The 121,896-nt window shown below is 42.9% G+C and overlaps 6 protein-coding genes and 1 pseudogene across 10 annotated transcripts; 3 read left to right on the forward strand and 4 right to left on the reverse strand.

Moving 5' to 3' along the window:
• The first annotated feature begins 20,404 nt into the window (after positions 1–20,404).
• Positions 20,405–33,450, forward strand: LOC103703619 (U3 ribonucleoprotein (Utp) family protein). The gene is made up of 11 exons (XM_008786528.6): positions 20,405–21,863; positions 21,949–22,081; positions 22,165–22,610; positions 26,324–26,545; positions 26,788–27,111; positions 30,655–30,999; positions 31,079–31,159; positions 31,238–31,321; positions 31,398–31,769; positions 32,387–32,518; positions 33,231–33,450. Exons 1-11 carry the CDS (start codon positions 21,531–21,533, stop codon positions 33,366–33,368), a joined length of 2,610 nt encoding a protein of 869 aa, XP_008784750.4. The 5' UTR covers positions 20,405–21,530; the 3' UTR covers positions 33,369–33,450.
• A 7,377-nt stretch (positions 33,451–40,827) lies between these two features.
• LOC103703707 (blue-light photoreceptor PHR2-like) lies at positions 40,828–46,709 on the reverse strand. Its single transcript, XM_026803190.4, has 4 exons — positions 45,589–46,709; positions 41,652–41,875; positions 41,381–41,476; positions 40,828–41,134 (listed from the first exon to the last, which is right to left on the reverse strand). Exons 1-4 carry the CDS (start codon positions 46,579–46,581, stop codon positions 41,053–41,055), a joined length of 1,395 nt encoding a protein of 464 aa, XP_026658991.4. The 5' UTR covers positions 46,582–46,709; the 3' UTR covers positions 40,828–41,052.
• A 6,877-nt stretch (positions 46,710–53,586) lies between these two features.
• LOC149752959 (uncharacterized) lies at positions 53,587–56,656 on the forward strand (annotated as a pseudogene).
• An 8,050-nt stretch (positions 56,657–64,706) lies between these two features.
• Positions 64,707–72,539, forward strand: LOC103703617 (caffeoylshikimate esterase-like). Of its 2 annotated transcripts, none has more exons than XM_008786526.6 (8): positions 64,707–65,015; positions 65,161–65,254; positions 65,350–65,382; positions 67,169–67,315; positions 69,263–69,393; positions 69,495–69,632; positions 69,716–69,853; positions 71,992–72,539. In XM_008786526.6, the coding sequence occupies exons 1-8, from the start codon at positions 64,977–64,979 to the stop codon at positions 72,379–72,381; spliced, it is 1,110 nt and encodes a 369-aa protein (XP_008784748.1). In that variant the 5' UTR covers positions 64,707–64,976; the 3' UTR covers positions 72,382–72,539. The 2 variants fall into 2 exon arrangements, with proteins under 2 accessions (XP_008784748.1, XP_008784749.1); XM_008786527.6 differs by having other exon boundaries at positions 69,755–69,853.
• Positions 72,540–74,739: 2,200 nt separating this feature from the next.
• Positions 74,740–79,074, reverse strand: LOC103703616 (UDP-glucuronic acid decarboxylase 2-like). Of its 2 annotated transcripts, none has more exons than XM_089924747.1 (6): positions 78,319–79,074; positions 77,354–77,500; positions 76,875–76,954; positions 76,640–76,723; positions 76,425–76,499; positions 74,740–75,381 (listed from the first exon to the last, which is right to left on the reverse strand). In XM_089924747.1, the coding sequence occupies exons 1-6, from the start codon at positions 78,938–78,940 to the stop codon at positions 75,058–75,060; spliced, it is 1,332 nt and encodes a 443-aa protein (XP_089780873.1). In that variant the 5' UTR covers positions 78,941–79,074; the 3' UTR covers positions 74,740–75,057. The 2 variants fall into 2 exon arrangements, with proteins under 2 accessions (XP_089780873.1, XP_088558843.2); XM_088702717.2 differs by having other exon boundaries at positions 77,354–77,496; positions 78,315–79,074.
• Positions 79,075–82,127: 3,053 nt separating this feature from the next.
• Positions 82,128–86,692, reverse strand: LOC149752960 (putative protein FAR1-RELATED SEQUENCE 10). 2 transcript variants are annotated; one of them, XR_016396141.1, is made up of 5 exons: positions 86,575–86,692; positions 86,094–86,171; positions 85,918–86,008; positions 82,609–83,059; positions 82,128–82,499 (listed from the first exon to the last, which is right to left on the reverse strand). XR_016396141.1 is itself a non-coding variant. In XM_089924748.1 (3 exons), the coding sequence occupies exons 1-3, from the start codon at positions 86,617–86,619 to the stop codon at positions 84,824–84,826; spliced, it is 1,308 nt and encodes a 435-aa protein (XP_089780874.1). In that variant the 5' UTR covers positions 86,620–86,692; the 3' UTR covers positions 84,581–84,823. The 2 variants fall into 2 exon arrangements, 1 of the variants encoding a protein (XP_089780874.1); XM_089924748.1 differs by lacking the exons at positions 82,128–82,499; positions 82,609–83,059 and having other exon boundaries at positions 84,581–86,008.
• Positions 86,693–107,533: 20,841 nt separating this feature from the next.
• On the reverse strand, positions 107,534–120,694 carry PRL1 (pleiotropic regulatory locus 1). Of its 2 annotated transcripts, XM_008786522.6 has the most exons (17): positions 120,335–120,547; positions 120,138–120,162; positions 119,555–119,675; positions 118,443–118,524; positions 118,289–118,351; positions 116,284–116,368; positions 115,397–115,489; positions 114,754–114,817; positions 114,558–114,643; positions 114,357–114,458; positions 114,105–114,188; positions 112,654–112,714; positions 112,499–112,565; positions 112,299–112,376; positions 108,380–108,444; positions 108,128–108,205; positions 107,534–108,020 (listed from the first exon to the last, which is right to left on the reverse strand). In XM_008786522.6, exons 1-17 carry the CDS (start codon positions 120,475–120,477, stop codon positions 107,848–107,850), a joined length of 1,470 nt encoding a protein of 489 aa, XP_008784744.1. In that variant the 5' UTR covers positions 120,478–120,547; the 3' UTR covers positions 107,534–107,847. The 2 variants fall into 2 exon arrangements, with proteins under 2 accessions (XP_008784744.1, XP_088558844.1); XM_088702718.2 differs by lacking the exon at positions 120,138–120,162 and having other exon boundaries at positions 119,555–119,690; positions 120,335–120,694.
• Between the last annotated feature and the right edge of the window lie 1,202 nt (positions 120,695–121,896).

A 121,896-nucleotide genomic window follows, 5' to 3' on the forward strand; every position in this document is an offset into this window, starting at 1 on the left:
AGGTGGAATCAATTCACACCTGGCGACATTCATGAAAATGAATTAAGGATGCTCATGGTGCAAAGTACATGACTCCCACTCACCTGTCAATCTGGCACAGCCCTGATACGCCTCCAAAAATCTACAGCAGGCAGTGGGGAACTTCTTCCTCTTGTTCCCTAGCTTCTTGCCCAACTGTGACATGCATTTACAATACATTTAGTTTTGTATCAAGGGCTATAATCTACGTGCCAATTATAATATAGGGGACTTTAATTAATTCAACTCCCCCGTTCCCTAAATCTTTTCTTTTTTTTTCTCTTTTTCTTTTTCTATTAATTAACTCATCATTTATATGTATTAGGGACTCCCTTGCATGAGTACAAGGTCCCTTTTAGCTTGATCTAGGCTTAATACCCTATTATAGCATGAAATCCCCTATTTTCCACCCGGATGAACAGTAACCCGAACTGACAGTGGGTTACTTCATCCCGGTTTTGATCCACTTTCAGGACTCCAAATTTGATGAAATTTTTACCTAACATTCTACACTCACAGAGGATTCCAAAGAAATAACATGCATCATCATCGGAGGCCGTTTGACCCCCTAAATAATTTGCCGAAGTTGGGACTTCGACACAGTTTTTCCGTAGTGCCGGAAAAATTTGTCAAAATCCGATTCTTCTTCTTTTAACCACCTCTACAACCCTTATCCGACCCCTCTAGACTATATCCACCCTTTGTATAGCCTAATGTCATCAAAAGACTAGATAGAGATGGATATTTACCTTTTTCTTTTTGGAAATCGAGGTCCTTGCGTAGAGGGGAAGGAGATCTATGTTTTTCCCTTCAGCTGGCAGCGCAACCGGGATCTCCTTCCTTTTATTTTTCTTCTTCTTCTTCCTCTTCCTTTCTTCCTTTCATTTCCTCTCCTTCTTTTTCTTCCTCTCTGTTGCCGTCTGTGAACCCCCTCCCTCTTTCTTTCTCTGCTTCATTCCGTAGCTCAAACCCTCCAATTAAATCACATCAAAACACTATTCACCCTTTTTTAATATTATTAAATTCCCAATTTGCCTCTGCCACTTCGATATATCTGCAATTATGCCATTATCTTTTGATTCCTTCCCATTTTGCCCTTAACACTTCAACACATCTACTATTATGCCATTAACTTTTGATTCCTTCCAATTTTACCCCTTATATCAATTTTAAAGGACTATTCTATCCCTTTTTTATAAAAATTTTTTTTTGGGGTTATTACAATATCAAATATATTGTTGTTCACCCTTTGAGACTACTCATTGACGTGAAGACATACAGATTTCATCCATCATTTGTATGTTAATTTATTTTTTGATTGAAGAATATTCTATCTATCAGGACTAGCACTTTGAAGAATGATCCATGATTATCTAAAGGATAACTTTTTGTCAAATAGATGTCTAATTCATTTGACATGAACTTGCACACTTTTAATTTTAGTGGATAGATAGCTAAGCAAAATGTTTGATCCACTACAATTCAAGTTCCAAGAATAGAACTTGCAATTTTAATAACCGTTGACTATATCCCTATCTGGTTAAAATGCTAAGATCAGTTGTTTTTCTAACATTTTAAGCCATAAAATTTTACATTACTAACTTTGTATTATTTTAAAATATACAGTTTTAGGCTAATGGCTTTGGATATCAAACATATTGTTGTTCACCCTTCGAGACTAATTTGACGTGAAGACAAAGATTTCATCCATCAATTGTATGTTGATTTGTTTTTTTATTGAAGAATATTCTACCTATTAAAAGGATTATATGTGAGACAAAAATATTTAAAAGTCATTGATTAGTCAAACATAATTTGATGGAATAGCTGATTGTACCCCGACCAACCAGCACTTTGAAGAATGATTTAGGCTTATCTAAAGAATAACTTTTTGTCAAATCGATGTTTAATCTATTTGACATGAAATTGCATACTTTTAATCTTAGCAGGCAGATGGTTAAGCAAAATGTTTGATCCACTACAATTCAAGTTTCAAGAATGAAACTTGCAATTTCAGTAATAACTAATTATATCCCTATATGGTCAAAATGTTGAGATCATTTATTTTCTCTAAAATTTTAAGCCCTAAAATCTTACATTACTAACTTTGTATTATTCTAATATATATAATTTTAGGACAAGGTTTTGGATATCAAATGTATTATTCTTCACCATTCGAGACTGCTCATTTGGCATAAAGACATAAAGATTGTATCCATCATTTGTATGTTGATTTGTCTTTTTATTGAAGATATTCTGCCTATCAGAAGGATTACATGCAAGATAGAGAAATAGACAAAAATCATTGATTAGTTGAGCATAATTTGATGGAACAGCTAATTATACCTATGACCAACTAGCACTTTGAAGAATAATCTAGACATATCTAAAGGATGACTTTTTGTCAAACGGATGCTTAATTTATTTAACATGAAATTGCACATGACAAAATCATGAAATATCAATGGATGTAGAAAAGATTAATGATCATCAAGAATTGTCTTATTATTCTTTTCGAATAGTAAAATCTTGCTTATAATGCATGTCACACTGCAATATGCAGAAAATAAAGTAATGTAGTTTATACGCACACGCATTATATATACAAGATATGCATGTATTAGATATATTTTCATGTGGATATATTATTAAAAACTAAATGTCAATAACCAACAAGGGTGTACACACACATATACATAAATACATGCATGCATACATACATACATATATACACATATATATTTGTGCATATGTATGTATGTATGTATGTATGTATGTGTGTGCATACATATACATACATACATACATACATACATACATCCATTCATACATACTTACATACATATATATATATATATATGACATGTATGCATTATATTTTCATGTGAATATGTTATTTGAAACAAAATGCTGACAACAAGGTTTTTTGTTGAAGGATAATAATTATTAATTGAAATTATTCTCTTTTCACATCCATCCCTTTTAGTCCTAATGGCCAATGAATTGGTTAGGCATTACCCAATCCTTCATCTTAATTGCAATTGCTTAACCATGTCCAACAATCTCCTAGGGTTATAATATTTTTGATCATATCAATAATGAAAAATTCAAAATATTCTTCATCTATTATTTTAAATAAATCAAAACTTTATCAAAATTAAAGGAAAAAAGCTAAAAAATGATTTTAATGACTAGGGTGGAGATATAATATTGCAAAGTCAAAAGGCATGATGTAAAGCAAAGAATGGTGAAAAAAGAGAGAAGAAAGATGGACAAAGAGAACAACTAAATATGTGGGTCTTGTATTTTTCGAGGTGGGCGGGTTGAAGTACAATGATAGAATATATGGGTAAAAGATCATAGAAGTTGTTGCTGGGGGTCCAAACCGAGAACGATTGGCACAGCGGTGTGAACGGGGTTCCCTTTGAATTGCTTTGGTTGCGCTCCGCCCTCCGCCGGGAAACCTGCAAGCAAGCCTCGCACCACCTCCAGGGTAGTGGGGGCCCTCCGACGATCAAGTCAGGGGAGATCGAAGGAGAAAGAGAAGGAGAGGTAGCAGGTAAGATGATACTCTAGAAAATCTTTCTTCCCTTCCCCTTCCTCCCAGCCCCATATATATCAGGCTGGGGGGTTTTTCTGGGGATTGGTCATCGTGTGGCACGATGGGGTTGCCACTGACGTGGCCGTTACAGGGCGTCGTGGGGCAGCGCTGGGTACGGCCATGGCAGGGCGTAGTGGAGCTCCGCTTTGTACGGCTGTTACAGGGGATCGTGGGGCAGCGCCGGATTCGGCCGTTGCAGGGAGTAGTGGAGCAGGGGGCCGCGGCGTGCCTCAGGGGAACAGTCTGTTGTTGTCAACAGATTGCCGACCCGAGGTCGGATTGCTGGATCAAGGGGCAACCGACTCGGGGTCGGACTGCGGAGCCGAAGATATCCGACCCGAGGTCGGATTGCTGGATCAAGGGGCAGCCGACTCGGGGTCGGGCTGCGGAGCCGAAGATATCCGACCCGAGGTCGGATTGCTGGATCAAGGGGCAGCCGACTCGGGGTCGGGCTGCGGAGCCGAAGATATCCGACCCGAGGTCGGATTGCTGGATCAAGGGGCAGCCGTAGTCTTCCTGGGCGCGCGTGCCGGTCACGTGGGGCATGGTGGCTAAGTTCCCCCGTAACAGTAGCCTCCCACTTCCGAGCCTGGAACCAGGAGGGGAACGGGTGAAGGGAGTGACGCTTCGAGATTGTCGCCATCCCTCGGAAAGGCGCGCGCGCTCCGAGCTCCCCGCCTTCTTATGGCGTATGGCGGTTGTCGCTGATCTGGCAGTCTGCGGATTTCGACGGACATCCTTCCTTAATGGCGTCGATTCGCCTTTGGGGCGCGAACGATCCTTCGGTAGCCAGGCGTCCTCTGGCGTCACCGAGGCGTCACCCGCCTTTCTGCCTATTTAACCGGGGGCCCTCCCCCGTCCGCCTTTCTCTTCACAGGCATCCTCGAGTTTCTCCCTTGTGCTGCTGCCGTTGCCGTCGGACTGTTCGTTCGCTCCTCCTTTGACGCTCTCGGAGCCGTTCTTCCTTCCCTTCCGGTGAGTTGCCCCACTCTTCAATTTAGGGCTCTCCGTACTTTCTCCTTTCGTATTAGTGTACCACAGTCGTTCCGGTCCCTTCTCCCCTCTTGACCCCGTCCTGACCGTAGATTCTCTGGCCGTTAGGGATGGACGAAGTAAGAGCGGACCGCATTCAGTCGGAGCTGGTCCCCGAAGACCTAGATAGGTTCGTGGCCCGGTACCACCTTCCCGAAGCCTGCAACGTTACGCTCCCGGAGCCTGAGGAGAGGATGTCCCATCCTCCTCCAGGGAAGGTCGCCATCAATGAGGACATCCTTCGGGCTGGGTTCCGCTTTCCCCCCTCGGACTTAGTCGTGCAGGTGCTTCGAGGTTTAAGAGTGGCGCCAACGCAACTGGTGCCGAACTCATGGCGTACCCTGACGGCCTTCCAGGTTCTCTGCCGCATGCACGAGGTTCCCGCCACCCTGAATGTCTTTTGGGAATGCTACGGCCTGAACGGCCACCCCCGGGACAGAGGGTGGTGGTGCTTTGCGGCGCGGCGAGGGTGCGGCCTTGTCAAGGAGGCTCCTTCCTCTTTTTAACTCTTGGTAGCGTCTCGCCGACTCCTGACTCTTGAAGTTCCTCCGGCACTAGGCCAGGCATCCGAGGGTTAGGCCTCAGGAAATTCTTCCGGCGCTAGGCCAGGCATCCGAGGGTTAGGCCTCAGGAAATTCCGCTCATTGGTCGGCCAAGGCTGGCGCAAGCCGAGGCGACCGGTCGGGGCTTCAGGCTAGTCTGCTCCCGGGATGATCATCGGGTTAGCCTGGCATCCGAGGACTGAGCCTCGGGGAATTCCGCTCGTTGGTCGGCCAAGGCTGGCGCAAGCCGAGGCGACCGGTCGGGGCTTCAGGCTAGTCTGCTCCCGGGATGATCATCGGGTTAGCCTGGCATCCGAGGGCCGAGCCTCGGGGAATTCCGCTCGTTGGTCGGCCAAGGCTGGCGCAAGCCGAGGCGACCGGTCGGGGCTTCAGGCTAGTCTGCTCCCGGGATGATCATCGGGTTAGCCTGGCATCCGAGGACTGAGCCTCGGGAAATTCCGCTCGTTGGTCGGCCAAGGCTGGCACAAGCCGAGGCGACCGATCGGGGCTTCAGGCTAGTCTGCTCCCGGGATGATCATCGGGTTAGCCTGGCATCCGAGGGCTGAGCCTCGGGGAATTCCGCTCGTTGGTCGGCCAAGGCTGGCGCAAGCCGAGGCGACCGGTCGGGGCTTCAGGCTAGTCTGCTCCCGGGATGATCATCGGGTTAGCCTGGCATCCGAGGACCGAGCCTCGGGGAATTCCGCTCGTTGGTCGGCCAAGGCTGGCGCAAGCCGAGGCGACCGGTCGGGGCTTCAGGCTAGTCTGCTCCCGGGATGATCATCGGGTTAGCCTGGCATCCGAGGGCTGAGCCTCGGGGAATTCCGCTCGTTGGTCGGCCAAGGCTGGCGCAAGCCGAGGCGACCGGTCGGGGCTTCAGGCCAGTCTGCTCCCGGGATGATCATCGGGTTAGCCTGGCATCCGAAGGCCGAGCCTCAGGGAATTCCGCTCGTTGGTCGGCCAAGGTTGGCGCAAGCCGAGGCGACCGGTCGGGGCTTCAGGCTAGTCTGTTCCCGGGATGATCATCGGGTTAGCCTGGCATCCGAGGGCCGAGCCTCGAGGAATTCCACTCGTTGGTCGCGCGCCTATCACTTGCCGCTCGACGGGGTTTCTCCGTGGCCAGCTGCGATCGTATTTCTCCTCCTCTCGAAGCGTCGCCTGGGGAACACCAGAAGGCTATTAAATGCTAATTGAGGCGTTACCTGGGAAATCGGATCGGCCAGTTGCTGCTTGCGAGGAGTGCCAGTTAAGCGGCCGCGATACGCGCGTTCTTCGAGGCAGATGCGGCCTGGGCGCGTGCGGAGATATGTGGGCCGTAGGATACACGCCGCCCGGAGTGTCCTGCATGAAGAATGCAATTAAGGAGAACGACGCTTAGGAGGTCGTGGGAGGATACGCCTCGAGAGCCGGAACGGCTCCAGATTCGATGCGCCCGCATTTATTGGAGCCACCCGCATCGAAACGACCGGGGGGCCACAGTTTGGCTATAAATATAAGTGCAGGTGCGGTGGAGCCTGCCAAGCCGGAGCTGTTCAGGTTGCCATGGATCGTGGACCTCCTCTCCGGTGCGTGGCTGGGAAACCCTTGCCGGAGGAACGGGAGGCGCGCCCCTCGCGACTTCCGCCAACTAGCCGTTTCATCTGGGATCAACAAGGAGATTCTCCCCGGCGGAACTCCGCTCTAGGCGTTTCATCCGGGATCACACATCCCCCCTCTTTTCAGTCCCACCTCCCGATTGAGCTCTGCGCTAGACGCTTCATCCGGGATCGCGCCTCCTCGCGCTCTTCTCCCTTGTATTCCTTTCCTCCCCTTCTCCTGGGGAGGACCGGAATATCCCTTGGAGGTAGCGTTCCTCTAGAAGCAGTGCGAACTTCTTCTTCGTCCGCGCCGGCTCTTCGTCTTTTGCGTGAGGCGTCGATGGCGCCTCCGGGGGGAAACACCCACGCCCGGTGGGATTGCAGCTGCTTCGGATGGAGGGTTCGGGATCCCAGATCTTCAGCTTAACGGAGTCCCCACCTCTTCCTTACTTTCTTTACTCCCCAATTTCCCTCTGGGAATTCTTTGTAATCATACGAACACGCCATTGTAACCAGGAATTATTGAGATGAAAAGGACTATACATTTTTTGAACTGTCTTTCTGGCTTTGTCTTTCTACTGGTAATACACCCGTAGGTTAGCGGAATTCCAGCTCCTTGGAATTTCTCGACCATCTAGGGCCTCCAACTGGTAGGAGCCAGGTCGGTTTACCCAGCGAACCCTATACGGGCCTTCCCAATTTGGCGCCAGCTTCCCACCTTCCGCGGGTTGAGATGCTTTGGCTCGCCTTAGCACCAGATCTCCGATTCTGAAAAGTTTTGGTCGGACCTTGGAGTTATAATATCGGGCCATCCTCCGCTGATACATCGCCATCCGAACCTGCGCCATTTCCCTCGCTTCTTCCAAGAGGTCCAGGTTTCCTCGGAGTTGCTCCGAATTGGCCTCGGGTCGGTGCGTAGCCACCCGGGGCGAGGGGAGTCCGAGCTCCACGGGGACAACCGCTTCCGTGCCATAGGTTAGGTTGAAAGGCGTCTCCCCGGTAGGGGTCCGATGCGTGGTCCGATACGCCCAAAGGACGTTCTCGAGTTCTTCGACCCAAGCTTGCCCCGTCCGACCGATTCGCGCCTTAATTCCTTGGAGGATTGTCCGGTTTGTCACCTCGGCCTCTGAACCGATGCTCGATCCCGAACTCCTCGCAGAAGTCACGGAAATGCTTGTTGTCGAACTGTCGACCATTATCCGAGATGAGGACCCGGGGTACCCCAAATCGGACAATGATGTTTTTCTTCACGAACTTCCGGACTTGCGCCTCCGTGATAGTGGCCAGCGGCTCTGCCTCCACCCACTTGGTGAAGTAGTCGATTGCAACAATCAAGAATTTCCGCTGGGCGGAAGCGACGGGGAATGGTCCGAGGATATCCATTCCCCACTGTGCGAAGGGCCAGGGTGCGGTGATTGGTGCTAAGGGGACAGAAGGGACTCTCTGGACGTTGGCGTGGCACTGGCAGGCGTCGCATTTCCGTACGTGATCCTTTGAGTCCTCCAACAAGGTAGGCCAATAATAGCCTTGCCTCATGATCTTGTGCGCCAAGGACCTAGCCCCCGAGTGCGATCCGCAGACGCCCTCATGGACTTCGCCGAGGACGTAGGCCGCCTCCGAGGGGCGGAGGCACCTTAAGAGGGGGGCGGTAAACGAGGTCCGATACAGCCTCCCTTCATAGAGTACGTAGTGGGCGGACTTCCTGACAAGTCGCCGAGCTTGATCTTCGTCTTCAGGGAGGATCCCTTCGGCGAGGTAGGCGACGAGCGGGTCCATCCAAGACGGCTCCGGATCAATCGCCATCACCGCTCCAGCCTCGCCGATGCTCGGGGCATCCAGGGTCTCCAGGTAGATTGCCCTCAACAAGTTGTGCGCCTCTGCGCCCACCAAGCGGGACAATCTGTCGGCCCTGGCATTTTCGCTTCTGGGGACCTGCTGGATGCCGACACTGCCGAGGTCGGGAATGAGTGCTTGCACCTTCCGGACGTAGTTCTGCATGGTCGGGCTCCGGGCCTCGAACTCCCCACGGACCTGTCCGACCACCAGCTGGGAGTCGGTGAAGACCTTCAAACGCCGGATGCCGAGCTCTCCGGCGAGTTTGAGTCCTGTGACTAGGGCCTCGTACTCCGCCTCGTTGTTGGTCACTGGAAATCCAAACCTCAAGGCATACTCGGCTATCACTCCATCAGGACTGGTAAGGACCAGCCCGGCCTCTCCACCCTCGGGGTTCGACGACCCATCGATGTGAAGCGTCCAGGTCGGGAGGTCGAGGCTGGGCGTTTCCGGTGGACTAGGTTCCGCCTCCTGCACCGTGCACTCAGCGAGGAAGTCCGCGAGCACCTGGGCCTTGATGGCGGGTCGAGGCTGGTAGCGGATGTCGAACTCACCGAGTTCTACTGCCCACTTCACCAGCCGTCCCGCATTCTCGGGGTTGCTGAGGATCTGTCGTAGTGGTTGATCAGTTAAGAGGGTGACAGAATGGGCCTGAAAATAGGGGCGGAGCCTCCTGGTCGCGGTCAGCAGCGCGAAGGCGATCTTTTCAGCCTTCGTATACCGCGTCTCGGCGTTCCGTAGGACCCGGCTGATGTAGTACACAGGCTTCTGGAGCTTTGCCTCTTCCCGAATCAGCACCGCACTGACCGCGGTTGGGGAGACCGCCAGATAGAGGTAGAGCATCTCCCCTTCTTGCGGCTTGGACAGTAGGGGAGGAGACGCCAGGTATTCCTTGAGCTGGTCGAATGCTGCTTGACATTCGGCCGTCCAGAGGAAGTCTTTCGGGCGTTTTAACACCTTGAAGAATGGTTGGCAGCGTTCGGCCGATTTTGCCACAAATCGTCCGAGCGCGGCGACCCTTCCAGCGAGCTCCTGAACTTCCTTTACTTTGGTCGGAGGGGACATACCTTGGATGGCCTTGATTTTGTCCGGGTTGGCTTCGATACCCCGCTGGTTGACAATGAAACCAAGGAACCTCCCGGCCGAAGCGCCAAAGGCGCACTTCGCTGGGTTCAGCTTCATGCGAAACTTCCGTAAGGTGGTGAAAGTCTCCTCCAGATCCACGATGTGCTGGTCTGCCTGGCGGCTCTTCACCAGCATATCGTCCACGTACACCTCCATGTTCCGGCCGATTTGCTCTTTGAAGATTTTGTTGACGAGGCGCTGGTAAGTGGCGCCAGCATTCTTCAGACCAAAGGGCATTACCTTGTAGCAGTATAGCCCCCGGTCTGTTATAAAGGCAGTTTTCTCCTCGTCCTGTGGGGCCATCATTATCTGGTTGTAACCGGAGAAGGCATCCATGAAAGACAGCAGCTGATATCCGGAAGTCGCGTCGACCAGTTGGTCTATCCGCGGAAGCGGAAAGCTATCCTTAGGGCACGCCTTGTTCAGGTCGGTATAGTCGACGCACATCCTCCACTTCCCGCTCGCCTTCCGGACAAGTACGACATTTGCCAGCCACTCGGGGTAACTCACCTCCCTTATGAATCCTGCCTCCAAGAGCTTGTCTACCTCCTGGTCGACCATCCGGATCCGATCCGGGGCACAGTGTCTCTTCTTCTGTTTCACTGGCCGGTGGGTCGGGTCAACGTTGAGGGCGTGAGAAATGACCTCCGGGTCGATCCCAGGTACATCGGCCGCCGACCAGGTAAATACATCGGCATTGGCTCGGAGGAATTCCACCAACCGGGCCCGAGCTTCCAGGTCGAGATTGGCGCCGACCCGGACCGCCCGGTCCGGGCGGCCTTCCTCGAGGGGAACTTCGACCACACCCTCGGCCGGCTCCCCCTGCCGCAAGGCCACCTCGTCTCTGGCATCCAGGGACTCGACGCTTAGGGCTTCCACGGGCTTCTTCCCTTTGAGGGTCGCTAGGAAACATTGCCGTGCGGTCGGTTGGTCGCCTCGGACCTCTCCGATCTCGACCGCCGTGGGGAACCGCATGAGCAAGTGGTACGTGGAGACCACCGCGCGAAGGGCGTTCAGCCCGGGTCGTCCGAGGATAGCGTTGTAGGCTGAGGGAACACGGACGACCAAGAACCCGAGTCGCACCGTGGCTTCTGCGGGTGCGACGCCCGCAGTCACAGGCAGCTCAACGACACCTTCCGCCGGGACAGCGTCACCGGTGAATCCTATGAGGGGGGTGGATATTTTGTGCAACAATTGTCTGGACAAGCCCATCTTTTGGAAGGCCTCGTAAAACAAGATATCAGCTGAGCTTCCACTATCCACAAGAACACGCCTTACATCATAGTTTGCCATAGTGAGGGAGATCACCATGGCGTCATCGTGGGGGGTCTGAACCCCCTTTACATCCTCATCACAAAAGGTGATTACATTGCCGACCCTCTGCCTCTTTGCGACGGCCGCCCCTGACGCTTCCGTCGAGCCCCCTGCGTTCGTCACGGGCCGGGGGCAGCCCCCAGTGATAGTGTGGATCACGCCTGCAACGGGTCGATTCTGCTCCCGAGGCTCCGGAGGGGCCGGGTCGGCCGGACGCGGGTCTGCGGGGGGACGTCGGTCGCTCACATATCGACCGAGACGCCCCCGGCGGATGAGAGCCTCGATCTCGTCCCGAAGCTGGAAGCAGTCCTCCGTGTCGTGGCCGTGGTCTCGGTGGTATTCACAGTACGCCCGGGAGGGCCTCTTCCTAGGGATCCTCCGCATCTGTCTCGGGGCCGGGAGGTCCTCCCGCCCCTTGATCTCCATAAGAATCTGGGCCCGGGGAGTCAGGAGAGGGGTGTACCGGTTGAAACGTCGGGGCGGAGAACGAGGGCGTGGGGCGCCGTGGTTCTTCGCCGGCGACGGGCTTCTGCGCCGATGCTGAGGCGTCGGGCTCCTCCTCTGGCGTGCCTCTTTCCGCCTTTTCTTCCCAAGCTTTTGAGGGATCTCGGCGGCCTCCTTGCTCCGGTGGGCGGCCGCCTCCTCGGCGTCCGCATACTGGTTCGCCCGGGACAACAGCTCTGGAAAGCTCCGCGGCAGGCGTTTGTCCAGGGAGAAGGTGAGTCTGCCCTTCCGGAAGCCACGCTTCAGGGCTGAAAGAGCTACCTCCTGACTCAGGTTCCGGACCTCCAGCGTAGCCCTGTTGAAGCGGGTAAGATAATCCCGCAGGCTTTCTCGCTCGTTTTGCCGGACATCAAAGAGGGAGTCGGAGACCAGTCGCCGCCGGCTACTGACGGCGAAATGAGTGGTGAAGAGGCGAGTGAACTGGTCGAAGGACCGGATTGAGTCAGCCTCCAGCCCGGCGAACCACGCCCTCGCCGGGCCACGGAGGGTTGCCGGAAAAGCCTTGCAGAGAAGGGGATCTGATGCTCCGTGGAGGAGCATAAGGGTCCTGAAACTCTCGACGTGATCCCGCGGGTCCGCCGCCCCGTCATAGGGCTCGATCGTCGGCATTTTGAACCCCGGCGGATTCGGGGTCCGCAGGATCCTCGAGGCGAGCGCCGGCTGGGAGGAGATCTCTAAGTCGGCGAAGGGATCTTTGGAATGGCCCTTCAGGACCTGGAGTTGTCGGTGGAGATCGTCCACCCGCCGGTCCAGGGAGCGCGACCGGTGGGTGGGAGACAAGGAGCGGCGAGAGGGGGACCGACTGGAGCGCGGGTTCCTCGAGGACTGGGGGGTCTGGGAACGCGCCCGAGCCCGCCTCTCGTACCCCGCACAGCTCCGGTGGGAAGGTCCCGGCAGAATGGAGCGTGCTCGAGAATTCTCCTTGCGCCGGCGCTCCTCCCCATGGGAGAGGAAGGAGCGCGGTTTGAGGAGGACAGGCGAACGCTCAGGCAGCAGCGGCTCCTGAGCCCGCTGCGGCGCCCGGGACATCGCACCCTGCAGATTCTGCACCGCCTCCGCGAGGGTGCGAACCTGCTGGGCTAGCTGGTCGAACTGGGCGGCTTCGACCGTCTGAATGGGCGGTGGGGCGGTGGAGTGTTGCTGAGAGTGTGTTGGAGATGCAGCGGCCTCCCGGCCAGAGGGCCGAGAGGCCCCGCGACCGGAAGCATTGGAAGCTCCACGACCACCTCGCCGTGCCATTACGATCGCTCTGAGATCCGGTCCCTTCCTCTAGCGCCAACTGTTGCTGGGGGTCCAAACCGAGAACGATTGGCACAGCGGTGTGAACGGGGTTCCCTTTGAATTGCTTTGGTTGCGCTCCGCCCTCCGCCGGGAAACCTGCAAGCAAGCCTCGCACCACCTCCAGAGTAGTGGGGGCCCTCCGACGATCAAGTCAGGGGAGATCGAAGGAGAAGGAGAAGGAGAGGTAGCAGGTAAGATGATACTCTGGAAAATCTTTCTTCCCTTCCCCTTCCCCCCCAGCCCCATATATATCAGGCTGGGGGGTTTTTCTGGGGATTGGTCATCGTGTGGCACGATGGGGTTGCCACTGACGTGGCCGTTACAGGGCGTCGTGGGGCAGCGCTGGGTACGGCCATGGCAGGGCGTAGTGGAGCTCCGCTTTGTACGGCTGTTAAAGGGGATCGTGGGGCAGCGCCGGATTCGGCCGTTGCAGGGAGTAGTGGAGCAGGGGGCCGCGGCGTGCCTCAGGGGAACAGTCTGTTGTTGTCAAGAGATTGCCGACCCGAGGTCGGATTGCTGGATCAAGGGGCAACCGACTCGGGGTCGGACTGCGGAGCCGAAGATATCCGACCCGAGGTTGGATTGCTGGATCAAGGGGCAGCCGACTCGGGGTCGGACTGCGGAGCCGAAGATATCCGACCCGAGGTCGGATTGCTGGATCAAGGGGCAGCCGACTCGGGGTCGGGCTGCGGAGCCGAAGATATCCGACCCGAGGTCGGATTGCTGGATCAAGGGGCAGCCGTAGTCTTCCTGGGCGCGCGTGCCGGTCACGTGGGGCATGGTGGCTAAGTTTCCCCGTAACAGAAGTGTATAATTATTTTTGTGTAATTCTATCATTTTCTAGTAAAATTATCGACTACATTTCCCTACTTAGGGGATCACAACTTTTCCTTATCTTTTTCTCCTTTTTCTTTTCCTCTTTTATTTTCCTTTTTGGCTAGTGAGAAGATTAGGTGTTTTAAATAAGTCAAGATTCATCTTTGTTTATTTTTCCAACAAGAAAAGGAGGAATAACAAGCCCTTAGGTTTCTGTCTAACATATCAAGGTTTCTTATGGATAACCTAGGTGGAAAACAAAGGAAAAAAAAAAAGCTAAAATGATATCTCTAGTATGATGGTACCCTAACCTCAAAACTTGTAAAAAATGGCAAGGCCTATGCTAATGCCTTCTTATGAAATGTCAAATTGAGTTGCACAATTTTAACTACAGATGCATAGAACTAAAAGATACCGTTTTAAGGTTAAGAAGCCTACTATAAAAAAAGGTTATGTTTTTGGTCAAGAAAAATTATTTAAGTTTCTATTTCAGATACAAGTATAGAAATCTCACATAAATATCTTATTTTTCATTAATAACGTGTTCAACATATCTATCCACCCAAAGAATTGTCATGCATGGGCATTACTTTGCACTGGCAAAATATATATGAATACGAAGTGCTAGATTAGTGTTTTAGACAATGAATCAAAATAATAGATAAAAAAATATGCGTATTTAAAATTGAAATTTGTCTATAAAAGCTTATCTAAGGGAGAGATAGTGATATCTTCCTAGAACACCAGCAAAAATAGGTAAATGATTCGCCATCTAAGACTGTAAATTTGATGAATTGAGTTAAGGGACTACTTAAATCAACCAACCTATAAACCTAACTACTTGTATTATAACATATCTTAGTTTCAAAATGTTCAACCCAAACACAATTAAAATTTGATGGGTTTTATGTGAGTCGTATCTTTCGGTTCTATTTAGATTTTGTTGGTTGGGACCTACCTTAGATATATGAGTATATAGTTGGGAAATGAAGTCACATAAGGTCCGATAGCCTATGCCTTTGAACTTGTAGCATCTTTGGCCTTGGCTCATTTTTCCAACCAAGGCTTGATTAAATTGAGGGATACACATTGTCCTATGAATCCCATGTTAGATGTTTGATTAGGTACCGACATTTTGCCCTGCTTGAACTTTTGTGGCCACGTATCTAACCTTATGAAGAATATTAGGGTTTCTTTCGTTATTTTTATTGATATCATGCTCGGAGAAAAATAATATCCCAGAATTATATTATGCCTTCTTAGAAGTTATCATGCCATAAGACTCCATTTTGAAAATGAGTATATAATCTAACATCGACACACTATAAAGATAGATGCCATCTAGCCACTATATTGTATCATGTATCTAAGTATCTTTTGCATTTAGCAAATAAGGGATCATTGATTAATGCAATATTGCACACCATGATCGTTTTGCCATATAGATTCTTTGATGGACATCTTGAATGTGAGAATTCATTGAAAGGGCATGCTTGATTACACACCCATGTGTTGGCAAAAATATATCAAGGATCAGATTGTCCATATATTAAAGTTCTGGACTTCACAATGCGTACAGGTTTGGAAAATGATGTTCTTGAAGGTATATCTGGTACATGTCTAGGAGAAGATATTTTGATGGTATAAGTAATTCAAGATATACATGTGTCCTATATACTAAGAGCATCTATATAAGAAGTGGCCAACAATTGACCATTTTGACCACTAAGATATTAATATTGGACAAGCAACATACCAGCTGTGGTTAAAGTTTCCAACATCTTTGCTTTCTAATTTAACTTCTATTTCACTTTTCCATAATTTTTACCTATTTTTAATCTCTTCTACCATCTTCTATATCTTGATTTCATATCTTTAATGTCATTGGGTGGGCTCCTTTTCCTTCCTCTTCTAAGGCAAAAATCGAATTAGATACTGGTGTATCCATATCTATATTCATTTAGTTTGATGAATATAGGAAATAGATAAAGGAGAAAAAATTATGCAGCATCGGGTTGGAACACACACCTAATCATTTGGTATTTACTAAATGAGTGATATTGCTATATTTTGGACCATATTTTTGATACAAGATAAAATTTTTAATTATTTGTCCATGCGAATAGAATTGAATTAGTCTTCATAACAGTGACATCCATTATAACCGATCTCTGTCAGTTGAAAAAAAAAACTTATTAAATATTATTACCAAAAAAACTAATTAAATGCATGCTCATACCTTTGCCTAGTATAAAAGTATTATTATGCTCAAAAATTGCCTTGGTTTGTGATTATTTCCATGTTGGATATCTTTTGTTTAATTTTTGTGATTTATCTAAAAAATTATGCTTAATAGAAAAATATTGCTTTCATAATTTGACTCGCATTCCATATTGCTTTTTAGATGTCTATATTGCTCATGTTAACACTTGAGTAATGTAGGAATTTAGCTATGATAAAAATCTAATTTTTTTTACTTTAGATAGATGTTACGGGCACAATTTAACTTGCATCATGTATTATTATTTTTTTTTGTACATATTGGTTGCTTTAGTTTATGAATAAACTAGGTGGTGACTAGTGAGCTTGTGAGAGAGTTTGCGGTTGGGATGGAGTGGCTTGCAATATTGTTCCTGTCATGCCTCCGACCCGAGATCATGAGCCAGGGGATGCGGCAACCGTCGCATACTCATAGAAAAACTCTCTCCACAAGCATACAAGATATCTCAATATGAAATTATAAATATGCAGCAAAAAATTTTAACTAATAATATGTAAACTTTATTCCATTAACTAACTCAACTTACAATGTCTTGCAATTCTAACATTAGCCTAAAATAAAACATCAATTTAAATAAACTCTAATCTAACATAACTTGTGCCATAGTTCTTCTAGTCGCTCTTCCATATTGAAAACCTTGATAGGCTAGTTCTCTAAATCTGAAAAAAATAAAAAATTATATAACGAGCTAGACAATCTAGTAAGCAATAAATACTTGAGCTAGATAAATTAGGCAATCAAATAGATAATAAATTATAGAAAATAAGTATATATGTAATACCAATATATGAATCACATTCTTCTTAAAATTTTAATTTTTTTTCATGAATTCATATTCTTTCAAATACTCAATTCATTTTATCAATTCTCAGCTATGACCACATGTTTTCTATGGCCAAGTCATAATATCGACTAATCTTCTTATGGTGAGTTGTGCATCATCTTACAGCAAAGTCCTTTAGGACTACTGGTCTGCTGGCAGTATGTCACTAATCATCTTGGACACAACTTTTAGGACAAATCATGTGCCGATGTATTAGTCCCCATTGGCGGGGTCCTCAACATAGACAAGTCGAAATTCAATTAGTTCTCAATTTCATATTTTAGTTCTAAAATCATGCAGTATCAAAATCAATCAATCATATCCATAATAAGATCATATGTCATCATAATATTTCGAAATAATATTTTTCGTAATAATATACTATCCATCCAATTCAAGCATCATAAATAATACCACTCAAAAATCTTGAATATAATATTTTAAAATTACTGATAAATTTAGAAAAAGTGATATATTACTTACGCTAGATTTAATTTTTCTCAAAATTCAAATATATTTCATAAATTAATTTTTTTCAAATCATCAAATTTAACTCAACAGTCAAGAACTATGACCACATCATCCTGTGGCAGGGTCATAATATCGACTAATCTTCTTACAGTGAGCTACACATCATCTTGCAGTTAAGTCCTTCAGGACCACTGGTCTGCTGGCGGTATGTCACTAATCATATTGGATACAACTTTCCAGACAAGTGTCAATATATTAGCCCCCATTCACGGGATCCTCAACATTGTCTGGCTGCGAGTTCAAAACTATTTTGATTCAAAACCCTTCTTCTCAAAATATGTTCGCTATCTCAAATCAAAAGATGCGACATCAAAATCGATCAAATATAATCCATATCAAAACCAATACGTTCAATCAAAATCATACAATATTTTAGAAATAGGTATATAACACCATGCATCAAATTCATAAATCAAGAATAATTTGACTCAAAAAAATATTTATAATTTGTCGATAAATCTAGAAAAAGGTTGCATTACTTACCTCAAACACAATCCGACTAACATATCCAATAAATTTCAAAAATCTTTCTCAGATCCTGGTATTTAAAAATAATATTTTTAATTAGAATTTATCATGATTATTTGAAGAATAGAATCCTAATTCCAATACCTTCATAGGGCTAACCAGGCACGAGTGCCCGACACCTCGATCGGTTTGATCAAAAGTACAGTTCATCGAATTATGCTCAGATTAGGATACAGATGGTTCAACAAAGATCGAGACGATCCAATCTAACAATGTTTGGCAGAGACAGGATGGGTCTGACACGCCACCCGACAATCTTGAATTAGGATTCTTCACTAGGGTCAATGCAAAATTAGTATGAAGAGTTCCTACTAGATCCAACTACTCTAGAGAGAGTAGAGAGAGAAAGTTCATTAGAGAGAGAAAAGATGGAGAAAAGAGGAAATCTTAGTCTGGGTTCAATCAAGAGTCTAAATTTGGTTGTTAATAGCACGGTCAACCTCGATCAATCAACATGTTTGGCCATGAATCAAGAGAGAAACTTTATAGAGAGAGAAACAAGAAAGAGGAAGAGAGAGAAAGGAGAGAGGAAGAGAGAACAAGGTCTCTCTCTTTAGCCAAGGGAAGAAGAAGGGAGAGGAAGAGGGTGGCTGTGGTGGTGCCCCGAGTCAAGGGACTCACGGCCGGCCAATAGGCGGCCGGCAGCGGCTGACAGCTGACCGCACCAAAAGCAAAAAAAAGAGGTGCTCCAACTCCCTTTAACCTCAGAAATCATGGCTCCCAATGGCCCGAGCTCAGGCCATGGTCTTCTGCCATTGCGGGGGATTAGAGGAAAGCCCCAGCAAAAGAGAAAGAGATGGGATTCTGAAAATAGGGGAAGATCCCTTTTTTGCCCAAATTCTGGCGATCACCGGCCAAAACCAAGGATCTAAGGAGTCTGAAAGAAGGAGGAGAAAGATGGATCAAAGTTAGTTGGGACCTTACTTGATTCCAAATGGCGAAAGGAAGCGACGACGACGTCGGTAGCGCCCAACATTCAGAGAGAAAAGCCAAGAAAATCTTCGGCGAAGAGCCTCGTTCATGCGTGGATCTTTGGCGAGGGAGGATGGGGAGGAGTTCTTATAGAGCTCGGCCACAAGCGGAATTCGAGTCGGAGTCGGATTCTATCCAACCAACTCGGGGAGGAAGAAGACTTCATCATGAGTCTTCTTCTTCCCAAGCACGTGTGTGCAGGACATGTTAATTTTTTGTTCTCCTTGGGCCGAAGCATACTTCTAGGCCGGTCAAATCGACTTGGCCTAGTTTGGTTTCAGGCTTCAAAGGCCTGGGTATTACAGTTCCCGATTGATCGTGGTGATGTGTTGCTTAAGATACTGGAAGGGTCATACGAGGAAGGAAAAAATTTCTTGTAGAAATGCTTTATGAAAGAGACGAAGAAGATATGGATAGCCAAGATGCTTTTGAAGTTACCCCTTTGTCTCAGATAAAGTTGTTACAAGTGAGAGAGTTTAGTATTGTTGCAACTCAATGTGCTTGTAAGAGAAGGCTTGTTTTAGCCAATGGTTGGGCAGCAGGGGTCTTGCAAATAGTTCTTGATGAAATTTACTAACAATAAGCATACATAATAAAAAATAATACTATAAATTAATTAAAAATAAACATAAAAAATAAGAAACTTGCATATGATTTATTAGACTTCAATTATACCAACTATATTCTAAAATCAGCTATGTGCAATTTGTTCAAATTCTATTCATGACTTGTGCAACTTGAATATTGTGAGTGGATGAGCTGGTGGAAAAGGATGAGGGACAATTTTGTAGGAGTTTCAATACTAGATCTGCAAAGTTTAAAAAAGAATATCAAATCTATAAACGAAAATGACTTTATTTTTCTTGCATAACTCTTTTAAAAAAATTTAATTAAAAATAAATTCATCTCCATCCTTTTATTTAAAATTTTAGTAAAATCGCCTGATAATTGTTCTTTCATAGCATGGAATCAAAGGCCTTCTATCCATTCCAAGACACAAAAAAGCCCCTTCTATATAAATGTATAGTTTTATGGACTTTGGTGGAAATCCCATTTCTTCTCTTTTTTTATAGACACAAAGGGCTTTTTTGGAATTTAAATTAAGCTGCTAACCGTTTTGTATTCATGTCGGAGTGGTTTTAGGGCTTGGCACTCGAGAGCATCTTTCCAACCGTGATCCCTCCCTTCCTTGCACATATCCATTTTCACTAGTGGTGCAAATGGGTTGGGTCAGATCGGATCTTGAGTGGCCCCGACCCAACTGGTTTCTTGTTCGGGTCCTAATTTTGGACCCAGACCCAACCCAATAGAAGATTGGGTCAAGTCGGGTCCATGACCACATTTTTTTGTCCCAACGGATCATTCAGGTCGAGTCGAGTCTATGTATAACTCAGTTCCAACTCAAAAAATTCGGGTTCAGTTTGGGTCCGGGTCAGATCTGTTTGTTCGGGTCCGGCTCATCAATTTTTAAAAAACTCGTTGAGTCCCAAAACTAATATGATCCACATAAACAACGCGTGCTTTTCCCTCATGGCAATGGTCCACAATTAATTTCAAAAGGCCCACATGACCTCATGGGCTGATTCTCCAGTCTTTATACATGGATCCTTTGACAGCCTCGACTCTCTCAGAGTATTGGAACCGCATTCTCTCATTAGCTCAAACACCTCCATGTCCATCGAAACTAAAATCGTAAATACCTTCTTCATTTAGCCATTTTGTCAAACATGCAGCATACGCCAAAATCATTTGGATTTCTTCAAGTGCGCGGAGAGAAGGTTCGGGAATCATCAAGGTGCATAGGTTCATGAGCTTGACGACCTCTCTCACCTTGGCTTGCTTGTAGCGAGTGCTGAGACCGACGATGCGGTGGACCCACACTTCATCCGCTCAGGTCGGTGAAAATTGGATCCTCTTTTAAATTTCTTACGAATCTTGTCTTGTCTCCTTGTGTGATTTTAGCTCTGCTGGTAGATATTAAAGAATCTCTTCTGCTCTCACTCTCATTGTTACTTTTCTTGATTCAAACCCATCTCCCATCCTTCGCTTCCTTGCAACCTGTCCTAATATTCCTCCCTCTTTTGGCTCCGAATCCCAAATCCTAAATCGTTGAATCCAATTCATTGCGCACTCCCAACTAGTCTCCTTTGAAATCTCGTCCCAAGATTCAATTCTGCCAGTCGGATTCTCTTGCCAGTGGATTGGTTCTTTCCCTTTGTTCAGCTTCTTCGAGGATCTCTCGTTGTTGGAGAACGTGTCAGGCCCAAATAACTTTAGTTGTTTGGTTTGCATCGCCTGCGGGCTCAAATAATTTTACAAATTTGAGTCGGATCGAGTTGGTACGGATTGTAGGATTGGATATCCAAAATTATTCAAAATTTAAATAGATTGGATCGGGTCAAGTCTGAATTTAAATATAAGTCTGAATTTAATAAAATAGATTTAATTTTAGAATTCGATTCGATTCTACGGGTTCTCTAAAATAAATTGGGTTGGGTCTAAGTTAGTCGGGCATGGATCAGCCCAACCGATTTGCAGCCTTAATTCCCACCCCGCCGGTCTCTTGCCCTAGCCGCGAGGGGGTCGGCTGTGGTTCCGTCCGAGTCCCCTAAGTAAAAGCTGCCGACCCGACCCCGACCCCGACCCCCTCTCCCAAACTCTATAGCAGCCCCAACCCCCCCTCTCGCAAACTCTACCGCAACCCCGAGCCCCTCCTCTCCCGAACTCTACCGCAACCCCCTCTCCCAAACTCTTCATGGGGAAGAAGGATGGCAGAAAAGAGGGGAGGCAGAAAGGATCGGGTCCCCAGCGCAACCCCCTCCTTTCCCAAAAGGCCATAGGGAAAAAAGGCAGAAAAGAGGGGAGGAAGAAAGGATCTGGTCCTCACCTCCCTTCTTCCTTCCGCAAAGAAATCGATCTCTTAAACCCTAACCCTAAATCTCCTGAGTCTGGATCCGATGGAGGAGTGGGAGATGTCAGGGAGGACGTATATGAGTACGAAGAGCCGCTCCCCCAAGAGGAATCGAAAAAGAACCGGCGGTTCGACTCTGTGGAGAACTATGAGTACGAGTTCCCGGCAGAGTTCGAGGTTTGCCCCTATATATATGCTGTAAAATTTGACCTGAAAGTTGCCTCAATTTATAAAAAACCGGATTTTTTTTTTCTGGTTGTAGGACGAGGACGTGCCTTCGGATGATGAGGAGGATGAGGATATCCCGTCGGACAAGTCGGATGAAGAGGAGGAACGTGATAGACATCTGAGGATGCTGCAGGGGATCACCGGCATGCCCGGCGAGGCATTTGAAGGTAAGCTCCAGCTCCAATTCCAATTTCAATGAATTTAAGGGGAGAAAAGATCGATTTCTAGATAGAAATTTAATTTTTAATAGGTAAGGAAAAGAAGAAGGCGGTTTTAGTGGACTTTCAAGGGGATGTGGGTGATGAGCAGATCAGCATCCACGATCTTTTGGACCCTCTTCATGACAAGCCTGGGTACAGCAAGCTTAGGAGGAGATTGGATCACCTGGAAATGAAGCAGATGCCCCTTCAGGCCCCACTTTCGAAGGTGGCGAGGGAGAAGCTGGAGAGGAAGGTGGCCTACGAGCATTCAAAGAAGGACATCACTAAGTGGGAGCCGTTGGTGAAGAGGAACAGAGAGGCCCCTACTCTGTATTTTGATGAGGATGTGAATTTGGGCTTCTCAACTGTCGGAGCTATTGCTTCTAAGTTTGAACCAAGGACAGAGTTTGAGAAGAAGATGGCTTTGCTGGTCCAGGATCCAAAAGTTATGGAGGCCCATGAGAAAGATGGTTCAAGACTTCTCGAGTTAAACAAGGTATCTATATCACTTGACAATTTTTTGGTTTGCAAGTTTTTGTGAATATAGTTAGTGAGAAGTGCAGGAGCAAAGGAGGAATGTAGGCAAAAGATATTTTTGCATGTAACTTTGCCTTCTGAATCCAAAGGTAGCCGCCTCTATATTTCACCCTTCATTCAATTAAAAATGCCACTTGGTCTATTTAGTTATTCCTTCTTGCGGCTATACTAATTTATTCTTTTCATAGATTGAAAGAGGGTGGTGTTTCACTTTACACTCATGAGCATTGAGCACCGGAATTTGAATGTTATAAATTAAATAAAACACAAAAATATTTCTTCCTTTTCTGCAAGGATGGAGAGACGTGTCATAACCAACTCCACTCCCCCTGTCATTAATATGCTTGCTTAGTTTCTTCATGCAAAAACATCTGTTGTCATCAAAATGGATGGTAACCCACTCCCCCAAGAATTATGAAGGCGATGACCCTTGTACACTTGTATGGATGATATAATGTTGATTAATGTAACAAATAGCGGTACTTCCAAGTGGAAGTTATTATATCAAAATAAGAATTGACCTTTGTTGAATAAATTGACAAAAGTGTAGCCCAATCATGATTGAGCCAAGAATTAGCACTATATGACTATCGTTCAGTGCATATAAAAAAATGTGCCAAGTGGGATGTAGATATTTGGATATAGTTAGAGTACAGTGGCTAAGGCACTATGTGAGAAAATAATTATAATAATGGTGAAGCAGATAACAATTATGGGGCAAAGTACTAGATGATATTTTGCGGTTTGCTGTTTAGGATGACCAAGTTTTCTTATGGAGGTTGATATGTGGTTCATTGGGGAATAATAGGCTTAGACAAGATTTAAGTATCACATGCTAGTGCTTTGCATGCTTGCTGGCTTGGCATGTGTATATTACATTCCCTGCTGTGCCAGTGCTTGGCATGCATTGGCATGACAGCACCCATTAACATGCAACTGCATTATGTGCTGGAAACCTGGACAGTTATGGATATCACTTTAATGCTTGTTCAAATGAGTTTACTACTGGAACATTAAACATTAGGACACAGGGACAAGTTGGTATCTGAAAACTGATGGTTTGGCCATATGAATCTCTTGCATTCAAATCCATGTGGATGTTTGGAGATGGATGGTAGAAATCCTAGGAGGATAGGAGCTGTGAGAGAATATCTGTAAATTCTGGTGCTGATTTGAGATACAGGTAGATGAAAAATGTCTTCATAGATATAGTTTAGCTGAATATAATTGCTATGGTTTATGGATGTAGTCTAACAATCTATTTTGCTTGCATACTAGTCTGGATGTCATTGCTGAACATTGGCATAGGGTGTTGGATTAGTATCTTGTATGCATAACTTGAAATGGATATTAAAACAAAAAAATGTTTATAAAAAATATTACAGTGGATTCTTGGAGATAGATCACATGCAACCTGCAGATATTTTTCATTTGGTAAGCCTAGAAAATACGCAGATGAAATGTTTCAATGGGTCTTATTCAACTTTCCTTCTATTGCTTGAAGGAATATAATGGTTTTTGAGTCATAGAGGTATGGAAGGACAAAGGTACTGTTATAATATTCTTTTCATTTTTTTTTCCTTGACAAACCATCCTAGCAGGACTCTAAATCTCTTCTTCTCCTTATGGGTTCCTTATTGTTAGGAATGCAACCAGATCAGGCCTTCAGCAAATATATCTCAAACTTTATCCCATTATGCCATGAATCTGGATCTTAGTCTCAGATTTAAGTTACCCGAAAAATGGATTCAATGGGCTCCACGTTGGGGCTGGACAGTGTGTTGATTGCATACTAATTCTGGGCATGTGCGTCGCTAGGTGATGGCAAACATTGATGATGGTGATCATGTTAGAGGAAGCATTGATAGTCTCCCACTTTAGCCATGCACTCCTATTTCTTTCCCTTAAGCAAGAGATAAAGGAAGGATTATTTGAAAGTCATCAAATTTTTCAAAATATTGCTGAATTGCTTACAAATCATAGTTAAGTAAAAGAGGTCATTCACAAACTGTCATCAGAATACTTGACATAAGTGAAAGTGTTTATACATTTAACCAACTTCAAAAAATTACTGGAAAATTTTACAAATAATTTTGAGTGTGATACTTCAAGTCGAATATGATGTCAGGCTTATATTTTATCTATAAATATTAACATTTCAATATTGTTTTAGAAAATTTACAGAATCTCTGCCTTTTCAATCAAGCATTGCTCTATTTGTCTTGTTAGATAATTATGACTTTTATCTTATAAAATAAAGATACTGTATTGAAAGTTTTGTTTAGCTTCATACATAGTGGCTTAGCTAGCAAAGGTTTTATGAATGATAAGTAGTTTTTATTTGCATAATTAGTCAATCTGTACAAGTGTGATCCACCAAAGAACAGAAGCTGTATCCATAAAATCTGTTGCTGTTCATATACTATCCTGGAAATTTCTCGGGTTAGACTGGATTGTATTTGGATATAAGTCTGCATGGAGCCCTAGAAAAAGTTATCAGCTGTAAGCATCATAGCAGCTGATGAATGCTTCTCATTGCATCCAAAATGCAGTTCCATGCATACCTTTACATTTCCTAGGAGCCCGTGCTAATTTCAGCCCCACATTTTGGCATTTACAAATGCATGCCAACATAAATCTTAATATTTCATGAGCTACTTGGTTGTTCTGAAAGAGAGCACCTTCCTACATCTGAGATGCAGTCTTAGATATAACCAATTGGATCAAGCATGCTTCAGGAGAAGACTTCACTTCAAAATTGTACTCCAAAATTGTACTCTTGTAGCTTTTTTTTTAGTTCTTTGCCTTATTTGTGGTTAAAAAAACTTGAATATATTGGAGTCAGCCAGTTGACCAAAACGAATACATGGTAGATGACTTCATGGTACACTATGACAAACTTGGTTGGTAATGCATTATGATCATTTTGAACCAGATTCATTAGACTTTGGGGAATCACATAACTTTGCACTAGGTCAAAAATAAATGCATGAAGCATGGCCATGGACACGGGATATGCATAAGGCATGATACATAAAAGCCAATACGACAAATCTTGAAAAAATTGGATATGAGATGTTTATCATAGGGTAATGCATATATATGTAACTTTTACCTATATATGTAAAAAGCATTCCTAAAGCTTAGTGGGCTACGAGAATAACATACTACATATTTTATACGATAGTATCTTCCATGAATTGATCATTAATCATCATTGAATTCCATACATCTCAGTCCATACTCTAATTTCAACACCATAAACTCCTAGAATTACTATTGACCATTAAAAGGTTAACATTCATAAAAAAATAAAGAACAAAGGCTCCCTCTCATTCTTAGAGGTACGAAGGAAGTATCTCGAGCATACTCAAGAAGTATTTGGAGCGTCTTTTTAGTTTCGAAAAACAGGATGCTTAATATAAGTATCAGACATGTATCATAGAAGTATCTGATGAGTCTTGGTATCTGATATGTTTGGCACAAAAATGGCATGCGGTTTGAAGTATCTATACTTACGTTAGGTCCGTTTTCATTGTTAATTATAGTTATGGATGCATAACGAATGGTTTCCATTAACTAGACTTGTAGATTTTGTGAAATTATTTTATAGGTACCATCTGACTTCATATGATAGGATTTGAATGTATCTGATTGCTGATGCTTCTGCAGATCTCTGTTGAAGATGTGAAAGACCACCAGAATCGTCTTGCCAAAATGCGCAGCCTTCTTTTCCGTCATGAGATGAAGGCGAAACATGTTAAGAAAATTAAATCCAAGACATATCATCGTATTTTGAAGAAAGAGAAACTGAAGGCAGCATCAGCTGAAATGCAGATGGATCCTGAAGCTGCTAAAGATTATGCTATGAAACAGGAATTCAAACGCGCAGAGGTGATAACACTTCTTTGCTATTTTGGGTGCTTGTTTACTTTATCTTATAAAATTCTTCTCTGTAGAAGATAAATGATTCGTCACCACTACCACCACCGCCACCACCACAAACTCCGCCATCATATTCACCATCACCAGCATCATCATCATCATCATCATCATCACTGTCATCATCATCATCACTGTCATCATCATCATCATGTTTTCATTTGTAAGCTCATTTCCTTACAAAATTTATACAGGAACGTATGACTTTGAAGCATAAAAACAACTCAAAATGGGCAAGGCGTATCTTACAACGTGGATTAGAAGTACAAGATGAGGGCACTCGAGCTGCTATAGCTGACCAACTTCACAAACATGAACTTTTAACTAGAAAAGTAAATTCCATGAAAGATGCTAGCAGTAGCGATGACAGTAGTGATGAAGATTCTGAAGATCTCTCACCTAGAACAAGCACTGAACGGGCTTCCAAGCTTCTAAACCGGGCAAAAGAGAAGACAGCTAATGTCATGGAAGAGGAGGATGAGATACCAAAATCAGGAGTCTTTGCACTGCCTTTCATGGTAGGTTTGAAGAATTTATATGAATGCCATCAATATTCTTTTGTGTTATGATTTTATATTCCTGTTTTTGTTGGACACGTGATGAAGTTAAAATCCAAAATTTATGCCACATGTCAATTACTCTACTATTGTAGATCAAATTTTCTAGTCAATCATTTGCTTTCTTTTCAATGGATTTTGATGGTCTATTTGTGTTGTTTTATTTTTATCTACAAATAATGCCACCTTCCTCCTTGATGGTACTGCCGCCGTTTCTGTATTTGTCGTCATCATTGGTTGAGGAACCAGTAGGAAGTATGAGAGATTTATCAAACTACTGTATTGACATGGATAAGGATCTTAGACACCAGAATCTTCCAATAATTTGAACTCTGCAAATTTGGGAGCCAAAAATTTATTGCTTTTGTTGAACCATATCTCCATTCTCCATAACCCTCATATCACAGATTGGTACATCTTATTTATGATTCATTGATGCTAGCTAACCACTTATACATTACAATATCTTCTTAACATGAATTTTATTGGCTTATATATACAAAATACTACACTATTAGCATGGATATACATTGGGCATTGATTGTAGCAATATTTTCTTGTTTATTGAACTCATGTATTGTTGAAAAAGGTCACCAGTCATTGGTTTTGTGATTTCTGCCTCACTATTGCATATTATGCAGCGGAGGAGGAGTTGCTTTCTAATAATTCACAATCTTCTTCCTATCTTCTTAACCATTTCAACCTAAATAGTAGCTTGACTTGCCACAATTGCAACATACAGCTCAACATACAGGATGGAAATGATAGAATTTGATTTGGATTCAGTATACCAGTTTCTGGAGAAAGTACAAAATTTAAATTTTTTTTTCAAATTTTGTAGAAAACTAAGAATGGGGCACTCAAGATAAAAAAAAAATTGAAGGATTGTATTGTTTCAAACTTTATGATAGATGGGGGATAGAAGTTGTAGATCAATTTTTTTTTTTTTTTTTTGGTGGTTAATAGAAGAGAGAGAGAGAGAGAGGGGGGAAGGTACCAGCCCACCCGCGTAGCAGCCCCCACTGGGCCCCCCTTCCACTAGAGAATGTTCGATATAGGTCGCAGGTTTTGCGTGCCTTCCCCGACCCGTGGGCTCACCGCTTTGCATGTGGGTACGTTATCCCAGCGCCACTTTGGTACAGATGGAAGGAAAGCATATCCGCCAACGAGCTGTCCGGACGTGGGGCATCCAGTCCCCTAATTTAATCGACGCCCGCGCATTTCGAATCCGGACAACTCGAGTGGAATTATCGCCCCCTTACCACCAGGTTACAACCTTGGTGGCAAATTTTTTAGAATTATTTCTTTACAAGCTTTCCATCTTGAATATCTTTTTTTTTTTTGTTTGACTCTACTGGTCTACTTTCAAAGTATTGCGCAATAATTGTATGATAGGCCAAGACATATATGAATAGCTATATCATTGTTCACATGACAGCTTGTCATATCATTTAAACAAATATCATGCGTCTTTGCTTGTTCGTGGATTTTTTTTGGGGGGAGGGAGTGCAATATATGGTTCTATAGGCACACGCTTCAGTATTGATGGCATGGTCTAGTATGCTTTTGGTTACTGGTGTAACTTAATGAATAATAATCTACTCTTTGACCACTCTAAAGAAACAGAATCACTAATGCAGTTGTGATGAAATTCCTATTAACCTAGTGCATGAAGTGAGAGCCGTGTTTGAGTAATGTAGCCTAAATTCTTACCAACTTCCAAGAATATGACATAATAGATATTAGTAATTAATGAAAATATTATTTTTTATTATGCATAGATTAGATCATCTCTGTGGAACTGTTGTTGCATCCACCAAATTCACAAATCATGAAAACATTGTATTGCATCAAGAACCTAATGTTTGCAAATGGGGACTATCATACTTAGTTTCTCACCTTCCAATATCCGTTTATGATGTCACATTGAAGGAAGCAATGAATTTCACATCATTCCTCTTGCCTAAAAACAGGACCATGATCATTGTTTGATCTAGTTTCAGTTTGTGGGAATTGGATCTTGATTTGCTGCTGCATCTTGTATTCAAGGTGCCTTGTCATTGAATTAAAGACATTATTTTCCTTCATATGCTTCTCATGCTGTTATCTTCATTCAACATCATGCAAATAGCAATGATGAGCCTTTGGCAGCTTATAGGCAACAGTAAATGTTATTGATTTTTGTTGCATATGAAGTTTCTTTTTTGGATTTATTTAATAGATTTCTTTGAATTGATGGTTCAGGACCCTGCCATTAGCACTTATTGAAAAATTAGTACGAGGTCATCTAGAGATTACACATGCACATGCATTTGCGCACTTGATTCTGATTCTATGTTGGGAGTTGTTCCAGACTTCAGGGAGTTGGAACTTACTGTAGCATGTGGATGGTTGACACTTAGTAGCTGGAATCTTCCACCTAGGCTAATGCGCCCGCTTCGGAATCTTCCAAATATCTCAACCATGCTCCTGCTTCCTAAGTGCATCTTTATTTCAAGTGTTTTTAAAATATCTGCTTCACTGTATTTGCACCTACACCAGCTCCCAATTCAGGCAAATAAGAGTTGATATCCAGTTGCTTAAGTGTGTCATGCTAAACACTCACGTGATGATTTAAATGTGGTCTACTGTGGGTACCAAGTAGAGAGATGATGAGGCTATTGCATATGAGAGTGTGACATGGTTGAGTTGGAAAAGTCTCTTAGTCCTGATGCTACTATACAAGAGACCTGGATTCAAGTCCCGCCTTCACTACAATTTGTGATCTCAATGAATTATCAATAGGTGTTGTCTATCTTCTTTTCAAACCACTTGTGTACGAACTGCTGAGTTTGGTCTATGGTTGGACCAACAATATATTGATATCAAAGGCTAATCATAGGGATTTTAAACCCCAAGTCTACTGCATTATCTCTCTACATTAGTATCTGGAGGTTTTCCTCCGAGCCTACTATTTCTAGATGTACAGTATCAGTTATTTTCCTTCGAACAGAGAACTTAGCTCCTTATTTCAATTTGGAAAGATCGTACCTTCAAGTGGTGATGCTTGAAATGTTGGGATGAAGTTTCCAGCAAATGCATTAGAGAAAAACTTGCCAGGATGCTTTGAGTGGTGTGGATGATCTAACTGAGATGGTGTTGTGGGTATATTGGAATTCTTCCTATAGTGTGGTGTCGGACCTGTTTTTAAGGGGTCTATTGTTCACCCAGGAGTTGCTTTTAAGCATTGTTTCATTGATTATGCCTCTGACACTGATTATGTCACACTTTTCAATTTTTTCTTGGATTCCATCTTCCTGGCATGATATTATTTTTCTTTCTTCAAAATTCTAGTATGTTGATTTCTTTAACCATGTTTAATTCATTAATGTCCAGGAATCACTAATTATGTCACAACTTTCAAATTTTTCTTGGATTCCATCTTCTTGGCATGATATTATTTTTCTTTCCTCAAAAATCTAGTATGCTGATTTCCTTAACCATGTTTAATTCATTAATATCCAGGAACGTGGTCTAAAAAAGCGACAGGAGGCAGCTTATGAAGAAGCTCGCCTTGCTCTTCAAGAGTATGATAAAGCTCTGAGGCAGCTTGAGGATGATGATGAGACAGAAGGCACAAAGTTAGCAAAAGTTAGTGGTAGAAAAGTTTTTGGGGGTGCTAAAAAGCAGCCTCAAGGATCTAATAAGAGAATGAGTTCAGATAATGTTGGCACTAGTGATAGTGAAGATGACGTTGAAGCCACTGAACATGAGGAAGTTGGGCTTGGAGTAAATAGCGAGTCACAGGAAGTACAGGTTGGATCTTCTCTCCGTGATGAATCTGAAATGGGTCAGGATGCTGTATTTAAGGTAATTTCAAGCACTTCCTCTTGAGAATAGTTTCTTTTTGGATTGATTATTGTGCAGTCATTATGAAGTTCTGTGGCAGAGTTTCGATGGCATTATCAAAAACCCTGGTCCAAAGACAACATATGAAGTTGCGATATTTGCTTCAAATTCCTGGAAAAAGGTTATTTTTATTTGAACAAGTTCTCTTTTCAGAAACCCTTTATTATCATTTTTATTGATCTGCTGATGTTGTGAGCAGATGACATGTGAAAATGCAGTAAATAGCACTGCTGCACAGGCCAAGGCCGTTGAGAATCCTCCCATTCCCGCTCAGGATATCAAGGTATGTCCTGCTACTTTGTTGAGTATCTAAGTTTCAATTTGGTTGGTGGCCTTATACTTTGCTTGCTTGATTCCAGGAAACGGATCAGAACAGTGATTCAGATTCTGATGAGGAGATGGTGGATGGGTTCCTGTCGTCTAATGCAAAAACCGATTATGAACTTCCTTCTCAAGCTGACCTTATACACCGTGCTTTTGCTGGTGATGATGTGGAGGCCGAGTTTGAGAAGGACAAAATGGAGCTACTTAATGAGGAGAACCCTGAACCCGAAAAACCAGTTCTGGTTCCTGGATGGGGACAATGGACTTACGTCCAACAGAAGAGAGGCATGCCTTCTTGGATGATAGAAGAACATAACAATGCCAAGAGGAAGAGGGAAGAAGCCCTAAAGAAGAGGAAGGATGCAAAGCTCAAACATGTTATTATTTCAGAGAAAACTGATAAGAAGGTATGAACCATTTGATCAAGCCTTCTCGCTTTTTTGCACTTGTAGTTGTTTTGGGAAGAATCCAGACTTATAAATCAATAACTCTGTCGAAGCTGTAGCATGCTTGTCTTTGTTGTCCCTATTGCTATATCTTTCCATGCATCACTATTTTATTGAGATTTAGGTAATGATGCTATATTTTACAACTGTGACTGAATTCTATTTAGTGGAGAAACTATTGTGAAAACCTGTAACTATTGAGCTGCTTCTGCTGTTGTTATCGCCATTTCTAGCTGTTTGCGAATGATTTTGCTGTTTATAGCAGGTTTGTCAAGCTTTGAAACCTTTAAGTGTATGCTGAAAATATTTTTTAGAGCATGTGTAGTAGGATACAATTGACATCCATTGTCCCTATTATATAGCTAGTTAGACATGATGATTATTAGAGAATTGACGAGATGATAATAATTGCCGCTGCGATGTTATAACAACAAAATTTATTTAAAAAGTGATCATTATGGGCTTGTGTATGTGTCTATGGGAAATCGATGCGGTTACTTCATTTTTCTGTAAATGTTATTTTGCATTGACATCATGTTGTGTCTATAGTTAATATAAATCTTTTTCCATGGTTGCAGGCTGAAAAACTTCTCGCAAAGAATTTGCCCCGTCCTTATACATCAAAAGAAGCTTATGAGCAGAGCATCCGTATGCCGATTGGTCCTGACTATAACCCAGCAATATCAGTTAGAGCACTTAATCGGCCTGAGGTGAGTATCATCAGCTGGTTAGCAATTTTGGCATATTTAGGTTATTAATTCTAAAAAGAAGAAAAGGAAAGTTGGAGTAGTTTATGATAGATGAGCAAATCTTTGACATGCTTAATGACTAAAGCAGACTAAACTTATTGAACTAAGTAAAACTTTATTTTCAAACAGAGAAAATTTCATCCACAGTGAAGTGATATTTTTTGATTTTTATATACACGTGTTTCTTACTTAAATATTGCCTGGATTTTATTAAGTGGCTTTTTAAGTTCCAATATCCTGAGTTCCAATATCCTGGACTAAGTGATTAATTTTTCAGAAAATTTGCATCCTGCCCTTTTTAAGAGGAAAGTAGTATCGACACTTTATATGTCAATAAATTAGGCTACAAGTTGCTGTGATTGGATAAGGTGAAACTTGGTTTAGCATGTTCCTTTGGAAATTGCCATGATATCTTTTGATGTCCAAGGTAAAAACGAATAAATCAGACATTTTAGGCTCAGACCAAAGACCGAAGAACTTTGCCTGTTCATACCACATGCAGCAAAATTATGTTACTTTGGCCAAGTCTTCCACACTAATATAAATCATGGAAGTATTAGGTATTTAATTCCTAAAGTTATTTTTGGAGATCTATAAATAAATCCTATGTTTTTTTGTTGAAAAATATCAAAATTCTTAATTGATTGGATTTATTTACACTGGTGCCATGTAGGTTGTCAAGAGAGCTGGGATTATTATAAAGCCAATCCAGTTTGAGGAGGTAGATCCCTATGACAAGCTGGAGGAACCCAAAAGGAAGGCAAATAAAACAATATCTGCCGGATTTCCATCTTCCAAGAAGAGGAAATGAAATGAGATATATTTTAATTTTATTTATTTAAGATCATGAACTTGGACAAAATATTTGTAGTGTAGTCAAAATTTTGAAGTCAGACCTCTACACAATTGCACATGTTTTGAAAATCGTGTAGATTTATAAAATCCTAACTCCAAATTTTGGACTAAAAAAATTAGAAAAAAATGTAGAAAAATTTTAAGCAAATTTTTAATGTAATATGCACTTTTCTTTAGGTTGCTTGATCAAGAATATAGGCTGGTATATCATCATACTAGGGGCTAAGGTTTTTTATGGGGGGGTGTCAACGGAAAAAAGATAAGAATTGCAAATTGGAAAAGTTTTTTTTTTTTACTTCTCCCAATTCTTTTAAAGAAACAGCCTGGATGTCGGCCCAAGTGGTCTGTAACTCAGTAATAGTTGACTTCAAGATGTATGAAAAAGTAAAAACTATGGTTGTTTAGGCATTTTGATAAAATTAACAAGTGGCAAACTTGAAATTTGAGAAAAAGAAATGCAGAAATATTTGCTGAAATTTTAAGAGAATAATAAGGGTGGTAAAATAAAATATATCAATAAACACAAAACACAGTGCAGGGCCATATATTTACATGTATAAGCATAGGTGATGAATTGTATGTGAAACTATAAACCATTGTAATTATCTGAAAATAAAATATTTTAGCCAATGAAGTTCCTTATTATTAATTCCTTATAAAATGGAACATCCCTGACTTTGAGGGAGCTGGACATCAAATGGCTATATTATACCATTTTATGACATGACAACTGCTCTTTGAGACCACTATAGTTAAACACCTTAATTACCACCAAAACCAATTCTTAGGAGAGCATGGATTATAGCAAACCAAACCTGGTCACGGCCTAATTTCGTGGAAAGCCTTTGGGTAGATGTATGCCAAAGTTACAAAGACGATAGCAAATCGAAAGTTTAAAACTAATATTAAATTATTAATAGGCATGTGTAGGCCTTGTTCAATGACTAAAAGTCACATTTTACTACAAAGTGCCTTTTTTTCCCTCTTCTTATTTTTTATGATAATTTTTCTTTGATGAAGCAGAGAAAAGTAGGTGGGAAAGAAGCATGACTGAGAAAGAGGGTGATCATTCTCCTTCTTTAATTAAAAAAAAGTTTATTCAAAATCTAATGATGGAAGGAAGAAGGATGATTACAATAACAATAACAATAATATATAGGGTATATAAATAGCAGTCATTACTTGACTATCATTGAATTAGAAATGCCATTATACAATTTAATAGTTGTTGTCTAACATTTTTGTTGTACCACAAATGAATATTGTTACTTTAAGAACTAAGGTCATTTTACCAGATACAGAGCATAATTTATTCGGTCAATTGTATATAAAAAAATATTTCTTGAATGGTGATTCGGATAATTAAAATATTTTTATTATTGATCATTATTTCTGGCTGCTGTAAATATTATGAGGCTTAATTAAGGTTTTGATGGGAGTATATAATAATAAAATAATGATGTTATTGGACGTGGTTTGTCGAGCTGGGAAAGAGTGGCACATGAGAACCATGTAAATCATTGGATGTTTTATGTGAACAAAATCAGACACAACTCCACTTCTTCGTCATTACATTCCTTAAGCGACCAAACAAATGAGACTAATGCTAGAGTAATATGGAAAAATAGAGGCCTGTGCATTCTAAACTAAATATTATCATGCATTCTAACCTTATCTTTTAGTGCCCCATGTTTAGCCCTCATATCCTACCTAAAATGTTTAAATAATCCTAAATCCCCCTTCCTAAATCTAATAATTTTCACATCAATGCTACTATTTATTTGCACCATGAGATCACTCTTCTTCTCTCTTGTAATATCCTAACCATCCATTCTCTCTTTATATCACCTATCCTTATGAGGTGAGGAAGATTCAATCCAATTCATCCATTATGCTCTTCTCCTTACCCTTAAATTGAACTCACTTCCCAAATCCTAGTTCTCTCCTCTCTCTTCTCTAATCTTATCGGTCCAAAAAAAACACAAGTAAACAAACACACCCTTAAATCATTACCATCTATCTCTTCAATCCTTTCTTCATAGCCCTTAGGCAATAAAACATTGTTGCCTCAAATTCACCATTATCCTTAGGACCTTTAGGCTTGAATTATAGTCCTCAAATCAATCCCTCTTCTCTCTATATAGCCCTAACTTTTCAAAAAAATGCAATCCAAGAAAAATGTTCTCCTATCATCTCAACTCTCTAGGTATGCCACCTCGCCAATCTTTCCTCAAAGATTAATCAGTCAATTTTTCTCTCCTTGTCTTAGAATTCAGTGCAACCTCATCTTTCATTTAATCCTAACTTTAGAGTCTCTTATCTCTTTCTATAAATACCCCCCTCTCTTTTTTAAAAAATAAGAAATAATAAAAGGAACCCAATAGAATTAGGCTAGGATATGGAAAATAGAGAAAAACTTATTCAAACCTATCTATCTTTCTCACCACATTCTTCATCAATTCTCTTACTAGCCATTGGCCAAAAAAGAAAGAACAAGCTTCAAAAAAATACCGTGCACTTCACATCCCTCTCTCCTCTTCTTCTCCATCTCCTTCTTTTTTTCTTTTCATTCTTTGTTTATTTTAGCCACTCTCATGATGGATTAAAAATCCTACCATTCTTTATGACCTTCTCATAGAAGAGATTTCAGAATATATCAAAATGTCATCACAATTTTCAAGCAAGTATTGTCTCAAAATTTATAAGCAAAATAAATTATTAAATTCCAATGAATCAGGAATAATGAAAACCAATCCTGTGATCATAAGCATTAGATTTACCACATATGGAGTGCAATTTAGAAAACCCATGCAGACCTAACACTTTTTAGATTTATAAACAAATAAACCTTACCAAATATTTAAAGATGGGGAGGCTGAACTCTACCTAAAATACTAAAATCAAAATTTTAGGGTAGGCATTTGCCCTCTTCCAATCCCCTCCCCCATGAATGGGCACATGTATCAAGTTGACAAATTTGTTTTTTCCTAAAAAAAGCTGATTTTTTGGAGCTAACAAAATCTCATTATAGTGACACCTATCTACACTCTTATTTCGTCAAATGGAATGAAGGATGAAACAACAGTTAGTAGCACTACTCAAACAATAAAGATACTGGTTTATTATATATGTCTTAGATTATTTTGTTATATTTTTATTTCTTTATCACATTCAGAGATGTAAATCTTCAAACTATATTGTATATTTTAGTTCAATTTACAATTTTCTTTGTAATTTTGGCATGTAACCATTCAAAGGTTTGTGACATAGCCACCAAGTCATGATTTTGTTTGGTTTGGCATGATCCACATTCTAGACTCTGCTCAATATTGTTCTTCTTTGATAACTATGGTTCATCAAAATTGTAATTGCAATAAATCTTATTTTTAAGGAAATGTGACCAAGCTTATGAACCTAATTATTATAGGAGTCTTAGGCAACGCTAGAAAGAGACGCAAGTAATTTCATGCTTGCCATAGCAAGGATCCAATGATTTTATAAGCTTGAGTTCAGTTATCAGTTGAGAAAGCTAAACCACTTGCTACCAGCATCAATAAATCATGTTCTTATGAATTTTCTCAAGGATTTGGAAGACAAGGGGAAGAACAAGTTGGACATGAAACGAAATGCCCTCTCGTAAGTTATGTTCTCATTATTCTGCATCAAGTAGATACATTATTCTTGTTTCCTTGTTATGGGGGCAGCCCACCCTAAACCATGACCTCTAGGCGAAGGCAAATTCCAACCCAAGTCTCTTGGCACACCATCAAGAGACTCACCAGCAAGTTTGCTGTTGGCCTGAGATGTCCCCAGCCTCATTGGGGAAGAAAATCCAATGACCTTCGACGCTGTCATATGGATTCATTTCTCCTGGAGTCTCTTCCAAGAGGTGTGTGAAAGAGCCATCACCCAAGGGAGTTTATCATCATCTTCTCGTAGCCTCTCATTACAACGTATGAGTTCGATCTCTCAGCCTTCTCCCACCTTCTCATCATCTTCTCCCCTCAACCATCAGCAACTCTTGCATGAATCCTTCTTGTAGTGGAGTGTTGAGGATCGGTGTCTAGAAGAGAGAGCCAGTCCTTCACAAGCCTGACAACCAAAAAGAAACAGATGTTTGGAACTGAACTACAAACATAAAGCCACCTCAAATTTTCATACAACCCTATAACATTCAAAAAATGAACAGGATTTTTTTTTGGGTAAATTGGATGTATTAAATTGAACTAAACAGATACATCCATGTGAGTTAGAAAATAAAATATTTAAAAACTGAACAAGAAGGTCAGCAGGAGAAACCCATTGAACAGAAAATTCTAAAAACTACAAATATATTACTGGTCTCCGCAACCAAAGGTCATCCATGTCATCCACTCTTGTTGAGCTTTTTGAAGTTCTGGATCCAAATTATAGCCCGCATCACCAGGGGAAGGCAGCAGGAAATTCCTTATTGAAGACGAGGAAATAATATTATTTGCACCTCACCAGTATCTTGTAATTCATATTGGAGTGGTGTTCCCGGACTGGAACATGCCATGATAGGAGGAAAAACGAGGCTTCCTTTAGTTACTAACGCGGAGGAGATGGCAAGAGCTAGGTGTAGCTCTTAGAAATTTGGATCGTGAGAAATGGCTTGAATTGCAACACCATTGAAGGCTTTATACAGCTTGGCAACCATCAATCTATGAGAGTGAATCCGAGTGTTCACCCCCCCCAAAAAAAGAGTGAATCCAAGTGAGGATTTGGATTTCAAAAACGGAAGAGGATAGAAGGAGCTCTCCAGTCATAGTCACATTCCTAAAGTGGTAGATATCTACGAAGTATATCTGAGAAAATCTTCAACGTTAGTGAAGTAGATATGAAGTAAATCTTTTAGATTTGTTATGGTTAGATTTACACAATCTTATCCTAAAGGACACAATAATAAATTTGACATTGCAATTTTGAATTAGAAATGCAATGAATGTGAATAAAAAGGACGTTCTTAGAAGCAAACCTATAATGCCGAAGGAGGTTCATGATCCAAGTCTTTTTCGAAGATTTGGTTAGTCTTTGAAGAGGCTTTAGGGCTTTTATATTTATATTTATTTTGAAATAAATATTTATTGATTTTTGAGTCAATGCCTCAAAGATTAGTGAAGCTATTATTAGAGTACATTGGCCTCCTTTTATTGTCAACCAACACAGCTATCAGTCTAGAATCCAAACCTCTGATGATAAAGCCCGCTCCTTCCTTCTTACCACGATCCAGCACACATCCGTCAGGTTCATCTCAAGGAAACTCAGAGGTGAGGAGGAGGGGTCCCAACAGCAGCATACAATTCGTCTTCCCCAGATACCCATCGGACGTGGATCGTATCCGTTCTCAACGTCAACACCAAGCTCTCCTTGTTCACCCTCAGCAAATCCTTCGCCAGCGCCACCACCAGCAACCCAGGAATGCACCCCATTCACCCCAGGTCATCACTCACGTTTTCTCTTAGCTTCAATCTGTTCACCACCATGTCCGAGACGGAGTGGGTGGCGCGGAAGATGCTGCAGTCGACCACCAAGAAGTCTACGTCGACCGGATGTATGCCGAGGCGGTCGAGAACGTCGGTGGCAATGGAGACGAGAACGGTCTCGACCTCGATGAGGGCGGCGGAGAGGGACTGCAGGTTAGGGCGGGGAGTGAGCTCATGCATGCTGTGGCCTGTGGGGCATGCTCGTGGCGCAGCCGACACCGGAGCGCTCCCGGACTTTGATCTGGAACTCGACCGACTCGGCGTTGAAGTGGCCTGAGAGGTAGGCATGCTTATGGAAGGTCGAGGCCGGGAAGCGGTACGACGCCGGGGCATGGTAGCAGGTGAAGTTCAGGAGGTAGACTGGGAGAGTTTTCTCACACTTGAGGATGATGCATAGAATTAGTGCCAGTATGAAAGTAGTTAAAAGGTAGGAAGTGGAAATGGATGGAGGAGATCAGGGTTTCGGCAACATTGGTCGGGCAAAATATAGGGAGCTCCATGACATAAGTATGACTGTCCTTTCTTTTAAGGCATAGGAGTAGCTGCGGATGTTGTGAGAATCCCTCCATGCGTGTGTTTAGCCCTACATCAGTTATTTACCGAATAGATTTTGGATACTTATACAATATCAAGAAACTTAAATAATACCTTCTTGCTAGCCATTTTTCTAAGTTATTATATATGCTATCATGCTTAGGATGTGAGGATGGAGGTGAGTTTATATAAATTAATTAATTACATGGGGTAGTGGCGGGTGCTGAAAGAAATGGGCCTATAAATTGGCATGACCGGCAGGGAGATTTCATCGTTAACACTCACCCGAGAAACCACCAGCCTTGGAGGCTGAATAGATATTTGTTTTTTTTCAAAAAAAAAGAAATTACGAAGGGATCAATCTACCTTCATAGCCAAGCTAGATTTGTTGCTTCGCTTTGGCCCTCACGGCACATAGGAGCTCCCACCCCCGGGTTTCCTCAAGCTCAATTTCGATGGGTCGATCTTGGATGGAGGTACATGGGATGGTGCAAGTTTTGTTATTCGAGACTTGTCTGCCAGGATTGTGACTGCTGAAGACAGTCAACTCTACCTTGTGGGCTAGTGACGGAAAGTTGCCCTTCGCACTCTGAGGCATTCTATTTTTTTTACTTTATTGGATGCATCCGTACTCGTCAGGTATGATTCACCTACCTTAGCGTGAAAAAAAAAAAAAGTCCCTCACAAAGTTTCTAACTTCAAGGAGGATTACTTTGTCCAAAATTTTCTTTAGGCCCTTGCTATTACATAGGGTTGCACCCATCGCATTCACTGGTGCCGGAGCTCCGATCCGTACGTATAATATAGAAACCATTTAATTCTCATCAGGAAGGGAGAATTCTTATTTTGTTCATTAGACTAATGGCAGTGGGATACCAGCTTCTACCAAACCCAAGCGAAGGTGCTCAATTTTGAACTGCATTCTGCTTGCACAACCACCAGATTTCCTAGCTAGAGCAACCTCCTCAGATAAACCAGCCTCAACAGAAAGGGGAATTATTGGACTGCAGTCTAGAGAGAAATATAGATAATTTATCTGAAATGAAAAATTTATAAGCTTCTCATGCACAATATGAAGCAGATCCACATGGGTCATCACGCAGTAGGAATTCTCTATTTCGCTCAAAGATTACTTGGCATTAAAAAAGAGTAGGCTACCATGAAGATGATGTCAAGATTGCAAGGCAACCTGATAAGCATTGGCCAACGTGGCCAATGGTCCAAAGTCATTGGACATGGAAATCTCCTCCTTGAATTAATGACCAGCGATCTCCATCGAAGCAATCGACTGGATTGTCTGATTATGGCCTGCAGATACCCTAAATACCCAATTAATTCCCTGATGAAGCAAAAGCAATAGGAAAAAAAGATATCAAATGCAGGGGAGATGGAAATGCCTCTCTCCAAAACATGAGATAACTATGTCCGCAGACCAAAATTTGACCAATGTATGAGAAAGTTTAAGAGCTACAAGTTATTGGAGGGAGAGAGATGGGATTGACAAAAGTCTCTTAGTATTTCAGAAACTACATTTTAGCGCACAGGCCAGGTTGAATTGAATGCCGACTTTTGATTTTGGGTCATCTCCAGGCTCCAGAAGACTCAAACAAGAGCACCGGTGCAGGCTGTAGCTGGCTCAGCTTCAATCTTTTTTGTGGGGGAGCTGTATTTCTTAGTGATGAACCTGAAACAAGTATGATTCAAATATAATTAGGCAATTTATCAAGCATTTAGCTGGATGGAGCGTTAATCCAGAGTTTCTGGGTGTACAAGGTAAGTTCAATGCAGAAATTAATTACAGAAAAAAAATCTTTTATCAAGACTATTAAGTCTCATTTTGTGTTAGTGTATTGACAATGTAGACAACTAATAGCGCACACATGATCCACAGTTACAAGAGTGGCAAGAAAAGATTATGGTCGGTAACCACCTGAAGAAATCCCTCCATAATAATTCAAACATTAGCCAGTTCATTCCATTATCTGCTGCAGCACCAGTCTTTGGAGTTGAGGAGGCAGATATTACTCTGTAAATAAAAATTAAATTTACGTCATATACACAATAAAGTTGGGCAACCTAATCCATAATTTTAAATAAAGAAGGTGTTTCTTGAAAAACTGGAATGATGATATCGAGCTGTTGTTTTACTCTTTACGCCTCATCCAGACCTTGGAAATAAGTAGGCGTCCAACAAAACATACCTTGTTGCAGTCTTTTTCATCTCCTCGTACATGAAACGTGGAGAAAGGCATCCAATCGCTACCCATGGTGAGATTTTGCAGGAGAAATTAGCACCATAGATACTATCCCGAGTACTATCCCCTCTCTTTGGTTGGGCACGGCATTCATCTGCAAACTTTTTCAGTCTCTCTAAGGCTTCAGTCTCGCCACCCACAAGTGAAGCATTTGGGGCAGGTTTCCCATCCTGAATGAAAACATCACACAATTAGCATCAAAACTACTGTATATGTCATGAAAAAATTGCTTCGATGACTGCATGATGGTATTGCATTTGGCTATGTTCTATGAGAAGAGAAAAACCTAAAATCCAGATAAAACAGATGCAGATAAAATTGACATGATCTAAAAGCAGGAATAATAAAGAGACAAATGACAACAGTCCCAAGATAAAAGACATCTGTACCACTATGAAACTGTACACAAGTTTTTCACTTTCCAGAATAACGATAAAAAAGCATGCCATATAGATGATTCTGTAACATAAATTTTATAGGAATATTTTTGTTCAGAAAAAAGCCTTGATTGGATTATTTCAACTGCACAAGTTAATTGTAACAAAGATGAGGCTGAGCTCCATCTGGCGATATCATACCGAGATTTTCTGATGATATAGTTATGTGAATCTATCACCTGACATCTGTTTCCATGAAGCTAACTGACAGGGCGTTCTGCACAATTGACTCCACTCACATCAAGTACCAAATGATATTGAACTTAATTTTGCTTCCGAAAGGACTTGAACTTCCAGAGGAAGGTTGCATGGTTATCAGGATCCCATTTCCTATTTTTCTTCACAGGTATCCGACAATATAAGCTCATCGGACCACAAGTGTTCTTTTCATACGTAGAAAAGTCACAAGCCTAATAAGACAGAAAATAGTTTTTTTTAATCATTTATGTTTTGGTTAGATAAATTCGATATACAACAGTTGCCTTTCATGGTTCATATATCATAAAATTCCTATCAACCATTAGGTTCAGACATCACATCCATACATTGTTCAGCATCAATCAGCCACAGATCTTAGTCATCTAAACAACAATATTCAAATGTATAGAAACTGAATAAATAATTTGTTTAAGGTATCCAAATTGAAAGAAGTTAATGTCAGTGTCAAGGCGGTAGTGAAAACTAGAGGATTGACAGCAACATCATGGATGTAGAAAACAAAAACAGTTCCAACATGCATGTAATGAAGTCTAAAATCAGAGTCAATGTGCTTTGGGAAAAAAAAGAGCGATCATTGTTATGGTCTGCAGAGACCAGCACTTTATACAGAATTTAGTGATACTGATGATTCACCATATCAAAATATAAAGCAGACTCAACAGCTCCTGCCCCAAAAGTACAAAACTACCATTTAAAGTTCAAGGTTATAAGGGAATACAATATTCAAATTAAATGTAGCATCTCCAAAGGCACACTCATATGACCTTTTCCTACAAAATCAAAGTACAATAACGTTAAGCTGCATGCACATTCAGATAATAATTAAGGTGCTTAAAACATCAGCATCACCTGGCCACCGCAACCTAAATACACAAGTAGAAGGAAGTTGCCATGCCACCTACATAGTCATATGCTTTATGCTTCAGACTTCTAGCTATATTAATCCATGAATTGTTCATAGCCATGCAATGCATCAAAGGACCCTCCCACACCAACCCCCCCTCCCCCCCTTCCTTTCCTTTCCTTTCTTGTGGACTGGTAGGGTGGTGATATGTGTTCTTTTACAATATAAGTTTGCTAACAAGCACAAATCAGAGTCAGATCTCACAAGAAACTGATTTTTAATCTGATATTAATAATTCAATTCAAATTACTAATTTGCTTTTAATTCAGTTAAGGTTCTTGTAGAATTTGTTTCAAAAATTTTAACATAAAAAATATACTGGACCTCATCATATTGATCAACTTGATGGAACATGCTTTTACATAGTTTTATATACAAAAAAACATAGTGTGCATATGTACATGTGTTGCAGACATGACAAGAATTTCAGAAAACCAGCCCACCATAACTAAATTAAACCCAGCTTAGCATACTTATGGATCAGATAAAAATACCAAGCATTTCTGGTTATTACGTAATTTTTTTGTAGGAATATATGTGTAGAAAGAGTGTAAGGGAAACCCTATCATGGTGGCCTGCTCATGTTGGTGAGAATTCTAGGTGCGTACACTGCCCTCAATTTCACATACTCCACATTATCATTCCTCAAGTTCCAATATATCGAAGGCCAGAATCACAAGACAGCTTTAGCCATTTATTGACAGGACCAAGAAAAACCCTTGGGAACCTAAAATATACCTTTTGCATTATCAAGGCCTAAAAGGAGTAAAATCCCAAGATTCACTTTAAAGGTGTTCCTCTGATCTAGTAAATCAATTAATAACTCAAAAAGGACTCAGAACAAGGACATATTTGGATTTATTTTTTTCACTCAAAACAGGAGTTAGTTTCCTAATCATCAGTTATTCTCCTACAGAAACCAGAGGAAAAACAGAGAGACTAAGATATGACTGCTGAATCATTGGGTCTTCCTGACATAAGAAGAAAGCAGTCTTCACTGTATGGTCCGTCGCTTTAGTATTTGGACTCGAATTTGCTAATCTAGATGCACCACCAAGCTTATTTGACAACCTATCTAATGTTTTAAGCCCAATCTTCACCTCAAAGTAGAATTTCCTGGTGGCATGTTCTTTTACTTATCAATGATCAAAGAAAGGCTGCTTCTTGGTTTTGATATGCCTTTTTATGCTGAAATATCATGCCAACTTTTGTCATTAAAGTAGTTTGTGCTTGTTGTCCGCTCTCTCTTGGGAATACATAACACGCTCTGGCAGGTTGATCATCACCAGCCTTCATGAAATTTCCTATAACAGAGGATCAGAGAGGCCTGAGAGTGGGAATTATCTGTCACATGAAAGGAAACTGAAATTGGAAGAACTGGCCTCTTCAACTTGTCATAGTACATTAATTAATAAGTATCTAAGGGCATTTGCATCACTCTAGGAATTGCACAACCCGCACTCTGCCAAAAAAGGAAAAAGAGTTGCACACATTCTAAGAAAATTGGCATTCAAATGCTAGGAATCAATTTGCCATAATTCAGTAATATGAGATACCTCTATTCCAAATTAAAGAAAAGAAAAGCACATCATTAGTAGGAGGGTCAGTAATTTGGTGATACTATCAACCATGTTAAATTTATGAATGATTCACTAGGTTTACAAGCATTTCAATTATTAATTATCAGCACTACAACCAGATGTTTGTTATGAGCGTATTTTAGTTGTGTAATGGCCCAGGGCAAGTAGCCAATCATCAAGGTGGACAAGCAAATAATTGTAAAGATTTCTTTTTCAGAAAAGAGAGCCCCATCGGAGTACTTGCTGGTAATTTCGTAATGGCTTCTCCCAAATACTTGCAAAGATTATCGCTCTCATGTCAATGTGATCTTGAACAATCACCAATTCCTTTTATCCCTCCTTGTGTTGTAATAAATTCCGGATTTCTATGTGAATTTGGAAATTTGGCCACTTATAATCTCAGAGTTGCTTCCCAAGGAAATCACAAATGCTGTGAAAGAAAAATTTTAACTTCCACTCAAAGCAAAGGATATTCCAACAACACTTATTTTAGATAGGAATATTGTTTTTTTCAAAATGAATCAATACTCTACCTATTCCATATTCCATATTTTTCTTAGTTCTTCCTACTCTGCCTTGGCTTGCCTATAAGTGCCAGGTTTCAATTTTGTTCCACTCCTGATTCATTTCTAATTTAAACTCACTTCCTTTTGCTTAAGAAAAAAATTACAAATTTGAGATGGCAGAACAAACCAGCAACTGGAAAACAAAAGTAAACAAGAATATGAGATGATAGGGCAAACCTGAGACATGGTCGGCGCCAGCTTGAGCCCCAGGTCGACCAAGTTCGGAATCTCCCCAGGATCGACATCACCTCTCGACGGCAGCCCCTTAATCTGGTCCAGCGCCTCGATCGTCTTCCTCACCGCCACCCCCTGCACCTTCTCCCTGAATCCCCCGTAATTCGACGGCATCTGCTCCAACTCGAACGGCAAGTCATCCATATGGTACAGCGTGCTCCCCCAGAAGTACTTCACCTCCACCCCCTCCTCCTCCATCGCCTTCGCCACCCGCTCCTCCGCCCGCACCTCGTCATGCGACGCCTCCCGGTGGGCATACACGGCGTCGGCGCCGACAGCGCGGGCAAACTCCACCAGGACGGTCTCCGGGCGGCCGATCCGAACGACGAGGTCGGAGCCGCGGGCGCGGAGGCTGCGGCGGAGGTCGGCGACGGACTGGAGGAGGAAGGTGGCGCGGTAGGGGCCGGTCTTGTCGAAGCCGGAGGAGGACTTGCCGTAGTCGCGGGGGTCGAAGAGGTAGACGGGGAGGAGGGAGAGGGAGTCATTGGAGGCGGCGTTGAGGGCCTCGTTGTCGTGAACGCGGAGATCGGCGCGGAACCAGACGACGGTGCAGCGGCGGCCGGCGGCGGAGTGGGAAGGGTCGGCGGGGCGGCGGCGGAGGAGGGGGGAGGGGGAATGGAGGGGGGAGTTGGCGATGCTGGAGGGGGTGGAGGCTTTGAAGGAGGGTTTGGGGGAAGTGGAGGAGAGGGAGAGGTGGGAGAGGGAGGAGATCTGGGAGGGGATTTTGAGGTGGGAGAAGGGGGAGAGGGAGGGTTTCTTGGTGGAGGAGTGGAGTTGAGGGGAGAGGAAGGAGGAGAGGGAGAGGGAGAGGGAGAGGGAAATAGAGGCAATGGGGAGGGTCTTGGTGAGCTCTAGAGGCTGTTGCTGTTGGTCTTCTGGGGATTGGGACTGGAGGACAGGCGTTTCAAGGGTTTGGGATGGGGAGTTGGGCTCCATGGATTGACCGGAAGAGAGTAAGAGATGAGGAGGAGATCGGGGAGGAAGGAGGGAAGACGTGGTGATGTTTTGCTACATGGATAGATTTATTTGGTGTTTAGGGTGCCCGTATAGAATCCATACCAACCGCTAAGAAGAGTGGCACGTGTAGATATGTATAATAAGGAAGTGCATGCTTAGAGCCACCTACCTCAATCCACCAACCCAGAGAAATTATTAGATTCTATGGCGAAAATACATCCGGACCATGAGATGATCTTTTAAACCAAACATATTTACAAGTTAAAAGGTCTCCTATGTAGCTAATCATTCCAGAAATACTTTGAGATGATAGAACGCTTCAAAATTTATTATTTTTTTAATTTTTTTAAGATATATCTGTATTAGAATTATATGAATCATCCGTTTCAGTAAAAAAAGAAAGACAGAAAGAAATTATTAAATGGACCTAAGATGTTGGAATGGAGTAATTACATATTTAAAAAAATAGTAATTTTATTCTAGATTCATGATGGGTATGATCTATCTAATAATATCTCTGAATTAAGGGTTCATGAAGGAGATTAGGGAATCAGAGCCACCGAATATGGATCCGCGGGTTCCTTGTCATTGTCTTCGGTCATACAGTTGTACGAGGCCCCCTTGTGTAAGATGGAATGCATGAAAATGAATTAAATTTTCAAAATTATTGTCATCTTTCACATTTCTTTCTTATATGATTAGGTTTGCTAAGACGTACAACAATAAGTTGAGAAAGCTGTATGGAAAGTTTAAAATACTAAGTTGACACTATTCCTCTGGCAAATTGCTAACATATGGTGGCAAACTGTTCTTAATGGTTATGGTCCAGTTGATACATTAGTGGTTATGGTTGAGGATCATGTCACAAATCTCCTAGTTTCTCCCAAGGTTGGAAATGTATAGAAAATGGATGCGGGCAAGTTCTAATATGTAGGATGAGATGAGGATAAGGTTTAATATGCAAGCAAAAATATGATGCTTTATAAAGCCTCTCGTGAGTTTAAGATAAAACTCAATCTTATGAATATTTGGCTCATAGACATTGAATTCAATTGGGTTGAGGATCATGTCCAAGTTTTGTTGGCCCATTGCACCTCTAATGTTATGTGCAATGGTGAGACTTCGCCCTTAAGTAGGCCAAGCAGAGACATGAGCAGCATTTGCTTGCTTCAGAGATGAGCCACTTACAGAGACATGAGCCTAAAGCAAGTTTCTTCAACTTCTCCCTAAATCCATTTTCGGGCTTTTGCTTACTTCAGCAGCATTTGCAGACAAATCAACAGAAGCGTATGTTTATATGAAAGGCATTTTTAAAATAGCACCTAATGAAATGTCAAACACGGTCTTATTTACAATTACATTCTAGAATTAAAAAACTTTGACATTTAAGAACTACTCTTTTTAAAGTGTTTTCAAATCTTTGAGATTCTCTTCTCCTATACAATTTCAGACTCCATCTTAATAGGTATACACGAAGAATACCCAAACCAAAATATAATTTTATGTTATAGAAAAAATATAATAAAATATATATGTATACAAATATGAATATTAGCCGAATCTTTAAATCCCTAAATCCATTACCCCTCTTAGCTGGAACAAGATCAGGACTCGCAATCACCTATTGCCCTTAATCCAAATTGATCGTGTGGCTGTCCTCATCACAGTGATCCAAGGTCTCCGGACAATGCTTTAGGGAGCATTCTTTACCTAGCATTCACACCAAGATTTGTTAATACTTTCAATATTAAAAATCAGACTACCGGCTGATTTTTTTTTTGATAACAAAAGAAAAAAAATAAAAAAAAATTACTTTTACTTTTATTAAAAATATAGTTTTTTATCCAACCCCCCCCCCCCCCCCTTCTTCAATGACTTCCTTTGCCATCTCACCATCTTCCTTCTCAGTCCCATGAGCTTTTCCTCCTCCACCAGTGCCCAAAGACTCATGCGTATCAGAGGAGCCAATCGAAGAAGATCAGGTACTGACAGAAATCGTCAGAGCTTCGGCATCTGTCGTATTATCCAACATATTATTATTAAAAAATAGATTTTCTGTTTTTATTTAGAAAAAAAAGTAGGAGCAATACCTAATAATAGCTTTTTTTTTTTTTTTTTTTTTTTTGAGCCGGAGGCTGGCTAATGTTACGTTCTTGCTTCAAGATGGGCCGGATGTAGTTGGACTATCATTCTGTGGGTCCTGTGGGCTAGTCTGGGGCTAAGATGTGGGCTCCCTTTACCCCCTCTCGTCCGTATGGCACTCCTACTGTTTTGTTCAGAATTTTTTTTAAAAAAAAAAATAATATTATCCTATTTTTTGATAAGAAAAATATCAAAAGCCATGAGGTACATGCCGATGGCCCGATAGGCCACTCTCACCACCCAGACTGAGGCACATAGCTGAGAGAAGGCTGGGTCCAGCAACCGACCAAACACAATCCATTAAGGCAATTGCATGGCCCATAATTAGGCATAAGTAATATGGGCTCATTAGCCCATCCTGTTGCAACAACGCATTACAACAACGCATGGGGAAGCAAATTCAGCAAGCTTCGATCAAGATCTACAAGTCCGGCGTGAGGATTTTCCCCCGGTTATAGCTCAATACATCATGGCGCATGCAGAGGGCATCCTCTTTATTAGGGTTTAGATGTTTCTTCTCTCCATCACCAAAAAGAGGAAAAAAAAATAGCAATCGACATCCCCCCACAATTGATGCTTCCTCAAGCATCAATCCCCTGTTACGCCTCGTCAAGTATCAGTCCCAAGCATCGTCACTCCAGCGGACACCATGCAAAACCGATCTCAGGGAAGTAGAGGAGGCGGCCACAAATGGAGATAGGCAAGAAAACAGATAGGTGGAGATGGAAGCTATAAGTGGTGAAATATACTTCAAAAACAAAAAAGATAGCCTACGATCTGGAAAGACAAGGTACGAAGCAAATGACCCATCCTTGGAGCTTCTCTCTGTCACATTTTATATATAATTTCTTTTTTGTGATGAACATGTACAGTAGTTGTGAGTTCACAAATGGTTCGAGCATGACGATTAAATAAATTAGTTTGAAGAAAAAGGATTGTTGCTGCCAAATTCGGACCAAGGCAGGAGTACAGCTCGAATTACCCTGAGGTCGGTTGGAGACGAGCTGAGCAGTCTGGTTGAGGCGTCGAGTGCTGGTCTCCTCCGCTGGGTGGCTTACAAGAAGTCTACTTTTCAGAGAGTTTTTGGCAGAGAATCCTACGATACCTAAGTCAAAACAACAGAACAACAATATAAAAAGAAAAGGGTTTCAGCAGAGTATGGTCTCTGTGAGTAATATTGTATGCATGTATTGCCTATCACGTACTGCGCTTTGCGTAGCTCAGGTCCCCCAAATTGCCATCTTATATAGGAAAGCTAGTTTTGTCGCTATTTGGGTTGATGTGGCATACAATGATGGCCAGGCAATGGATGGCCAGGTAATAGCTGGTGGTATGGCCACGGCATGGGGGTCAGTCCGCTTGGGCGGTGTGCGGTGCAGGCGTGGTGCTGCGACTGCGAGCTGGCAAGACTATCAGTTATTAGAGCCGTCAGCCGTTGTAGATGCGTGCTAATTGTTCTCCTTGGCTGGCGGCTCCTCGACTGGTCTGCTCTTTAGCTGAGGCCAAAATCATTCGCCTCGATTTATATTCGAGATCAAGGAGGTTAGTCCGGTCCAAGGTGGAGGTGTAATATTTCTTCCAACACTTGCCCTCCACTTACGAGGCTGAACTGCACTTCGGTTTGGGCGATGGAAGTCGAGCAGTTACCTCGATCGAGGGCGAGACCTTTGTTAGCGGTGTTAATTGCGTCAATCGGTCTTCCCGAAGCATCGAAGTATCCGAGCCATCCCGTGACATCATCATTGTGAGCGACTCTGAAATGTTATAAATGCAGCGATCCGGCGATCAACAATGCCATACCCCAGGCTAACATATGGCTTGATCTGCTCGGGTAGCTGGACCGACGCTTTGATCGGGGCGTCCATGCCCTTATATAAGGGTGTCCCCAACTTTCAGGCTCCACCTTTCGTTCCATGTGCTCCTCCATCCGAGTGCTCGAGCGTTCAGACCACCGTGTGGTGCTTCAGCGAAGTCTTTTGTTCTCGGCTCCAAAATCCTCTGTGTTTCTCCATTTTCGGTGGGTTCTCACTCCTTGGCGGCTCGGCCCTTTTCTTGTCTTCTTCTTTCTTTTTTCATTCTTCTTCATCTTCCTTGCCATGAGCGATCGTAAGATTAACGTCTCAGAGGGTGTCGGTCGTCGGACCATTCTCTCCAGGCTCGGCAGTCGTCACCTTCGGCTGAGTTTAAGGTCCAACCGAGCCAGGACCACGAGGTGTCCGTCCTCACATAAGAGGAAAAGGACCTCGTTCGAGCTCAACACTTTATTCCTTCCGAGTTCGTCTTCAAGCTCGCCGGTCCTAGTGATCGGTTTACTCGACCTCCACCTTCTCGGCTCGGCCTATACGAGAAAACTCGGAGGGGCAGGCTAAGATTGCCTCTCCATCCTTTCTTCATCCAGCTGATGAGGACTTATAGCCTTATCCCGATCCAACTAGTACCGAACTCCTGGCTGGTCTTTGTCGCCTTTCTTTCTCTTTATTTTCTCTGGGGTATCCAGGCCTCGATTTTCCTCTTCCGGAGGTGCTTTATTCTGAAGAAGCATCTTCAGAATAGCAATTGGTGGTACTTTTCTCCTTAGAAGGATCGCCAGCTGATTTGAGGTACTCCCTCTTCCATCCACGGGTGGAAAGGGAGGTTTTTCTTTGTCCACCCCAAGCAGCCATGGGAGTTCAAGACCGCATAGAGGGCACCCAAAACTGACCTGAGTCGGCCCCCGAGGCTGTCTGGTGATGATCAAAGAGCCTTGAATAGGCTTCTAGAATCTCGATCCAAGATTCCTATCTTGCAGGAGTTGTTGTTTGAGGAGACTCTAATTAACGTCTGTTCGAGCCTGGCCAACCCTCTAGGTAAGCTTCTCATGAACTCTTCCTCTATCATCTCGTTGCATTCCTTTCTGACCTCGTTCCTGATTTTGCAGTTCTTATCGCCATGAAGTTCGATCTCTCGCATATTCGCAAGAGGAGGAAGGTGAAAAAGAGGCCAGTTGCGGTCGCTGAGGGCAAAGCTCCTCCGAAGGAGAGGCTGAGGGGGGAGCCTCGTCGGCTGTTGTCACTGAAGCTGCTGAGGAGGTCGGGCTCCCTCAGAAGAAAAGGCCGAGGAGGGAATCCTCTTCAGTTGTTGCCGCTGAAGCTGCCGCGGAGGTCGGGGTCCCTCAGAAGAAAAGGCTGAGGAGGGAATCCTCTTCGGTTGTTGCCGCCGAAGCTGCCACTGAGATCAAGGTACCTCAAAAGAAAAGGCAAAGGGGGAGTCCTCCTCGATGGCAGCCGCTGAAACTGCCACTGTAGCTACCCCTGATGATGCAAATAATGGCATGACTACAAAAGAACCCGTTCAAATTCCAACTGGGCCGGTTACAAGAGCACGAGCTAAAGTGTTCAAGGAGACACTAAACGGGCTGGTTAAAAAAGTTTGGGCTCAAGCAAATTTGTGGAGGTCCATTGAAGTTGATGAACATGTTCCACAAGGCTGGAATTCTATAATTCAAGCTGTGGAATAATCCAGAAGAAATCCTCAAAAATTGCAGCACAATTGGCGTGTTATTGGGGCTTAGTTTCCATCCTTGGTTGCTTTCCCATTTTGACTCATCAAGGAGAGTAAGTGGCTACAATTTCGAGCAACCTTTTCAAGACAGCTTATTTACTTTCCTTATTTGATATTTTAGGTTCATAATTTCGGTTTTGTAAGAAGAAAGGAATCAGAAAATTCCTTGTTTCCTTTTTAGTTGTTTAGGCGAATTTAAGGCAGCCTATTTCGGGGTTTTCTTTTTTCACAGCTGCAAATTCATGGACCTTTTGTATTTAAAAAGCCTTTGGCTTATTCAAAGAGGCAGATCATATTTTTCAGAAAATTGGTGAGTTTTTATTCTCTTTGGTTCTTTGAAGGACTATTCGAACTTATCGAAATTTTTCGTGGCGTTCATCATCGACTTATCAAGCGGATTCCCACTACCGTTTGTGGCGTCTTCCTTATACCAAGGTTCTTGTTTCGCATTAAACAATGGGTTGAGGTCAAATATACCAAGGTTCTTATTTTTGTTGAAGCAACGGGTCGAGGTCTCCCAACCAAACCTGATCGTGGGCATTCTTGGGTTTCCCTATTGTTTGACGGGTCTCGTTATTCTTGACAGAGTTCGCATCATTTGGTATCAGAGCCAAGGATTTCTCGTCTTAGGTTTGCCTATCCCATTTAAATTTAGTTTCTTTTTTTTTATCTGGCCGAATCTGTTGTAGCCGAATTGGTTTTAGTCCTAAGTTCGAATTTTGTTGTTTTCTTGTGCCTTAATTCCGTGTTCTTTAGCTTTCCAAATTTGGTTTGACATATCACAGTTTAGCCGAATTTCTTTCTTTACCCATTTCGATCGTAATTTGTTTGTTCTAATTTTAATTGTTGTTTTCTTGTGCCTTAATTCCGTGTTCTTTAGCTTTCCAAATTCGGTTTGACATATCACAGTTTAGCCGAATTTCTTTCTTTACCCATTTCGATCGTAATTTGTTTGTTCTAATTTTAATTTAAAATCTTGTTCTGTTATTAACGAAAGAAAGAATCTGATCATCATAAAAAAAAAAAGGAGTAAAAAGTCTCGACAAAAATTTTTTTCATTTGATTTCACCCATTTTGGTTCCAATAAGCCCGAAAATCATCTCACCCCAAATACCAAAAAAAATTTCGTGAAAATTTTGCTAAATTGTGCTTCTGAAAATCTAATCACCCATATCCCTTGTTTTCTTACTTTTGAACTTGAATTTCCTTGGTGAGTTTTTGGTGAATTGTTGCTGGAAAGAGGATTATCGAGTGGAAAAAGGCAAGAGTGAAATCATGTCTCACAATAGTGTCGAAGGTGCTATGGGAGTTGCTGATCCAAAGCTGTTTATGGAGGCGATGATGGGTGAGATGAGGCGTATAATAAGGATGGAGTTAGAGCAGATTCATGAGCGGATGGATCGGATGGAGAATACTCATTTGGAGCAGCCACAAAACGCCCCTAATTTGCGTAGGAGGGAAAGAGTCCAACATCGAGGAGTGAGAGATGAAGATGAAGAGTATTATGGGGCTGGTTTTGATGAAGAAGAAGATCGAGATTCGGTTGTTGGTAATAGAAGATATGGAGGGCGGTTAGAGAAGATAGGTTTAAAGAAGATAGAAATTGGGAAGATAACAACTTGGGTAGTATTAAGATGAAAATTCCAGCGTTTCAAGGAAGAACGACCCCGAGGCTTATCTTGAGTGGGAGAAAAAGGTAGAGTTAGTGTTCGATTACCGCAACTACTCCAAAATGAAGAAGGTAAAACTTGCTGCCATTGAATTTTCTGACTATACTATTGTGTGGTGGGATCAGTTAGTGTTGAACAGACGGCAAAATAGGGAACGATCGGTAGAGACGTGGGAAGAGATGAAAATAATGATGAGGAAGCGGTTTGTGCCCAGCCATTACCACTAGAAGTTGTATAATAAATTGCAAATGCTCAGACAAGGTAACCGGAGTGTGGAGGATTTTTATCAAGATATGGAGATTGCTATGATCCGGGCTAATATCGAAGAAGACCGAGAGGCTACTATGGCTAGGTTCTTGAATGGCTTGAATCAAGAAATTGATGATGGGGTGGAGATGCAGCATTATGTGGAATTGGAGGATATGGTGCACATGGCCATCAAGGTAAAGCAACAACTCAAGAGGAGGGGTGGTACACGTTCATCCCATAATTCGGATTTTTTCCCATGGAAACCGAGTTATGTGAAGAAAGAGGAGAAACCAGCTGCAAAACCCAAATTCGAGCCAAAACAAGAGACAACCAACCATGGCACTCAAGGTAAATCTAACCCTTCCACTTCTCGAAACCGTGACATTAAGTGTTTTAAATGTCAAGGCAGGGGTCACATAGCAAGTCAATGCCCGAACAAAAGAGTCATGGTGATAAGGGGTAATGGAGAGATTGAAACCGACGACGAGTCCGATACCGACTCTATGCCACCATTGGAGGACGTGGATGATGAAGAATATGCAGTCCAAGGTGAATTGTTGGTGTCAAGAAGACTCCTAAGCTTGCAAGCAAAAGAAGTTGAAGAAGTGCAGTGGAAGAACATCTTTCATACTAGGTGCTATGTCAAAGACGAGGTATGTAGTATGATTGTTGATGAAGGAAGTTGTACTCATGTTGCAAGTACAATCTTGGTGGAGAAATTAGGACTGCCCATACTGAAACATCCTAGGCCGTACAAGTTTCAATGGCAGAATGATACTGGCGAGGTAAAGGTGAATAAGCAGATTTTGGTTTCATTCCGCATCGGAAAATATGAAGATGAAGTTTTGTGTGATGTAGTTCCGATGCAAGCTGGACGTTTACTATTAGGCCGACCGTGGCAATTCGATCGGAGAGTTAAGCATGATGGCTTCACCAACAAATACTCGTTCGTGCTGAACCAAAAATCCATCATTCTTATACCGATGACACCGAAACAAGTTTATGACGATCAAGTAAGGTTGCAAAAAGAGAGTAATCAAAAGAAAGAGAGTGAGCAAAAGAAAAAGAGTGAAAATCGGAGAGTGGCCCAGCAAAATAAGAGAGAAAAAGAAAATCAAAATTCAGCCATTGAGAGAAATTTAGAGAAAAAACAAAAGAAATTCTATGCAAAAGTGAGTGAGATTAAGCGAGCAATGTTTTCAAATCAGCCGATGATTGTACTTTTGTACAAGGAGGCATTTTTAAACACTAACGAACTTGACCCTGCTTTGCCTAGCTCTATTGTTTCTCTTTTGCAGGAATTTGAGGATGTCTTTCCCAAGAAAACACCACATGGATTACCACCAATTCGAGGGATTGAACATCAAATTGACTTTGTTTCTGGTGCGACAATTCCAAACCGACCAGCCTATAGGAGCAATCCCTGGGAGACAAAGGAGCTTCAACGGCAGGTAAGTGAGTTGTTGGAGAAGGGGTACGTGAGGGAGAGCATGAGTCTGTGCACCGTTCCAGTTTTACTTGTACCTAAGAAGGATGGGTGTGGAGAATGTGCGTTGATTGCCGAGCCATCAATAACATAACGGTAACGTATCCTCATCCTATTCCTCGCTTAGATGATATGTATACGGGGCAGCCTTAAACTACCCGACTTATGACAAGGAGTTGTATGCATTGGTTCGAGCTTTGGAGACATGGCAGCACTACCTATGGCCTAAGGAGTTCGTGATTCACACCGATCATGAGTCCTTGAAACACTTGAAGGGCCAACATAAGCTAAATAAAAGGCATGCTCGTTGGATAGAGTTCATTGAAACGTTTCCATATGTCATCTAGTATAAGCAAGGTAAGGAGAATGTGGTCGCCGACGCACTTTCTCGCAGGTATGCATTACTCTCTACACTTTATGCAAAATTGCTTAGATTTAAACACATTAAAAGTTTATACATTGATGACCATGAATTTTGTGAAGAGTACCAGGCTTGTGAGGAAAACGCTTGTGGTAAGTTCTTTAGACATGATGGGTTCTTGTTTTGAGAAAATAAGTTATGTGTGCCAACTGTTCTTTGAGGGACTTGTTAGTGCAGGAATCCCATGGAGGGGGATTAATGGGACATTTTGGAGTAGCTAAAACCTTAGCTGTTTTGCAGGAACACTTCTATTGGCCACACATGAAACAAGTTGTTGAGCGGATTTGTGGTAGATGTGTTACATGTAGGCAAGCTAAATCCAGAGTGCAGCCCAACGGTGATGATTTGAGGGCAAATTCTTTTCAAGAGGATAGGAATGATGCAAATAATGGCATGACTACAGAGGAACCCGTTCAAGTTCCAACTGGGCCGGTTACAAGAGCACGAGCTAAAGTGTTCAAGGAAGCATTAAACGGGCTAGTTAAACAAGTTTGGGCTCAAGCAAATTTGTGGAGGTCCATTGAAGCTGATGAACATGTTCCATAAGGCTGGAATTCCATAATTCAAGCTGTGGAACAATCCAGAAGAAATCCTCAAAGATTGCAGCACAATTGGCGTGTTATTGAGGCTTAGTTTCCATCCTTGGTTGCTTTCCCGTTTTGACTCATCAAGGAGAGTAAGTGGCTGCAATTTCGAGCAACCTTTTTAAGACAGCTTATTTACTTTCCTTATTTGATATTTTAGGTTCATAATTTTGGTTTTGTAAGAAGAAAGGAATCAGAAAATTTCTTGTTTCCTTTTTAGTTGTTTAGGCGAATTTAAGGTAGCCTATTTTGGGGTTTTCTTTTTTCGCAGCTGCAAATTCGTGGACCTTTTGTATTTAAAAAACCTTTGGCATATTTGAAGAGGCAGATCATATTTTTCAGAAAATTGGTGAGTTTTTATTCTCTTTGGTTCTTTGAAGGACTATTCGAACTTATCGGAATTTTTCGTGGCATTCATCATCGACTTATCAAGCGGATTCCCACTACCATTTGTGGCGTCTTCTTTATACCAAGGTTCTTGTTTCGCATTAAACAACAGGTTGAGGTCAAATATACCAAGGTTCTTATTTTTGTTGAAGCAACGGGTCGAGGTCTCCCAACCAAACCTAATCATGGGTGTTCTTGGGTTTTCCTATTGTTTGACGGGTCTCGTTATTCTTGACGGGGTTCGCATCACTCGAGGCTCTGGCCCCCGAGGTCCATGGCCCAGGTCGGTCTAGCCTGAGCTCGTTCGCTCACAAGAAACGCCCTCCTGCTCTAAGGATTACTACCCAAGATGGTCAGTCCGACAGTCAAACTCGACTCTAGTGAACCCCGAGGTGGCAATAGAGTTGGTTGAGGCCATGCTGTTCCCGACAGACACAGAGATCATGCGCTCTACTGGCCTCGATAGGTTCTTCAACGTTGGTTACACCATGGTCATTCGAGTAGGTCTCTGACTCGCAAATCTTCATGTGGTCCTTCATTTCAGTCACTAGCTTGTTCCTCTTTCCAGCATGCCCATGTGGTCAGTGAGATGCAGCGATGGGCCATGAAGTTCTCGAGGTGTTGTTTGGTGCTCGAGAGGCAATGAAAAGCTGTTGAAGAGCTGGTCGATGCGAAGGCCAAGTCAGCCAAGGACGAGTTTAGGTCAGCAAAAGCTCATGCCTCAACTGCACAGACCCAAGCAGAGATGAAGGAGGCCCAACTATTTGTTTCTAGGATGGCGCTCAAAGCTGCCGACCGGAGGGCAGTAGAGCTTTCTGCGAAGCTAGCCCATGTCCAGCAGAGGGCTCAAGAGGCTAAACAGTGGATTGGTCAAGTGGAATAGCAAGCTAACGAGGCCGGGCGGTAGTCAGACCGGCAGGCTATCGAGGCCAAGGAGCAGGTCCTTCATGTCGAGTTTTTTCTCGGGGATGGACTTCTCTAGCCTCAATGAAGACGGTGAATGCGGCGACGTTGGCCACGATGAAGGTGCCAATGGGGGTGAGGGCGAAGGATAAAGTCTTTCGCCTTATTGTTTTTTGCTTTTTTGCTTTTCTCACGGGTAATCCAAGCTCAATGTATTTTTCTTTTGTTCGGCCTATATCGAAGTCAGTGTAAAAGCTTACAACTTTAATGAAAGCAAAGAATTTCACAAGTACCTAATTTTGGTCTTTACTTCTATTGTTTTGTTATTTATTCTTCGTCCGAGTCTAGGTTGTTACGCTAAGCTTCAACCTTCCATTGTAGCTCTTTCTGGCTCGGCTTCTGTCGAGATCAATGTATGTACCAGAAAATAATGAAAGTAAAGAAATTTTTCAAAATACCTGATTTTAGTCTTTACTAGCTATCATTATATTTCTTCATTTGAGTTCAGGTTGCCTCGCCAAACTCTTTTCCTTGTGGAGTTTTAGCTTGACTTGGACTCCTCGACGGATCTACCCGGAGTTCGGCTCTCAAGAAATTCTGAGTGAGCTCGGCAAAGGAAGGTCAGTGCCTTTTTTGTTGGTCATCCCTAAAGTCTTGCTCTAAGGTCATCTCTAAAGTATACCTCCCGGAGGCATCTCTGAGGTTGGCTCCCAAGGAAGTATGAGTGAGCTCTCCATTTTCAACCTAAAGAGGTCAGTTGGTATGCCAAGCCTTCGGCATGGCAGTCGATTCTCTTGCTCGGGCCATTTTCGACCTGAAGAGATTGGTTGACTCACCAAGCCTTCGGCGCATGAGCCAGTTCTCCTGCTCGGGCCCTTTTCAACTTGAATAGTTAGTTGACTCACCAAGCCTTCGGTGTGTCGGCTGGTTATTTTGCTCAAGCTATTGTCGACTTGAAGAGGTTAGTTGACTCGCCAAGCCTTTGCCGCGGTAGTCGGTTATTCTGCTCAGACTATTTTGACCTAAAGAGGTTGATTGACTCGCCAAGCTTTCGGCATGGGGTTGACCTTCTTATCTATGGAGTATGCTCTCAAAGGCATCTCTCGAGTATTCTCCCAAAGGCATCTCTGAGGTTGGCTCCTAAACAAAATTCAAGCCAAGGCAGGAGTGCAGCTCGGACCGTCCTGAGGTCGGCTAGAGACGAGCTGAGCAGGTTGGTTGAGGTGTCGGGCACTGGTTTCCTCCGCTAAGGCTCCTGCAAGAAGTCTATTTGCTGGAGAGTCTCCGATAGGAGACTCTTCGATGTCTAAGACAGAACAACAAGGCAACAGTATGGAAAAGAGAGGGTTTCAATAGAGTGTGGTCTTTGTGAGTAGTATTGCATGTATGTATTGCCTATTGCGTACTATGCACTCGTACCTCAGTTCTCTCGAGTTGCTCTCTTTATATAAAGAAGCCAGTTTTGTCGTTACCTAGGCCGACGTGGCGTACAATAATGACCGAGCAACGGATGGTCAGATAACGGCCGGTGGTACGGCCGCAGCATAGAGGTCAGTCCGTGTGGGCGGCATGCGGTGCAAGCCTTGCACAGGGCATAGTGTTGCCGCGACTGCAGGCTGACAGGGCTATCGGTTGTTAGGACGGCTCTTCTCGACTGGCGGCTCCTCGACTGAGGCCAAAATCATTCGACTTGATTTACGTCGAGATCAATAAGGTCAATCTGATCTGAGGTCGAGGTGCAATTTTTTCTCCATGAGGAATTACATGATCATTATATGCACCATTCACCAATAAGTAGCAATCATAAAGTTTGCTGCACGATGGCATGTGCAGTTTACTAGTTCTGATGCATAGAAGGAAAATTAAAATCAAATGTGCATCTCTCGTAAAAGTTCTTTCAAAGTTCTGGTTCTTTTTTCTTTCTTTTTTTTCCCGCAAAAAAAGTTTGAAATTAAAATACTAGGCATTTTATGTAATGTCCGGGCCCACAACCTACTAGGCCCAATAAGAAATGGGCCCAGTTAAGGGTTGGGCCCAAATTTCACTGTGGGCAGTATTATTATAATGGATAAAAATAAAAAATAATAAAAAAAAACGAAGGGATAAGACCGACAGGGAGGGGTTATCTCACCCCCTGCTGGCAGCCGATGCCGGCGCGCCGGAGACAGGGGGGGCGGCGGCCAGTCCTGGAGTATGGAGGAAAGGAGAGGATGGGACCTCTCAGAGGGGGGTTTCATCCTCTAAACAATTATTTAAGCCTCTGCCGGCAACACCAAGTCACAGACCCCCCTAAATACCGAACGAGAGAAAGAGAGAGAGAGCCGAAGCCCTGGAGCCTAAGGCCAAGGAGCCCTGAAGCTCTGAGAAAGGGGGGACTACCCGAGAGGAGGCACTGCCCGACTGAAACCGACTAAAACCAGGTATGGACCCCTTTTAATAAAATTTTAGGGAGTGGAGAAACCCTCTGTGGGGTATTCTCCCCTCTGTTTCAACTATGGGACAAAGAGGAGGAGACCGGCAGAAGGGAGAAGAGTCACGGGCCGGACCCATAGACCCCGGACCGGCCTGAGAACGGCCGCGGCCCAAGGCCAGGCCCGATGACCACTCGGGCCGAGCCGCCTGCAGGGCACCGCAGCCTCGGCTGCGGCTACCCTAGGGCTCGGGGGGCAGCCCTGGGCCGCCGGATCTGGCCGAGCCGGCAACAAAGGTGGCCACAAGGCCACCAGCCCCGGCCGGACCGCCACCTCTTCTCCGGCAAGAGGTGGTGGTGCCGGAAGGAAGGACCAAGGAGAAGAAAAAAAAAATAAAAAATAAAAATAAAAAATAAAAAATTAAAATGAACTCACCGGACCTTGAAGCTCCATCCTCGGACGATGGCCTTACCTCGCCGTGGTCGGAGCAGGAGGAGACCTCCCAGAGGAGGTCCAGCCGCGACCCTACCTTCCGGCGCTCTTCCCCTTCTCCGGCATCTCTTCGGAAAAGAGGAAGGGCCGGCCTTCCTTTCACCGGCGCTCCGGGGGGAAACTCCACCTCGGTTGGTAGATCGGGGGGAGCCTCGTCTCCCCGGCCGCCTGCAAGGGAAGAAAAAGGAAGAAGAGGAGGGTTTCGGTGGGCCGAAAGTCAGGGTTTCGGTGAAAATAAAGAAGAAAAAGAAAAAAAAAAAAAGAGGAAAGAGAGAGCAAGGGAGGAAAGGAGAGAGAGAGGAGGCCGTAGATCCGGCCGGAGGAGAAGAAGAAGGCCGAAGGACCGGCCGGAGCAACCGAGGTCGTCGGTAGAGACGAAGGAGAGAAGAGGGAGAGAGAGAGAGAGGGAAAGAGAGGGAGTGACCGAGAGGGGGAAGGCCACAGATCTGGCCGGAGGAGAAGAAGGGGAGCCGGAGGGCCGGCCGGAGGCATGGGTTCGGTGGAGACGAAGGAGAAAAGAGAGGAGAGAGAGAGGAGAGCGGGAGATGAAGAGGCGGAAGCCTCTGGAAGGGGGGAGAAAAACCTGATAACGGGTTCGCGGGTCGGATCCGAATCCGAACCCGCAACCCGTTAAGCCCAAAGAAAAAGAAAGAAAAAAAAAAAAAGAAAAGAAAAAGGGAAAGGGTTTAGCCAAATTTGACTAAACCCGAGCCCAATCAAATTGGGCTAAGTCTGGACAAGCCAGACTATAAATTTAACCAAAATTAAGCCCAAAGGGAATGAGGCCCAAACCCAATTCGGCTGGAATTGGTCCTAACAGACCAAACTAATGGAAATCGGCCCAATTCAAGCCAATGTAATTAATTTGGGGGCCAAATTGATCCCGGATTGACCCTGACTCAGGCCCAAACGAGTCACAGTGACCCTAAACCCGAAATTAAACCCAATTAAGCTAGAAATTAAGCTTAGTGGCCAATCGGAAGGCCAATTAAGACTTATGAGCCCAGCCAAGACCCCAATACAGAGGAATTAGGCTTGGGCTAAATTTCAGGTAGAAAAGGAAATAACATATTGTTATTATGACATGATTGTAGGTGACTTAGGACTCGTCACCAGGACGCAGGAGACCTAGGAGAAAGGCAAATTACTGTAAGTAACTTGTTTTAATCTTGTTGTGAATCGTGTATGTAAGTAGCCTGCCCTAATCTTTATGGATCATACATGAAATTTAACATGTTATGCATGTACTGTAGGCTAAGAGCGATATGTGTATCTGACATGCTCTAGTTACACAAGATATGATGATATATGCTTTATATTCCGTTATGCCTACAAAATACTGGGATTACATTACATGCTAAGATATGAGTTATGAAATATGAACATGAGTGGCACATGTCATTCACATAATTCATAGTGGTGCACATATTATGTTTTCATAACTCTTGTGATATATGCAAAATGAATTGAATTCCTTATTATGATTAGCATGAGTGTAAAGAATGGTAATGATTTGCTCTAGCTGCATATTGCATTGTAAAAGGGTACCTAAGAACTCCTATTGCTACGGGCCGAATGCAACTGAGCCGGCCTTGCCAGTGGCCGATAATGACTGAGCCAGCCCCGCCAGTGGCCGACTAATAACTGAGCAGGCCCCGCCAGTGACCATTAATGAATTCGCCGTAGCATCTATGAGGTACTACCTATACGGAGCATTATTTATGAACTCTTAAGAGCTACTGACCTAATGTAACTGAGCCGGCCTTGCCAGTGGCCGAGAATGACTGAGCCAGCCCCGCCAGTGGCCGCCTAATAACTGAGCCGGTCCCGCCAGTGGCCAAGAAAGACTTCGCAGTAGCATTTAAGAGCATGACCACGGCAATGCCGGTGGCACGATTTTTCCTACATGTGCATATTACATGATTTCTTGACATTGTAGGATACTGTTTTATTTACTCAGCATGGATATTTTATTATGACGATTGATTTAGTAGCATACATGTCAGCTTCTCAAACTCTAATAAGCATGGTTAGCATTTTTAGTCGATTCGACAAGATTATGCAGGATTACTTACTGAACCGTGTAGCTCATGCCTGTTCATTTACGTTTTTTTTTAGATCACCACCAGTGACAGCTGCCAGAAGCATTTTTCTTTTGCAACAAGGCTTCTTTATTTTTGGGGATGATATAAATAAACTTTTGTGTATATAAACTATGTAGAAGCTCTGTACTTTATATGAACCAGTGGGTTGTAATACCTCATTTTGATATATACAAGTTACACTGCTTTTGACTACCTGTTGACCATGTACGAGGCTGCGTGCTATTGTGGGCAGTAGTCGGCAATAGCACGGCCGTGTCACGGATCCGGATCCGGGGCGTGACATTTTAGGTCTTGGGCTACAAACGTTGGGTTGTTAATGTAGTAATCCTTGCTCTTGCTTTATCCTATTTTGTCTTTGTGTCATGTTGAACTAGACTGGGTTATAATGCCCCTTACGACCCAAAAGAAGAATAGGAGGCCATCGCTAATCCACAACATTCTCCAAAACACTATGGCAGGGATAGTGTTCCTGACTACCAAGACAGGTTCGATTAGATTGAGAAAAATAATAATGACCATTCAGCTAAGAAACTTGCTTTCCTAATCACAAATTACAAGTCCGGCTCCTTGTCAACCAAGAAAACAATCTATTCAATAAAAAAAAAACAATCTATTCAAGATATTGCAAAAGATTTTGGTTGGAGGGAACATATGCATTGAAGCTTCTATCGGTCGAATTCTTTAGCAAAGACAACTCCCATGGCAAGGTAATGTTTTAGGTGCGAGTTGAAATCAAGATAGCTACATCTAGCTACTAAATTCGAAGTGTATGCATCAATCGACACCAACCTAAAATATGATGGCAAAGTTACCTATTATAAATGTTCAATCATTTGATTTTAATCGCATATGACTATTTGAACACTGATTTGCTTTGAATGTGCAGATTACTAATATATTAAACTCAACGGCTAAAGGAAGTAAGTTTTTAGTTCACGACTTGGAAAGCCTTACGAGATTATAATTTCAAACATATTACAAGTAATTACACTCTTTACATTTACACTCAAATCATTATAATTTTCAGAATCTCCATCTAACTATATAAAGCATAAATTAAAAAAGAGCATAAATTAAAAAAGAACACCACGCTTCACATACAAAGAATTCACAAAAAGCTTACAACTTTCCTCTATCTAAAATATAGATACAAATAAGAACACTGCCTTCACATACATACATACATACATACATGCATAAAGAATTCGCTAGCGGCCTTTTTAAAAAGAAAGTATTGGAGCCCATACCACCTTATTGATTGATTATGGGTCAAATGGAGTGATGAATTTTTTATTTTATTTTTTTAGTAAAAAATAGGAGGGGATGGGGAGGGACAAGCCCACCCACGTAGCAGCTCCCACTGAGCTCCTTTTTCATCAGAAAATATTCGATACAGATCGCAAGTTTTACGTGCCTTCCCCGACCCATGGGCTCACCCCATTGGGCCCATCATCTCACGTGTGGGTACATCACTCCAGCACCACCTTAATACAAGTGGAAGGAAAGCATAACCGCCAGCAAGCCATCCGGGTGTGGAGTATCCGGTCCCCTAATTTAATCGACGCCCGCATATTTTGAACCCGAGCAAGTTGGGCGAAATTATTGCCCTCTTACCACTAGGCTACCATCTTGGTGGCAAAGTGATGAATTTTTAAATGCGGGAAATGACTGGACTAAATAGATAAATACGTGTGAACCAATCTTCTTGGGAGTTGGGGCTAGGAAAAGTCTGTGGATTGGGGAGGAAATGGAGGTTGCTGACCTCCTCCTGTGCATGTACGCCCGGCACGTGTAATATTCCGTCTTCTTATTTTGGCTTTCTCCACTCCTCTTTAATCCCAAGCGATCTCGAAGGTCCCCAGTCCGAGGGTTTCTATTCAGATCTTTGTCCCCAACTTTCCCCAAACCTTTCCCTTAAGACCCCTCTCCCCTCTCCTCTCCTCGCTCTCCATCTCCTTGTGGTGGCTGAGCTTTTCATGCTTGGATGGAGTTTGGCCATCACAAGGAGGTTGTGTATCAAGAGGTGAGCCTAGCCCTGATGCATGCAAACTTTTTATCATTTTAATTTTTGTTGTCCCTCTGTTTTAATGGGAATCTTTGCTACATGCTAAAGTTTTGATCCTTTTTTTGTTGTTCTTGTTGGTGTTTATTTGTTGTGGGGGTGATAGGAGTTTATTAGGAATTCAAGAGGGGTGAAGCTCTTTACGTGTAGATGGTTGCCATCTTCTTCATCACCAAAAGCCCTTGTCTTCCTCTGCCATGGTAAATTATGTTCACCACACCGTTTTCAATCTTTTCCCCATGTTTTTCTTATCTTTTCCTTTGCTTAATGCTTTCCTTCTTTTGATGAAGTGCAGGGTACGGCATGGAATGCAGTGAATTCATGAAAGGTAGCAACTGTTCAAGCTGCATAAAATTACGATTTTCTTTTTGGTTCCTCCACATATTTATCGTCTCAGACTTGTGTTTGGATCACCAAGATCCAATAATCCGAAAGGTCAAAAATAATAGATGGAGTAGAAGGATTCTATATATCTCCATTTCCCTATTTGCCACCCACCTCCACCTACTGCTAGTGCATGGCTCTGTCAAAGAAATTTCTAAAGCCATGGTTGAAACTTGGGATCCCAAGCGACAAGTGAAACTAAAAGCCATACTTCCCTTTCACTGTGGCCCTTTATTTCACCCGTACTATGTTTCTAGAGAAATAGCAATTACGAGGCGTGCAGGGATTACATGTGCCCTGCCATAACTCAATAAGGGATGGTGGCTTCTGAGAAGATCAAAATTCAAAAGACAGCAAAGCTATAGTCAACGCCAAAAGAACCCATACCCGATGGTATTTGGAAGCCATCACCTTCTTCAGTTTTCTAGTTTTTTTGTTTCAGGGAAAGGATTTTACGATGCAATTTGTACCTTAAAGAATTAACTAAGAAGTTAGAAAAAGCTTTAACAAATATATAACCATAGTATATTTGGATGAAATTGCATGCTGATCTAGTGATCTATAATATCTATTGGACATCCAATATATCAATAGGTATGCTTGAAACTGTGTCTTCGGGTTCAAGTGTTGAAGCTTATCCATATTCATATATGAGGCACCTGAATCCCGACCTATTTAGGTGATTTATAATATCATTAAGGTCATAGGAGGCTTCTTTTAGTCTTTCTTTTGCTGCTTCTCCCATCTCGTCTCCTAACTGAATAGATATAGTTCCATAAGAATGTCATGTTGGGATATTGAAACACCCTTTTGACATATACTTTAGAAGATATTTCTTTCCTATAAAATCCTTAACAATGATGCAACACTATATCTGTAATTTATCTTCTAGTCAGTCATTAATTTAATGATGCAGGGTAAAACCAATGCCAGGACATCCTATCACCATGGTTCAAGGCCTTTTTTTTTTTAGTTGTTTCCTTCAATATTTCTACTTGGATCACCAGCCACACTCAAGCCAAACCAATTAATTCAAGGAAGGTGAGTGGTCAGATTGTGGGACCCGCTTTAGGACCTCTTCCAGTGGCTTATTTAATTCTTAGTAGGTCACTACGTAGGAATATAAATAAGAGAAGATCCATACTTTAAGACCATGTCTAGCTTGTGAGAAGAAAAACTTAAATCAGTCCTGTTATTCCCTTCTATCCTTCCCTGTTTTACCTTATCTTGTTTTTCCAAGGCTTGGAAATCAGAAATATAATGGAATGGTTGCAAGTAGAGTATATATATATATATATATATATATATCATATATTTTTTTTAATTTATAAATATGTTGGTCTTTATCTCTCCTATCATAAAATTGAGGCAAAATTGCATCGCGAGGTTTTGTTTGGCGACCAAACGACAAACCAATTCCCACCGCTCACCTCCTGATGACCCGCAACATCCAATCCAATATACCACGTAACGCTTGCAATTCCGTCAACCTCGCAACCAAGTAGCCGCTTGGACGTTTTCTCGGGGTGATGTGTCCCATCACGGCCGCCCAATGGCGACGGACGGCGCCGTTATAACTAACGGGCTGGTTCCCCACACCCCCCCCCCCCCCCCCCCCCCCCCCCCCCTTAAATTATTGGCGGTGCGGGACGCCGCAGGGATTGTATGATGCCGCCCGAGATGGGAAGATGGAACAGATCTGACGGCGTGGATTGGTTGGTGGATTGCAGTGGTGGGGTCGAGGCTAGGGGGCGCGGGATACGCGGTGTACGGCATGGATTACGAGGGACACGGGAAGTCGGAGGGGAGGCGCTGCTACATCAAGAGGTTCGGCAATCTCGTCGCCGACTGCGAACGCTTCTTCAAGTCCATTTGCGGTAATTTTTCTTGGCCCCCCTTTATTGCGTATGTTCCCTTGAAATGTTTATAAAGCTTCGTAGCGCATTATGACTGTTAAGGTTGCATGTAACATTGCAGGGGAAAAAACAATCAACCAATTATAGGATTTGAATCCCCATCATGCATGACATCAAATGTTATTATATTTTTCTAAAATATAAATCCCGCATCTTTTTCTTTTGATGACTCTTTCTTTTCATCATACTCTGTAAGTACTTTCTTAAATAATTACAAGCAAAACACCTCTACGAGAGGTATCAGAATAAATAAATATAAAACACTTTAAAAATTAAAATATGATATAGATTTTATATAAAAAATGAAAAATTATATCCTACATCAGATGTACTACATGAACAACTTGAGACGAGGTAAAGAGAAATGACAATTCGAGACAAAGTGCATAATGAATGAAGCCCTCAGAAATGAGAAATCTAATTGGTGTGGTGCACCACTGGCCCAAGACATCCGATATAAGATATAATTTTTCATAAAAGATAATATATGAACAAACAGATTAGCATGAATAAAATTGTAGACTCGATGCATGTGGATGAATAAATATCCATGGCCTGTTGAAAATGTATATCCATTGTCCGTATGGCATTGAAACTGATAAACTTCTAAAACTCCATTGACGGCGCATTCTGCATAGCATCATATAACCACATCTAAGTCAAAGCACACCTTGACAATCATTGGCACAATTCCTCTGAGAAAGCTAAGGAATGAGATTTCAAAGTTGAGATGACAAAAAAGAAAAGCCCGAAACAACTGCCAACATTATTATATTTGTGAGTACCCAAACAGTCTGTTGACTAGTGAATAGTTATTCTATCTAAGATGGCCTCATTTCTTGTATCAACTCTCTTCTCTTTCCCTTCTCTTCTCATGTTAATTGTCCTTGTTCATGGATGCAACGTCCATTGATGCAACGAGAGGTAAATGGCAAATTCTCTGCGTCCACTTGAGCCATGAGGGCATCCCTAATATGACAATCATCCCATTTTGTCATCCTTGCTTATTGTGCAATGAAGAGGTCTCTTGTTGAGTGAAGTTGTCATGAGGTTTGGTGGGAGGAGAAAGTGGAAATTATGCTTATGATCATTGTAATATGGACATGCTTTCATAATTTTTAGTAGTCAGATATCGAAGCCACAAGAAGGTTATAATAGATTTTGCACTGTATAGATTACATGAGTTTCAATTTGAGATATCATATTTGGAATGAAACATCAGTTTTTGTACCGCATTCTCTTCTAATTTTCCCCAAGTAAAACGAGAACTCTACATTGTGCTACATGGTAGAACTTGTCGTGTCATTTAAAGCTAATATCTACAAAAGACCAGCATTTTATCTTGAAATTTGTACATTGCTGCATCTACCATCAAAACCAGACATTGTACTCCAATCATATAACCCTATATCTATGCTAGTAGGAATATTAAAATAAATGTCCTCATATTATAGTTTATATTGTGTTTTAGCAATATCATAAAAGAACTACTTCAACAATATATGTGCACCTCACAACACTCCAGTAAATGAAATTTGTGCTGTTCTAAACATACTCAACGAGTAAAAGCTTGATTGATACACGAACACCTAAACCCAGTACGTAGCAAGTGAGCAAAAGGCTTTCCAGTATCCTGAAATCTCAAGAAGCTAGGTGCTAATTTCTTCCCATAGGGTCACACGTTAAATATTAAAATTGCCACAAGGATGGCCAACTGACGCTTCCATCGACCATGTTTGCATCTAAACCTTGCTCTTTGCAAACATAGTTTTAGCATCAATTTAATTAAACGGGGTAAGGCTCTTCATGGGTGCATTTCTCTTCTGGTTCTTTCAGTGTGTTCTCGTACTAATTAATCATCATGACCATAATAATTAATCATAATCCCCATCGTTATCCTTTGTGCAGTGAAGGAGGAGTACGTAAATAAGAGCCGGTTCCTCTACGGGGAGTCGATGGGAGGCGCCGTAGCTCTCCTTCTTCACAAAAGGGATCCCACGTTCTGGGATGGTGCAGTCCTCGCGGCGCCGATGTGCAAGGTAAGCCCACCGACGGTTCTGGGATCGCCTTTTGTACGTACCCCACAATGTACCAACCGTGCCGCCCTGCTGACTTGATCTCTTGTTGGGGTGGTGAGCAGATCTCGGAGGAGATGAAGCCCAGTCCCATAGTGGTGAACATCCTAACCCAGGTGGAGGATATCATACCGGCCTGGAAGATCGTTCCCACCAAGGATATCGTCGACACCGCCTTCAAAGACCCCGTCAAACGCGAAGTGGTTGGTATATGGTGACACCATAGGATTGGTTAATTTGGTGCCCAAACTCTCCTAATCCTAATTTCTAGGGGTAATTAATTCAGTTATTAGGTGTGCTATCTGGTTGTTTTCCGATCCTCCAGATCCGGCACAACAAGCTGATATACAAGGACAAGCCCCGGCTAAAGACAGCGTTGGAGTTGCTTAGGACCAGCATGGACCTTGAGGATAGCTTGTCCAAGGTATGTTATCTTGAGAGGACCGTTTAGGGTTACACAGAAGAAATGAAAGAATATGCTTAATTGAAAATGATTATCATACATACGTACATACATATGTATATACACACACACATATACATATACATATATATATATATATATATATATATATATATATATATATATATATATATATATATATATATATGCGCGTATATGTATATATATGTATATGTATGTATATGTATATATATGGGTAAGCATACAGAAATTGACAGATTTTGCATGAATACCCTTCCCAAATTGATATTTGCATGTATACCCTCGTAAAATACTTGGTTTGCTATCGACCTTTTTAATTTTTATTTTTGCATATGCACCCATATTATTTAACAACATTAAAAAATTAACGATTTTAAATTAAAATAACTAAAATACTTTTAATGGGTAAACATGGAAATAGATCATGATCTCGATAGCCGGAAAAGAAGACAGGAACATTAGCGTAATTTCAAAATTTTATTTTATTTTTAATTAATATAAATATGATTTTTTCTTAACACCGTTCGAACAACTATTATATTAGAGGCATTTGTACAATAACAGAGTTTTATAAGCGTATCCATGTAAATATTAATTTTAGAAGAGTATTCATGCAAAATTCAATATTTAGAAGGGTATCTATGCGCAAAAAAAAAAAAAAAGAAAGAAAAAAGTAGATCAATAGGCCCATAATGGAATTTGGATGGAACTTAAGCGGGCCTTTAGAAGATGATGGGCTGAGTGGGCCAACAGATCCGATTCCCACAGAAATATCCAAACAGGCGCTTAACTCGTTGTGCGGGTCCTGAATCCGGTTTGTGCTCATCCTAGATATACATAGGGGCACACAGCAGTACTCTTTTAATTTAACGGATAAGTGAGTAAAAAAGTTGAAAAATACTTTGTATACCCTAGTGCATATGCTGACTAGGTTCTTGCTGGGTTACCGAGGGTAAAATAGTTTTAAAGCCCTGCCTAAAATCCCTGTATATTACACAACACACAAAACTTAGTTTAGTGCTAATACTGGGTATACTAGTACGTACCCTTCACCAATATGTTTCAATTCAGAAATTGAATAAATCCAGAAAAAGATGATTTTATTCCTAAGGCACATTGGCCAAGAGGATTGGTTGGGATGAATGCGAGCAAGCCTGTCCTGATCTACTAATTCTGTGTACACACTGGGATACATCCATTTCTACTAAGACTTTTCAATTCAGAAACAAAATGAATCTAGAAAACTTATAATTTTAGTCATGATAGATCCTTTTTTTGAGAAGAATTCATAAATTCATTTTATTAACCAAGCCCAAGAGTTATTCATTAAGGCACAGCTGGTAAAAAAGGGATCAGATTGGAATAAATGCATGCAAGGCATGTCCTCACCATACTCATTCCAGGCACATGCTGTGGTGCATGCCCTTATACCAACTTTTTTCAATTCAGAGGCGCAATATATCGAGGAAAGATGATTATTCCCGATAAATCCTTTTTATCCCGTAACTAAGTCTCAGAGTTATTCATTAAGGTCCAATCGGTAATTCAAGAGGATAGGAAGGCCCGCCTATCCTCGCCATATCTGACATTGTGAGGTTAGATACTTACACCTGCCAATATTTTCGTTGAATTGGACTACCCAACGGCTATCTAGTGTTTCTCATTTCTAGTCAAGTTGAAAATGCTAAGAAATGACCACCATCCAACCCAACTAAATACATACTAGTAAGACAAAAAAACTAAGGACATATTTTTTTTACAAATGAAATAGTCAGTATAGTGTAACAGTTATATGGAACCGCAAATTTTTATCTAAACGTAAATTTCATTTATCCTATTTATCTGATGCAAACTATGCTAATTGAGTATAGGTACTATGTTTCTCAATTTTTCTGTTCAGTTTCCTAAGCTTAGATTCACAAAGAGTTTCTAGACATCTTGGTAGAATTGTTAGGGGAAATGCGATGCGTTGGCAATGCCTCTCAAGTCTCACCTCAGGGCTTGCCTTTGGAGGAGATCTAGGATTCAAATACTACGCATTGCTTCAATATAAAAATAAATGCTGTACTGTGCAAAACTTTGCACTGCTCATGGCCTAATGACACGGAAATTGGCAGGTGAATCTTCCCTTCTTGGTGCTGCATGGGGAGGCGGACTTAGTGACCGACCCAGAGGTGAGCCGAGCGCTTTACGACCGGGCCAGCAGCGTCGACAAGACCATCACGCTCTACCCCGGGATGTGGCATGGCCTGACTTCCGGCGAGCCCGACATTAACGTGGAGAAAGTCTTCTCGGACGTCATCGCTTGGCTCGACCACCGAGCCCACGAAAGACCCGGAAGATCACCGTCCATAAGGAGCGACATCGCCGACGAAGCCATCGCCGACGAAGCCAGCCCGTCACCCAAGGTCATGAGATGGCATAGTGGTGCCACCACCAGGAGGCAACCTAGCGGGATATTTTGCTTTGGGTGGAAAGGGCGGACGGAGCCCCGCTCGGCCCTCTAAGGAGCTGCACTGGGTGTCGAAACATTTCAACAAACACTTGGGAAGATGGAAAAAGGGAATTTGGGAAGGGTGGGAATCAAAAGCCAAAGAAAAAACAAAATTGTGACAGGTGACCTGGGACTTATCATAATAAAAGCAAAAAGGGTTTCATAGATCAATATGGTTCCTTGTCTGCCTTCAAGTCCATGCAAGTTTAGATGCAACTATAGCTCAAGAAGACAAGCTACATGAACAAAACTAAAATGACAACCATGACGTGGTGAAAAATTTGAAGCTTCTGATGATGGATCAATGCCAATTTGGAAATAACATGGGACGCATTCAAATCTCTACACCTTTCATCATGACTTAATGCTCTTAATAGCCTTTGGTAGAACAAAACTTGCATGGAAAAGGTGGTGGCATCGACTCTTTGGGTTGCTTCAAGATTTTAAAGTAAGGCCTTCTCTTCATCTGCACCAAATAACCTTTCTGCAAGCCATAACAGAGTAAGTTACTCCCATTCCTCAGGTTGTATTCAAGGGTCAACCTATCAAGAGATGGCCAATCCTAGTCTTTGAGAAGACCACTCGTTAACTATTGCTCCTATGATGTTTGACAATAGTCAACCAAAACATGCACATCAAGATGAGCAGTCGCAGGATCTTTCTTTCCTAGATATGCTGAGATTTTGCTCTCTCTGTGCAAAGTTGAAAGGATAGAACTCGCAAGCGAAGTGTTGCTAAAAACTGGACCCGAGGGCGACCACTGGCTAAAAAGGAGAAGCTCCGAGAGGTGGTGCGTCGGCAGGCTGCGTCCTCCGAGGAACCTGCAAGAAGCCGATGGTTGGAGTTTCCGGCGCCGACCCTCTGATGCTTAAGTCGGAAGGAGCTTTCGTGGAGAAAAAGAGAGAGGTTGTATGTGGAAGTCAAAGTCAGAAGTTTCCAGTCCCTCCTTCAGAGGAAGAAGTTCCCTTTTTATAAGAGGGGCGTCAGGTTACCTGCGATGTGACTGGGCGAATTAATGGGTTACCGTCATGATTGGGCGTGATCGTGTGAATTAATGAGTTGCTGTGGATGACTGGACGGGATTGAGTGAGTCAACAAGTTGCCGTGGATGGCCTGAGATTTTAGGCAGGCGGGAGGTCCGTGGAGATCGTGCGCATTTAATTGCTGATAGTCGCTCAGGCGGAGGTCATGGGATTGGATCCCGAATGAGGAGGAGAGGGACTCGATTCTCGGTGGAATGGAGAAGTCTGCTTCATCCTTCAACTGGGTCTTCTTCGAATGTAAGGTCGATCGGGCTCAGCTTAGTCGAGATCAGGGCCGCAAGGTAGTGAGCTCCGAAGTTAGGCGCCTTAAGGTCGGACGCCTTTGAGGTCGGGCGCCTTGAGGGTTGCTGCCGTTGTGCCCGTCATCACGTGCCGGCGATGCATCTCCATGTGTTTTGGGGCAATTCATTTCCCCCCCAACACGAAGCAACATGATTTAGAAAGTATGGTGATTTGGGTACTGGAAGCAACAGCGATAATGTTTGATAACGAAGCTTCCAGTCATGTGATAACCTGGCTTCCAGTCATGTGATAACCTGGTTGATCCTGTGCAATTAATTTCCCTACTCTGTTTTTCAGAATATTTGAGGAGCAATCAGTGTACCTCCATGGGTTTGAGAGGCTATATTATTTTCTCAAGGAATTACTTTGTTGGTTACAATTCAAGCACAACTTATAAAGAATTGGGCTCGGCCCCTGCCGCTTTATTCCTTGAGATTCTGATTTCGAGTTTTGGATGGTTTTCTCCAAAAATCTCAGCTTGGGTAATTATATTGCAGGTGAATCTCCCTCTCTTCTTTAAAAAAGATCATCCACGGATGATGGTGAAGCAGTGGAGGAATAATTAGTTAGTCTGATTAAACTCATGCATTTTTGAATGCTAGCCAAAAATAGCTCCAACATAGGTGGCCATGCTTATTCTTGACAATTATTGGTGAAATGCTGGGTTTGATGAACCTGTCCAATTGTTTTGCTCAGTGGAGGGTTTCCCTATCAAAGACATTTATCCTATTGAAGCATGAGGGAGATGAGTTGTCCAAGACCTATAAGCTCTATAAAACTCCACAGGTGGGTGAAAGTCCCACCAGGAGTGCTGTCCCTGTACCCTACAAAAGACCAAACTTTAAAGTAGAGAACTTCTTTCCCCTATTCATACATAGAATTAGAATCCAACCTGCATCTTTTAAAATAAGGGTATACCAAACTTGATTAAGCTTTGATGTTAGAGAAGTATGAAGACCTCTTGTCTTTACAGGTAGGCTTACAGAAAAGCTTATGTCCTAACAACAATCAAGTGGCATGCCACCAAAGAGAGACGAAAAATTCGATGACAGAAACCAAACATCTATATTGTAATGCAATAACAAATAACAAGGAATACCTCCTTCAACATTCAAAGAGGAAAAATTACTTAAAAATGGGAGAGAAGAATATGGTAATGAAAGGTTCTGGCACTCCTGTTCTGCAGTTGGCTCTCCTCAGCCTACAGCAATAGCAGCTATACGGGCAACAAATAAAGGAACAATAAGCCAAGTCATCAAGAATAGAAATGTAACCGGAACTGATCCCTCTCCTTCTTCTCTTTCTTGGAGTGTAACATGGATGAGGTCCTCAATTGACTAATGAAACGGAGATAAAGAAGATTCTCAAGCGGTGCCAGTTCCAGCGGTTGTGGCATCAGAGCCGGCGTGGTCGCCGAAGATTCGCTTGCGGAAGTCAGAGACCATGAGGGGAAGGCCATGGCGGAGGGAGACCTTGGGCTCCCAGCCAAGCAGCTCCTTTGCCTTGGTGATATCAGGCTTGCGCTTGTGGGGGTCATCCTCGGTGTTGGGCCGGAACTCGATCCGGGCATTGGGGTCGATTGTCTCCTGCACCACCTTGGCGAGCTCGAGCATTGTGAACTCACCAGGATTTCCAAGGTTGAATGGCCCAACATGCTCCCCTTCCATCAACCTCATCAACCCCTCAACCTGTTGCAAGTTCTCATAATCAAAATCTCTATAACTAATTTATCTGTGAGCTTCAATCTCCTCATACATGTCTCTTCTCATGTAACGTATCACAACAATCGAAGTTTATTGATGATATCTCTTTGTGATATACTCAGCTCCATAGTCACTAACTTTTTTTATAAATCAGGTTATTAAGATAAAGATTAGCCGGCGAGGTAGCATTATAAGCTGAGCAAGCTGTTTACAAGCAGCCATCGTGCAGCTAAGATCAAGTTTGTTGAGGATGTGCCCAAATGAAAAACAAAACTAGAGCCCCAAATGTGAATTTGAATTAACAGACTAACCACAGGGCCTAGCTTGCGAGGTATCAGTGGACTAGGAAGGCCCAATTAGGCTAAATTTCAAGCCTATGAACAACGTTGTGCTCAGGAGTAGCCATTCCGGGCTGGGGCCTGCCCCGAAAAAATTGATTTCCAGGTAAATCCAGCCCAATATAAGCCTGGCCCGTCCCGACATGAATCCTGGACTTGTGTGCTAGTCTTCTGCTTGGTATGCTTATGTTAGCTTTAGGTATAGCAGACTAAAACCAAAGAGTTTGTTAAGCAAAAAAGAAAAATAAAAAACAAAACAAAATTAACTAGAACTAAGATTTCAAACCCTGGACCAAAAATTAAGCATGGGCAAAGCCTAGCCCAATGACACCCTAATTATTCATGTTTCGCTTGATTCAACTTGAATTAAATAAATAAATAACGCATGCCATGCCATTTGAGTTTTACTTTACGAATAAAAATACTAGATTAATAATATATAGTTGTGCAAATCCTAGCCTCAAACTCTCACAACCTCACCATAAACTAGTAATTCCTCAACAGCTCAAATCTTGCTCTAAACTAATCGAATTGAGACAAATAGTGACCAAGTTTGCCTCAACTCGTCTGTTCTGGCCAAAAGAGAGTGCAGCTATAAAAAAAAAATTAGGAGTTTTACAGAAACCTAAATATGCTGTAATTTTCCCACATATTAAACCTCTAAAGAAAGAGACAAAGAAGAAACCCTACCAGATCTGAGACGTACTGGAAACTCCTTGTTTGCTTCCCATCCCCGTAAACCGTCATTGGCTCCTTCCTCAGCGCCTGAAACATTGTGCCCAACAACCCCATTTTTTTAGCACGATAATTAAACCATAAAGTATCTTAAAATTATTAAACTAATACAAACATATTAATATTATTATTAAAAAGCCAAAAAGGGGCCGAGAATAAGGGAGGCTGACCTGGGCCACGAAGTTGCTGACGACTCGGCCATCGTCGATGCACATGCGAGGCCCATATGTGTTAAAGATCCGAGCAATCCTCACCTGTATCCCAGAAATTAAAACAAAAATGATTCATATTAAAATAATAATAATAATAATAATTAATGAAAATTACCTTATAAGCAGCTAATTAAGCAACTAATTTGGTTATAATTAATTGATAATTAGAGAAGAGGGAGAGGGGGGTGGCCACCTCAACTTGGGCACCGCGATGGTAGTCCATCGTCAAAGTCTCGGCCGTACGCTTGCCCTCGTCGTAGCAGCTCCGAACGCCTGCGAGCCCAGCCCAAAACAAGTGTCAGATGTCCCCGCGGAGGCGGATAGACAGGTAACGTGACCCCTCGACAGCCGGGAAGCCCGATCCCACCAACCGAAATGGACAAAAAAGAAAAGGTATGCATCTAATGCTGCTTTTATTTTTCAATAAACATTTTTCTTTACAATTTTAAATGAAAATATGCTCTATATGTTTTACTGTTTAAAAATCACTTTTTAATTTATATATTATTTTCAAAAGAAAATAACAAAAAGAGGGGGGACAAAAAGAAATTTGGACCTTTGAATGGGTTGGATTCCATTTGGCATTGTTAGGAAACAAAGTTAGATCTTTCATCCCCACCCCCCCAACCAATATCACCACATACCGACAAGCCGAGAGAGAGAGAGAGATACCAATGGGATTGACATTGCCCCAATAGGTCTCAACCTGGGGGTGTTGGAGAGGGTCGCCATAGACTTCGCTGGTGCTGGTGAGAAGGAAGCGGGCACCGATCCTCTTGGCGAGGCCGAGCATGTTGAGAGTTCCCACGACGTTGGTCTTGTGCAAAAAGCCCAAAATGGATGAATTAAGGCTAACAGGGAAGAAATAAGGCAAAAAGTTGCCACCTTTTTCCCATAGTCCCAAGAAGAGGGAAGATGGTAAGTCCCCACTCAACCGGAAATAGAAATAGGTGCCCGAAAAAAGTAGAATCTAAGGATGAGATTGCCCGGCAAAGAAACAAATGAAAGTATCTACCGAAAAAGAAAGGAAAAAGAGACAAAAGAAAGCCCCCTCTATAACAGCAACACATGGAGTCATAGAAGAGAGAATTAATTTGCATAATAAAAAGAATTTTTTTTTTTTTTTTGGGAGTGAAAGGAGATGCTCTGTTCAGATGAATCCATGAAGCGGAGACAGTAATGCGTAAAATTTAAGAAATGTTGAAGGGAAAATTTGTAACTTTATTAAAAAAAACAGAGATTAAAGAAATGAAAGAAATAGGCGATTTAATCACTAAAGATTACAAAGTGGGAGAAAGAATCGGAACAATTCGTAAAACCTACAATTTTGCAGGCGAAAAAATGTGGCTTTATGAAAAAAAATCATGGAAGAATCGAAAAAAGAAACTCCCAAATGGGAATAATTCTAAGCGATGTGTAGAATTTGTAAGAAAAAGATGGTAGCTTTATAAAAAAAAAAAGAAATCCATAGAAAAATTGAAAGAAAGGCGAACTTTTTATCATAATAAATAAAAAAACAAAATCGGGAGGATTCCGAGCTAGAAGAGAGATCATTATCAATAAAAACCCAATCCAATCTATTGAAAAGAAGAAATTGTGAATAGAGGAAGAACAGATATCATCGATCGAAAAGGATATGATAGTCTTGACGGGATTGAACTTATAGTGGACGGGGGAAGCCGGGCAGGCGAGGTGGTAGATCTGGTCGACCTCGAGGAGGAGCGGCTCCACGACGTCATGGCGGATGAGCTCGAAGTTAGGGTTTCCGAAGTGGTGCATCACGTTCTCCTTCCTCCCCGTGAAGAAATTATCCACCACGATCACGCTGTCCCCGCGAGCAATCAGACGGTCCACGAGATGGCTCCCGACGAACCCCGCGCCGCCGGTCACCACGATCCTCAGCCCCTTCCGCTTCAGCCCCAGCGGCACCTTCCCCCCGACGAATCCTCTCGCCGGGAGCGCCACCCGGTGGCTGTAGTACCCTCCCCCGCCGGCGGCGGCGGTGGAGCGGCGGGCAAGGTCGACCATGAGGTGGGCCCCGACGGCGGATCCCGCGGCTGGCGGCGCACGGGGAAGGAAGGCGACGACGAGGTAGGCTAGGGCCATTCCGACGAGCACAAAAAGAAGCCTTTGCTCGCGGAGGAGGTAGCGGAGCGGCCGCGACAGCCACCACCACCGCTTCAGGGGCTTCGGCGAGTACCCGCCGGGGCCATCCTGGGGCTGAGGGTCGTGGCGTCTATAGATGAGCTCCGAGCCCATGTCGGCGGTCGCGGAGGAAGAGGGCAAGGGACTAAAACGTAAACGGGAGATATTCGAGGGGGGTGTCCGCAAAAGATCTCCGGCCTCTTTGCTGTTAGAAGGAAGGGAAGAAGGGGAGGGGGGAGGCTTTTTGTAGAGGAGACCAGCCCCAGAGGGATCTAATCGGAAATACGCCCGCGCTCGATGTCCGGCGCGTGGGTGGTGCTGCTCTCAACCCAGCACTCTCGCTGGTATTTATTTATTTAAGGGTCCCGTTCTGATATCCCGCAGGAACAAAATATCTTTAACCCATCCTCCGTCCTGAACGTCCGATCCGTTTGCCTACTATTGAACATGGATGCCGCCTAGGTGGGTGGTTCTATATACACCCCCCCTATTGCTCAGGACACCCCCCAAAAATTAAAAAAAAATTAAATACTCTCTACACCCCCCCATTTGCTAAGGACACCCCTAAAAAATTAAAAATTCCTAAATTACCCCCCACCCTCCCCACCCCCTCACCTAAATTGCTCTCTACACCCCCCAAACCTCCCCCACCCCGCTTTTCCCCTCCAAAACACCCGCCGGCTTCTCCCTTCCGCCCAAAAAACCTCGCCTCAAGCACCTCGCCGGCGGCCAAACCCCCTCCGTGTCCCCCTTCTCCCTCTCGTCGCCGGTCGGTGCAGTGCACCTCGCCAACGCCCAAAACCCCCCCGTTCCCCCTTCTCCCTCTCGTCGCCGGCATTCTCCCGATCTCCGACCACCTCGCCGGCTTCTCCCGGAACCACCTCCCCGGCCATCTCCCGAGCAACGAGCACCTCGCCGGCGCCTCCACGACCACCTCGAGGTAGCTCCCCCCCCCCCCCCCCCCCGCCTCCCCTTTTGTTCGGCACTGGATCGCCGAACAAAAGGCTTCTGTTCGGCTGAACAGTGCCGAACAGAAGCCTTCTGTTCGGCTGCACAGTGCCGAACAGAAGGCTTCTGTCCGGCACTGTGCAGCCGAACAGAAGGATTCTGTCCGGCTCTGTGCAGCCGAACAGAAGCCTTCTGTTCGGCACTGTGCAGCCGAACAGAAGGCTTCTGGTGCCAAATCGCGTGCCGTGCTGAATTATTTTCTTTGATATAGCCTAACATTGAATTTCTATATTTTCAGACATGGATCCCGGTCCCGCCAGAGTTAGACCTACGGCGTCAGCTAGGAGACGTCGTGCTAGGATTGCTTCTCCCGAGCCTGCTCATATGCCATCGCCCTCTCCTGAGTTAGAGCATGATAATATGCCCGCTAGGGGCGAAGACGATGAGTCCGTTGGACCATGTCCAGGAGGTCCAGAGGATGAGTCCGTCCTGATCAGTTTCAGGACGCATATAGCAGCTTCCATCTGGAGGCAACAGGTATTGTTTATTTGTTATAGCATTATATTTTGTTTATTGATGTTTTATAAAGTAGTAGTAATTATACATTTATATTACAGGAACGGGCTCCACTAAAGTGCATGAACCATACTGCCAAGGTTGGTGAATGGAAGTGGTGGTCTTCAAACCAACCAAATACCAGGTTCAAAGCACTATTGAGGCAGTCGGGCCTCATAGAGTTAGTACAGTGCTCTTATCGATTCATCGATAAGATTCTGATTTCGGGCTTCGTAGAGAGATGGCAGCCCGAGACGAACACCTTCCATATACCATTTGGCGAGATCACTATCACGTTGGATGATGTATCCGCCATTTTAGGGATTCCTGTCGCAGGTGCCTCAGTAGCAGTTTCTCCTGAGAGGATGAGTGATCAGGATGCTGAGGAGCTACTTGTGGAGTTGTTGGGGGTGTTAGCTGGAGACGCGCGTCAGGAGGTACTGTCATCGCGCGGTCAGTCTGTGAGGATGGAGTGGCTGAGGACTCAGTTTCACTCTGTATCTGGTAGAGACAGCCAGCAGAGGATAGAGTGTGCAGCACGAGCCTATTTGTTATTTTTGTTAGGCTGCACACTCTTTGCTGATAAGAGTGGGACCAGGGTGCCTATAGCGTATCTGTGTTTACTGCGGGATCTGGATAGGATGAGCACATATGCCTGGGGTACAACTGCCTTAGCATATTTGTATCGGCAGTTGGGGATTGCGTCGAGGTCATCAGTGAGACAGATCAGTGGTTATATGACGCTTCTGCAGGCATGGATTTATGAGCATTTTCCAGCACTCAGTCCTCACCCGTCGCTCGAGTATACTGATGCCAGTCCCCGCGTGCACCGCTGGATGCCCGGTACTCCATCCCGTACCACGATGGACCATTTAGTGGTTCTACGTGAGTCATTGGACCTTTTGAGCATCGATGAGGTACGTATCATATTACCATTTGCTTGTGTTTGTCAGTACTTTTAATATGCGATATAGTATAAAACTGAAATGGACCTTTTGTTTTGCAGGTTATTTGGGATCCCCATCATCGGCTTCGGGGAGATCGCCCATATATTGATATCGCATTTTTTAGTGGCTCCATCAAGTGCCTTGATATCGTAGAACCCTATCATCCAGAAAGGGTTCTTAGACAGTTTGGTCGTATTCAGACCATCCCTCGAGCGCCACTAGCCCCTACGCGAGCCAACAGAGGTTCCACAGCAGGCTCGTACCGGATACATTACTCCTATATGGATCAGCTTTGGGAGCGGTGGGAGGACCACGTGCTGAGCCAGGCGAGCAGGAGCCACCCAGTTACCCGGCCATCAGACAGCGTACCGGGATACATGGAGTGGTATCTCCGTATCACGCACGTTGCAGTTCAGCCTCCTCATCTGCGCTCGAGTACTCATTCTGGAGCTAGGGGAGGTCATGATGATGCTGACATGCACCGGCGGCGTAATGCAGATGCACTCGGTATCAGTACCGACATTGTACGGATGGGTCCCTCAGAGGCTACGTCACTAGGTGCCGGGCACCTATTTCATGCTATTTGTCAGATGCATCAGTTACTTCTGGGTGATGAGCCTGGCCCGAGTACAGCACCCTCTCATTCGGATCCAGCACCCTCTCATTCGGACGTACAGCAGTACACGCGTCGACGACGGCGTCATAGGGATTGATGATGGAGCCTTTGTAATCTTTGTAAAGCCTTTGATATTAATGAAAAATATATATTTTTGGTACATTTACGTGTAATATTTGTAAAGCCTGGCTCGTTCTATTTTACACAAATATAACAGTGCACATAACAATCAATCTAACAATGCGAAGACAGATATTTTTTGATTTATATTGATGATGGAGTTTCACAGTACATGACTCTAAGAGCCCAAAAAAATTTACAACTTTCAAAAATTGTACATATATAAACAATCAATCTAACTCTGCAATGCAAGTTAAGGTTCAAAGAGAACATCCTCATGATCTTTCAACATTTTAAATACATAGCTAACATAACTGTTGCTTATCAGAAAATCCGCCTCAATCATCAAAGGCAAACATTTAAAAGATGCTCTACCACCCCCTTAATTTCTCACTCCCCCAAATAAAGCGCGCAGCCTATTTGCGCTTCGCTCACCTGACCAAGAACATCACGGAGCCCTCTTTTCCAACAAAAGAAATGATAATGCCTGCTCAAAAACAAGAAAGTGAGATGGTGCAATCAGAAGTTCTTCCCCATGATACACTTCACAAGGTCTAAGATGCGAAAATAATCATAAAAAAGAGATGAATGTTTACCCTCCAGCCCATCACGACTATAGCGGTTGCTACCTGAAAGATTATTACATGGACTTCCACCAATAACCAGATCAAACCCACCAAATGTGTTAATCATCTGCTCAAGCTTGTCACCGTTAAGTTCTTGTACATCAGAAAGGTCTATTAGTTCCCCTGTTTGATTTGTTTGCTCCCACCAGCTCTTAAGTATGTTTCTGTTTACATCTGAAATCTCAACGGAAACAACAGTCTTCATATGTTTACATCTGTTTGCAACTTTCAAAAATTGTACATATATAAACAATCAATCTAACTCTACTGTCTCGCTAATTATAACATTAGGTGAGATGCTCTCTTTGAACTGTTGAATCCGGGCTTCATATGAATTTTTCCATCCGGTAGCACAAGGAAGATGATATTTTCGCCAGTTGGTCGCTACTGGCGGAACGGGATGTCCCGGCAACAAGAACACCTTCAAAATTAGAAATAAGAAAATATTAATAGCTACAAAATTATAAATAAGCAAAATTTAATAAGCAAAATTAAATATTCGCAAGTGTTGTGAACGTAGTACCTCAACAAAATGATTTCCATTTACGAATCCGATAGCGATATCTTTGCGGGATAGAAGAGGTACTGGCACAGAACGGAGAGGTAGGAAGGTCAGACATTGTTGCAACGAGAGATGGTATAGGACAACATTATAGCAGGATGCTATAAGATGACCCATGCCCGGCATAGTCATCCATCTGTCATATGGTGGACAATCATCATAATATGATAATGCATGAGTGATCTCAGCAATCGTCCCTTCCACACCATATAATGTGCGATAGTGGTCCGAATGACATTGCAACTCTTGCAATAAATCCTTCTAACACGCACCCAGTCATCTTCTCCAAATCCCAGTAAGTCAGCTATTGCCCTAAATCCGCAATTCCCATCAGCTTTTACATCCTTGATATGCTGGATGTATGGTCTCAAGGCAGAAGGAATAGCATCAATATAGATAATGGGCGTATGTGACTGGGCTCTAGTACGAAAAACCTGCAAATAATATCAAATGATAGAAAATATGTAACAATGGCAGAAATATCCAAATAGTTATCCGTCTCAGCACATCCCGTACCGGCACGGCACGGCACGTCCCGACATGTCCCGTATCGGCACGGCACGTACCGACATGTCCCGTATCGGCACATCTCGGCACGGCACGTCCCGACATGTCCCGTATCGGCACATCTCGGCACAGCACGTCCCGACATGTCCCGTATCGGCACATCTCGGCACGGCACGTCCCGACATGTTCCGTATCGGCACATCTCGGCACGGCACGTCCCGACATGTCCCGTATCGGCACATCACATACCGGCACGGCACGGACCGTCCCGTAGACGTTGTGATACCTATTGTAAGGAAATAAATATTTAGTACTTACCTTTTGCTTGGGCCTCCTCTTTTGAATCTGAGTAGATGGATTGCGGATGGTAACTTTCTCAACACCAGGTGAATAACTATCCTGTCCAGATAGAACCAACTCAAACGCAGACGGGTCACGTCGAGTAGACGTATCAACCTTCATTGAAGCGCGCCCACGTGAACCGGTCTTCCGTTTTGCAGGCTCTAAAAGAGGTGTACTATCTGGACTTGCAATCTCTCGTAACTTCTTGATCATCTGCAATTGAGAAGCCCCATCTAACTTCTTGAATCGCAGCGCAATCAAATCTAACTCTGCATCACAACTCAACTGAATTGGCTGCACGGGGGGGGGGGGGGGGGGGGTAGGCAGAATATCAAGTTTCCTCCAATGAGGATCTATGCAGTCGAGAGGAATGGGCCGACCTTCCACCCTGTACCGCGCAATCTGGTGAGCACATGGTATACCATGTGTGCGTCGAATAGCGCACCCACAATTTGAATCATCAAACCCAACTGAATTGGCTCGTTTCGATTGGGCGAGGACATGATTTAACGCACTTATAGATATGAAACCTCGCAACTCTTTGAATTCAGCTGGCTTGAAGTTGTGCTGCACTACCAATAAACTCTTCTCCAATGAGGCTTTAACGGAGCTGTGCTGCAACTCAATCAATCCATGTATTCTAGTCCAAGATGACTCGAAACTTCCTTGGCTTGATCCAAGCTGCTTTTTGAGCTTTGCATATGCACTCTCGACCCTAGTAAACAAATGAAAGTTAGATATAACAATTGAGGCAAATTAAAATTAAATGAGTCTTTATTTGTGATACCTATTTGTCGTCACATTTCCGTAGTGCCTGCATGTATCCGTCCACGCCGCAACAAATCTTTCCTTGTATTTGCTCAGCCAAGTATCTGACACATACTGTAGTGCATCTGGATAGGTACCGAACTCTCTCTGCAGTGCACTCCAGCGATCATTATACTCGTCTTCCGTGGAGGACAGCACTAGTACATTCCAACTCATAATAAATTTATCCCATTTCTCCTTCAATTCGAAAATTTTTTTGCACTTGGCCAAAACATTCCTACTAATATGCCATCTACATAATAAATGTCTAGCAGTAGGAAATACTCTATGAATTGCATTCATCAAAGCCAAGTCTCTATCTGTAACAATCAACTCAGGCAAAACATCATCAGCTATGACACTGCGCAATCTCTCTAATGCCCAAGTATAGCTTTCTTCCCGCTCAGAATTTAAGTATACAAAAGCAATTGAAAATGTCATGTCAGTAGATGTCACCCCCACAATCTCTAAGAGCGGAAGACGATACCTATTCGTCTTGTACGTGCAATCCATTATCAACACACGGGGAAATGCACGGAACAAATCAATGCTGCCAGGGTGTGCCCAAAATAAGTCATGCACAACATCCGTATTAGTACAATTCATATGCCACTCAATATATTTAGCCTCTGATAATTTACCTAATAGATGTTGCATTTCAGACCTTCCGGCTTTCTCTGCAACCATAAACCGTTGACGTACATTGTAGATAGTCTTGATAGTCGTAACATTGAGGGCATCTCTTTCCTTCAATGTGGATAATATGTCCTTTGGACGAACCAAACTCTTCGACATATCCACTAACAATTCCGTCTCCTGCTCAGATAATCTCCCTGCATATGAGTGCCCCTCCAGATTCTCTGCAGCGGGATGATTGTGCACTCCACATACGACCAGTAATATCCAATCATCCGCAGTATCCAATTTCTTTCCTCTTAATGCAAAAGGGCATCCACACTTCTTTGTCCCACAGGCAGTCTTTATTCGCTTTTCTTTTTTGGTTCGGTACGTCCCACCCCTCTCACAACCTAACGTAATTCTGGGTTTCTTAGAAATGGTACCTGCATCGGATGATTTGATTACAACAACAAAACCATTTCGCCTCCCAGCTTCACGACACCAATTACACAAGTCCTCTCTACTCTTGAAGATCTATACATTAAACAATTTATGTAAGTACACAGTTGTAAAAATAGCTCGCTAAACTAATACAAAATTGCACAATACATTATAATACCTGGTAAGTTGTAAATTCGCTTGTGTAATCCAGTACAAATTCTGATCCAATTATACTCGATTCGGTTGTAGCATAGCCCTACATATAAAATAATTTATCACCAAGAATTAATGAATCAGAGGATCTGTTCGGCACAAAATTCAGCACGGCACGTGATTTGGCACCAGAAGCCTTCTGTTCGGCTGCACAGTGCCGAACAGAAGGCTTCTGTTCGGCTGCACTGAGCCGGACAGAACCCTTCTGTTCGGCTGCACAGTGCCGGACAGAACCCTTCTGTTCGGCTGCACAGTGCCGGACAGAAGCCTTCTGTTCGGCACTGTGCAGCCGAACAGAAGGCTTCTGTTCGGTTGAGGGTTGCCGAACAGAAGGCTTCTGTTCGGCACTGTTCAGCCGAACAGAAGCCTTTTGTTCGGCGATCCAGTGCCGAACGGAGCACGAACCGTGAAAAAAAAAAAATTTCGAAACAAGGTGGAACACGTACCTTTGCGGCCGATTCTTCGTCCCAATTCACTAGTTGCTTGTCCATGCTTCGAATGGGGCTTAAATCTCCTTCAAAGATCGCCTAAATGATGTAAATGGATCGAGGGGTTTAAGGGGGGTTTGAGGGGGGCAAGGTTTTTTTTTTTTTCAAAACGAAACGGAGGAGGAGGAGGAGGGGTGTACTAAGAAAATTTCAAGGGCAATATGGTAATTACACTAAAGGTTAGTTTGGGTATTTTCTTTTTGATTTTTGGGGGGTGTCCTTAGCAATAGGGGGGGTGTATATAGAACCACCCCGCCTAGGTGCATCTGAGATTCTCCTAGACCTAAAATAAACCCTTCTCTTCTTCAAAACTTCGAAAATACCCTCGGTTTGACCGCTGTGGAATAGTAAAATGACTAATCAGCCCTTACAAAGGTTGGTTTGGCTTTTTGTTGAATCAGTTATTTCGGACAAGTATGTGGGCTTCGTGGGCTTTTACTTATACGGACTTTAATTGTGCTTTTAATGACATTTAAAGAGTGAGTCGGAGTCCGGAATTCCGCCGTTGGCGCCGCGAGAATAAGACGATGACGGGGACCATGGACGCGTCGGCTTCCACGTTCGATCATCCTTCATCCCCTAAATTAATTAATATAAATGTTAGTTATGGAGATTAATATCTTTTGGCACTAATTTTATAATCATATACTACTAATATTATAAGTCCGGAAGGTGATAGCTAAATTATACGTTATATTTTAATCGCTAGATTCTTCTTTAATTGGTAGAGTCCGGGTGGTTGGTATGGAATTTTGTTTGACTTGGGGTGTATAACCTGTATGATTTTAGATCCAACGGCTGTGATCCAGTGGGACCTTGTGGGTTGGCGAGTGCATGACTAGGTGTGCGACAGGTGCATGGCTGTGCTCGTGTTCCACTGATTAGAATTATAAATTTTAGAGTGCTATCTTTGTTTTAATGATTTATTTGAGCAGTCATTTAGTTTAGACTAAGTATAGGGGGAGTCGGTTGGGCAAGGTCTGGTTTTGGTTGGGAAAGTCTTGGGTGCGCGTTTTCTGGGACGCTAAACGCTAATCAAGGGGAAGAGTTGGCCATGAGAATGGCATGACATTTTTGGGCTGAGTCTAGTTAGGCAACTCGGGGAGAAAAAGCTATGTATTGGTGCACGTTTTCTCCACTTGGACTTTTAGCTGCATCGGCGATGGACTTGTCTTAGAGGACTCATTTGGTAAAAAAAAAAATTCTTACTAAAATATTTTTTCTATAACAATAATTTCTAAAAATATGATGTCTGAAAAAATAATTTTAACATGTTTAGTTGATCATAAAAAAAATCTTGAAACTGATAACTAGCTGGTAAAAAGGTGGCAAAAAGATATGTTAAGATCTAGTGGTAAATGCTGCATGTATACTTTGCTTTTGTATGCCATGGTGATGACTGATGACTGATGACACATGTGGTGCCTAATGTGTGGTTAATGTCTATTCTTATGTTACTTGTGTCACATCCCATATAGTGTAGTCATTATGGAGGTATTTTATGGATGCATTTAATTGCATAAAAAGGTTCAAAAGCTGTTGAGATTTGCAGTTTGTAGAATAGTTTGTTGTATTCTTGAGCAAGAATGTTTGAAGGCAACCAGGTGTGATAGGGGCAATTTTTCTAAGAATGAAATGGAAGTTAGGCATCAATCATTGGAAGTAAAACTTATTTTGATGACTTTTAATATGTGGAATCTATGGTACAGAAAGGAATAAGGATCGAGACAAAGATATGTTTCTTAACTTTAGATTAAATGGAATTGACAGGAACTATCAAGGAATTGATAGTTATCTATGATATACCAATGTGATAATAATAATTTTTTTGATATTGTTTAAGTTCAATACTTCAATCAATACAAAAATTTTGGTATGTGACTGCAATGATGTAGATGTTGAGGTGGACATTTGGTTAAAATAAAATGCTAGAATGATATATTAGGGCTATCCCAAAATGTGTGGAGAAGATTCAAAGGCAATGTGGTCATAGGAAACATTCCAGCTTTGTGGAAATTGGAAGCTCGCTGTAGAGCCCTACGCTTCCTCTGCCCGGAATGGACTTCACTGGAGAGCCCAATGTTGCCCAAATTTTATGTAAAATAATTACAAGGTAGCAAAGTGACTTACTTATGATCTATATATTTTCTTAATCTTAAGTTTTTTGCAGTCTTAAATAAAACCTTTTCATGTCAATTTGATTTAGATTTTGACATCAATCTTGATAAAATCTATGGAATCTCTGTTTTTTTTTTCACTTTATCTTTTGCATAGTATATGCTATTTTATTGTCATTGTGCCATGCATTTTCCTTGGGCAGAACGAGGTGGTAATTAGTACTGGTTCCTAATCAGGCATTTTGGACTTCAATTATCACCCAGAGATGAATTACTAAACAATCAAATGAGAAGATACTAGATGGACCATAACATCTAATTTAATGTCAACTAATAATTATTTATAAGATTAATAAATATAAGTTGTGTTGCTGGAAATTGGACCCGGGGGCGACCGCGAGCCGAGAGGGGAGGAGCTCCGCTGCTGGAACAGTAGGTGGCGGCGCGTCGGCTGGTGGCGTCCTCCTGGAGGATCCTGCAAAAAAGCCGGTAGCCGGGATCTCCGGCGCCGGCCCTCCGAAGCTTAAGTTAGAGGGGGCTAGTATATGAGTGGAGTGAAAGAGGAGAATATTGGTTCCTGTGTGTCTTCTTTTTTTTCTTTCCCCCCAGGTTCTCTTTTATAGAAGGATATTATGTTACCTGAGAGGTGACGGGGTAGATTGTCTCTTTGTGATAATTGGGCACGATCATGCTCATTAATGGCGTTGTGGAGAATAAGACCGGATCAGACCGGAGTCAGCGAATTGTCATGGTTGATCAGACCTGTTGGAGTGGTTGAACCGCCGGCCATGGTGGGCCTGGGGTTCATGGATGGCAAGTGCATTGATTGCTGAGTGAACCGGTGATCAGGGAGAGCCATACGCTTTGATGGTCCAGTGATCCGGAGATCATCTTGAGCCGTGTTCATTTAATGGTTGAGTGCATCGGAGGCCCGCAGGGGTCACATGCATTAATGGTAAGGCGTGCCGAAGGCCTGCGGAGGTCACATGCCTTAATGGCTTGAGGACGGTAACAGAGAACGGTGGAGTCGGGTATCTAGTTGTCAGATCCTCTAGAGGATTAGGCGGGGGTTAGATATTTGATTAAGGCATGGGCTCGGCACGGGTGCCGAGCCGAGCCAGTTGCTCAGCGGGGTGTCTCCAGTTTGAGCGCTCCTTGGTCGGGCGCCTTTCCGGTCGGCGCTCCTTGGTCGGGCGCCTTTGAGCTGGCATGACTTGGGTTTTCCCCCAACACTATCCCCCGACTTCCGAGTTCCAGCTGGCCACCTGCTGGAGCGCGGGAAGTAGTTTTAATCGGGCCATTATAAGTTAAGGAAATTTCGAATTATCGCGCGTTTCGAATTATCGCGCGCTTCGAGGTACTTTTAATAGGCGGCGTTTCTTCTTTCCCGAAACATCTCATTATTAGGGTGCCTTCTCCGAAGCGTCCTCGCGTCGTGGGCTCATGATAGGGCCGCACGATCCGACGAGGTGCTTCTGTGTTCGAAGCTTCAGCCCGAATTAAATGTGGCGCTCCGTCTTTCGGGCCAACACGCGTCGTGATCTGGACGGGGAGCAGCATTTTTTCTCGCTGATCTGGGCCGTTGGAGGGATTTATATAAATCCTCACCTGGCCTCCTGCTACTTTCTTATTGTCTCCTTCCTCCAGCTTTTCTCAGTCCGAAGCTTCTTATCTCCGGCATCCTTCACAGGTCCCCTTTTTCTTTATCCTCTCAGAACCCTTCTTTCTTCTTCCTAATGGGTCTCGGTCCGAGTGATGTCGAGTCCACCATGAGTGAGTTGGAGGTCGAGATGGCCGAGGAATGGTTCTTTCCTTGACGAGGGTTCCGTCTGGAGCCCGCCAGGTCGGAGGATCGGGTAACGAATCCCCCGGTAGGCCGGATCGGAATGTACCTGGAGGCACTCTGGGCCGGCCTACGATTTTCTTTTCATGGGTTTGTGAACGAGTTGCTTACGGAGTACCAGTTAGTCCCGGCGCAACTCACTTCGAACGCCTGGAGGATAGTAGTCGGTTTCCTGTCGCTATGTTTGGCGTTCGGGATTCCGACTTCTGTAAACGTTTTCCGGCGACTCTTCGTGTTGAAGTCGAACCCGGGAGACGGAGAGTGGCTCTATATTACCCTTCGGGCGGGTCGGCCACTCTTCCAGGGCGCTCCTTCGTCCATTCACGAGTGGAAGAAGAAATTCTTCTTTCTGGGCTCCGAACGGACATGGGGGTTTGACCCTAGGTGGAGGCCGATCCGACTCAGGTCCGTCAATAAAGTCCCCAAGCTTTCTACGTGCGAGCAGGGGATCCTCGACACCGTTCGCAGCCTCAGGGACGGTATTCTACTGAGCGGCCTCATAAGTGAGGACGCTCTAGTGAATGTTGGCCTGAGCTCGGCGCGTCCTCAGGGTAAGGGTAACAATAGAAAGTCGCTTTTTATTCTGCTATTATTCTGCGTTCTAATCCTGCTCGCCCTTGCAGATATCGCGAAAATGGTGACCAAGAGCGAGGTCTTGTACGCCCGATTTCAAAAGAGGGCGGCCGAGCTCGCGGGGGAGCCGACCGAGCCGAAGAAGAAGGCGAAGGTCTCGGTGACCACGGCGGCCGAGACGGGCGCTCCCAGCACCGCGCATTCCGAGGCGGGTCGGAGGGAGGGCCTAGGCTCCAGGGGCGCGAGCTCCGGTGGGGCTACGATAGCGTTCCCATGTCCGGCGCCAATTTCACAAATTCCTGGTCGGCAGGAAGCCCCGATCGCCGACCAGGGAGGGAGGAGTCCTTCGGCGGGTTTGGTGCTTGCGCGCCCCGCCCCAGCTTTGCGGCAGTCAGATCGGCCGCCTGTCCGACCCCAATTCCCCAGTCCCGAGCCGGGGAATAGTCAAGGGGCTACGGGGTCGGCTCCGCCCAGGCCAGCCGAGGCCGGCCTTCCGGGCTCGTCGGGCCCCCGGGAGCGGGTGCCTTACGCTCCCGGGTGGGCGGTTTTCGAGGGCGACTCGGCCCTCGATAACCCCCAGGTAGCGCGCGAGGTTCTTCGGGTCGCGCTGCTCCCGGCCGACCAGGCCAAGATCCGGTCCATGAATTATGGCGCCTTCATGGACTCTGCCCTTTGCTCTGCCGTCCGGGTAAGTTCATCTCTTCGTTCGTGCAACTATATTTGTGCAAGTTTTATTTTAAATTCGTTTCTCACATCCCTTTTTTACAGCATCTGCACGAGACGGAGACGCTGATGCATATAATCCAGGATTATCGGGAGCGATCCAGAAGGCATCAGCGGGGGCACGAGGAGGCCGAGGCGAGGCGTCTTGCGTCCGAGGCCGAGCGCCAGGAGCTCCAAACAAGAATGGGGGCGGCCGAGGACGAGGTTCGGGCTCTAACCGCCGAGCTCGAAGAGGAGAAGGGCGTGCATGCACTTGCCAGATCTGAAGTGCGCGCTGCGGAGGCTCGTCTGGCCGAGGCCGAGTCGGCGCTTGCCAACCGCGAGCAGGAGGCTCACCTCAAAACCCAAGAGCTCGAGGCCCGTTTGCTCGACGCACAATCTTTGCTCGTTGATCGCGAATGGGAAATAAAAAATTTGGAGCGGAAGGCCGCCTACCATGAGGCTCGGGAGCAGGAGGCTAGGGAGCAGGCCCAAGACGCCGTTAAACTCTTCCGTGAATCGGAAGAGTTTCGCGACTTACTGGAAGAGGAAGGCATGAACGGGCTCATCCAGGGCTTCAAAGACTTCCGCAACCAACTACGGCGGCTTCTTCCAGACTTCGACCCTAACCTGCTTCAACCAGGAGCGGGGGTCGAGGAGTCCGAGGCGGAGGCGGAAGCTCTGGCATCTGACGGGGCTGACCAGGAGGGCCCGGCCGAGGCGGGCGAGGCTGCTCCTGAGGTTGCCGAGGCTACTGAGGTAGAGGCCTCGATCGCGGAGGAGCCAGCCGTTCCTGAAGTCGCCGAGGACAGTAGGGCTGAGCCTTAAAGTTTTTCGTTTTTCTTTTTGTAAAATGGGATGACCTCCATACTGTTGAGGCCGAGCCCGAGCTTTGTACTTAGCCTACGGGCTCCTTTAAATGAAAACCTTTGAATAGATATTTTTTCGTAACTCGCAATTGGCTTGTGTTTTGATCTTCGGTAGACCTAGGTTTCTTAACTTGGATCCGCTTTAGGTTCCAAGGACTTGGGCTCTGTAACCCCAATTTTGTCCGCTATGCAGTTAGACCTGCGTTCAAGTTTGGCATATTTGTCTAGTCCGAGCTTAGGTATGAATTTTCGCTGCTCGGACCTTCGACCAGTGATATCGCGATGCTTATGTCTAGGATACGCTTAGGCTCGGCAAGCCTTTTCGAGCTTAGCTCAGAATTCGGCCGAGCCCCAGGACCAAAGGTCACTAAGCTCGAACTTTATTCGAACTTCAAACTCGGACCTTAGGTTGCCGAGGCGGATTGTCGGACTTCTTTCGACAACCGAGTCGATGTCCCGAAGCTCGGGATGAGGATTCATCGAGCTGCCGGTAAAAACTAGGCTATAGCTCGCTATCGAACAGTGCATGTGGGACGGGTGAGGCCGAGCAATGATTGGCCCGACCAGGTACCTCGACCTGGTCGGGGTTTCATTCAGGTAATTAATTAATCAGGAATGAAGCAAATGAAATAATGTAAAGACATTAATTGAATGGATACCTGGTACCATGAGCGTCTTATGCCAAGGCTGTGAACTTCGCCTGGCGATTTTGAGGATGCTCTTCTCCTCGGAGTCCGTTCTTTGGGGACGCCGGCATAATAGAAGCCAATTGCCATCAAAGATTGTTGCCTATCACGGATCTTTCACTGATCACGAACAAGAGATCGTGCCGAGCTCGATGTTTGATGGAGATCGAGATCGAGCCGAGCTCGATGTTTGGTGGAGATCGAGCCGAGCTCGATGTTCGATGGAGATCGAGCCGAGCTCGATGTTCGATGGAGATCGAGCCGAGCTCGATGTTCGATGGAGATCGAGCCGAGCTCGATGTTCGATGGAGATCGAGCCGAGCTCGATGTACGATGGAGATCGAGCCGAGCTCGATGTTCGATGGAGATCGAGCCGAGCTCGATGTTTGATGGAGACCGCATCTCGAACTCACGAACTCACGAACTCACGAACATCTTCAGGGAGACCACGTAGGTGCTCCGTCATCCCGAAGTATCGGGGCATCCCGACCGTAGTCAAGGTATTTGATGGAGATCGAGCCGAGCTCGATGTTTGGTGGAGATCGAGTCGAGCTCGATGTTTGGTGGAGACCGCATCTCGAACTCACGAACTCACGAACTCACGAACATCTTCAGGGAGACCACGTTGGTGCTCCGTCATCCCGAAGTATCGGGGCATCCCGACCGTAGTCGAGGTATTTGATGGAGATCGAGCCGAGCTCGATGTTTGGTGGAGATCGAGCCGAGCTCGATGTTTGGTGGAGATCGAGCCGAGCTCGATGTTTGGTGGAGATCGAGCCGAGCTCGATGTTTGGTGGAGACCGCATCTCGAACTCACGAACTCACGAACTCACGAACATCTTTAGGGAGACCACGTAGGTGCTCCGTCATCCCGAAGTGTTGGGGCATCCCGACCGTAGTCGAGGTATTTGATGGAGATCGAGCCGAGCTCGATGTTTGGTGGAGATCGAGCCGAGCTCGATGTTTGGTGGAGATCGAGCCGAGCTCGATGCTTGACGCTCCAAGGTTTCGTCAAGGCGTCTGGCTCCGCTTTATGCTGATTGACGAGCCGAGCCAGGTGCGGAGATTTTCAGAACTCCAGCTTCGTGGAATGGGAGTCCCATCGAGAGACTCCAGCTTGTAAGTTCCGGGCCGCCGGACGCGTGTGACTCGGTAAGGTCCCTCCCAATTTGGAGCCAGTTTCCCTTGCTCAGTTGGTCGGGAGGCCTCGGCTCTTCTAAGGACGAGGTCCCCTGCTTTGAAAGATTTAACTTTGACCCTGGCGTTGTAGTACTATGCTGTCTTTTGCTGGTACCTCGCCATGCGAACTCGGGCGGCCTCCCTTGTTTCCTCGATCAGGTCCAGGTTGTTCCTGAGCTGTGAGGAATTGGAGCTGGCATCATGGTGTTCTACCCTCGGAGAAGGGAGTCCAATTTCCAACGGGATGACAGCTTCCGTTCCATATGTTAAATTGAAGGGAGCCTCGCCGGTGGGGACACGAAATGTGGTCCGGTAAGCCCACAGGACATTGTATAGGTCTTCGACCCACTGTCCTTTAGATCTGTCGAGCCTGGTTTTGAGCTCCTGCAAAATAGTACGGTTTGTTACCTTGGTTTCTCCGTTCGTCTGGGGGTGCGTGACCGAGGTGAAGCGGTGGTCGATGTCGAGTTTGGAGCAGAACTCTCTAAAGCGGAGGTTGTCGAACTGGCGGCCGTTGTCTGATATGAGGATGCGGGGGAGCCCAAATCTGCAGATTATTGACTTCCAGACAAAATTCCGCATCTTCTGCTCGGTGATCCGGACGAGTGGCTCGGCTTCCACCCACTTGGTAAAATAGTCGATGGAGACGACTAGAAATTTCCTTTGCCCGGTAGCCAGAGAGAATGGTCCCAGAATGTCGATTCCCCACTGGACAAAAGGCCAAGGGGAGCTGATGGAAGTCAACGGAGCCGAGGGTCGGCGTTGGACATTGGCGTTTCTCTGGCATCGGTCGCATCTTTGGACGAAGTCCAAAGCATCCTTCTGGAGTGTCGGCCAGTAGTATCCTTGGCGCAAAATCTTATAGGCCAATGCTCGTCCTTCCAGATGATTTCCACAAATCCCTTCATGGACTTCACGCATTGCATAGTCAGCCTCTGTCGGGCGGAGACATCTGAGGAGGGGAGAGGTGAAAGATCTTCGATAAAGCTTTTCCTCGTGCAATGCGTACCAGGTGGCGGAACGCTTTACTCGGCGAGCCTCACGTTCATCACTGGGGAGGACTTCGTCTTGCAGATAGCTGATGAGCTCGTCCATCCAGCTTGGCTCGTACTCGATGCAAAGGGCCTACTCGGGCTCCTCCGTACTGGGTTTTTGGAGATACTCCAGTGCCACCGTTTTGGGGAGCTCGCTCATGCGAGAGGACGCCAGCTTTGACAGCTGGTCGGCCCTAAGGTTCTCTGACCTGGCGACATGTTGGATGTGGAAAGAATTCAAGGTCGAGGTGAGATCCCGTACCTTCCGAAGATATTCCTGCATTGTGAGGTTTCTGGCTTCGAAGTCACCCAGGATTTGGTTGACGACGAGCTGAGAATCGCTGAAGGCCCTCAGGTCCTTCACTCCTAGCTCTCTGGCTAACTTGAGCCCAGCAACGAGTGCTTCGTATTCCGCCATGTTGTTGGAAGCAGAAAACTCGAGGCGTAAGGCTTGTTCGACAACCACCCCCTCCGGACTGGTGAGGATGAGACCCGCTCCGCTACCCCCCGAGTTTGAAGAGCCATCGACATGCAAAGTCCATGCCAAACTCGGGGTCTGCTCTGTTGGCGTAGGCTCAGGTTCGGGCTCGGCCTCGTCCGGTATGGTGCACTCGACTATAAAGTCGGCGAGTGCCTGCGCTTTAATCGCCGGTCTGGGTCGGTACTCGAGGTCAAATTTTCCAAGCTCGACGGCCCACTTGGTAATCCGGCCTGCGCGGTCTGATCTTTGCAGGATCTGCTTTACTAGCTGGTCGGTCAGCACGGCCATTGTGTGGGCTTGAAAATAGGGTCGGAGCCTCCGAGCTGAGATAACCAAGGCATAGACAGTCTTCTCCAGCTTGGAGTATCGGGTCTCAGCATCCCTCAAGACCCGGCTGGTGTAATATACTGGCTTTTGGAGCTTGCCCTCCTCCCGAACCAGGACCGAGCTCACTGCTACAGGGGAAACAACTAAATAAAGGTAGAGGAGTTCACCCTGCCGAGGCTTTGTGAGCAGGGGAGGGGAAGCAAGAAGGTGCTTGAGCTCTTCAAAAGACTGCTGGCACTCGGCCGACCATAGGAAGTTTTTTGGCTTCTTAAGAGTCGCAAAAAATGGAAGACAGCGCTCGGCCGATGGGGAGATGAATCTTCCGAGAGCTGCAACTCGGCCCATAAGCCATTGTACCTCTTTGACTGTCCTCGGAGGCGTCATCTCCTGGAGCGCTCGGATCTTTTCAGGATTGGCCTCGATTCCCCGCTGCATAATGATGAAGCCAAGGAATTTGCCCGAGGTGACTCTGAACACACATTTGGCTGGGTTGAGCTTCATTTGGTACCTTCGGAGTGTGGAGAATGCTTCATCAAGGTCGGTCACATGGTCTTGCGCCATCTTGCTTTTCACCAGCATGTCATCAACATAGACCTCCATGTTTCAGCCTATTTGGTCTTTGAAAATCCAGCTGACCAGCCTCTGATAAGTTGCTCCGGCATTCTTTAAGCCGAATGGCATTACCTTGTAGCAGTAGGTACCCCCGTCGGTGATGAAGGCCGTCTTTTCTTCATCTTCTGGCGCCATACGGATCTGGTTGTATCCGGAGAAGGCGTCCATGAATGCCAACAGCTCGTGCCCCGAGGTGGAGTCCACAAGCTGGTCGATGCTGGGGAGTGGGAAGCTGTCCTTTGGGCAGGCTTTATTCAAGTCGGTGTAGTCCACGCACATGCGCCATTTCCCACTAGCCTTCTTGACGAGGACCACGTTGGCGAGCCACTCCGGGTAGGATATCTCCCGAATGAAGCCATCCTCAAGAAGTTTGTCAACCTCCTCGGCTGCTGCTCGTTGTCGTTCAGGGGCGGCGCCTCGCTTCTTTTGTCGCACGGGCTTGCAGGTTGGCTTTACTTGGAGCTGGTGGACCATGATCTCTGGATCTATCTCCGGCATATCCGCGGGCGACCATGCGAAGACATCCATGTTGTTCCGCAAGAAGTTGACGAGGCGATCCCTTTCGCGATCATTGAGGCCGGAGCCGACCTGCACGGTTAGCTCGGGAAAGTTTTCGTGCAAAGGAACTTGGATTAGTAGCTCACCGGGCTCTACTCGATTCTTCTGAGGACCGACCCGTGCCTCCAGGGTTTTAGCTGAAGGCTGGTCGGTTGCTGGGGCCGGCACCTCGGCCGGTCGCTTCGCCTCATGGGTCGCCATGTAGCATCGTCTCGCTACCGCCTGGTCCCCACGAACTTCGCCAACTCCTTGGCTGGTGGGGAATCACATGAGCAGGTGGCGAGTTGAGACCACTGCTCAAAGGGCGTTGAGACCTGGTCTTCCAAGGATGGCATTATAAGTTGAGGGCAGGCGTATCACAAAGAAGGTCATTCTCACGGTACTTTCCCGGGGGGCGAGCCCGACCGTGACCAGGAGATCGACCTCGCCCTCCACTGGGACCGAATCCCCAGTAAATCCGACCAACGGAGCATTCATCCTCCGTAGTTGCTCCTCTGTCATCCCCATTTTACAATAGGCATCAAAATACAAAACGTTCGCCGAGCTTCCATTATCGATTAAGATGCGTTTTACATCGAATCTATTCATAACCATAGAGATGACCACAGCATCATCGTGGGGAGTTTCGACTCCCTCCAAGTCATCATCGGAGAACGAGATGGCTTCCGAGGCGCGTAGGCGCTTTGAGGAGGTTCCTTCCCCTGAAGCTTCTCCAACCGAGGCCCCGCCTTGGATGGTATTGATGGTGCCGGCGATGGGCCTGTTGGCATTTGAATCTTCAGGCTGTGCAGCTCTCTCCGCCGGCCTCTTTTCTTCACGCCGGCCTCGCACAAATCGATCGAGCACCCCTCGGCGGATGAGCGCTTCGATCTCATTCCAGAGCTGAAAACAATCCTCCGTATCATGGCCATGATCCCGATGGAAACGGCAGTACTTCCGGGGATCACGCCGGGCTCCGGGATCTCGTCTTGGAGGCGGGGGCCGGAAATAATCCCGACCCTCAATCTCCATGAGGATTTCGGCCCGAGGAGCAGTAAGGGGAGTGTAGTTTTCATATCTCCCTTCGGGTGCACGGGCCCGTGGTGGAAACCTCGGGCGGAGTGGTGACCTCTACTGAGGCGGTCCCCGTAGTCGGGGTGGACTCTTCAGACGGGGTGGATTCTTGGCTCGGCGCGAGGACGGGCTTCTGGGCTGGCCACGCTCCTCGCGGCGTCTTTTCTGTTTCTTGGAAGCCTGCTCGGTTCCGCTCCGCCTCATGGCCACGGCTTCCTCAGCCTTCGCGTACTTCCACGCCCGAACCAGCATCTCAGTGAGGTCCGCAGGGAAATTCTTCTTGATAGAGAAGAGGAACCTATAAGACCGGGCTCCAGTCTTTAGTGCCGACATGGCGATTAACTGGTCGAGCTCCCGGACTTCCCATGTTGCGGCGGTAAATCGGTCCAAATACTCCCTGAGGGACTCTCCCTCCTTTTGTTTTATGTCAAGGAGGGAGTCCGATGTCCGCCGCTGGGGCTGGCTGGCGGCAAAATTGCTGGCAAACTGCCTGCCGAGCTGCTCGAAGGAGGAAACGGTACTCGACTTCAGCCCGGTAAACCAAAGCCGGGCTGGTCCTCGGAGCGTTGCTGGAAAAGCTTTGCACAGCATGGCCTCCGAGGCTCCCTGTAGGGCCATTAAGGCCCGATAACTTTTCAGGTGGTCAAGGGGTTCGGTCCTGCCGTTGTAAGGCTCCACCTGGGGCATCTTGAACCGTGGCGGGACTGGCTCGTCTTCAATCTGCTGGGAGAAGGGGGACTTCGTGGTGAACTCGAAGTCACTGTCACGTCCCGATTTTCTTCCGTGGAGTGCCTGAATCTGGCGCTCCAGCTTCTCGACCTTCTTGTCGAGCTCATCATTCTGGGGAATCGCTGCAGCGGTCCACTCCGGTGCAGGTTGCCCTGGAACTGACTCAACCTCCGAGGGTTGTGGCCAACCACCAGGGCCTCTAACTGGATGTTCTCTCCAGGGGGAGGCCTGGACTTGAGAGTCCTGACCTCGAAGGGGGAGTCCGTTTGTAGGAGGCACCGGCTGAACTGGGGCCGGAGGGAGCGGTGCCGTCGGGATGCCCCTGGGTTGCAAGCCTTGGACAGCGGTGGCCAAGGCCTGCACCTGTTGCACCAGGGCATCGAACTGCTCCGGCCGAACTGGAGGAGTTGACTCGGCCGGAGGCGGCGAGTTCTGGACAGAGTGTCCAGGACTGGGTGGAGGACGTCGAGAGGCATTGGAAGCTCCCTTACTTCTCAGTTTCATGGCCGCAACTCGGGCCCTTCCTCTAGCGCCAACTGTTGCTGGAAATTGGACCCGGGGGCGACCGCGAGCCGAGAGGGGAGGAGCTCCGCTGCTGGAACAATAGGTGGCGGCGCGTCGGCTGGTGGCGTCCTCCTGGAGGATCCTGCAAAAAAGTCGGTGGCCGGGATCTCCGGCGCCGGCCCTCCAAAGCTTAAGTTAGAGGGGGCTAGTATATGAGTGGAGTGAAAGAGGAGAATATTGGTTCCTGTGTGTCTTCTTTTTTTTCTTTCCCCCCAGGTTCTCTTTTATAGAAGGATATTATGTTACCTGAGAGGTGACGGGGTAGATTGTCTCTTTGTGATAATTGGGCACGATCATGCTCATTAATGGCGTTGTGGAGAATAAGACTGGATCAGACCGGAGTCAGCGAATTGTCATGGTTGATCGGACCTGTTGGAGTGGTTGAACCGCCGGCCATGGTGGGCCTGGGGTTCGTAGATGGCAAGTGCATTGATTGCTGAGTGAACCGGTGATCAGGGAGAGCCATACGCTTTGATGGTCCAGTGATCCGGAGATCATCTTGAGCCGTGTTCATTTAATGGTTGAGTGCATCGGAGGCCCGCAGGGGTCACATGCATTAATGGTAAGGCGTGCCGAAGGCCTGCGGAGGTCACGTGCCTTAATGGCTTGAGGACGGTAACAGAGTACGGTGGAGTCGGGTATCTAGTTGTCAGATCCTCTAGAGGATTAGGCGGGGGTTAGATATTTGGTTAAGGCATGGGCTCGGCACGGGTGCCGAGCCGTGCCAGTTGCTCAGCGGGGTGTCTCTAGTTTGAGCGCTCCTTGGTCGGGCGCCTTTCCGGTCGGCACTCCTTGGTCGGGCGCCTTTCTGGTCGGGCGCATTTCTGGTCGGCGCTCCTTGGTCGGGCGCCTTTGAGCTGGCATGACTTGGGTTTTCCCCCCAACAAGTTGACATTATGCTATCTAAATCAATAACTACATGGATCAAATGGACTGTGAAATTCATCCTGAGCTTGCAATTACAAGTTAATCAATCAAGGGGCAATGAGTTTTGATCTTTATCCACCCATTATTATCGGTTGTTCTTGTTGTTGCTGCTGTTGTCTTGTTTGATTAAGAAATCAAATTGTTTTCACAAGGTTGGATCTCCTTCCTCAGAAGTTAGGACTCAGAAGACTCTTCTATCAAACTAACAAAAAAAATCGCAGCAAACAAAGTCGAACTAGCTGACTTATGTTGCAGCCAAATTTCCCCATCCTCTAGTTTGAGCAAATGAAACATTATGGAAGAGACACCTACCCAGTATGATTCCCAATTATTGATACTATATTTCACTAGTGACTAGCTGTAACATGGCAATGCTTCTGATAATTTAAACTTAAAAAACATCCTCCAAGTAAACATTCCTTGAATATGTTGTTTTTTTTCCCCTGTGCAATAGAAACCAATACACGAAAGTTGCAACCAATTTTTTACCTCCTAGTTTAGGCCATAAGATACTAAGTTGGAATCAATTAAAGAAGCACACAAGGTCTGCCACCTTCCTACCTCTTTCCCCAACAAACATTTATTCTAAAACTAAAGAAATCATAGGTGGGTTATCATCATCCTTTCTTCTTCTTCTTCTTCTTTTAGAGTATTCATGTTCATCTGCAACATACATAAGGAGTTGGTATTTAGTATTCCAAACTAACAAACAAATTTGAAGTCTTCAGTGAGAACACAGCCAATGTGTTTGTATAAGGCCAGTGGATTGGAATGTAGTGCAAGTAAAGAGTCATAATAAACTATTCAGTCAGCAGAGACGGCACATTCTCGGACAGCTCTGGGAGCAGTTAGTTCTAGTACTCTTGATGAATGAAATCTTCTGTCTCTGAACTGGCATTTCTAGTCGTCGCTTTTAGATCTCTGCATGTCAAAAGAGAAGGCTCACAGGTCACCTTCTTAGAATGTCTATATTTCGGGTGGACTTGGTCTTAAAGAATGCAGATCCTTGGTCTTAAATTATAGTTTCGGAATTGAACTCAGAAGGGATGAATACATTTAACTCCAATCGTTTAATTTTCAATCTTCTGCATTGCATGGTCAAAAAAATATGACGACTTCAAAAGTTATGGATGGTTGTCAGAATTGAGTGAACTTAGGCACTCAAATACAAGATAAATTTAGCATTTTGGCCTTTAAATCAAGTATATATATTTCCTTCCTCTTCTCGTTAACTTTGCACCCCCTCCATTAGCATTAACTTTCCCTTCATCATCATGCTAATACGACGAAATTTTGAAGCATTTTCTCGATAATTTTAACAAGAGTACACCAACATATGGTCTGGTTCGATGTCGGTTCGGTAAACTAACATTGCCATCTGGCTTTGCAAAAATTAAAACAAGAGATGCTTCATAAATATAATAAAGGATTGTACCGAGGACAATTACTTTATGTGTAATAAGTTTCAAAATAAAACCATATGATCCAGAGCCTATTTAAGATATATACTTTGGTCCGGTGGGTCAGCACGTCGGCTAATCGCCATATTTTTACTCACATGTTAGGTGCTTGTACATATTATAATGATATATAAATCGTGATGGACATGATTCTTCGCAAACTATATGATGATGCTTGTGGAAGATACTACCACAAACTTGTTCACTTTATTCCATATAATTGCAGTGAGGGCTTGGCTTCCACTCTCTCATATCACCTGAGGCCACTTGATATTAAAAGAGGACTCTTGTTTAGAGTCCAGTCCAAGCTTTAAGGCCGTTTTATTTGATTGTTTTCATGCATCTCTTTTGTTTTGGCTTTAAGAATTGTAATAGAAGGCAAGAAAGAGATGGGGGTATTTGGGGTTGTTATGGTATGTACTTGGGGGAGGCAGCAGCCCCAAGTATATTTTCCACTATAATGTCTGCATCATGATGAGGTTGGGACTTGGGAGTTTTACTCATTGCAGCCAACTGTTCCACGCAATAATTATTAAAATTTTCACATTTCTAAATCATTAGGACATTGGTTGGGAGGTCCCATCTTTCCCTTTCCTCCACCTTGCAGAAAGAATTCCTTCTTTGAATGTGATTAATGTGCTAATGAAGGTGGCTCAGGTAGTACGGGTCCAAATCAAAATCTAGTCTGCAATATGGATTCTATTTAATGGGTTTACTTAACAAATTTGTGTTAGATTAGGTTAAACCCTTCTCCAAAGTTTTCTTAGGGATGTAAAAACAGGTCTAGCCTGGCCTGACCGCATTTTATACGAATGCTCGAATTAAGATCTAAGATAGATTCGAACACTAACTATTTATTAAATTTAGCTGAAATTAGCTCCGGCTCAAAATATGGATTAGGCTTAAGATTAGGTCTCATCCTCGTGGACAATAATTGCATTGGTGGCGATTAGCAAATTGAAATTTAATCCTGAGCATGAAAATAAAGGTTTTTGATTGACCGGCGGGACGTCTTTTCTTCCCTTTTTCCTTGTAGTATAGTAATTATTGTCCATGTTTGGCCTAGCTTAGAAAAGCTTGGGAGGCCATTCCAGTTGGCAGGTTGAATCTAATTTGTGACCTACCCAGACACCTAGGCTTACGTCTTGAGTCAATTATATGAATTCAAAGCGATGTCCATGTTTCACCATCCATGTGGCACATGTTCAAATCATTTTCTTATGTCTTAGGTGATTATATATTTTATATAAAAAAGAATTTCTAATGCTAAAGAAAAGGAAAGTGCAAGGCGGCAGGGCATTAAAATATTAACGTTAGTTAAGGTGACCTTTTCCATGCAATTGTATTGGACTTGAGAAGCTTCCAAGATTAGGCTTAGGGGAAGAAAATGTGGCTCGTGGTCACTGGTCAGGCACTCCAACCTACCTATCGTATTTATAGGCAAAAAAAAAGTTTGCTTAGTTCTCTCACAATGTCAAGCATGACAGCCACTTTGAAAGGTGTCTTTGAGCTGTGTTTGAGAACCCAGCAACAGTACTATTTTTAACATTTAGCAAATGCGCATGGTAGGTTGATGAACCAAGGAGTGTTTTCAAAGATGCGAAGGAGTTAGTTCGTTTAAAGCTGCCAACCTTTTGTCGTCATGTTGGCATTTGACTAGTTACCTAGTTTGTCCACACAAATTTATGCAGGTCACTTAAGGCCACGTCTGTCGATGTAGTTGATGGAAGAGACTTCCAAGTGAAAAGAGTTTAACAGATTTACAGTACAAACTACAAAGAAAGGCCCTCCCGAGAAGACGGGGAAGAATCTTTGACAATCCGGGCATATGGTAGAGTTTGATAAGTATAACAACCTAGAATTTTGCACCAGAATTTTGCACAAAATAGCTAATCGAAAAAAATTATTTAAGTTTTTTGATTATGTATAAATATTCAAGATCTATGCAATGAATAACCGATGTGAGACTACATACACGCTCGCACGGATCCTCACATACTCCTCTCATTTAAGCCCTGACGTTCTTATCAGGCTAAGGGTTCAAATCCATTCAAATCTAATCACAAGCACCACGATCGGCCTATGGTCAGCCCCAATGAATCTGTGCTATAGTGTCCTCTAGTCCACATAGATTTTAGATCAGGTCCGCTCTAATACCATTTGTAATAATTCAGGATCTCATCCAAAATTGCTAGTCAGAAGGTATTGTTTGGATTCCTTGATCTTGTATAAGTACCCAAAATCTACCCATTGAATAACTAATGTGGGACTAAACACATATTTCAAGAACGAAAATATCTTAAGGGGAGGGGGGAAATGTAATAGCCAATTTTTTTTCGACTAATGGGCCGGCCCGAGAGGATCAATCGAGCCCTTGTTGCTCGCGATTGGGAGAAGGAGAAGACTCCCGACTGGAGTCTTCTTCCTCCTCCATTATCGCCGGACTCTGGGAGTTCTAGAGCGATCTAAAAACCAGCCACAAACCCTAGGAATCATCTATTTAAGGCCTTTTCCTTTGAGTTTGAGTTTGACCATCGAAATCACCAAAGATCGTCATCGATTCTAAGCATATTTTCTGAGGTTCTTCCTCCGATTTTCATAAGAAAGAGTCGCTAGAACGCCTCGCCGAACTGAGATAAGAGTAGTTCATCTTCTTCTCCTCCTCCTTTAATGTTTTAGGCCTTCATTCCCTTTAGTTTGAGCCGGCAATCGCCGGAACTTCTTCCAAAATAAGGCACCCCTGTTTCGATCTTCTTCCACCGAATTTGACCGATCTTCCAAAATCGCCGGAATTTGCCCTCTGTTGCCCGCCACCGCGACCATGCCGAACCACCACGACACAACCACCAGGTGCCCCCTTTCTCTTCTATTTTGCCAAGAAAGAAGAAAGAAAAAAGAAAAAGAAGAGTAATAAAGAAAAGAAGAAGAGGAGGAGAGAGAGTCATCTCTCTCTTTCTCGCTCTTGTTTTCTCTCTTCTTTCTACTTTCTCTCTCTTCTCTACTTCTCTCTTTAGAAGATATATGGAACCCAGCATCGGATTTTGTCGACTTGATCTATGAACCCAAGTTGACCACTTGTAAAGGGCCCTAATCTGCCCTAGTGTCCAGATCACCTAGTGGACCGATCCCCCGACCTTATCAAGTGTTTATGGAACCCATTGATGATGAATTATATTAAACAACCTTGGCTCTGATCGAGTCTATGCCCTATAATTTATTGATCGAATCGTCCAGGCCTGACCCACAAGAATCGTCGAATGCTATAATCTAACTAATTGACCTTGTTTTTTATTATTTTAATTCAATTACAATCGTCAAACAAAAATTAATTTTGCTTTCAATATTTTAAATAAGGTTAACTGGATTGTCAAGTCAAGTTTGACGATCTAATATAAAAAAGGTAAATAAATCTGACACTTCTTATTTTTTCAATTTTTTCTTATTTTTTGGTATTATGAAAATATAAAACTAGTATTAAATGTTGATGATTTCCTATTTTCTTAAAATTAAAGATCAAGCATATGATATTATGAAACTCATGATTTATTGCAAAATAATTGTTTTACCGTTAAGCACTATTTATGAACTACGAACTCCATATTTATGAAATTTGTATTTTTGTTATGAAAATAATAATTTCATAATTATTCTACTGTTAAATACTTATTTATGGGTTACAAACTCTATAAAGCTATTTTTGTTTTATTCATGTATAATTCAAGAAAATATGATTTAAGAATCAATTGTTTTAAGAACTATGAGAAAAAGGCTCTTAGAAAGCTATGTATGGTCTATGAAAGTAGGATAGATCGATATTCAGTTCCACATGACCCTATCAGCGGATAATAGTAATTAGCATACACAAGAGGCGACCAGGACTCGATCAGAGCCAAGGTCGTTTTACAGAATTCATCATCAGTGGATTCGATAGACACTTGATAAGGTCGGGGGATCGGTCCAGTAGGCGACTCGGGCATCAAGGTAGATCAAGGCCTTTTACAGGGAGTCAACTTGGGTTCGTAGATCAGGTCAACAGGACGACCCGATGTTGGGTTCTATAGATATCTAGAGAGAGAAAATAAAGAGAGGAGAGAGAAAGTAGAGAGGAGAAAGGATCTGATGCTAGGTTCCATAGATCTCTAGAGAGAGAAAGTAAAGAGAGCCGACCCATTAGCCCTAAAAAATACCGGCTATTACTAAGTGCATTCTTGGTGGTTCTTTTTTGAATTTGCTTTTCACTTAAAATCAATAGATCCATACGTTGGATATGCCTTCGAGTCACGGAGCTAATTAAGAAGAGATGACTCATCGAGCTTATTGCTGATCCAAGAGTTTACAAGAATTTGGATATGAATCCAAATTTTTCCATATTATACAATTCAGGCAATAGGCCAGGTTCAGACCAGGTCGAACATGCTGCAGCTCACACATGCCCAAATCCGATCGAAACCCAATGCCTGATTTCTTTCAACCTGAACTCCGTGCACATTATTAGCGATATAAATAAGAGAAAATTAGTTGGACCGTGCTAATCCTACTGGCAACGATCAGCCGGGACAAAACAGGTTAAACATGCAAGCAGAATGATTGATTTGTTGTCAAGATTTGAAACATCTGAGACGCTTCAAAAGTCATCGATGATAAAATGCATTTGTTTATGTCTCGCGATTCTACACTACTGAAATTATGAAGAAAACAAAGCTAGAACTAGATATCCTCATCTCAAACCAGACATCAGGTTTTATCCAGTACATTAAAAGGAACCGAAACAAAGACTAATAAAAAAATTGAGAGCTCAGCAGCCATTCTGTATGCTAGACAATTTGAGCTGTGCATATAACTTATTTCGGGAAGTTTTTTAATATATGAATGATAAGCATTGGCACTCTCTTCATAAATAAAAAAAAAAAATGCTACTCAACCTAGCGATCATTTATTCCACAAAAAGGACTCTCAAATCACATCCACACTTATTTTCCATACACAAGGAAACCTTATCAGCTGTAGATATCAATCGTAGAAAAGATTGGTCATTTTCATTGTTGATCTCTAGCCCCCGTCCCAGCTTAACAAAATAAAAAACTTAAAACAGAGCATCTACAGACTGGGCAGCTGCATCGCCATCTCTCTAGTGTCGTGTGGCTGCTAAGCACATCATCAAGAGTATATTCATGCAAAATTATGCACACCATGTGACAAGTGCTGTTTAAATCTTCGTGACTTTCAAGTGAACCCTTTTTTGCTGGCACAAGCTGCAATTTTAGATTTCTTACAACTCTACTGATAAAATCATGATAAATGTAGTCCATCCTTGATATTCATCAAGTACCAGCATAGTTAAATTAACACATACAGCTTCATAAAGCTGATAATTCCACAATGCAATGTATAACCTTCTGAGCAAGTAGTTCTGCATTTTCTACTTAAATGTGGAACCATTCCATCACGCGCTTAAGTTGCAGGCAAATAAATGGCATCGCCAATGCTGCCAACCTGAACTACTGGCATAGGGTGCCATCAGTACCTCCGAAATTCTTTTGGAGGCTTGAAGTTTAGTGGATGAGTTTCTGGTGTGGCAGTTGGATCTTCTTTCCACATCTTAATAGTTTTGTCTGCCTCACAAGTAACAAGCCTCGAGCCGCTTATATCATATGAAAGAGCATATATACATGCTTCACTGTCCAGTGAACCTAAAATTCCAATTTAAGAACACAAAAGCAACCATCATTGATCTATTTTTAAGTATTACCAAATAATGAGGAAAGGCACACAGTTCCCATCAATGAAAAAAACTCACCAGGCTGGACAATAGTCTGGGCTTGCTGGAAGTTATGGCCACTTTTCCAATCCCAGAACCAAAGGCTCCCATTGTCACCTTCAGGAAAAGTTGCAAAACAGTTACACCAGATAATGGCTATTTATTTCACTGTTAGCTAGGTAAGCTAGAAAATATGATATGCTACAGCCAACTTGAATTTAACATGTAACCTAACATAATTTAGTGCATTTTTGGTCCATCAACTATTAATTCATTACGTATACAGCATACCTGCAGTTGCTAAGACACCATCTTCATTAACTGCCATCGAATTTATTATTGTTTTCTGCTGGGACCTGCACAAGAAAATAGTGGAATTTAGAGTTTAAGGATGAATAACATCATCATATGCATCTTACACACACCATAAGACAATATATCTTGTCATAATATACTGTGCATTGAAAGATTCTCACCATTTTCAGTTCTATCGTAGCAAAAGACTTATCTTTTAAGCAGAAAAGACTCAAAACATTACATGGACAATTCTTCAGTATCTTATGTCAGAAGATAATAGTTCTTAAAGCAAAAGCAGTTGTTAATTTGCTAGGACACATTTTCTCCCTTTTCACCAGATCTTACAAAATGAATGCCTGTCGAGCACTCACCAAAGCCTTCTCAACTATGTTTCCCTCTAAGACAATAAAAAGTGCACCTAATGAAGAAACAGCTTAGGTCAGCTTCAATAATGCACTGTAATGGAAAAGGCAAGAAATCTCCTCCACTCCATGATGGATTTGGTTGAATATTCATTTGCTAATAGATTCCAAAGTTGGAATATTTTGATACAGTCTTTACCACCCTATATATATCAGTACCTCACTTCTTTCCACTTGAAGCTTGCAGCTTGGACCGCAATACAATTTCAACGGGGTTCCTACAACTATTAAACAAACAACTAGTAGATTCCAAGATATGTCCTTTCAAGGTCTTCTATTCATTCACGATTATCTCTTGGCTTGTAACTATTCTCAGGTTTCCAAGTTGTAAACCTGAATTTCTGATTACTAGCTTTTTACAACAGCTAACTGGTTGGCTCATGCCAAAATGTCTAAGTTGGTAGAATCACAAGTCTATTTTTGTTTACTAATTATGCCTCTAAGCTTCATACATGCATCCTTTTTCATATTATATATCGCCTTTTCATGCAACTTTATCCGTGTCCAAATCTTCCCTATGTTTATCATATACACATTTACCGTCTTTTTGAAGCCTAAGAAAATTTTAAGCACTATAATTGCTGTTTAAGTATATCTTAGCAGGTTACACTTAATCTAAACTTTTAGGAGGGGCTTCATTAAGGTATCCAGAGAGACAATTCCCTGAGGAGAAAGGGGGGAAAAAGTCAAGGTTGACTTCATCTTTTCACACATTACTAAGAAGCTCATCAAACAACATTTTCTGCTTCCATCTTGTCACGATATTCTGAAAACTTGGTCTTTGTTCAATGACAACTGTTTTGCTCCAAGGTAGCACACGATGAGAATTCATCACTAGTTTCATTGGTTGTTTACTGGTTTTTGTTTGAGTTAGTTTGCATTCCTTGAGCCTGCGTTAGGTTTGCACATTCAATTCAATATTTCGAGGTCATTCTGATTCTGTAGATTATATATTATTATGTTTCATTAGTTCTATTTCATCATGTTCGAGCACACCATACTAGCTTCCGCAATTACAACTTTAATTCTCATGTATTTATGGTATTCTTAATGATTCTGTTTTGAAAATACACAAAAAATAGCTCCTATATACTCTTTAAAAACTTAAGGAGAGACCAAAACATGTGAGAATAAATATAGAACAGATAGCCAAAACAGTTCACTACAGCTTATAGATATGAAAATGAGAATAAGAAATAGATACATGTAAGGAATGTTTAAATATTAGATTGTTTTAAGTGTCTAATTGTAGATGAGGTTTAATCTATGCAGGCACATAACATCCATGTAACAGATAGCATAATGTCTAATGCAACAAATAAACCTTATAAATGGATTTCGTTATATAGAAGATTTTGGCCATGTTAGGTTCCAGTGTAGTTTTACCCAAGTTACTTGAATAGGAGCAATAATGAGAGCAAAAATGCAGGAAGAAAGCTGAATAAGTTTGGGTAAAATTATTTGACCATTTTTGGTCTAATAGTGTCATCCAGGTTTAAGAAGAATAAATACCTGAAAGGTTGTTTTGCAGCATAAAGCTGAGTAGCAGTTTTTTCGGATTCATTCCAGCTTACTGACTAACCAAACAATTCCTTAGATTACTTGGCAACCATTATAGTTCAAAGAAAGCTCCTCATTAATATGGATTACATTGCAAAAATTTCTGAGAAGCCAAGACAATTTTATTCTAGACAGGATGAAACTGAGGTCAGCAAATCAGCCTAGAGAAGAGAAAGGCACTAGGCCTTTTACCCTTCTACTAACGGTTTGGTAGATATACCAATTCTTCACCCCAACTGGCAAAAGAAAATCCTGTCTTCATTTTTTTTAAGATCAATATTAGGGGAATTTGGCAAATTAGATAACAAGATTTTATGGAAAACTTGAGCTAAAGGTTCCTGATAATTATTTACGGGTATCGTCCTATCAAGGACCTTCTTGGCCAGGATTTTAGTACATTTGTAGAAAGAGAAATTAAATTATAGAAAGGTAAAGGATCTTAAGGTGGTTTGACTTCTGTATTATATATCTGTGTGTGTATATATAAATATGTATATATATGAGACATTTAGAAATTTGATTAACATATGAATCTCCATGGAGATTTTACCCATGGATATCACAAAGTATTCCTTCCAAACAGTAGTGTACATTGTATGCATTACAAGAAAGGTCAATGCTAACTTTGGAAGCTCAAACTATATGTGTGCATGTCATGATGTTCAAGTCTTCTTATGCAGATGCTAGCGCAAAAGGGAAGTGCAAAAGTAGAAGATATTAACACCGTATGTCCCTTGTGAGGGCTGCAGACTGTCGATTCACAATTTCAACTCCACAAAACTCCAAGCCTATGTTCATTTAACCTTCCACTGACATGACACCACTATAAATATTCAAACCTATCTTCAGTGGGACCTGTCAAAGTTTTGCTGAAGAACATCATTTTCTAAAAAGGTTTTCCAGCACTTCACTAGCTAAAAATGAAACTTCTACATTTCTTCTCATATTTTTAATTCCAAACAGCAAAATTACTCAAAATGGTTATTTTGCAGGCTTCTGTTTTAATCAGAATGTATTTATATATACACCTAACAAATTACATTTCATGTCCATTCTATGAATTATAATTTTTTTTCTAGAGAGATAACTCCATAAATTATAATATGAATCTTTTCTATATAGCATTGATATAATGTTTAATGTTGTTACCCATATTATCAGTCATTAATATATCATCCTCAAATAACATACAATAATGTATCTACTCCTAAGTATTAACAATAATTATATATAAAGAGAATGGGAATGTGAACCTAAGGCCAACACTTCCTTTAGGCTCTCTGAAGTGAAACTGATATTTCTTGCCACAGCTCCCTTATCCTTAGTGCTCTCAACACGCCCTTTCATAATTCCTTTTTCTGCTTCAGATCTCATCAAATTAATAACTCAGATGGAACTTCCAAGTAAATTCATATGTAAAATCATATGCAAATTACTACTTTCCTTCAAACTTTGCATAAAAAGATCTCCCAAAAAATATAACAATATTACCACAAGGAAACTGCAGTCAATTTGCTAAAAATTGTTCCATGACCCATTCTTATAAACTTATTTTTAAGCCAACAATATTCTATAATTTTTGTTGTCACTTTCATTCTTACAAATTGATATGATAATAATTCCTTAATAGCATGGCATCACTTTAATATCAAAATCCATTCAGTAAAATATTCAATCAAAGGAGGCATACAAAATGTATGGCCATGTATTACTTCATTTGATATATCGATTTTTAAGCTTGTACTATGATTAGATGTTATGATTAGATATCCTTGATTTTAAAGCGATAATATTGACTCATAATCTAAAGCATGTGAGAAACTATAAGCTACATTGCTTGAACATATGTTTTTTTTTATCTGTCATTTTATCAGTAACGTATTATCAATTCATTGTTCAAATAGAAGATGCACTTTTCAGTGATTACTCACAGCATATTGTGCAAAAATTCTCCTCTCGGAAGGCCAAATTTTTTTATGTTGTCTGCTGATGCTGATGTAAAAGTTTGCCTGCAAAGAAAAATGGAGAAAATAGCATAATCCGCTAACTGCAACATTAAGAATTAAAGAAAGAGAAAAAAGAAAGACGCTTTTAAAAATGAGGCTGACTGCCATGAGTTAGAGGGACATACTCTTTTGGATGAAATGCCATAGCACGCACAGATTTCTTATGATGGGTGAGAGTTAACATTGATTTTCCTGAAAAAAGGGATTTTGTCTTCAGAAGATGAAAATTAATACAGATAAATAATGGACATTGATTTTTTAACAAAAAAAAAATCATTACCAGCTGCTAGATCCCAAAACTTAATAGTGGTGTCATGAGAGCCAGTTACTACTTGTGGATCCTGAAAAAGGAAAAAAGTATTGATTAAACTAACAGCCACACAGATAATTCTGCATTTTCTATGACCTGACAAACATCCATGACATATCAAGAAAAAAACGAGGGGAGGAAAAAAAGACAGCCAGGATTCAGTAGATGAGAAAATATGAACAGAACTGTAAATGATGAGAGACCAACCTAAATTTCTTAAATCCTAAATGCAGGCATCATCAATGATAATGCATAGAGCGGAAAAGTAAAAAGTCAATTAAAGGATACTGACTGAAAAGAAAGGTTCGTCACATTAGAATTTAGATTCAGGAAAATCTCAAACCAATTGATAAATCTGGTTTTTCTACTAGCAGTATTTTAGAAGCAGTACTTAATCACTCAGTTGTGTTGTTGGTAAAAAAATGATTCCCTAGAACTGAAAAAACAATAACAAGAATAATTTTGTTTACCATTATCTGTTACCCAACTTCAACTACCCATTGGCTGTTTCTTTGAAGGCCTATCAAAAAAAAGTTCTGCATTTGACAGGATTTGTGGCAAGAAGTATTTTAATTGTCTACTCAGCTTAGACTGCTACCTAATCTCCCATATTGACATTGATTGGTGTGAACGCCATAATTTTATTCAAGAAGGCTGCATTAACAAACAGTAATTACTCTTAGTTCCAAATTTACAATCCACTGCCTCCATTTACTCTCTTATATCGAATAGCATCTATCCCTTCTTGCCTCCTCCTCAAAACCTATAAGGTCTTAATAATATTTAGAAACAAATGAACATACGTAATTTATTTTCTTATATGGAGAAAGCATATTATTCATTATGCACGACTTCACTCTCAAGGGGGAAGTCTATTATTGAACAGCCTGGAAAGAGAATATGCCAAAAAATAGCTCTTAGCAACAATTTTATGTGACTTATGTCATAATGTAAGGCACAAAATTCAGGTTCAATAAAGGAAAAAATGTCAAACAAGAACCTCGAGTCCTAAAAAAATGCTCCAACCCACACATATAGATCTATATCACACTGCTTCACACAAAAAAAAGAGCAAGAAAAAAATTAGATTGTTTAAGTATGTTGATGCTGGATCTAAGATGGAAATTTAGTTCTGCCTCATAAAGAAACGAAACCTTGTGGATGGACTTGCTTCAAATTGATCATTTGGTTTATTACACAAAACAATGGGCAATTATAGAGATTATGCTAATATATGTTGATGAGTCCATAGAAATTGCAATCTTCATAATGAAACCAAATCGCATGTCTCTGTGATGCAAAATTTACTTGAACTTCAACATATTAATTCCTGGATAACAAATAATACACTTTGAACGCCCAATACGATTCTAGGCAAATATCGATGAACAAATGTCCTGACTAAATAAATGTTTGCATACCGTTGGTCGAGCAAAAACTGAACACACAGTGTTATCATGCCCGGATAAAGCAAAAATCATTGCCTTAGTACGAATGTCCCAGACCTGAGAAAAAGAAAAAGAAGACAAATCTGCAATGTCAAGCATATGTTCAGATCTACATCAAAACAACTTGACACTGTACCACAAATTGGTTCAACAACTATCAACACAAAATATACGATGTAGTTTAAACTTCAACAATATCTCATTCCAATTCATATAAATGCATACCCGACAGACAGAATCTCTGCCACCTGTTAGTAAAATATCGAGAGATGGATGAAGCGCCAAACAATACACGCCACTCAGATGTCCATGATAAGACCTAATCACCTATTCAAAAGATAAATGAAATGTAAATTACAGGTCAGTAGACACCTCATATGGTGTAAATTTGTACGTGTTTATAAATAAGAGTCTGCAGTAGACAACCTTATTCTGTTCAAGATCCCAACATTTAACTTGTTTGTCATCACCAGCAGAGAACAAATAAGTATGACGTTGACTGACAGCAAGCCCTAGAAATATAAGCACATGTTCGTATCATTATTTTCCAATATTCTACGTAAATAATACACAAGAAAAGAAACCAAAATAAAGCTATCAATATGTATTGAATGCAACTAACCGCGTATTTGTTCAATATGTCCTGTCAGTGTGAGCTTTAATTTTCCAGATGCAACATCCCATATCTTGAAAAGGGAGAAACAAAAAAGTAGTAGCAAAAAATTAAGCAGCCAGTTGAAATTTAAATCAAATAAAAGGACGTCCCTTTTTTTTGTTAAAAATTAAATAAATAGTCATAGCCATAATCAAAATACAAAAGGGTAAGAATGAGGGGAAAAACACTTCTTGTCCTTTTCAACCCAAAATTAAACAACTTCAAGTTTAACATACATAAAATATGTTTTGGCTATCATAGAATCTAAGAAGCAACATTTGAATCAACATAGTTCAGAGAAAACTTTAAACATGGTCAGCAGGAATATCCTTACAGATATCCCTTGTGAATCAATCAATCTATGCATTATCAACCTTCAACGAAAAAAAAGGAGAAATAATCTGAAAGCTCAGATCCCAAGTGTAGAAAATGAAGTACAAGTTCATTGTGCATTCAAGAAATGCCACAAGGTCAAAGACTGACCCACTCATTGAAATATATGATGATGATACATCCTAACACATAATGGCAGAAGGAAAAAAATAATCATAATCACAAAAACAACAAGTATCTACAACATTAATATAGCCCTATATCATGCAAGGTGAACCTTTATTGTCCGGTCTGCAGAACCAGTACAAAACCATGAATTGCTCGGATCGAATGCAATGGATCTCACCCATCCCAAATGACCACTGATAACCTGCATAAATTCAATGAAGTAAATCATACTGAAAAAAGTGATAGAAAAGAAACTTAAAGCAACAGAACAGAGAAACACCTACCACTGCAACTATAAAAACTTGGGTTACTTAAAGCCCTTTAATCCATAGATTATTACCCACCACTGCAACCATAAAACTCTAAAACTCTCCTAATCTGCTGAAATTTCCTAATGTTTCAATTCCCCCACACATTATGGTTAGTTTTTAATCAATTTTAAGTCCCTCAAAACGAAAAGCCCTCAAAAACCCATCCTGTAAAGTGGAAGACAGAAAACTAGTATGCCATCTCATAGTTTGCTTATAATCATCCATATGGCTCACATGAGTTCAGAAATGTGTGTATTAGGCTTCCTCTATATCACAGTGGTGCAGGGTGTCATATAACTGACATATCTCCTAAATCCTTTATCAAATATGTAGATGAAGTAAAAACTGAAAGAACTGAAAAGCATATTAGTAGCATCATAAGAGATATAAACGTCTTAACATATATTCCAGTTAGGGAAGTAATTTCATACATCAAACTTCCACTAATATATTATCAAAATGGCTGCACAGCATGCACAATTCAAAGACCTTTATTGAGATTTTAACTATAAACTATAGTTACTTTGTGCTAAAATTCCAGTAATTAAAAATTATAGAACCTAGAATAGTAATTGCTTGCTAGAAAAGTGCACCAATTCATTCAAGAATCGGAATTAATTCTCACACAATTAAAAGTAACAGCTAATAATAATATATTATAAGGCCAAGAAATAAGCAAGCATACTCTATAATTCTTCCATGGAGGATGCCAGGTAGGACGAGGCCATCTACTTGGTATCCTTTCCATCAATGCCGATGTGGATTGATACCTGACAGCAATAAGAACTATTGTAAGAATTTCTTCCTAGAATATTTAAAGCATTGTAGTAAGAGTGACGAATTATGTTCTATCAAAAAAAAGGAGTGACGAATTGTGCAATTGAGCATATTCCTTGCATTCATAAATCAAATATCTCAATTTTTGCTTAAAGAAAGTAAAACATTAACCAATTTCAGCCATATCAAACTTATATGTAGCTCAACTGGTCAAGAGTACTGACAGCATGTTATCGCTGGTTTGTGTTGAATAGGCACAACTGTGCATAAGAAGATAGCCTGTATATACAGATTGTATACAACAACCCAGATAGCATTCTCCATTAGGTAATTTGAAATACATTGCTAATTATAAAGGTCTCAAAAGAAAAATATATCATTAATTGGTGAACTGGATCCAGACACTCTGTCAACTTCATTTGGCCTCTTGTTCAAACTTCAAACTTGGATAATTTCCTAACTTTGGGCCTGCTTGGGTAACTTAGCAGGATTGAGCAGGATTTCCTCCTGGATTCATGAATTGAGCAGCTCATTTAGGCATGACCCATATCAACTCAAACACCCAACCCCCCCCCCCCCCCCAAAAAAAAAAAAAAACAAAAACTTAATCCTACAGGAGAGCAAAAGGACCCCCGTGGGTCTTTTTTCTCTTTCTGCAATTCCTGACATCTTCTCTCCTCATCATTGCCAATCATACATCCTCTCCCTCTCCTCCCCTCTTCTTCCAGACAGGTCCTTAAATTCTATGCAAGTTCAATTTTGCTGACTAAATATTCCAACTCCTTGATATGGGATATAATTGAATATTTGGCCACTTTCAAGACTACTTATCTATTAAATTTCAGAAAGGCTGGTTCAATCAATTACACTGACTATTTCAATTTAATTAATACAGAAATACCAATATTCCAGTGTGACTGGTCACCTTCCAAATTGCTAATTTCCTGTAAACAAAGTTTATCATTTTTTTCCTCAACAGATCAACTCGAGGAGCTGGAACAATTCAGAGCACAAATTGGGTCAAAAAAAATCAAGGACAGCTACAATCCAATATATAGAGGTACCTGGGCATCCAACAATGAAATAATAGGCATAACTTTCTATTGGTGAAAGTAACAATAAGAGTAGAGGTGACTTACAATACACTGGACAAATTACCATATTATATTCATGTAAGTAGTAAACTACAGTGAAGAGCTCAGGATAACAGTTCTGACAAGAGGCGGTACAAGTGCATGAAGCATATTCTGTATTAACTAATAAAATGTTGAGAGAGGACTATATGACAATCCTTCAAAGTGCAGATAACACAAGACACAATCTTTTTCGCTGCTTAAAAAGGCTTTGAAATTTGCGATTTTTCTTACAATAATGATAACTAGTAAAATTCATGGACCTGATGAATAGAAGCTTCAAGTTTCTATAAAACCTTAAGGAATTTTTAACACAAGCAAATTATTTATTAAAATGAAGTTAACAAGGTCTATCTCTAATGTTCAAACAATATTAACTACAGGAACTACCAGCAGAAAAATTTTGTTCAGATATTGCTAGTACATCAACGACTATAAAAGAGTCATCATTCATAAGACTCAATACTAGAGAGACATCTCAGGTTCAAATCACATGGTAAAAGGAGAAAAGAACCACATCTGTCAGAAGAATCCACTCACTTTATGCACAACCCATACTGCATTATGATGAAATGACAACTACCATATGCAAAATGTGAAGTTTTTAATTTATATGAACATGAAGTGTCTCCCTCCTAATCTGCAGCTAATCATTCTAACAGAAAAAAAATAAAAAAAATAAACTTAACAACCATTTGAGAATTGTTTTGAAGATGATCAAATGTAATCCTTTTGCATTAACTCAAGCAAGGCAAAGGGAAAAAAAGAAATGTATATCACCTTTCTGAAGAGCCAGGAATCGATACTACAGCCCCTGTATTTCTGCTTGGAATACCAGGTTCCCTGTAAAATATATAGTGTTAGCTAATCTGAGTAAAATTTGCAAGTATTTATTGTAGTACACAAACACAACAAGATAAGATGGTAGACATACGGGCCCTTTGGTTGCATTGTTGGTGCAGTAACAATAGCACTTTGGCTGCCCTCTTTCTGAGAATTTCTGGAATCCTGGATGCCTGTAGGAATAAATTTCGAGACCGTTACAAAAGAATAAGCCCAGAACAATGTTAAGCTAGCATCAAGAATTTTCAAAGACTATTGGAAATATCAGAAACAAAATTAACCATTTGATGTTCTTATGTTACACTAGTGCCAGGTCCTAAATATAATGGCATACAGCAAGTTTTAACAGTAAATTTTAGTGGACCATACAATGCTGCACATGAGAGTCCACATCCTGCAAGGTAGCAAGTTAGAAAGGACAGTAAGTAGGATAATCACTAAATCTAATGAATAAAGGAGGCCTCTATAGTAATATATGGTAGCGAAAAACTTAAACCTTTCCTTGAAATACATATTAGAATACAGATTCTATTGGTGTAACTTACTTGTGCCAATGATCTAAAGAAATAAAACATATACCCCACAACCAAACAAATCAAAACCATTTCTTCTCTGAATCTTCAAATGACCCTTCTACTAAAAAAGGAAAAAAAAACAAAAAAACAAAATCTTAGTGCAATAAACTCACCAGATTAATTGTGTGCATTCCATACTATATCTAATCAAACACCACAAGTAATACAAAAATAACAAAAAATAATATTACTAATAGAAAAGAAATGAAATCTACTACTTGCTGATAAGCTCCAGCATGTTGAATATCAAAGCAGTTTTCAGAAGCCAACAACATTTCCTACATTTTTGACATTAGCTGGAAGAGATTATTAATAACAAATTAGTATTTTAATTTGCTGTTTCTAATTTCTTTAGGGACATAATATAAGCAGAGAATTGCAAATCCTTAAGTTCTTCTTTTCCAATGCTTTGATGAATGAGTACCATCACGTTCAGTCTTTCAAGGGTCATTTACAATACACCAAGTACACATGCTACAATGAGGCAACCATCTTATAGCCTCAGACTCTTAGTTTCACAGAATATAAAAGCTTTTAAGGGAAACCAAAAGGATTTACTGAATGGTTCATGAAGCATGTAAAATTTCAAATATTTTGTGCACTAAAAAACGGAACAACCACCACACACCTGGAAGAGCCAATGCTGTGGAGGTCGATACTAGGTCACCTTTACCCTGAGCACCAGCGCCACCACGGTCCTGTGCTTGCTCGATAGACAAGTCCATAACTGATCCATATTCAGCATGTACCTTCAAATCAAGCAGCTGCAACGTCAATACTTCGTTCACTGCTCAGAATTAACACTACAAATATCCAATCAGACAATTTCACTGGCAGCATAAAACACAGTATCTTTGCTGCAGTCATCCTTAAGAGGACGATGAACCATAATCAAGAAACCAACAGCCAAATTCAAAACTTTTCCCTGCCCTTTTTTACTAAAAATTTAAAAAAAAAACTACCAGTTAAATTACATTTTTCCCAGGATATATCATGTTCAATTGCTCTCCAGTAGTTTCACAACAACGTGAGCACTCAGCCCCTTTAATTTGACCAGATGATTCCTTCTTAACTCGAGACCTCGAAAAAAAAGCAAGAAAATCTTGCACAAGAAAAAAAGAACCCTGAAGCAAGCCTTTCTCTTACAGACCAGATTAATAAAAGAAGCTCGATAAGTAATCGAGAAAGAAAAATAAAGAGAAAGTTCGAACCTTGTAGCTAATTCGAATCTTCTTGCTGCAACGCCCCGGGCAAAGACGAACATAGAACAAACCCAAAGTCAGGAAGAAAGAAGCGATTCAAAGATATTGGAGAGAGATAGAGAGAAAAAGAGGGAGAGAGCAGGAGAGGAGACGAGAAAGGGGAAGAGAAGGGAAGAGGGATTGGGATTTAGGGTTTATGGGAGAACCTCTCGGGATCGGGGGGAGTGGAGTGGCCGTGGGCGGGGGAGAAGAGATCGAGGGCACGCTTTAGGGATTTGAAACTAAGCTTCTTGAGCGACTGCGGCTCCACGGGCTCCATCGCCGCCGGTGCCGCCATCGCGCCCGGCATCGACCTCGACCTAAAATTCCCCTCCCTTATGAGCACAGCTTTCTGCTTCTTTTTTTTTTTTTCGCTTTTTTTCTAAATATCGGTTAGGGTTCAAACCCCACCCCACTGATCCTACACCCGCACCGTCTCCACGTGCTGATATCTCGGCGCGCCATCACAGAAATCAGCGGTCATGATTGACTGTATGTACGGCACTGCTGATGCACGTAGTGTGGGCAATAATTCCTCCATCCTGAGAGCTAATATGCCGACTTGAACTGCGAAGGTATGTTAGTACAAAAAATTACGGTCAAATCCCTTCTAAGGTTTTAGATGAATTATTTATAAATTCTTAAGTGACAAGTCAATCTAGCATGCTGCAGTAATATTATTTCTTACTTTCTAGTTGAGATATAAATTAATTTGGAAATCCCGATGCAAGTAAAATCTTGAGCATATTTAGAAACCCTAGTAAGCTATAACGAAAACATAGCAATACATGATAGCCAACGGAGAGGAGATAACAATGGAAGAGGAAGAGAAGAAAGAATTAATTATTTAAGAAAATCATTAATCAATGAAGCTCTAGAAAATAAGGATATAATAGATCATGTCGGGAAAAAAAAAAATAATATCCCTATTTTGTAAGATTGCGATCGACAAAACAGACCATTAAGTTAGCATTAACTTTACATGAGATGAATGTGGAGGGTAGCTTGCTTCACCTCTGTATAACAATTGGTATTGGTTAATTAGCAACCTTAAAACAATTACATATCCATGTAGAAACCTGCTAATATTTTTTTTGTTGTTGTTTTGGTAGGGTACATAGTGACTCTGTGATCACTATATGAAGTCTTCAATTGAAGGACTTATACATGATTTAAAACAAGTTTCGCTTTGAGGTTAAACCTAGGTGAGCTGGTGATGCTCAAACCTCTTGTTGAAGCTTCACTCAAAAGTTCGTTTTTAGTGGTGGAGAGGTTTGTTGAGGAAAAAATATTTCTAAGTTTATAGTTGAGGCTTAAAATTGTTATAAGTCCTTAAGTAGTGCACAAAGTCAGCTAATATTGTTGACTTTGTGAGCTTGACAAAAAGAGAAAATTGGCTACAGGAGGAAACTTTCTTCATTGCAAGGTACCATAGAAATATGTATAACATATATTTTCTTTAGTTCCAGGCTTGCGCAATTCACCTAGGAGGAAGTATCAATAACTTTGGTTCCATCTGATTAATTTTCCTCGGTTATTGATACAACTCAATAAATATTATACCACTTTTGTATTTTATGCATCCCTTGAAACCTACTAAGATGGAGGGTTGCAATTGTCAAAAAAAAAAATGGGGGGTGTCATCAGCATTTGCTAACTTCACATGGAGCCAAACCAATTTCTTAGTAAAGTATTATTTGTATATGACATGTGCAATATGAATGACATA

Source organism: Phoenix dactylifera, chromosome 8, assembly GCF_051530095.1.
Source record: "Phoenix dactylifera cultivar Ajwa chromosome 8, Ajwa_hap1_PhDact_Kaust_v1.1, whole genome shotgun sequence".
NCBI lineage: Eukaryota > Viridiplantae > Streptophyta > Magnoliopsida > Arecales > Arecaceae > Phoenix > Phoenix dactylifera.

What these genes read in the sequence shown, in the direction of transcription:
- LOC103703616 (XM_089924747.1), bottom strand. Translation starts at nt 78,940, where the DNA reads ATGGGCTCGGAGCTCATCTATAGACGCCACGACCCTCAGCCCCAGGAT. An exon ending in CAATCCCGTCAAGACTATCA is followed by an intron (nt 77,501 to 78,318) that starts TATCCTTTTCGA and finishes GCTTTTTGCACA; the next exon opens with AGACCAACGTCGTGGGAACT. An exon ending in ATCGCGGTGCCCAAGTTGAG is followed by an intron (nt 76,724 to 76,874) that starts GTGGCCACCCCC and finishes TCTGGGATACAG; the next exon opens with GTGAGGATTGCTCGGATCTT.
- LOC103703707 (XM_026803190.4), bottom strand. Translation starts at nt 46,581, where the DNA reads ATGGAGCCCAACTCCCCATCCCAAACCCTTGAAACGCCTGTCCTCCAG. An exon ending in TGGCGCCGACCATGTCTCAG is followed by an intron (nt 41,876 to 45,588) that starts GTTTGCCCTATC and finishes GTTTTCATTCAG; the next exon opens with GATGGGAAACCTGCCCCAAA. An exon ending in ATGAAAAAGACTGCAACAAG is followed by an intron (nt 41,477 to 41,651) that starts GTATGTTTTGTT and finishes TTTTATTTACAG; the next exon opens with AGTAATATCTGCCTCCTCAA.
- LOC149752960 (XM_089924748.1), bottom strand. Translation starts at nt 86,619, where the DNA reads ATGGACAAGCAACTAGTGAATTGGGACGAAGAATCGGCCGCAAAG. An exon ending in ACGAAGAATCGGCCGCAAAG is followed by an intron (nt 86,172 to 86,574) that starts GTACGTGTTCCA and finishes TTTTATATGTAG; the next exon opens with GGCTATGCTACAACCGAATC. An exon ending in GCGAATTTACAACTTACCAG is followed by an intron (nt 86,009 to 86,093) that starts GTATTATAATGT and finishes TTTAATGTATAG; the next exon opens with ATCTTCAAGAGTAGAGAGGA.
- LOC103703619 (XM_008786528.6), top strand. Translation starts at nt 21,531, where the DNA reads ATGGGGAAGAAGGATGGCAGAAAAGAGGGGAGGCAGAAAGGATCGGGT. An exon ending in GCCCGGCGAGGCATTTGAAG is followed by an intron (nt 22,082 to 22,164) that starts GTAAGCTCCAGC and finishes AATTTTTAATAG; the next exon opens with GTAAGGAAAAGAAGAAGGCG. An exon ending in TTCCCGCTCAGGATATCAAG is followed by an intron (nt 31,322 to 31,397) that starts GTATGTCCTGCT and finishes GCTTGATTCCAG; the next exon opens with GAAACGGATCAGAACAGTGA.
- PRL1 (XM_008786522.6), bottom strand. Translation starts at nt 120,477, where the DNA reads ATGCCGGGCGCGATGGCGGCACCGGCGGCGATGGAGCCCGTGGAGCCG. An exon ending in ACAATGCAACCAAAGGGCCC is followed by an intron (nt 118,352 to 118,442) that starts GTATGTCTACCA and finishes TATATTTTACAG; the next exon opens with GGAACCTGGTATTCCAAGCA. An exon ending in CTGCAGACCGGACAATAAAG is followed by an intron (nt 114,818 to 115,396) that starts GTTCACCTTGCA and finishes TCCCTTTTCAAG; the next exon opens with ATATGGGATGTTGCATCTGG.
- LOC103703617 (XM_008786526.6), top strand. Translation starts at nt 64,977, where the DNA reads ATGGAGTTTGGCCATCACAAGGAGGTTGTGTATCAAGAG. An exon ending in CTTCTTCAAGTCCATTTGCG is followed by an intron (nt 67,316 to 69,262) that starts GTAATTTTTCTT and finishes TCCTTTGTGCAG; the next exon opens with TGAAGGAGGAGTACGTAAAT. An exon ending in TTGAGGATAGCTTGTCCAAG is followed by an intron (nt 69,854 to 71,991) that starts GTATGTTATCTT and finishes GGAAATTGGCAG; the next exon opens with GTGAATCTTCCCTTCTTGGT.